The 140,109-nt window shown below is 45.9% G+C and overlaps 2 protein-coding genes and 1 pseudogene across 7 annotated transcripts; 2 read left to right on the top strand and 1 right to left on the bottom strand.

Moving 5' to 3' along the window:
• Positions 1-49,285: 49,285 nt before the first annotated feature.
• Positions 49,286-86,169, top strand: LOC146190756 (cGMP-dependent 3',5'-cyclic phosphodiesterase-like). Of its 6 annotated transcripts, XM_084601138.1 has the most exons (28): positions 50,754-51,017; positions 51,399-51,445; positions 52,501-52,565; positions 52,651-52,703; positions 52,790-52,864; positions 53,400-53,441; positions 53,534-53,602; positions 54,828-54,961; positions 55,742-55,853; positions 56,010-56,049; positions 56,703-56,766; positions 57,578-57,662; positions 58,845-58,905; positions 59,493-59,574; positions 59,875-59,909; positions 61,216-61,328; positions 61,440-61,517; positions 61,633-61,755; positions 62,799-62,869; positions 63,366-63,491; positions 63,789-63,876; positions 64,232-64,279; positions 64,399-64,473; positions 64,861-64,960; positions 65,442-65,554; positions 68,699-68,844; positions 80,910-81,094; positions 84,151-86,169. In XM_084601138.1, the coding sequence occupies exons 2-28, from the start codon at positions 51,429-51,431 to the stop codon at positions 84,159-84,161; spliced, it is 2,211 nt and encodes a 736-aa protein (XP_084457264.1). In that variant the 5' UTR covers positions 50,754-51,017; positions 51,399-51,428; the 3' UTR covers positions 84,162-86,169. The 6 variants fall into 6 exon arrangements, 5 of the variants coding, with proteins under 5 accessions (XP_084457263.1, XP_084457267.1, XP_084457264.1 ...); XR_014706577.1 differs by lacking the exons at positions 50,754-51,017; positions 51,399-51,445 and adding an exon at positions 49,286-49,421 and having other exon boundaries at positions 80,866-81,094; XM_084601137.1 differs by lacking the exons at positions 50,754-51,017; positions 51,399-51,445 and adding an exon at positions 49,286-49,421.
• A 134-nt stretch (positions 86,170-86,303) lies between these two features.
• Positions 86,304-87,767, bottom strand: LOC146190757 (GSK3-beta interaction protein-like). Its single transcript, XM_084601142.1, has 2 exons — positions 87,519-87,767; positions 86,304-86,843 (listed from the first exon to the last, which is right to left on the bottom strand). Exons 1-2 carry the CDS (start codon positions 87,612-87,614, stop codon positions 86,445-86,447), a joined length of 495 nt encoding a protein of 164 aa, XP_084457268.1. The 5' UTR covers positions 87,615-87,767; the 3' UTR covers positions 86,304-86,444.
• A 13,862-nt stretch (positions 87,768-101,629) lies between these two features.
• LOC146190758 (uncharacterized) lies at positions 101,630-103,649 on the top strand (annotated as a pseudogene).
• Positions 103,650-140,109: the final 36,460 nt, after the last annotated feature.

The raw sequence follows: 140,109 nt of genomic DNA on the forward strand, positions 1-140,109 counted from the left end.
TGCGGCACCTCATTCTCTCTCAGAGTTACCCTCGCTGAATCTGATTATCATAAGGATGATGCAATTTAATGGCGCGATGTAGTCTGGGGCCAAAGAGCGCTATGACATAGGGTACCTTTCTTTGCGCAAGATAGCGTCAAAGCCTCCTCTCTCACTTTTTTTTTTTTTTCGAGCAATTCACTTCGCAGATAAGCTGAGCACCTGGCCAAGGGAATATCTTGTACACCTGGGTACAAGAAACAGATGACATCGCGCCATTAAATTGCATCATCCTTGTTATAATCAGACTCCGAGAGGATAACTCTGAGAGAGAATTAGGTGCCACAGGGCGAGAGGGAACTCCGTAATAACTGAAGCCACCTGCGGCGATCTAACAGTACACGGCCGACTAGAAAGCGGAGATCACCATGCTCCGGAGAGAGAGAGAGAGAGAGAGAGAGAGAGAGAGAGAGAGAGAGAGAGAGAGAGAGAGAGAGAGAGAGAGAGAGAGAGAGAGAGAGAGAGAGAGAGAGAGAGAAAGACAACGTAAAGGCTAGGAGGCAATGCTCCCTAGATGCGCGCTTCACCTATGGGCATCCATGCGCGACCGGAATCTGGTGGCTTGAGATGGCCGCGCAGTCACGATCCCAAGTGGCTCACCGTGCGCTTTTACATGTAAGGAAAGAAAAATGGTGCGTATCGGACTGTATCATCGGCCAAAACAAGGGCAGTGACGTCCTGATATATAAATATATATTGTAAGCAAGTATTTGAAAGCATATTGTCACGTTTCTTTCTTTTTTTTTTTTCTTAAATTTAAGCTTGAAATGCGAGAGCATCGATGCAACTCGGGAGCTTATTTTTGTGCGCGTTTGTGTGAATTCGAACCTGGAGATCTTGGTCTAAAGTATAACTACTTTCTAGGCTAGTTGGTGCATGTCTTAAGAAATAGAGAAGCGCCGACACAAACTTCTTCTGGGTGAACATATCTTCGATGAAGCGGCCACGCCTATACTCCGCCAGGTTGTCGGCGCTTGCCAGCAAACCATGCAATCTCTCTACTGCGCCCACATGAAATTCTTGGGGTCGGGTAACAGCTACTGTACTCAGTAACTGCATTGGGAGGCAGCGTTTCCATATCTTCTCATATCGTGGAAAGATTAAGCTACAAAGAGGAAAATGAAAATGTATTCTTAACCCACTGTAAATGTGGAAAATTCATGCTTGGATAGTTTTTTTTTTTTCTGTTGTTGTGGGGAGGGGAGGGGGGGGGGGAATTTGTATGCAGAGATAAAGTGAAAACGCCGGTGTGACTTTTTGGAAGCAGAAGTTTGGTCCGTCTCTTTCGTTTTCCTGTCTAGCTTTGATTGCTGAGACAAATAAATTTGTCCATAAGCATAATAATCGCACGAGTGGTCCAATTAGAAGAGATATGAGGATTGTCGACCATAAACCCTTACTGCTCATTGGAGGGTCAAATTCTAAAGTTAAAGCTCAGCTACTTTGGTCATCTGATGAGAAGAGAGGAGTCGCTGGAGAAAGATTTGATGTTGGGAAAGGTTGAGGGTCGCCGGAGAAGGGGTAGGCAGCGAACGCGATGGTTAGATGGCATTCTCGAGGCATTGCAGATGAAGCTATGTGATGTTAAGAAGATAGTGAGAGACCAGAAAGCGTGGCGTGACATGGTCCGTAGGGTCACGAAGAGTCGGACACGACTGAACGCCTGAACTGAACTGAATGAGGAAGAAGACGGCCGAAAGGAGACTTTCTGAGCCAATGAGGTTTTACGAGTAATCAGCGTTTGTGTTTATATAGGATAAGCAATGAGCAAAACGCCTAAATTGCAAAAAAAAAAAAATAATTAGAAATAGAAAAGCAAAAGTTTAATGCCAGGGCTTTCATCGCTATGATTATGTCACGATATTAGGCATTTCTGACTAAATGTAAAGCCCTCGTAAGGATTGAAATCCGCACTTCGTACACTGCGTGGAAGCTACAATAAATGCTATAATTTTAGGATATATTAAAACATTCGTTCTTTAACAGCGCTTATAAACTACATGCTTCTATGAGAAAACTGTTGGATTTTTTTTTTTTTTTTTAGTGGGCTACCCTGGTTATCTCGTGGCGTCGAGTAGATGGGCTAATAGTTGCGTCGTTGATTTTAGCACTCTGAGGTGGCAAAATTAAAGTTTGAAGGCAAGTATATGTAGCGTCGTCACGTTTTAAAAAGCTTCTATAACAACCCGCGCATAGATGATTAAGTATATATTCACGCCACATATATTAGCATATTGCGAAATTTTCTTTTGGTAAGCTTAGACGAAGGGAAAGAGGAGGCTGTTGCCCAATATCCGTGAAGGTTGCGCGCATTAGGAACAATTAACGCTTATTTTGTGCGTAATTAAGGTGACCAAGGACGCACTGAGGCCGGAAAACAGGAGTAAATAACGACTTGTTGATGACCAGTACACGCGTCCTCAGGACGACACGTTACTCTGAAAAGTTCACTTAGGGACGTTCTGTGCATGTGCTAGTTTTCTACAGGTTAACACGTGGTCGCGACAAAACGCAATATGAACAAACCGCCACACTGGTTTCATCTTGGATACGACGTTGCCGTCGCCACTTAATATTGAAATTTGAAACTTCGTTGTTTCGTGATACATGTCAGACTCTCGGTAGAGCACTGTAGAATATGTACACATAATTCTCTTATGGGAAGTCAGGGTCCACAGCAAAGCTTAGCAACCCACGTTCACCAGCCTGTGCATTTGTGGTTAAAATTTTTCTTGTAATGTTTAAGAATATAATGAGCATTCTTTATATACGGACGGTATGCCGCAATTACATTAACATAATAATGCTTCCGTGTTCCTTCACGAGCACATTTCATTCATTTTGGGGCAAAGGGACGACGCTAACCTGACGTTTGACAATGCTTCCTCTAAGCCTGTCCCGACGAGCACATATTTTCTTTAAGTAAGAGCAAAGCGCACAAAAACCATACAGCGCACATTTTGCGGGCGAGCGCTAACGTTTGCGCCTGCAGTGTGGCTTGTCCGGAGAGCATATCGTTTTTATTGAAAGAACATGCAATATATAGGTGTGGCTTGGCCAAGGAGGCGTGGCATCGATAGCCAGAGGAACGTCACATGATTTAGAGGGCCATAAGAGCGATAAAAATAAGAAATAAAGAATAGATCTTAGTCTATTACAAGGGGAATAATTAATTTCGCTTGCGCCATGTGTTGCCGTGCTGGAAGCGGCCCCAGCGCAGATCTATGAAGTGCAGTCCCTTCCGGATAATTACTCGATGGCCTTGGACACTGCATCGGTTAGACTTCCTTTTTTAATTATAGCAAACGTTCCAAGTTACTTTGAACAAAATAGGTTTTACAAAATTCAACAAGCCCCAAGGCCATTCCTGGAGACCGAATGCCAGTGAACCCATTGCACGTTTCTTCCTGGTTCATCTTTATTTTTAAAAATATTTTCTTAGACCTGTTTTCCTACACAGGAAATCGAATTACTTAATTTATGTTGTTATGCGTGTGTTTCCGGTTTTTAAAGTTGTCCACTTGAGGTAAAAGAAGCATTCAACTTTTTTCTTACCAACGGCTGTTACGTTGGTTTCCGACCATGTGCTCCTTCCCCAGGCGTCAGCCTATTTTCTATAGGCAAGATGCAACTTGCTTTGATAATAACCTCCTAATTGTCTTGCAAATTACGGCAGGAACTAATCAGTCAGTTAGCTAACATTACACAACACGGAAGGGCGTCCAAACTAGGCACCGTAGAACTGTATATAGCTTCGGTTTCCGCGCCGAGGTGGTTCGCAACCGGAAATGAAAGGGGAGTCTCAAGGAACTTCGAACAGGGTGCAGCTCATTTAGGCTCCCTTCCGCGGAAACGAAACGGCAGCTTCGTCTAACTTCACTTAGTTTCGTTTCTCGGCGTCGCCACGGTATAAACCACTGCGCCTACAAAAACAAATCGACAGTGCAGTAGAGCAACTCCATTCGCATCACCACATATAGTGTTTGCGAGCCGAATTTAAACCTGCAGATGTGAAGAAGTCGCGGTCAGCAGATAACATAGCTCTTTCACAGGCGTTTGTTGCGACTGTAAGGGGCAGAGAGATGGAACACGTTTTCTCGAAGCACAAATAAAGTTTGCGCTATGTCGATGGCGTGCACGTGAGCTTCCCGAGTCCGCTCTGTAGGTATGACAGTTACGCCTACCGCAAATCCATGAGCCAGTGTTTTCAAGGGTATCAATATTTTACGGAGTCCACAGCAACCATCCTTCATAGTCTGTCCTAATGCAGCGACCAGTGGCGCGTAGCGAAAGAAAGAAAGAAAGAAAGAAAGAAAGAAAGAAAGAAAGAAAGAAAGAAAGAAAGAAAGAAAGAAAGAAAGAAAGAAAGAAAGAAAGGAAGAAAGACTTTTATTAGGTGATTACGATTACGATGACGCTGATGATGATACAGAACATTTATTTCAGCAGTCAGAAGTCTGCCTTGATGAGGGGGAGAGAGGGGGAGGGGGAAGGAGGGTCTTCAATTCAGGGCTTAAAGGGCAACTCCGGTGGTTTTTTCAACATTTTGTGTTTTTAATTAAATTACATTCCTCGGCACGTCCTGACTCCAACACAAAAAACCGTTTTCCAAAATTCCAATTAGAAGTATTTTTAAAAAAGAAAAACAGCAAATCGAAACCGAAACTGATTTCACGGCCAGAAACGACGTCACATTTGACGAAATGGTGACGTCACACTCAGTATTAGAAAAACACTCGTACGTGCGTTGGATGGTGAAAATAAAGTATGCAAATCATGCCGCACTGCATAAAATGTCTGAGGTAGTTTAATATTAACCTCACAATTTCATAATCACGCGGGAAGTAGACATTAACGCCTGTATACTGTTTGTGACGTCAGAAACTCAGTGTTGCCCGCAGAAATACTCTCAACTTAAGCCATGAAAACGGCATATTTTAAAGCCGTATTGCGCGTGAACGGATTATTCTACGGCACCCAAATTTTGTAGAATGCGTCAGGACGGAGAGAAGAACCTGTGGTAAAAGTTTCACTAGAATATTCGAATGTCAAAAAACCCCCGGAGTTGCCCTTTAAGCAAGTATGGCACGGTGTAGCAGCTTACGCTTGTCATCCAGGTCCGTGATGGAGAACCTGTTTTCCTGTTGGGTGGGGACGCGGTTGGGGATAAGGGGACTGCCAGTTTGAGCTGGCACGCCCAGGCGATGTGGCATATACGAGGGCTATTCGTTATAATGCGGACATAAGTATAGGACAGAGTGCGTGATGTAGTTTGCGCAGGAAACTCGAATGGGTATATATGTGTATGTGTCGCCAGACGACGGCCTGGTCTCGCGTGAGTCTTTTTTAGGCAGTTGATATCTTCGCCTGCCGAGACTTTGGTACTGGAACGGACTTGAATATTCCTCGGTAGTGGCGGGCGGAGATGCGGTCATGGCCTACAGGACCAGACTTTGAGTCGTAAGTGTCTTTTATCATGGAAGGCTGTGAAGTTCTGTTTATACACGAGGATGACAATTATTGATACCTCTTCATTACTGTCGAGGTGCTAGTGCGACGAAAAAAACGTTCGATCTGTAGCAAAGGTTGTGTTTAATATAATAATTATTTTGGCATTCTGGAGAAGCTGCATCAATACAAGTCAAGATCGCGAGGCAGACAAAGCAAGGAAGTCTTTGCTTGGGTCGTTTTCATGTGACCCGTTGTGGCTCGCGTTAAGCGGGGAACCCAGCGACGCCGGTGGCGTGTAGAGAAAATCCTCATTGGTCGAAAAGGTTTGATGTCGCACACACGTAGATTGGTGGAAATTGAAAAAAGGGAGAAAATTATGATTACAAATCGCAAGTATACACTAAAACATCGTGCAAGTATATAAAGAAAGTGAATTGATCTGAAAAAATAAAAATAAAAAAGAACATTTGTGAGAGGTGAGAATCAAACTGGGCTCTTGAATACCCGTCCTAGCATTGAGCTACGCAAGCACATTTGGTGCAGCTGCATTTTTTAACACATTTATTACCAGGCTTTAACAGATCTCAAAATACGTACATCAAAATACATCGCAAAAAAAAAAAAAAAAACGCCAACACCTGCGAGTATGACTTTGACACACTTAACTTCTCTAAGCGCAACCAGGGGCTCTAACATTGGTAATCAGTCCGGGGCTCATGTTTGAGATTTCAAAACCTGAATAAACCTGTGAATGCTTTCACGAAAGTAAATGTGTGCCGACCGGGCGTCAATATCACAGGGATACTCAGCCATTCGTGAGCGCCATATACAACGGAGGCCCACAAGCATAATTAAATCAAAGGGGCAACCATTTTCACTATCCGTAGGCAAAAATCTAATTCCATACGAGGTGAGCGGTACCCCTTTCTAATAGTCCTTTGTAGCACGTCCCAGAAATAAACCCTTTTCCAACAGTGGAAAAATACGTTACCTATTGTTTCGGGTTTTTCACAGATGAGGCAGGCGGATCCCCATGGATGGAAAAAGCCACTTTTTTTTTTCTTGAAAACACTTTACAGACAATGTCCCTGCATCGCTGCGCGCATTCTGAGCAAGACAAGATGTGTGTGTGTGTGTGAAGCTTCCTGGCTTTCTCAACACCGGCATTCGTGCCTGTGTTGGCGGCTCGTGTGACGTCACAAGACTTAATGTCGCGGCCGAATACAAAAACATTTTCGCTGCCAGTGGGGGATCTTTCGGTCAGTGGCTAACTTTCTTTCTTTTTTTTCTTTTCTTTATTTTCACATAACATATACAAAACGTTTGCAAAAACTGCTGGGCCAATAGCCGAAGCTAGTATAGGCCCATTGTACACATTTGTTATAACAGCAACAGAAGACACTGTCGTGACGCTGGGGCTATGTCGACCCGGCCTTCACTTGGTAGCGTGCAGAGACTCGGGGTTGAAGAAGGACTGAATCTTCGAAGTTGGTAAAATATTTACAAGCAGGTTTACTGGCACTTTGAGAAAACGTATTTACAAGAATATTTACATGAAAAAGAAGGGTACATCAGCAAAATGACAAGCGTTAAGAGTTCATAGCGAGAAGCGACTGGATGAGCCGTTTACCCAGGGCCCAGAGCGACATTTCGTGCTCTGCAGCGTCCTTAAAAACCCCCTATGTCCAGCCCCTCTCTGAAGATGCTGACCAACCAAATCCAGGGCACGCCCCTCAGGTATCGGCATCCAATCGAACACATCACTGCACTGATGGTCTGAAGCACTGACTGGTCCGGCATTCATTCGTTGGGCGTGATCACTTGTTGGCGGGAAAAGCTTGGGAACGGCGAGGAGAGGAGGTACATTTCTATTCTTCAGCAAAGAAACCACAGGCTGGTTCTGGGGGTTTTACTTCTCAGAAACCCGAGTGCACGTGGCGCCGCATAGGGCTCCCAACATGGTCCCTTTTCGACAATTGCAAATCTTTCCTGCATTCCCGGGAAATCACTTAATGGCCGTATGAGTCATGCTCTTCTCTTGTCCTGCACGTCAGCGGACATGTCACTCTGTCGTCTCCTTTGGATAGGAGGCATTCATCACTGGAGGATAGCACTTCTCGACTGGAAGGGTGAACAAAAGAAAGCACTTCCTGCTATTTCCCGCAGGGGGACGTTTCTTTGTGTTTTTCCAGACGTTCTCTTGACAGGGCCAATTTGGCATTTGCAGGTTGTCCACAAAGCAAAACATGCTTACAAAACAGGATTCCTGGAAACAGGCTCACTTAGAGCCAATGGACCATCACCACATATTCACAAAACTTTTCCATGCCCACAGGCGAACAATAGAGCGCGCAAATGCGGATGCTTGGTCGTAACAGCCTCCTCCCCCGCCAGAAGAGACTCGGAGGGCAGCAGCCGCAGCTGCTGCATGAAGAGACGACTTAATGGCCTGCACGTGAACGCTTGAAGCTCGCTGTTGCATGTCGCGTTGTCTTGATTGTTGTAGGCCAAATTGCTTGAGCTATCTGAAACTCAACCACATGTCGAAGCAAGCACTCGGCTCCCGTCTGAAGAGACCAGGTCAAAAGAAAACTGCCATTGTTGTTCGAGAAAAGCCCACTCTCAAGACGTTCAGGACCCACGTATGCCTCGAAAACCAAACGTGCTGCTTTACATAGTCATCTATATTCAAGCGCACGAAAAAAAAAAAAAAACCTGATTATCAATTTGGATACATGGTGAGGAACATCTCGGACCGCTTAGAAAGAGCGGCTAAGCGCGTCCGCATTCCCATTTAACTTCCCCTTTTTGTATCTTATTTCAAAATTGTACTGCTGTAAAATCAAGCTCCACCTAAGAAGGCGACTGTTCTTCGATGTCGCAGTTTGCAGCCAAGCCAGGGGACAATGGTCCGTCTCTACGGTGAATTTGGCCCCTCCAAGATAGCACTGCAATTTTTGAATGGCCCATACAATGCAAGCGCACTCTTTCTCTGACGCGCAATAAGCCCTCTCTCTAGAACTCAGTTTTCTGCTCAAGTAGAGCACGGGGTGCTCATTACCGTCGTCATCTCTCTGGCAGAGAACAGCACCTAACCCTCGATCACTGGCATCACACTGGACCGTGAATTCTCGGCCATAGTCTGGAGCTCGCAATACCGGACGGCTAATCAGCACAGCCTTCAGGTTTACGAAGGAGGCTTCCTTTTGTTCGTCCCAGACTACATTTGTCGGTTCTGTCTTGCGGAGAGCGTCGGTCAGAGGGCTAGCCAAAGCTGAATAGTTAGGGATGTAGTGATTGTAGTACCCAGTCAGACCCAGGAATGCTCGAATTTCCGTCTTCGTGCTCGGCCGCGGGTAGTCTGCTACCACAGAAATCTTAATCTCGCTGGGTTTCCTGAAACCTTGACCTACATTGTGACCCAAGTAGTCCACGGTCGCCCTTGCCAGGCAACATTTCTCGGCCTTTACGGTTAGTCCAGCTTGACGCAAAAGGCTCAGTACAGCTCTTAGATGTACCATATGGTCCGCCCATGAGTCGGAAAAAACCGCAATGTCGTCTAAATAAGGCACCGCGAATGTTTCACACCCCTTTAAAACCCTATCCATGAGTCGGGAAAAACAAAATGGAGCATTTTTGAGCCCGAAACTCATCATTGTTGGCTGGTAGCTGCCCGTCGGAGTGACGAAAGCCGCGTATCTGCTGGCGCGTTCAGTGAGCGGTACTTGCCAGTATCCTCGAGTAAGGTCCAGCGTAGTCACATATGCCGCTCTACTGACCTGTTCTACTCTCTCCTCAATATTCGGAATAGGATACACTTGATCCCTGGTGAGAGAATTTAGCTTTCGGTAGTCTACCACAGGCCTAGGGTCTTTACCTGGAGCTTCTACTAAGATCATAGGCGAAGCATAATCGCTTTCCGAGGGTTTTATTACTCCCAATTCCAGCATGCGAGTTACTTCCCTATCCAGAATTTCTCTTTGCCTTGGAGAAAATCGGTAGCACCTTGATCGCACTGGCACGTCTGAAGTCAGCTCAATATCGTGCTCAGTCAAATCAGTTCTGCCTGGCCTGTCCACGAAGCAGGCCTCAAACTCTGTTATTATCTCGCCCAGATCGGACAGCTGGGATTTCTTTAGTTCTCCTCTCTGCTCCGTCTTTTTGAGAAGCTCCTGAGCGTTGCTTCCTTTTCCGCTGAGGCAAATCAAGTTGTCCCCCATCTCCTCGGGAAGGTTTAACGTTAGATTTACCACGGCTTCCCTCTGCACATAAGGCTTCATAAGATTGCAATGATAAATGCGCACTTCTTTACGCCTACCGGGAATTTTCACTGCGTAGTTAGTGTTAGAAAGCTTTGCAACGACTTCAGCCGGTCCTTCCCACTGTACTTCGAGCTTATTCTGCCTTGAACTTCTCAGCAACATCACCTGGTCCCCGATACAAAACGTCCTTTGACGGGCTGACTTATCATAGTACACCTTGGAACGAGCCTGGGCTGACTTCATGCTGGCCTCAACGAGTTCCTTAGTGTTATGTAAGCGATTCAAGAGGTTCAGAATGAATTCTACTACTGTTGGGTCTTCTCCGCGCCCCTCCCAGGCTTCGCGCACCATTCGCAAAGGTGAGCGCAGTGACCTTCCGTACACCAACTCGGCTGGGCTAAATCCAGTGGATTCGTGCGGCACTGACCGCAAAGCGAAAAGCGCTGCAGGCAGGCAGGTATCCCATTCGCGCTTGTTTTCATAGCACAGTCCCCTCAGGACTCGTTTGAGAACAGAGTGCCATCTTTCTACGCTGTTGCTCTGCGGATGATGGATCGAGCTATGCACTACCTTAATGCCGCATCGCTCGAGAAATGAGGTGGTGAGGACACTCGTGAAAACGCTACCCTGATCACTTTGTACCTCGGAAGGGAATCCAACTCGTGCAAACACTGACAGCAGCGAATCCACTACACTCTCGGACGTCACCTCGCGCAGCGGAACAGCCTCTGGAAACTTTGTGGCTGGGCATAACATAGTGAGGATATAACGGTACCCTGACTCGGTCACAGGAAGTGGCCCAACTATATCTATTACTAACCGGTGAAACGGCTCGGTAATGATTGGTACTAACACCATCGGAGCTTTCCACTTATCTTGCGCCTTTCCAACCCGCTGGCACGTGTCGCATGACCGTACAAAATTTTCCGTGTCCTTAAAACATCCAGGCCAATAGTATTCTTGCAACAGCCTCTGCTTTGTTTTCTTTATTCCAAGGTGACATGACCACGAGCTGCCATGGGAAAGTCGCAGTAAGTCTCCGCGGTACTTTTGGGGAACGACTAATTGGTCCCGCTCTACTCCGCGCTTATCCTTGAATAAGCGATACAGCACTCCCTTTCTCATCTCGAAAGAAATATTGTTTGCTGTCTTAGTGGCGCGGTGGCGCTCCCTTATCTCCTGTATATTGGGATCATTGGCTTGCTCTATAGCTAAGTCCTCTCGGGTTCCACTTAAAAGTCTCGTGAGATTACTAGACACTGGCGGCAAGAGGTTACTCTCAAGAACGTCCTCATTCCGCGTCTCATCAAACTCACTTTCAAGTTGACTTATCTGAGATGCCTCGCTCTCAAAGTTTTCTGACCTGCTATCTTCCGCATTTACCATTGTTTTAACTGCCGTTTCCTCCGCTGTGGATTTTTCTGGAATGAGCAGTGTAGCTAGTTCTCGCGCCTTTGAACGTGTTAAGGCTTGCACAACTCTGTCTCCGAAAAGGATGCCCCTCTTTCGCAGCAGCATGTCCGATTTGTTGGAGAACAAATACGGATAGCACTTAGGAAGCTTTCCTGAAACGGCAGCCTCGGTTGTTAATTCGCCGAAAGGGCCCTCGATGACCACGTTCGCGATCGGCAAGCACACACTCTGTTCCTCAACTACCTGTCGGATCCATGCACACTGTCCTGTATAGTCGGAAGGCGATACATACGCCGGATGGACAACATCCATCGTTGCGGCCGAATCGCGCAGTACCTTGCAAGGCTTCCCGTTGACTACTAGGTCATGCAGGTAGGGTTCTAAAAGCTGCATATTTTCATCGCAGTCCCTGACATACGAGAAAGCAATCTTTTCTTTCCGGCAGTTGACGGCAATGTGACCCTGCTCATTACACCTAAAGCATGTGAGCGGCTTCCTAGCCTCAAGCTTATTCTTTGTGTTCTGCACGTTGGTCACTTCCCCACTTTTCTCACTGCCGTCCTTTCTAGGGAATTTGCCTGAAGAAACCTTCATTTCTTCGTTTCCAACTCTAGCAAAGTGCCTTTCCTGACGGTTTTTCACACTGAACTTGGGATTGCGGGGCCTATCCACTGCTGGGTTGCTGAATTGTCGGCGCGAAGCATACTCCTCAATAAGTTCGGCAGCTTCAGTTGCCGACTTAATTTCGCCTCGGTCCTGTAACCAATTTCTTTCTTTTTCTGGGAGGCAGTTATAAAACTGCTCCAAAAGAATTTGCTCGACTACAGCGTCCCTATCACTGTAGGAATCTGTGCTCTTTAGCCACTCGCCCAAATTAACTCTTAAATTGTACAGGAATTCAGGGTAACTCTCGTCCCTGGACTTAGTAGCTTTCCGAAAACGTTGTCTGAACGCCTCGGCGCTAAGCCTATACTTTCTCAGAAGGCAAGCTTTGACCTTCTCGTAGTTGTCCGCGTCCTCCTTGCTTAGCCGCGCGACAACCTCCGCTGCCTCGCAGGGCAGAACCGTCAATAATCTCTGAGACCAAGTGTCTCGCTGGAAGGACAGTTTTTCGCAGGTTCGCTCAAAGTTAGCCAGATACAGACCGATATCCCCTGATATCACATATGGCTGCATGTACTTTGACATCTTGAAATCTGCCTCCTTGTTGAGAAGAGGTACCGCTAGCTGGGGACAATTGCCCGACCTCTTGCTCAACTCTAGTTCTAATTTCCGGAGCTCAATTTCTTGGTCCAGCTTTTTTGCTTCTCTTTCACGCTTCTTTTCCTCTTTTTCCCACTCACGTTCGCGCTCCCTTTCCTCTTTTTCCCTCTCAAGTTCACGCTCACGCCTCTTTTCCTCTTTTTCCCGCTCTTTCTGCTCTTTTTCCCGCTCCTTCTGCTGTCTGAGCTGTTCCTTTTTTTGACCGATGAGGTTCCATGCTTCACTGAGCTCCTCATCATCGGCTCCCAAATCTGTGATTGCCTTTATAATCAAAGGTTTTCGTGCCAAACCACTTGTATCAATTCCCAATTCCTCACACAATTGCAACAGTTCCGGTTTCTGCAGCTTTTGTAGGTCCATGATCGCTCCGAGTGTCGGCTACTTCCAAAACAACAGTGCAAACTACCAAACCTAAAGGCGTTTCCACACTCTCTTTACCAGTTCTAAAATCTAACCCTGTTCTAGAACCTGGTCCACATCAGAAGAAAAGCCAAGCACTCACCCACACATGCGATCGATGTTCCGAGCTGCCCTCTTGTTGGCCGATTGTTGCTCCTGCTTGTTGCTTGAGATGCCACCTCCGATCACAAGGTGTTGTGGCTTGTAGCTTCAGATCCACCTCCAATCACCAGATGTTGTGGCTTGTAGATTCAGATCCCACCGCTGCCACCAGTTGTCGTGACGCTGGGGCTATGTCGACCCGGCCTTCACTTGGTAGCGTGCAGAGACTCGGGGTTGAAGAAGGACTGAATCTTCGAAGTTGGTAAAATATTTACAAGCAGGTTTACTGGCACTTTGAGAAAACGTATTTACAAGAATATTTACATGAAAAAGAAGGGTACATCAGCAAAATGACAAGCGTTAAGAGTTCATAGCGAGAAGCGACTGGATGAGCCGTTTACCCAGGGCCCAGAGCGACATTTCGTGCTCTGCAGCGTCCTTAAAAACCCCCTATGTCCAGCCCCTCTCTGAAGATGCTGACCAACCAAATCCAGGGCACGCCCCTCAGGTATCGGCATCCAATCGAACACATCACTGCACTGATGGTCTGAAGCACTGACTGGTCCGGCATTCATTCGTTGGGCGTGATCACTTGTTGGCGGGAAAAGCTTGGGAACGGCGAGGAGAGGAGGTACATTTCTATTCTTCAGCAAAGAAACCACAGGCTGGTTCTGGGGGTTTTACTTCTCAGAAACCCGAGTGCACGTGGCGCCGCATAGGGCTCCCAACATGGTCCCTTTTCGACAATTGCAAATCTTTCCTGCATTCCCGGGAAATCACTTAATGGCCGTATGAGTCATGCTCTTCTCTTGTCCTGCACGTCAGCGGACATGTCACTCTGTCGTCTCCTTTGGATAGGAGGCATTCATCACTGGAGGATAGCACTTCTCGACTGGAAGGGTGAACAAAAGAAAGCACTTCCTGCTATTTCCCGCAGGGGGACGTTTCTTTGTGTTTTTCCAGACGTTCTCTTGACAGGGCCAATTTGGCATTTGCAGGTTGTCCACAAAGCAAAACATGCTTACAAAACAGGATTCCTGGAAACAGGCTCACTTAGAGCCAATGGACCATCACCACATATTCACAAAACTTTTCCATGCCCACAGGCGAACAATAGAGCGCGCAAATGCGGATGCTTGGTCGTAACAACACCAACATAAGACTCGGTTATAAATGATCAGTGAACAAAGTAATAGCGAGCAACACTCAACAGCAGATATAAAAAGATCAACAAACATAATTCTCAATCATCGAGAAGTAGAAGCGCTTAACTGAAAACAGGAAATTGTTAGCCATTTTAATTTCGAGTGGTACACTATTCCATATTTTCGCCCCGCAGTATTGAATTAGGCGCTGACCATAGGCATTGCGGGTTACCGGGTAATTAAAGTTAATATTGCTAGCATTTCTAGTGCTCCTGATAGGCAACACAAAAATATTAATTGAAAGCGGGTAGTTATTTTGTATAATGTTATTTACTAACATTGCGATTCTCATTTCATATAACAATGGAAACTGCAAAACCTGTAACCTATTGAACAAAGGAGCACTGGACTGATACCTATTAGAGTATGTTAATATTCTTAGTGCTCTTTTCTGCAAAGAGATAACTTGATGAATGTAAGATCTGTATGTGCTAGCCCATGACTCGCAGCAATACGTCAAATGGCAGTGAAAAATAGAAAAATAGATTATCTTCAGCACAGATATGTCCAGCAGCCCCCGTGTTCTATATAGAATGTAACAAGCTGAAGCAAGCTTGGAACACAGGCTATCAATATGTTCATGCCAATTAAGGTTCTTATCTAGGGTTACGCCGAGGTATTTAATGGTGTCAACTTGCTCGATTAAAACATTGTCGAGGTAAATATGTAATCGCGTATCTGTGATATGTTTGTGCCTTGACCTAAACAGGATGTACTTTGTTTTCACAGCATTTAATGTCATTTTATTTGCCTTAAACCATGCAGAGATGTTTCTTAAATCGCGTGTCTTAACCTCAATTTCAACTTCGCTGGGCACTGCGTTAGACCGCACAGTGCCATCTCGTTTTTCTTCTTTTCTTCTTTAATTCCTCTCAAAACATACGCTATTTACGCAAGAACCGTCAGCACTATTTGGTTCACATATCGTGGCTGCAATCATTTCATTGGTTTTTAGGTTTCAATAGTTTCCCGTGAAGAAACCGGCTACACCGAGATGCTGCAGTGTTAAGGTTTCACCGTGGCACCTCACAAGCGGGCTTCTCCACGTCCTAAGTGCCAGCCTTTCAAGCTGCGCTTCCGATGTCAAAGTATTCATCTTCTTTGACGAGTTCGCGCCGTCTCGGTAGCGTGGTGGTTAAGATGCTTGACTACTGTTAGTGCCCGGGTTCGAACCCGACCGCCTGCGGCGGCGTTTAGATGGAGGCGAAATGGAGAGGCGTCCGTGTGCTGTGTGATGTCAGTGCACGTTAAAGATCCCCAGGTGGTCGTAATTACTCAGTATACCCCTCCACTACGGCTTCTCTTTCTCTCTATTCGCTTTCAATTCCACCTCTTCTTCCCTTCCCTTACGGCGCGATTCAGTTGTTTACGGAAAAAGTGTGACAGATACTGCTCCTTCCCTTTCCTGTGAACCAATTATTATGTGTAACAAAAGTCTGAGAATTAATCTTAAAGGCCACGACCTGCTCACTCCGATAATAAGTGCTCACCTACAATGCGTGAAGCGGTCCTACAAGGTTTTTAGGAGGGAAAGAAGACTATGCGATTCCAGCTAATTACGAGGTGGATTTGATGCTCATGAACCGAACCACAAACGCGAGCATTTATAACAACTCATCTGAGCGCCAAAAACGACGCATGCTAAGGTTATGAAAAAAAGCAAGGTCGTCAGTATATGCCAGGAATGCCACCTTATTGTCCGAAACGGTGAAGCACTCGAATAAAGCAGCTTTATGCAGGTAAAGAACAAAGAGTATCGGGAACATTGGACCATGGTTCACGGAAGACCGCATTGGCACAGAAGATGAGAAATGGTCATTAATAATTAAGCTGCAGAAATTTTCTGTAGAAAAGCTTCACCCCTTTTAGTGGAATAAATCCTACATTGTCGCGGTCAAGAAAAAAGAAAGAAGAATTCCAAACACACTTGTATGGGGAAATGTGTATGTTATTTTGGATTGAGCAAACCTCGCAAACAGCACACTAGTGACTGGTAAGGGCCAAATGAGGATTTACGTCACGTATTTCAGACGCTTCGATAAAATGTTCGCCAGAAATGTTTGCGAAAATTACAGGCACCTTTGTACGCCTTGTTTAAAGCAAGACGTGCATATCTGTGTCGAGTGGTCATTCACATATTGTGGTGTTGTTTGTTAACGAGCATGTGTGAGATTAGAATGTCACTAATTAAGAGAGCAATGCACGTAACAAGTAAGAGAGTGCATGCAGATAAGGTATGAGTGCGAGACCCAGCAGCAGCAGAAGAGCCGCTGCAGTGTTATCTTCGTGGCTTAGAATGCTCAATGACTCTGCCGCGAAGAAGGGCAGGAAAAGTGGACTCGCAAACGCCAAAAGACTTCTTAAAGTCGGAGGGTGGCTACAATAGTCGGCCCTTGCATTCATCTGTGCGGTCACATGGCTGAAGACAAGGCTACTTCGTACTGGTAGCCCTAACACGCTCTCCCGGCACTAACATTCTGGCACGCTTCCATTGTATAACAGACGCATTCAGGTGCGTGCCAGCCTAACCCAATTGCGGAGGCAGGCTCTGCCGCAGAGGGGGCTTCCCCGGAACAAGTGTTCTAACAAGCTTGCAGAGGTACGCGTTTCATTACGTGATCCTCCGACCTTGACCTACTGTCCACCATGCACTCGATGTACACGGACGGGGCGACAAGCAGTCCGGAGTTCGCAGAAGCCTGAGATCTAGTCGCGAGACTATGACGTATGTACGTGCGGTGGTGTGCAAGCGACCAGACGATGGAAGGTAGCGGTATTGGCACACCGAATTCCCCGCTTGTTCTTGCGCAATCTGTAACGGAGGCGCAGCCCCCTTTCTCACCTTGGCGTACCTGCTAGGAAACCCCTTGTTCTTTGGTCTCTCTTTCTTTCTTGAGAATCGAGAGCGATATCGTTAGTCGCCCATGTAGAATAAGAATTGTCGGTCTCAACTCGCAGCGTCGAGAAATAACAAGTAGGCCTCTTGCATGGAGACGCCTTTGGAGTGTCGACTGACCACATGGGTATTATAATGATCGCATTGAGCTGGAAACCTGCACATGCAAGAAATGCCGAAGCCATGATGACATATGTGGTGTAAATCATCTAAAATGATGTTGCCACAACACAATAAATGAATTAAAAAGTAGTATTAATGTGTCTGTCTTTCGTTTGCATATAGGCGATAGCGTAATCATGCAGCATGCCATAGAAAAGTAAAGCTAATATACCGCATGAACTTTATCGACCCAAACAACACGAGTCATTGACCCAATATTGGCCCAATATGTTAGTGTGTTGGCAACGCACTGGTCCTTAGGTAGGGCCACACATTGCCAACAGAGTCCCAATATTGGGTTGATATGGTTTGTGCTGCCTGGCGAAAGGGAGGTGATACTCTTCTCCTTTTCTTCGTATATTCATAACGTCCGATGAAAGTTTCATTTCCTTGTCCCGGTTGCATCGCCCCACAGGCTGCGCTTCCCTTCTTCCCTTCTCGTTCTTCGCACGTGGAGTGGCATGTTGCATACATTTCCGCTTAATTTTCACTCCATTCGCAGTTTGAATGAAGCGCATCTCGATGATTGCAGCATTTTCCTTATTGAATGCCCCTCGTCTCAAAGCATCTCAGAAAAATTGTCAGGGAATAATAATAATAGCCATTTCATCTACTCTTGCTCTTTCACTAAAGCCACTAACAATCGCTGACTACATTAGTCCGCTAGGCTGCCCTCTTGACAGGCGTCTTTGCCTTTTCCCCTGACTTAGGTTTTCTCATCTGCTTCACCGCACAGGGGTCACGCGAGCCTGTTCCAGAAGAGGCCCACCACGGTTGTTCAGTGGTTACAGCGTTAGGCTGATGATCCCGCTGATGCCGGCTGAAATCCTGCCCGTGAAGGTCGCACTTCGATGAGAGCCGGAAAAGGCGCCCGAGTGCTGCGTGATGTCAGTGAACGAAATAACCCCAGAAAGCTGAAATTATTTCTCAGCTCTTCCCTGCGGCGCCTCTTTCTCTGTTCCATCTTCTACTTCCTCCACTCTCTCCTTTACGGCGCGGTTGAGCTATCCACGAATAGCGGGAGAGGTGATGCTCCCTTCCTGTTCTCATAACCATATTGTTTTGATTTTAGAATTGATACAGAGAGGCATATCCTCGAGCGCGGTCACCTACGTGGCGTGGGGTACCGGGTAGCTGATGAAATAAATATTGGCACAAGCGCTAGATTGCTCAACGACGAAACGAGATCAACTTGACGGTTCTTATCGTGGGCGCTGGCACGGAAGTATATCAGTGTAAAATAAAATAAAACGTTCAAGGCCTTTGCAGTTCTTTACAGACAAGCTGATATAGCACGCATTCAGGGAAATGGCAAGCGGAGAAGCATCTGCTTGATGAGGATGATTAGCCCGACACCCTCTACCATTGCTGCGCACTAACGCCGCAATTGTCACGATGACATGAATTTAACAGGCGACTCCTCTTTCCTCGATATGAAGAATTCCGCTCATTTGGCGCTATGATTATTTAAAGCGTTAAGTGAACTTTCGCGCGTATATGAAGTCACGAAGAGATGTTGTGCGCCGCTGTTCGCGCATCGTATACCGTCAGCCGATCCCTCTCGTACAGATTTCCATCTTTGCCAAGTCTGGCTCTCCTCCGCCCACTTCCAACCCTGGAAGAGCTTGCTTCATTCCCTCCCATTCGCGACTTTAGTGCGACCTGCGAGACATCCATCCCCTCGCCCCGTAGCGCAGTCTGCAGCGGAGTCGACATGAAGGGCTCCAAGCCGGGCCCTGTGAGCCGCGAGCTTTAGGTGACGTCACAACAGGGAGTGAAGCCGCGGTCTGTCACACTTTGTCGCCGGGTTTCTTTTCCGTGCTGACGACATCAAGAGAGAAAGAGGCAAGAGGGTAAGTAAGGAGAGGAGGGTTGAAGACGTCTGGCGCCGCTGCGCGCGCGACGCTGAGCCGCTGAGCGTCACCCACATACGTGCAAGAGCACGTGGGCCGCCGCGGAGAACGCGCCGCAACCGCACGTTTTATGAGAACCGCGTGCTTTGTGCACCGCCCCTATTGTTCTCGCCGCGAGTTATTATACGACCCGGGGGATGCCGCGCTCATTCTTCTCGCGACGGCTGTCTGGTCGTGGATATCGCTACCGTCATCACTGACGCAGGCGGCGTTAATCAAAACCAGCGCGTGCCGCGTTGCGCGCGCTGCTGCCCATGTGCGCCTACGAGAGGTGGATGGAGGCGAAAGCAACTGGACCAGCTTCGGCTTTCAACGATGGTTTCGCGGGCGGCTGTCGTATCGTATGACTTCCTGTTCCGGCATGCGATCGCGCCGCTCTTCCCACGCACGTTTTCGTCGTATGTTTGTTCTAACGCATCTTCAATAACACGCGCGGAAAACTTATCCCCCGATTGCAGCCTGTTGTGAATGGACAGCAACGTGCGTAAGCGTGCCGTTACACGTGTAGTTTTACAGCTGGAGGGCGTCTGTTGAAATCCTTCTGCACACCCGTGTCTCCTCTCTGCAAGTTGCGATCAAGCCTGAGAAAAATCGCCTGGATGTAACGTATTAGAGCAATAGAATCTTGCGCGCCAAGGCAACAATGCGATCTGAAAATGTGGTATCTACAAAAAAAAAAAAAAGGAAAAACGTTTTATAACCCACCTCGATTTCTGATTTGAAAAAAAAAAATAATAAAGTGGGGGGGGGGGGGGGATGCAGTCTCATCTGTATTAGATAAATATGAATTGTTTGTTGGTTAATTTAACTTTCTTGCTACATCATTTCCTTACTAGGAAAGGCTTTGCTGGAAATGGTGTAGACCTCTCCTAAAACGCCTATAGGAGTTTTGTGTGGATTAGCACACGTGTCAGTTCAGCACTTTTCACACTTTCGCTGAAATTCTATATTTCATTAAAAAGCCTATACACTCCATCTTTCGCAGTCTCCACCGTTGAAAAGTTCGTGAATACATGGCTGTTTCTGTTTCAGCGGCAACGCGCGCGCACACACACACGCACGCACACACACACACACACACACACACACACACACACACACACACACACACACACACACACACACACACACACACACACACACACACACACACACACACACACACACACACACACACACACACACACACACACATATATATATATATATATATATATATATATATATATATATATATATAGTGCCTGAATCATCAATACGAATAAGTGAAGTTATCTGCGCAGAGTCTGTCCCAGTACGCCCCGATGTACACTCCCAACTGTTCGCAAGCTCTCCAGATGGACGTGTTCTTTTCTCTATTTCTCCTATGGCTACCTCCTCCACCCTTCTCTCAAACCGTGGTTCGGGTGTCAGGTACTGTGCCGTTCCTTCCGTCATAATCAATACTGTTATTATCCAGTTATTGAGTGACAGATCTCTCCATCAAGCGATGGAGATGTGGAAACGACTCCTCTCTGGACTGTTGCGAATCTGTTCCGCTGCTACTTCCTCCGTGCTGGCGCCTGGTGCAAACAACGGTATAGCGAGCAATATGGCAATGCCCAGGAAACCTTTATTGGAAACGGCGGACAAGCGGGAAGTCTATGTCATCTGAAAGTGGGCTGGTCTCACGCGCTCGTAAAGCTGCAACACACAGGTCTGTAGTAAGCCATCGCGTCGCACTCGTAGCTTTCTACTCCATGGCGAGCAATTCGTGGGACGAGGCCTTCGAGGCACGGTCGTCAACTGTCGCCACTACGCTATCCAGACCAAACTGTATATCACGCCGTTTAATTAGCCAACTTGGAGAGAGATGCACAAGGCTATGTTTACGTCAATGCGGTGTGGGATATCATCCAAAGACTTTCGTGCAGGGCTTCAGCGACTTGTGTCGGTGGCTGTTAAACTGGTCATCTCCGAGCCATGTGAGAACGTTACGTAATGGAAGACTCGTGATGATATCTTTCTTTTTTTCTTGCGGATAATAGTGTGAAGCGACGAGGTAGCGTTATGTCCAGCTTTATATATATTTTTTTCATTATCTCTGTTATCAACGCTAGCAACATTTCTTGGAACTGTGTTAAAAATTAATCATAAGTAGTTAGTTATTTATTATATTATAATACCAAATTATGTTCATTAGTTTTGCGAATATCGGTAATAAACAATGTCATATGAAACGCTAAGAGATATAATGGAAGCATTGGGGAAATCCCTCTCGACAGCCTCGGCCGCCGTTTACGATAACCTTTAAGCCCATTCAGGAGAATAAATAATGAGGAGGCAGCGAAGCTGAATCTGTCTGGGTCCGGTAAGCGATAACGTTATGAAAGAAGAAACCGTATACGCGAGAACCAAAACGCGGACTTTGAAAGCGGTTAATCCAGCCCTGGTCGCGTAGACAGGCTTTTTCCGCGTCCATAGGAGTGCAGGATTAGGCGGTCCGTTGGTACGTGAGAATTGTAAATCCCCTCAATTGTGCGCGCGGTGCGATCACGTTTCAGCCATACGCGCGCAACAGCTTCGAATGCACTCCGCTGCTGTTAATGCTCAGATTAGATATGTTCGCTTGCACGCGCGCGTGCATGAACTGAGCGTTTTCAGAGGCGGTGAAGCTTCGTGTCTTAAAAAAAAAAAAAAAAAAAAAAAAGTCTACGCCATTTTCGCTATAGGATGCTTTGCGGCTTCCTTATTCACTTCTCATATGTCGTTGCGTTCCTCTATTTGGGTAAATAAAACGTGCAGCTCTGTAAAAGCGAGTGCTTTGGCAAACTATTCCAAGACCGGAGTTGAAACGTTGCATAAAGTTTGCCTGGTAGACCGGCGATAGCATATCGGATAGTGCGCAAAGACCGGGCACACTCGTGCACCGCTCAACAAGCCGTGAACTTTTGTTAGTTATAGCCTATAACGAAATAACATGAAGAGATGTGGTGGACAAAGTTTGCAGTGTTTTAAATTAAATGTAGCATGCGCAGGCCTTGAAATAAACGCGGAAGTTTTTTTGTTTTTTGTTTTTTTAATGTAATCCGAAGGTGGTAACCTTGTGTTGTATTTCCCGCAGCGCACCTCTGCACTATATTTTTAATAATAAAACCAGCAATCATAACACGCTTCCGTTCTAAATATTCTTGCGCGCATTTTCTTTCCTTTTTTTTTTCTCCTCTTTTTTGACTGTCGTTTTTTTTTTACCCTACGAAATAAGCGACCTTGACTGAGTATAATTAATAAATATAAATGAACTACCCTTGGAACGCAGTGTATGATATTTACGGGCCAATATAACGAGAAATTTGTAATCGTGAAGGCCTCTTCAGTGGTTATTTAGCTTTAATTTTTTGTTCTACTTTTTGAGGAACGAAGTTCATTCCGCGTGCAGACGAAATTCTGACCATGGTTGGTGCAAAGAAGGCGCCAAGTGCAACAACCACTACGTCACGTGGTGTTAGCGAAACTGAGTACAGTTCACGTTCCAAAGGCACAAACGAGCGTATACTTGCTGTTCAGCTTATCGGAGGCTCACTGTGACCTTTCCTAAAGTTTATGAAGTTAGCTGATTCTGACGCCTCGGCCAGATAAAAACAAGCCAGAACAAACGGCTAGTGAATTCTGCTTATTTTTTTTTTTTGTACATTTAAAACTACTTATAGTTACGGTTGTCTTTTAACGCTCTTGCACACACGCACATCCGCGAGGCATTTTCAGGCTACTTGGTTTGGGGAGTAAAGAGCTTAAACCAAACTTTAAACTTGATTAACGCCCTGTTTCGCTTTCGGCCGCCTTTTAGTTCTGAGGGAAAAACCCCGCACTGCTCCCTAGCTGAAGGGGAGAGCAGCCTGAAAAGACAAACGTGGCGTTTAAACGCATGCGTCTATAAAAACGGATTCGCTTGGCTCCCCTTCCGCTTCAGTGATCGAGCCTCCACTCGCGTCTCTATTGACTTCAGCGAGTAATCTCCCAAGTTAAGTCTTTGTTGACATAAGACATTAGGGAGAAGCACTGCTCGCAAGCAACGCCTCCAGCTTAGCGTTGAAATAAACTTCTCTAAGATCTGCTCGCGACTATTTCGCCAACCAATAGACCAGGAGAAAAAAAAAACAGAAAGTAAATAAGGAATTAGCAACCCTGCCGCACGGTACCCTCTGTCAAATGTTTATACTCGGACTACTCCTGCCTGCTGACGTACACAGAGCGGCTCCTGTACGTACTGAGGAGCAAACACAGCACGAAGACGGGACAAGGGGCAGCCACGGCTAGTTAGACGGCTTCGAATTCGCTCGTTTCGTGCTTTGTTTTTCTTAACGACGCCTTCACGAATCATGCACTCCAGTTCGACTGTCCTTTTCTTTTTACTTGTATTGCGGTTGTTAGTGATTGAATGCTTAGCTGAGCTGCAGCCGAAATCAAGTTAACTGCATAGCACACGGGTTAGCAGATGAAACGGAAAGGACGATTTTGTGCCGCTTGAAGGACACAGCGGAGCGCCGATACTTGGGTGGGATTCTCGGAAGGCTACGAGCCGAAATGTCTTGTAACGGCGAAAGTCTGGAGCTCAGCTTTGCGTTACATCGCCGTCAGACCCACGCAAAAGTTTGGTTTTGCCACATTTCATTTTAACGCATTTAATACGTCTCTTACGTCTGGGTGTTCCTATGAATGCCCCCCCCCCCCCTCTCCCCCCCCCCCCCCCCCCAAAAAAAAAAAAATATAAAATATACAGCTGTAGTCCAACACTTCTTCATCGGTGAGTTTTCTTCACACTACTTGCTACTTGACAGCATAAGTATAGAACAACGTCTTAAGGCGCGTGTTTAGCTGAACTCATGCACGACGAAATGCGTATATCAATCAAAATTACAAATAATATCATTGTAGAGCTACCTGGGAACAGAGGTATGATTTCGATAAAGTAAGCAATCGATGGCTACACACAGCACCCCGGTTGTTGCACAGCTCTATGTAGCGTTGCCGTTGTACAGATACTGAAAGGAACCAAATCTAAATATACCTAAAAGTGGCCGCGCAATTTGATCTTAGCGCCAAAGATTTGATTTGAGATAAGATTTGATCTTAGCACTAAAGAGCACCAAAGCTTTGCCTTTTTGCTCGGCCTTGAAGCCACGAAAGAAATAAATAATTAATTGTACGAATGGGCATATGTAGTGCAGCACGTAGAGCCGCTGCATATCCTTTCTTTCTTTATTTTTGGCTGTGAAAAAGGAAAATAAACAGTACCCTATGTAAAAAGTTTGCAAGAGAGAGAGAGAGAAATAACATTTATTGCACCCGTCAAAAGGTTGGTGCGGATCCGAGGCGAAGCTCTGTCCCAACCATGTCCTCCTCCTCAGCCGTCGACCTGGATCCCTTGGATCTTAGCAGCGGCCAGAGCAAGACGGATGACTTCTCGTTGCCCTTTTTCGCCCTGCTTGAGAAGTAGTGCCTCCCAGGACTCATCTGTTCGGTCAGGTTCTCTAAATCTAGGACACGTCCATATCATATGGATCATGTCCGCTATGCCATCGCAACGTTTGCACCTGGGGCTAAAAATTTCCGGGTGCCACTTGCTGTAAAGCTGGGTGTTCGGGAATACTCCAGTCTGTAGCTTACGCCACATAACCTCCTCGCTTTTGGTGAGTTGCTTAGACGCTTTTGGTAGTACTGATCTGCCTAATTTGTAATGATTTAGGATATCTTGGTAGGTGTTAAGGTCATCGTCGAACTGCAGGGGCTCCTCATCGCGCAAGAGGTACGGGGTTGCTCATAACTCGTCACTGGGATCCCGGAATGTAGCTAATCCTCGGGCCAGTACGTGCGCTTTCTCGTTCCCCCTCAACCCCTGGTGCGCCGGTGTCCAAATGAGCGCGACCTGCTCTGCTGGTGGTGGACCACTGGCCAACACTCTTGCTGCTATGGCCGAAATGCGGCCCGCGTCAAAGTTTCTAATCGCTGATTTCGGGTCTGTAACTATAATTTTGACCTGTTGTTGTGTTAGAGCTAGCGCGATGGCCACTTCTTCCGCCTCCGTTGTGGTTGAATTTCGGGTGCTGCAGCAAACTACCGAGCCCCCGTCTTTTTATTTCATCAAGGTTGCGTTGCGTATATAGGGCTCGCTGTAAATCCAACGATGTCGAAAGAAGCCAGGTGCTGCATGTTCAAGAGCCGCCGTGGGGGAGAAGGTGAACGAGTGGGTGGATGATTGCAGGAATATGAAGACGCCAGAGCTATATACGTGTGTTACATTTCAAAGCTATGGATTCAGTAGCTGCGGTTGGTGTGAGGCAGTTGTGACAAAAAGAGGGGTAAAAGATTACAACGTATACGCTTGTAGCGTCTGCAGCGAAATTCAGCCGGAGCCATACGGTAACCGCTGTATTTCGATCAGTGGGCTAGTAGAAGTGCATCCTTATCGCATTCTCCATAACGTCGTCCCTTCAGGTAAAGGCCGAGATTTCGCGAGGCATGTGCGGGACTGGTCACGTGTTCGCGGAACGTACCGGCAGTAGAAGATATTGCGTAAGCAGCTTTCGCTGTGCATTCGAACCCAGAAAGTCTATGGAGTCGATATGCGTCTGAATTACAGGAGGAAAATTCTTAGATGCACGGAAGTATCCAACGCATGTATTGCATTGGGTGGCTATCAAAAGAAGCCAGTTCATTATCAAGCATTTCGTTATCCTATGCCAATTCTTATGATAGAATAGTATGTGTTTAATCACTTATAAGCTTCCTCGGTAACGCAAAGACTCTACAATTGGCGCTCTACGGTCATATCAACTGAAAAGTGTCGAATTACTCTTAAATTAAAAAGATGGAGTGGACATGGCCAAGACGTGTAGCGTGCAGAACTGCGAACCGGTGGCCTGTTATGAAGTCAAGGGTGACAAAAACTCAGATGAAGTGATCAGCTTTAAAAATTAGCGCAAATAACACTGCTACAAAACAGCAGTAACAGGAGATTACTGGGAGGCAGCCTTGCTCTGTATTGAGGTCAATTCGGAAGATCATGGCTGTAGCGGTAGTGATCATTATGCATCACCAGTTATTTCAGGTTAATGGCGTTTCAAAACTAACGGCGTGTGGTGTCTTCGTAGTAATTTTACCCCTGATCACCCAGTAACTTAGCTATTCTTAAGCTCGGGATTTTGCTTCTTGTTCAAGTTTGCCGAGTCTCCTATACATACGCAGACTGCGCAGATTAGACGGTATCGTCTTGCTCTTGTGCCGCCAATGCTCTCGACTACCGCCTCCTTCTTTCCTCCTCCTTTCTTTCTATCTTGCTCTGCAGCTGCTCGCTCGTGTGCCTCAGAACAAAGGACGTATCGATTGGGAAATGCCGTATAAATATGCTGCCCGCTATAGCACACGCTTCGCGGACCGGTCCTTGTCGGGTGTAGCGGTAAGGCAGTGACGTCTGCCGGCAAGGCGCAACGCTGCAAGATTTGCCCGCGTATTGAGGCGACGTGGTTCACCTGCAGGGCGGAAAGCTCGAATTAGCTCGGCTGACTTCCGGTGTAGAGGCAAATGCAATGCACTGCTGCATAGTCAATGTGCAAGGAGCCGAGTTCCGATGTGAGTACACACATAGGTCAGGAAGCGGGCTGTTTCTTTTTGCACTACACGTGTAAAAGTTTCCCCTGTTCCCCTGGATTAAACATCGTCAGTGCAGCAGTATATATCCTACAAATGAAAAACCTGCGTGTACAGTGACACAGTGTGTGTGTGCGTGGGGGGGGGGGGGGGGAGGGGAGGGGAGGGGAGGGGAGGAGAAGACATTTTACCTCATATTCCCCTGTGTTTTTCAGAAGATATGAGCTGCGTGAAAGCGCTGCGGTAAACATCGGCCGTTCTTGCGCGCGTTCTTCTACACGTTTCTCGACCCGCTCTGCATTTGTTGCTCCACTCGTTCTTCCATCCACCCAATCATTCTTCAACCCGCTTTTCCAAATGTTCGTTCACCATTTGTTCCGCATGGAATAACTTCCACATAGATGACGATGATGATGAACTTTATTAACACCCATCAAGAAAAGAAACCCCTCCTTTCAGCAGGCTGGAATCCCTTGGAATTCAGCGGTGTCCAGGGCCAGATGGATGATTTTTGTTTGGACCTCTTTGTTCTGGCTGATCATTAAAGCCCCCAGGACTCCAAGTTCCTGTCTGGTTCGTTTTATCTAGGGCATGTCCACACCATGTGTGTCATACCTGCAATTTCGTTACAGTGTTTGCACCGCGGGTCCTGTATCACCGGATGCCATCTGCTTGGTGCGAGTGGGTTGGGAAAAAACCCCGCCTGCAACTTTGTCCATATAACCTCGTCTTTCCTGCTTAGAATTTTGTCTGCTCGAGGCAGTGTCTGTCTCTCTAATCTGCAATGATTGAGAATATCATGGTATGTTTTCAACTCTTCGCTCTGCTCGACGAGACTGCACTGGTATCCAGGTGTGTAAGTCCTCGGGCCAGTGCGTGAGCTGTCTCGTTTCCTCGCAGGCCCTCGTGGGCCGGAGTCCAGACGAGGTTAATCAACTCTACCAGTGGCGGTCCGGCAGCCAGAATTTTAACCGATTCGGAGATATCCTGCCTGCGTTGTAGTTTCGGACAGCCGATTGGGAATCGGTTACAATCACCCTTACATTCTGTTGTATATTAGGGCCAGCGAAATGGCCACCTCCTCAGCCGCTGTTGCGTCCCCCTGTCGAATGCTGTAGCATGAGACCCGGTCCCCGTCCTCCCCGGTTGCTAGGGCTACGAAATCCGTTCTGCGTTCGTATTCCGCCGCGTTCATGTAAACCACGTCCTGTCTTTTTGCTAGTTATTTTTTTTCTGTAGAGCTTTCGCTCTGTCTTTTCTTCTACCCTTATGGTGTACCGGGTGCATGTTCCTTGGAAGTTGTGGGATTCTTATTTTGTTTTTTATGTCTGTGACTGATATCTTTTTTTTTTTTAATCACTGAGTTCATTTGTCCGTGGCACTGGATATGTCAGGAATATGGCTGCCCCTGTTTAACGTTTGCTACGCAACAATCACCTTCTAGAGCGCAGCTCTTATGCGTCCGTTCGGTGGTTGTGCCGTGTCGTCGTTTGTGCTTTTGCCGGTGTAACCGAGAAAAAGAGAGTTATGAGACAAAAGAGAATATCTCCTTTGTAGCTGCACATATGAACGTGTACATACTCCGTACAAGCATCTACCAAATTATTTGCCTCAATATATATATCACAAAAATACTTAAATAGGTGCGGTCAAATGTCTCGTAAGGCAGTACCTAATCTACCTTAGAAATTTTAGGGGCTCTTGTAACTGAATTTCCAGCAGCAATATCATAAGTAGTAACTTAAAACTACCCACAACCAGACATACAATCAGCGTGTACACGTAGAACAAACGGATGAAAATAATTTTGCACCTCGCTCCAGCAGCAACATTTGCATTTATTCCGGCCCTAGATTACAGACAGACCACTAGGAGCGGTGCTTAGCTAACTCGCCGTAATAGTTGACAGGCCTGTATTGGCGACAATGGGTTGCTGGGGCCACTTATACAACCTGACCGGCAGCGCGAGCGAAAAGAATGCGTCGCTACGTATGTTCTTCCTGTGACTGGATGCCTACACCTACGGCCCCTTTTCCGTTCTCCTAAAGTTAGTGTGACAAGCGCTCCCAACCCCTTTTAGCGCAATAGCGTTTGGCGCAGTAGAACATGCCATCTCTTCATTTTACGCGCATGATGCATCCGAAGACCTTGACAACGTGGAGGCGACACGAGCAGCAACACGAGTCGTTTCAAAACAAAGTCCGATCTGCAGAGAAATAAAAAAAAGAAAAACAATAGAGAGAAAGCACTGTTTTTCAAGGCTGTGGTTGCATGCGCTGACGCGTGGCAGACAAGCCATTCGGGAGACAATGGTCTGAAACAAGTGAAGTAGGTCATGAAGCTGCGCGAAATAAGACCTATATCGGACAGTTTCTCCAGAAAGAGCCCGAATTTCGTTATTTGCACGGTTGGGCGAGTGCGGCTTTCGTAAGAGCCGCGGACAATCGCTCGGAGCCGTTTGCGAACGTGGAAGATAGTGTTATCTATCTCCTCCTTCAGCTCGCGTGACTCTGTTGCAGCTCCAGCTTATCATCTGTGCGAACACGACAAACGAAACACCGCACAGGATTGAGTAAGGTGCAGCTTGTGGTGAGGTCATCGTGCAAGAGCGCGAGTGTCACAGGGTCGTGACGTCATAACTAGGTTGCTCCTCTGGTCTTGGCTGAATGAAACTTGGTTTTATCATCTTCATTTGGCCCGTGGTGTATTCACTCATCATAATGGCTGTTGTATGATGATGAGACTGACTGGAAAGCAAAAATGGTCAGGTCGACTGAAACGTGACTACAACTGCTAATCTGCAATGGGGAAAGAAAAGAAACACTCAGAAGCGAAAAAGTAAAGAAATGGCGATCATGAATACAACGCGTCGACGCGCAAGCTTCGGCCGCGAAGAGTAAAGCGCGAATCTCAGGCATGCGGCCAATCGCAGATACTCTCAGATGCACTTAGACGCACGCAAACTCAAACGCGCTCATAAATATTTAGGCAGTTAAGAGCATTCACTTCGACGGATGTCTGAGATGACAGTGAGCAATTGACAGAATGCGCTGGACTGAATGTGAAACGCACATCGCCGCCTGCAGCTTTGTGCGCGACTATTACATTAGCTGCCACTGGTCTAAGCGAGATATAGGCAAATGCGCGCGCCCGCCAAGCGCGCATCAATTTTAGGGAACGGGGAGCAGCGACCTTCTCCCCTCATTCCGAGCCGAGGCCGTAAATACGGCCCTTCTCCAAAACCGAAGAAGCGAACGAGGAAAATAACGCCCCCAAAGTCAGTGCCCGCGTGACGCCGTCGCTATCCGCTCGGCTTCAATCAAATCTCCATCGGCCGCACTGCAGTGCAAAGCAGTTGCGACAGGGCCTCGCGCGTGCGCTCCGTTTTGGCGTGATTGCTCCGTCCTCCAAGCGTGTGTGGAACGAAAGAGAAACCCATATGCAGCTAAACTTCTATGCTAATCCGCCCCGTATGGCGCACACGAATAATCCAGCTCGCCTGCTCCAAGTTTTCACGCAAAATAAATTTTCCCCGCGTAAACATCGAACATGGTTTGGGAAGAGAGACAGGATGGGAAAGGAGAAGGGAGAATCGCCGGTGCAACCGCTGCTAGACTTCGAGGCACCTCGTGCAGGCACAACAACGCATGCGATTCTTCGTCAACAACACCTGCCGCCGCTGCTGCAGCTCTCGGCGACAGGCGAACGGCAGCAGCTAGCGCGCAGTACACGTACTTTCGCGTTGAGAGGAGGGAGGAGGAAAGAAAAGTAGTGAAAAAAAAAAAAATAGGGGAGGGTATGCCTCCTTATTTGCTTTCGCTTTCAGTGCGTGTACTCTACGTCGTTATTGGTCATTGGGCGCGCATAATGTGCACTCGCACGACGGGCATTGCTGTGCAAACGAACGACTCTTGTTTTCATTGTAGGGTAAACAAGTCTTTAATAAACAATGCCAGTATAGGGTTCAATGATGTGTGTTCCCCCTCTTCTGTTGTTGCGCGAAGTTGTTGAGACGCGCATTCAGTGCGTCGCTTTGCGCGTCCTTTTCTTCGTTCTACGTTTCTTTGGAACTGTCATTTACTGTTTGCTTGCATTATTTGTCCGGAACGAGTGTCGTATACTTTCAAGGAACACTCGAACAACTGCGAAACACAAAAAGTCTGTTTTCTAGTCATTTCGGCGTTGCGCATGCATACATTTGTGCACACACGCGCAATATATTCTCTCAGCGATGTTATTATCCAGAGCTCCAGAATCAAAACAACCGCATCGCACGGGGCCTGCTCCATTACCTTATTGAATAAAGGATGAGTTCGGCTGAAATGTCTCGCTCTAAATAGGCTCCATTTGTCGCAGCATAATGCCCCGAGTGTCCCTATAATGTTTAGTTAATATCTTGTGTTCTTCGACGTATGTTTCGAATGCTTTAAAATGAACTTCGGCAGAGATAATAAAAAAGGACAACAAGCAGGATATAATGGGCGGATATATTTTGCGAATGCTGAAAGAAGGCGCTGTATGGAGACATTAAGCGCCATCTCGTCGGTTTCAGACCGTTAACATTTGCATTATGTTGACCAACGTGCAGCTTCTGCTTAATTTGCTTAATTGTCATAATCAGCAATCAATTCTTGCTTCCTCGTTCACATTATTGCTGTGGTTTTGAACAAGACGCATATGCTCGCACATAAACTTGTGAGTAGCCCGCAGAGACTGCCGATAAACAGCGTGGCTGACTATTGAAAATGTTGCGATGCTCAACTGTCAGAGTGAATAGGGCATAACCAAGTCTGCTTCCGCAGCAACACTGGAATAGAGAACAAGAAAGAAAGAAAGAAAGAAAGAAAGAAAGAAAGAAAGAAAGAAAGAAAGAAAGAAAGAAAGAAAGAAAGAAAGAAAGAAAGAAAGAAAGAAAGAAAGAAAGAAAGAAAGAAAGAAAGAAAGCCACTCGCCCACACTTGCAAAAGTTGCGCGACATCCAGATGGGATAGTTCCGCGCTGAGGGATTGACGCTCGAAAGGCATATTTGCGCAACGGGCGTAGAGTACAGAAAAGCTTCCTCGTTCGATGCGCATACAGTGTCTGACTCGCCGTAAGCATGGTTACACGTCTGGCATCACGGGCTTGTCTTTCCTAACTGTTCCCGCCACAAAACAGTCGGTGATACAGCGTAAAACATGATGCACTGTTAGCGTTCCGCGCAGTTCTCGTAGATCCGATGCTCGCGATTTCTCTTCGAGGAGGTTGAGCTGAGTGTACACTACAGGTCTCTTTCGCGAACGGCAGCCCACAAAAATGTATAAAATGGTTCGCTTCTCAGAGAGAGAGAGAGAGCCTTTATCGTGTAAGAAATAGGTTGAGCCAGCGGAAATGGTGAATACCAGCATCTTTTTGGTCCGCGTCCTAAGTCCGAGATGGTGTTCGGCTGCTGAATTTAAGGTCGGGCAACAAACAGGAGCGACGGCCACATTTATGCGGAGGGCAACAGGACTCCGCTTCAGTCTGCTTAAGAGCGGAAATGGCGTAGACCACTTTACAGAACTGTTTTCACTAACTGCGTCGTCATTTTCATCCCCACTGTCATCATCATCATTAGCGCTAGTATCATCATTATCAACTAAATCCACCGTCACTGTCATCGCTACAATAATTATTATTATCACTAACCGCAGCGTCATTATCGTCGCTTATTATCACGAACTGGATCGTCACCCTCACGCTATGTAGAATTACGATGTGTCTCTCACGAGCCCGGCGTGGTGTAGTGGTTAGCGCGCTCGGTTGGGGATCGGCGGAGACGGATTCTTTTCCTTAGGTGTAATTTCACATGAACATTTCCGCAGCCCCTGAACCAAGAAAGGCTTTCGCCGTAAAACGCCCGTACTCTGTTCTATGTTAGCGCACGTTCAACAATAGCAGGTGGCCGAGGTTAATCCAGAGCTACGGGACGTTATGTCCACCACACCGTACCGTACCGTACCGTACCGTACCGTACCATACCATACCATACCATACCATACCATACCATACCATACCATACCATACCATACCATACCATACCATACCATATCATAATATACCATACCATCTTTCTGCAATAGCTACTCGTGATGTGTAACCTTCTTCCAGCCGATGATCGAAGCTCATATTGTACGCATCCTGGTTTTAATATTGATTAGTCCGAGAAGCACAGCAGCTGATGACACACAGCAGCGCCAACCTTCTCTTAGCGCCAACCGTTGCTATCACTTTGTTTTCGGTTTCTGTTGTTGATCGTCGTCTTCTACCTTCTGTAACGGCATATATGTAACAATATTTATTGACTGATTGATTTCTAATTTCGACAAACTTATATTTTCACCGGACAGAGAATCTCAACCATTTGCGTGCGTGCGTGCGTGCGTGCGCGCACGGTTTTTAAGTCGAGCGAATACCTTTCGACAAGTGGACTTGTCTTCATCTGGGTCGAGTTATTTACAGGGCCGATCTTGGCTCTCTGATGTCCAGAGTATATACAGGATCAATCGAATGCAATCTCCCAATGTAAAAGTAATAAGCGGGATACGAAGAGGAATACAGCCTGGACATAATCCATGGGCACAACCTCAGCAGCAGCGACAACAGCTTGGGCTCCAATATAGCGATCGCTCTAAAACACGTTATTTGCCCTACGCGTGTGCAGAATAAACCTTAGCAGTTTTGCTCTGTAAAAAGTAAATTTAACACGATAAAACGGATTTTTTTCGCTTGCATAAAATTTTAATAAAGGGGAACGTGGCGTCTGTTCCAATAAAATAAACTGCATCATTGAATTAAGCGAATTCGAATTAACGATACCCCACTTTGTCTTGCCAGTACAGCTTCCTTATGCGCTGTATGCTAAGTATTTAGAACGTTTTTTAGGGCACGCCAATAAATTTTTTTTCTTTCACTTTCCTCCTATTCTTTTTTTTTTTCTTTTGTTATTTTTCAACCATACCAAAACGCGGCCTCCTAGGCTATACGGAACGAACGTGCGACCTCAACAGCAATCAAAAGCAGTTCATCCGGTGAGTTAAGGCGTTCTAAAGGGCAGACCAATTGCTACACATCTTAACAGCAGAGACTATAAGAACTGGTGGGCGAGTTGGTCTGACATATCTAGTGAAGCAGCGCAACGGCACAAGACCAGAGGAAGAAAGGGACAGCGCTGTGTTTGTCCCTTTCTTCCTCTGGCCTTGTGCCGTTGCGCTGCTTCACTAGATATAGCAGAGACTAGGATGCGAACACTTCAGCAGAGATCTCTGCCTGGTGAGGAAGTTAATTCAGAGAGAAAACTCAAGAACGCGACACCTCGTCAAATTGTTCGCAAGGAGAGAACCTCCTCGTGATGATTCGGTCGAAGTATCGCGTCCCTTCTCATCTCTAACCGCAGTGTTACCTTGTCGATCTCTTGCTGTCTCCTTGTGTGTGAAATGTCATGTTCTATGCAGACGTTCATTGCTCACCTTGTTACGGGGACAGCGTCAGAGACGTTCATCCGCTCGCACCAGATGCACGGCGTTATAATGTTGTTTTCTTTACTTATTTTTTTTTTTTCACTTCCTTCTGTTACAGGAGGACCGTTGGGTAAACACTCCCCTCAATCTCTGTCACAGAGGGTCATGCTCTTCGTGTGTTTTGGCCTTCTATGGTAAGTTACTCATTTTGAACTTTTATTGATTCAGATAGCATTTTTAGTGCAAACACACTAGAGTCATGCAGGCGCACGTTGAAATTGTTATTTATAGATTTCATTCACTGTAGCGAGCATAAACATTCGGCTCCTCTCGCTACATACGTCGTTAGCCATTCGCCTAGAAAACGTATCATTAAGTCAAAATAAGCGGGCGCATCGGCTTGTTTTGCTGTATGTATACATCCTAAGAACGCGCGCAGTGCCTTTCAAGTGATTCTTTAACTCTTTACCTACAAGCTTTACCTACAAGTGCGCCAACAAACGGTGTGTAAATTCAAGAGAAGTAGGCTGACTCACTATAGGAAGCATTTCTAAAGAACAGCATAATAGCAGGAACGTTGTATCAATCTGCATTCCTCCAGTTTACAGTTAACAATTCTAACTACGCGAATGGGATTTATAAGAATTCTAACTACGCGAACGTGGTTTATAACATCGTGACTATAGTGCTTCCAGATAGACACACATGCACGGTATATTCAGGAACTTCCAAAAATGAATCATTATACTTGGCTATAGACCTTTGCATCGGGCAAGGGAGTTGTTGAAATTCCTCCTCTCTGGAAAGTCGGAAACCGGTTTTGTTGCAGCTTCCACAGTGCTTGCGCGCGGTGAACTCGACTGTCCAGTGAACAATATGGCAGCGCCCAAGGAGCCCAAAATACAAAAGTCTATATACAGCTGGTATAGCTGTATATAGACCCTCTGTGCTTCCCAGCAGTTCCCTCTGTGCTTGCAAAACCCATACAAAGAATAGGCTTCGCGAAAAAACAAACAAAAAAAAAAAAAACAATGACACGGAAGAGCTGGAAGCTAAACTGGCATGTATAAGTTTCCGCCTAATTCAAGGATTTCCCTACTGACTCTTCCAACGATCTCATGCTAAGTCTCCTTGAGAGCTTTTCGTGCGCTAGTGGTATTACCACGAAGCCCGTCGAAAGATGCTCAGCGCTGTGAAGCTCAGATACAGAGAGTTACAAGACTGTGATAGTAAGCAATAAGCTAGGTGCACAATTTCAAAGATGTACATGCAGGCCACCAAGAATGCTGCTCGGCCACGTAGTGTTGTTACAGAGGTGCCCTAAGCTGACATGTCCCTCCTCCGAAGTCTGAGCTATGAGGCATGCAGACAGCCTCTTTATCTCCGGAAACATCTTGGTGGATGGCGATATAAAGAAAGGTGCACTAGTTATTTTTTTTTTGACAAAAGCTGTATTATGATTGGGGAACATATTCGATGCTGTCATTAAACGAACAGAGCAAACACGCACTGAGGTCATCAAAGAAAAAAAGAACACGAAGAGACCAGTGTAACAGAAACGCTTCTTCCTATAACACGAGAACAGTGTGGTGATTAGTTGTTTCTTTGTGCGTTTGTTCCGTTCAGATTCAAGTCACTGAACCGAGTTCGCGTATCAGGAATGAAAGGAGAGCCCACAATGTCGACAAGAAATGAATTTCCGGCTCGACCTACTTCCGCGGCGACACGCTTGTATCTTGTGCGTATGAAACGCAAACAAGGCTAATGCAACGGCCTCGTAGCGAGACAAGAAGATATTAGTGTATGTAGACGCGGGCATTAGCACAATTGATTCTCGCTTCTATGTCTCGAAGACTGCGCTTTATAAGTTTTAATGAACTCTTTCTGCCTTTCGAAGTTTTAGTGAACTTCTTCAGCAGATGTCACTTTTGTCTTCTTTTCGCGTTGCAGTTATTCTATTCGCGTTTCATTTGACGCCCACAGTATACAGAGCCATGCGCACAGCAACCACAACCAAACCTCTCTATAAGAGACGGAGCACGTAATAGTGAATAATGACGGTAGTAAAAGATAACAATGAGCAAAGACTACTGAAGATATCATTTTGTGCGTTCTGCGTCTGTTACAAAAGGAACAATGCCATTGGAGAAAAACGTAATCCTTTATGTTTCCATCTGATTCGCTTCAAGCCTTCTATGGTTCGATTTGCTCTATATTGCATAAATATTGCATAAAATTCATGAACGTTCATCGGCAATAATGCCAGTGTGCACACCTCCTTTTTTTTTTTAATATTTGCTACCTGTAGGAACACATCGCGTATGAGTCCAGTGGCTAGAGTCAGTGACTCCGAACTTTTGTGGAAGGGAGAGGGGGGCGTGAATAACAAACAAGTTGTCGAATGTACACATACACATTTTGAGCTTCGAGGCAAATTGCCGTCGAAGTGCCTTCACAAACCTGTTGCTTCGCCACCGCAGTATTTTCTATGCACACTGCCAGACAAGCACAAAACCGCACATACCATTTCTAGTGTGTACCATGTGTACCAAATTAAGACTAGACTAAACGGTAAAGACTGCTGCTCCCGCTCATTTTTTTCCCACATCTCTTTGCTTTCATTCTGGCTTTCTTTCGTTCCTGTTTGTCGTCTAAATCCCGACGCCGAGTCGGTTACGAAGACAATGGAGTGATGCAGTGTTGCAACCCTTGTTTTCGGGTTTTCCGTTCTGGTGAGAAAGGCGGGCGGACCCTGACGGAGCGAATATATAGGGCGACGCATCATCGTCAGCGCGCTTTGTAACAAGGCGATTCTGACCTCCCGCTGCGCCGACGCCCTCCGCTGCCGCCTGCGAGGCGCCTGCCATTCGCATAGAGAAAGAGAGAGACGCGGAAGACTCGGGAACAATGCGGCAGCAATGAAAGAAAGGTCATCGCGTCGCAACCGAAGAGGCGAGCCGACACACACGCACACACAAAAAGACACGGGCGAGATGTTGCACTTGGAGCAACTTCGAAAAAGGAAGGAAGGAAGGAAGGAAGGAAGGAAGGAAGGAAGGAAGGAAGGAAGGAAGGAAGGAAGGAAGGAAGGAAGGAAGGAAGGAAGGAAGGAAGGAAGGAAGGAAGGAAGGAAGGAAGGAAGGAAGCAAGGAAGGAAGGAAAGAAGGAAGGAAGGAAAGAAGGAAGGAAGGAAGGAAGGAAGGAAGGAAGGAAGGAAGGAAGGAAGGAAGGAAGGAAGGAAGGAAGGAAGGAAGGAAGGAAGGAAGGAAGGAAGGAAGGAAGGAAGGATGCAGCCCATCAAAGGCAATGCGAGAAGCAAATAAAAATTGCTGAGGGGAGAAAAAAAAGATAAACGCTAAGTTTTTATTTCTTGGAACGAAGACATGACGACTGCTGCCCATCTCTCGCCCAAAGCGTTCTAAACAGCACGGCCACCCATCTGGATAAGATATGCATGGGATAGCATGGTGAGCGCGAGAGGGGAGATATTTGCTTACAAATGTATTAAAGGGTTTTTTCTATACTGCGACGGCGACGTGGGTGCCTTTTAATTGCAGCTAAAGCCCTCCCCTCTACTGCCGAGACTGTCACTGCAAAGGATAAACTGTGGGAACACCGAAACGCGATCCGAAGAGGGTGCCAGTCACCTTGGCTCGAGGAAAACCCTGCTGTCCTGGTAGCCGCGTTGGGTGGCGGCCCGGTTGGATGAAGAAATAACATGCACATGTCGTAATGCCACACTTGAGACCCGTCTTCGTGGCAGGGCTCGCCCCGCCGCTGCTCCTTTCTCGTCTTCGCCTAGAGCCGTCTGTTTTGAGCGCGGCGCTAGCGGCGCACCCCGCGCGGTTACTTCGATATAGCGACGCGGTTATTTTCTCTGCACGTGCTTCCCCGCTCCCTCCTCCTCTCCGAAACACCGCAAGCTTGGACCGCTTCCCAGACAAACAACATAGGCATCACACTTCCGTGGGGCTTGCCCCTGGGCCCTTCTCCTCTTCGTAGCCGTCGGTGAGTGTGTGATGATGCCTCACCCTTCGTTTCTCGGAGCCCTTCTTCCGCTTGCATCATGCCGAGGCTCCCCGCTGTCGGTAACCTTTCCTTTGGGTCAGCCTAGTTAGGACTGGTGAGCAATGCTCTTTCCAGCGACCTCCACGCTTTATTCAGGCCGGTTTCTCTTAACTCCGGACGAGGGGACCTCAGTCGGAGCAAGGTCCCAGGAGTTAGAATAGTCGACAGGCATGGGCTGATTCAGCTGCCTTTAGCAGACAGGGAGAGAATGCTATGCGTCGTTGTCATCTATAAAGCCTGCGCGACTGTTCGCACAGGGCATTCAGGACCAGCAGTTTCGGCCAAACAACTAAGGTACGGAAGGATGCACCCCTAACCAAACCTACAAGGCTTGCACTGAAAGCAAGAAACGTCTTCGAGAACGTTACAAGAGTTTCGTCACTATTGTTAGTTGACCTATCTTCGCATTGATCCCAAAGCAGAAAGCGCGTCCGTTTATACAACAAGAGGGGGGGGGGGGGGGGGGTAAATGAGAAGCGGCAGTCATTACTAACAGACATCGGTGAAAACAAGTGATTGATTAGGACTTATGATTACTAAATCAACAGGGAGGAAAATGAATACGCCGCACCTGGGGGTATGTGGGGACATTTCTGTTAATTCCCATTTCGTTCGTTTGTCCCACGCGGTTGTTATGCAATTTACGTGTCTACCAGAGTATTACTTGAAAAGCAACAACAATAAATAGTATGCCTGCTTGTATACTATCGGCATTATCCGCAGGGTGCCTGTTCTAGAGACCCGTCAGATCACTGTTCATGTGGGCAGCCCTGTGTTCGGGAATCGGGTGAGCTTGGGAGTTTCCTGTGACGATGTGTCAAGACACCGACGTCGCATACTGCGAAGGATTTTCGTCAACATATTTTTACAAAAAAGAAAAAAAAATGTCTCAATTGATGGAGTGCACGCTGCTTCCAATCAAAGCTTTTGTGTGTAATCGGCCAGGCAGATAACGCACGACTGCAGGCTGGTTGCAGCGCAAAGCACTTGATAGAATATAGAGACCGTGTGCGCCCATTAGGCCACGATGACTTTCGAGAGCAGATGATTGAAAACAAGCGCAGCCCTGTAGTGCATTTTGAGCGCTGCCGCGGGACCTTTCTATAAGCAAGAGAGCAAGTCATCGGACCTGACGGACGGGTGGTGGTGGTGGTGGTGGTAACAAACATTTATTTATTCTTTTGTACAAGAAGGTGTTTGGACCGAGGCCCTATTAGCCCAGGCCCTCACAAATCTAGGCGGAGCTCCTATTCTGGGGCCCCAATGGCGTCTAACGACGCTCGCGCCCTGGCGACCAAGGTCCGCTGGAACTGCAGGTCATGGCAGCTGAGCAGCGCCGCCTCCCAGGCCTCCCTAAAAGGGTGGGTAATGAAGGATTGGGAACGGTGTGGATTGGATGGACAGGCCCAGACCATGTGGAAAACGTCCGAGAAGGTCGCTCCACACAGGCTGCAGCCCTCATCAAAGTCTGTAGTGCTTCAAGACTGCCGGGCACGGCATTGCGTTTGTAAAAAATTTAAGAAGGAGCCTTTCGTACGCTCTCCGGAGACCTTTATAAGGTTCCGGAAAGTGGCGATGGCATTCGTTACAATATGTAGTAGATTTCCCGAGTAAGTTTGAGTGCCCGGGGAGAGAGCTCACGGGCCGCCTGATCGGCTAACCCAGGAGTCCCTGATGACTAGGAGCCCAGATGAGATTACAATTTGGAGGGTCGCTGGACCGACTTCACCCACGTCGGACCAGTCGGCACCTCGATGCTGTCACCCCCTCTCCAGTCTGACGTAATTCCTCCACTGTTTTTTACGGAATGTGGAGTAAGCATCAAATATTATTCAAACATGTTACGTCTACAGCAAACTGACTCTGAGATCGCCACGGCAGGTATAGCCTCTGGTATCAGTGAGAAAAACCGTCTACGCACTACAGCTTAATCACGAAATTGACCGGTGAGGACGTCACCTGTATTGCATTGATATGCCATTGTTTAGCTTGTAAAAGCTACTTATATTCAGTCAGAGTAGAGTGTTTGCCATTAGAACGTAGTATTGTGCGTCTATGCGGGACAACTTATAATTTGCCATTTGCGTATGAGGCTACACGATTACAGAGTCATTTGTTTCTGAAACCCAACCACCACCTTACGACACGTTTCTCATTTTACCTCAGTTGCCATATATAACTTCTATTGCATCCGCGAGTTCTGCAGAAAGGTACAACTTTGGATCAATCCTGCCTTTCTTCATGCACTAGTTAGTAATTAACAACAAACGACGCAATCAGCTCTCTAATATTCGAATGTGTCAAAAATCTAGATGCATAACTTATCTAATAGGGTAGAACGAGAGGAAGAAGATAGCTACACAGTATTACAGATAACCGAAGAATAGTTGAGAGGGAGTTAGTTCGCAAGTCAAATAAAAGTTTCGACAAGGAGACTTGTCTTTTCCCAGACGAACACAACTCCCCTTGTCGAAACGTTGGAAAGGACAAGATTTAAAGGAAATATTTTGATATCCCTCGGAAGATTGGACCATTCTTCTCAATATTTTCACGACAGTATACACTTGATTCGGGCCCCTTTTCCACTCTTTACTGTCCAACATGTTTGGCACTCATAGTAAGAACGTGCCAAAGGTTATCGGAAGGATAGTGATTGTGGCTTTAAAGAGGCAGGCTGGGTTCAGCCTTACATTAGACGCGCCCACAGTTGCGCCGCCTGTGTCGCCTAGTAAAAACGAAATATATCTGCTGCGACTTACTGCTCCAGACAGCCAGTGTCCTGTAAGAATTATTCGCTTTAACCGTTCGTGAACCTTCAGGGAACACAAATGTGCGTGACGCTGTCCAGATTTAATCTCATCCGGCTGTGCATAAATGTATGACACTCAAGAAAAAACAAATATCAGGAAGACAGCTTACAGTGTGTTGTACGTCACCCATGGCAACATAGCTTTAGCTGAAAACAGTAACGTTTAAAGCAGCAAAGTTCTCGTTTCACTTCACTTGTGAAAACAAAATTGAAATGACTGCCCTTTACAAACCTCTAAATATGTAGATATTTCGCAAAAGAAAAAAAAAAAAAGAAAGATGACGCTCAGAACAGTGAGCATGAACAGGGGCCTGAAACCCGGAGACAAAAAAACAAGGGGAGAATAAAAATGGATCATATCTGAGTATTGCTGGTGCATGCTTTGTCTTCGATTTTCAGTCCTAAAAACTGATCGCAAGTTGCCGTAGATAGTCTATGACTAACCGCTATATGATCACCGAAGCCTTCAGGATCGTGCAGTAGCGAGACTCACGCGATACGTTCGATCGTGTCTGTGCCGGCTGTTTATGGGACGTCACGAGACCGCACGTCATGGCCAAATTTGCAGGAGCTGCCAATTTGGGCAGCACTTGAGATGCAAACGCAAACACTATCTTAAATCATAAGAAAGGGGACGCTAAGGACTTGAAAAATTACGCAGCAATCAGCTTACTCTCTGTTACGTACAATGTATTTACTAAGGTAATCTGCAATAGAATCATGACAACCTTAGACTTCAATCAAGCAAAAGATCAAGCAGGTTTAAGGAAAGGGTACTATCGATCATATCCATACCATCAAGCAGGTGATAGAAAAATGCTATCGAATATAGCCAACCTTTATATGATAGCATTCATTGATTAGGAAAAAGCATTTGACTCAGTAGAAACCGCGGCGGTCTTGCAGGAATTGCGAACTCAGGGGGTAGACGAGCCGTATGTGAAAGTACTCGAAGAAATATATAGGGGCTGCACAGGAAACGATAGTTCTGCATAAAGTAACAAAATTCTTACAAAGAAAGGTGTTATGCAAGGAGGAACGATCTCTCCAGTACTGTTCACAGCTTGCTTAGAGAAAGTATTCAGAGACTTCGAATGGAAGCAGCTAGGGATGAGGGTAGACGGAGAATACTTCAATAATCTGCGTTTTGCTGGTGACATTGCCTTGGTAAAGTGACTCAGGGGATGAACTACAAGGAATGATGAAGATCAATAACCTAGACAGGAAAAGCAGAAAGGACGCTTGAAAATTAATATGCAGACGACTAAGGTAGTGTTCAACAGCCTCGGGAAGGAACAGCAGTTTACGTTAGGTAGCGAAGCACTGGATGTAGTAGGCGAATATGTATACTTAGGACAGATAGTTTAACCGCAGATCCGGACCCTGAAAGGGAAATAACAAGGAGAATAAGATTGGGATGGAGAGCATTTGTCAAGCACTCGCAGATTACGACAGCAGCTTCAAGAGGAAAGTATACAACTGTTGCATCTTACCAGTACTCACCTACGGGGCTGAAATGTATAGACTAACGAAGAGGGTTCTACAACGCAGAGGGCTGTGGAACAAAAAATGGTAGGAATAACGTTAAGAGATAGGAAACGTGCAGAGTGGGTCAGAGAAATAACTCAAGTTACTGACATTCTAGTGCAAATCAAGAACAAGAAATGGGCATGGACAGGACATGTAGCGAAGAGAGGATAACCGATGGTCGCTTAGGGTAGCAAACTGGATTCCAAGGGAAGGAAAGCGTAGCAGAGGACGGCAGTAAGTTAGGTGGGCGGATGATGTTAGGAAGTTCACAGGGGCCAAGTGGATGCAGCTTGCCCAGGACCGGGTTAATTGGAGGAATATGGAAGAGGCCTTCACCCTGCAGTGGGTAAAGTCCGTATGATGATGATGATGTGATGATGATGATGGCAGGAATCAAAGATATTGAATCCTGAGTAATACACGCTACCCCTTCAGAAGTTCGTAGTAAGTGGACTTCAGTTCAGTTCAGGCGTTCAGTCGTGTCCGACTCTTCGTGACCCTATGGACCATGTCACGCCACGCCTTCCGGTCTCTCACTATCTTCTTAACATCACATAGCTTCATCTGCAATGCCTCGAGAATGCCATCTAACCATCGCGTTCGCTGCCTACCCCTTCTCCGGCGACCCTCAACCTTTCCCAACATCAAATCTTTCTCCAGCGACTCCTCTCTTCTCATCAGATGACCAAAGTAGCTGAGCTTTAACTTTAGAATTTGACCCTCCAATGAGCAGTCAGGGTTTATGGTCGAAAATATCGACTGATTTGATCTTCTGGCAGTCCAAGGAACTCTTAAGAGTCTTCGCCAGCACCACAATTCAAACGCGTCAATTCTTCGGCGATCAGCCTTTTTCACAGTCCAACTCTCGCATCCATACATCACAACTGGAAAGACCATAGCACGGGTTATACGGATCTTGGTTGGCAGACTAATGTCTCTGCTCTTTACTAGGCGGTCAAGGCTAACCATTGCTCTCTTTCCCAGAAGCAGGCGTCTCCTAATTTCATGGCTGCAGTCTCCTTCCGAGGTAATCTTGGCGCCCAAGAACAGAAAATCTGTCACAGCTTCCACTTCTTGTCCATTGATGCTCCAGGACTTGATAGGGCAAGACGCCATGATCTTCGTCTTTTTAATGTTCAGTTTAAGCCCAAACTTCTCACTCTCTTCTTGTACGCGCATCCGAAGTCTCTTGAGATCCAATTCACTTTCTGCCATTAAAGTGGTATCATCCGCATATCTAAGGTTGTTGATGCGTTTTCCAGCGATCTTCACTCCAGCTGAAGACTCGTCCAGACCGGCCTTCCTCATGATGCACTCTGCATATAGGTTAAATAGGCAGGGCGACAGTATGCAGCCTTGCCTCACCCCTTTCTCAATCGGAAACCAATCAGTAAGACCATGCCTAGTTCTGACTGTGGCCTCTTGCCCTTCATAAAGGTTCCTGAGGAGACAGATGAGGTGAATTGGAACTCCCATCTCTTGGAGAGCTTGCCACAATCTGCTGTGATCTACGCAGTCAAACGCTTTCGCATAATCAATAAAGCAGAAGTAAATGGGTTTCTGGAACTCTCTTGCTTTTTCCATGATCCAGCGAAGGTTGGAAATTTGGTCTCTAGTTCCTCTGCCCTTGCGAAACCCAGCTTGCACGTCCGGAAGCTCCCGATCCACATACTGATGCAGCCTACCTTGCAGGATTTTTAACATCACCTTGCTAGCATGCGAAATAAGCGCGATCGTGCGGTAGTTGGAACAATCTTTGGCACTGCCTTTCTTTGGAATGGGGATGTAAACTTACCTCCTCCAATCCTGTGGCCACTGCAGGGTTGTCCAAATCTTTTGACATAATGTATGCAGTGTGTTAACAGCGTCGTGGTTGAGGTTTTGAAGCAACTCAGCTGGAATACCATCAATTCCGCTAGCTTTGTTCTTAGCAAGGCTGGCTAAGGCCCATTCAACTTCACTCTTCAGGATGCCCGGCTCGAGATCAGTAATCACAACCATCCTATGTTGGGTTTGCACATCCGGGTCCTTCTTGTACAGTTCTTCTGTGTATTCCTGCCACCTCTTCTTTATCTCTGAGGCTTCAGTGAGGTCCTTGCCTCGTTTGTCCTTTATCACGCCCAGCTTAGCACAGAAGCTTCCTTTGATATCTTTGATTGTCTTATACAGAGCTCTTGTGTTCCTTAATTGGCTGTTGTCCTCAACTGCTTGACACTGTATGTTCAAGAAGGCATTCTTATCTCTCCTTGCTATTTTCTGAAAATCCGCATTGAGAACCTTGTATCTTTCTCTTTCCCCATACCTTTTTCCATCCTCCTTTCCTCAGCTATTTGCAAAGCCTCTTCAGATAACCAGTTTGCTTTTTTGCATTTCTTTTGCTTTGGAACTACCTTAGTAGCAACTTCTTGTATTATATGACGAACATCAGTCCACATCTCTTCGGGCTCTTTGTCTTCTAGATCTAATTCTTGAAATCGATTGCTCACTTCCACAGCATATTCTAATGGAATCTGATCCAGATCATACCTGAAAGGCCTTCTAGTTTTCTGCGTTTTCCTCAATCGAAGCTTAATTTTGGCAACAAGAAGCTGATGATCGGTGCCACAATCGGCCCCAGGCCTTGTTTTTACTGCTTGTATAGCGCTTCTCCATCTCTGCCGGCAAATAATATAATCGATCTGATCCCTGTACAGACCGTCCGGTGAAATCCATGTGTACAGGCGCCTCTTGTGCTGTTGAAAATGAGTATTCGCTATGGTCAGGTTGTTTTCTTGACAGAACTCTACTAGCCTCTGCCCAGCTTCATTTGGCTCACCAAGACCGAACTTGCCTGTAATTCCGGATATTTCTTCACTCCCGACCTTAGCATTCCAGTCTCCTATGAGAAAAACGACGTCTGATGATAGGGTGCGGTCTAAAAGGCATTGTAGGTCCGCATAAAATCTCTCAACGTCAGCTTCTTCAGCAGCAGTGGTCGGTGCATAGACTTGGATAACTGTTATGTTGAAAGGGTGACCTTGGATCCGAAGTGAAATCATTCGGTCGTTTTTGGGGTTGTACCCTAGCACTGCTTTGCCCATTCTTCTGTTTACTATGAGAGCGACCCCATTCCTTCTCTTGGATTCGTGCCCACAATAAAAGCCATAATGGTCGCCGGAGTTAAATTCTCCCATTCCGGTCCACTTGAGCTCGCTGATACCCAAGATATCAATGTTCAATCTGTCCATTTCTCGCTTGACGATATCCAGTTTACCTTGCGTCATAGATCTTACATTCCATGTTGCTATGTGATATGATATGTGATATGTGATATATGGTAAGTGGACTTACCATATTACTATCAAAAAGGCAATGTCAGTCAAAACTTTCTGTGGACATGCAGCTTCAGGGACGCAGTAAGCGCTTAAGGCGTTCACGGGCTCTGGCGGGGAAGAAACTCGTCTTCGAAATGGTAAGGACCCAGCTGCGAAGTTACTACAATACGTGTCTTTGTGCGAACAGCTCTAGCGGTACATTGGTCTCCCAATTTATGTACACATCCCCGCCCGGCAGCTATCTTATCGTTACTCAACGTTTGAATGGAGGTAGACGACGCAAATGCCACTTGGCCGGGTAAGCCCAAGACGTACTAGCGACTTGTGCTCCAATATATATATATATATATATATATATATATATATACTTTTAGCGTTGTATATATTTCGCTTACCACATCTTGTTCTAATCTGTTGACGTATTCCCAGCTGGCATATACAAACACGCGCCACTTTCCCTTCTGGCCTGCCGGGACATTCTTTGGCAGTAGTTACTTGACGATTCAATTCGTAGTATTACTGTTTTTGTCTTGTTTTATTTTTTTAATGCGAAAGCATTATAGGCTACGTTGGTGAGGCCAAACCGTGGACGCAAAAAGTGAAGCCACGACGGTTCAGGTGTCCACAGAGAAATTGTGACAGATACGGCGCCTTTCCTTTTCTGGGGCTGAATTATATGCGCCGATCACATCACAAAAAAACTGGCTTGGTTTGCTTAGAGGCGAAACGGGAGTGACTCCTCTCTTTCCATTTTCACTCCCCCTTCCACACTTCTCTTACGGCACTGCCCAGGGCCCGTGCCCCGCCGGGGTGGTGCAGTGGTAAGACGCCCGACTACTGTGCCGGAGTACCTGGGTTCGAACCCGACCTCGGCGGCTGCGTTTCGATGGAGGCGAAACGAAGAGGCGTCGTGTGCTGAGCGATGTCAGTGCACGTTAAAGATCCCCAGGTGGTCGAAATACTCCGTAGCCCTCCACTACGGCTCCTCTTTCTCTCTTTCCACTTTCACTCCCATCTTCCTCCCTTCCCTTACGGCGTGGTTGCGGTGTCCACAGAAAAACAAGTGAGACAGTTACTGCGCCTTTCCATTCCTATAAATAAATCAGTTTCTGCCCAGGGCCCGTATTCGAGTTTCCGTCGTTATCGAAGTGTCGCTATTTCACGTGACCTCGAGTCATCTGATTGATCGAAACGCAGGAACCGGGTGTTGCGACCATATGGAACCGGAAGAGGTGACAATATCATGTTCCGGCGTTCCCACCAATCAGATGATTCGAGGTCGGGGAGAAATTAGAGCTGGGCACGGGCTCGGACCGTAACTCTAATTTCTCCCTGACCTCGAATCATCTGATTGGTGGAAACGCCGCACGCGGGCTGGGGCCGGAGGTGTGAAGGGTGGCTGTTCCTGGCCCTACGGGGCTGGACTGGTATACGTCAACGCCGCTTGCGGCGGGGGCTAGCCTGCCACCGAATTTTTATCTGCTGTAAGCCGTCATTGCACCCGCCACCGCTTAGGTGGTGGACGACGGCTGTTGCGGCGCGCGTCTTTCTCTCCCTCTTCATTTTCTTTCCTTCTCTACTTTCTCTCTTCTGTCCGCACGAGGCAGCGGATGCCCCGCCGGGGTGGTGCAGTGGTAAGACGCCCGACTACTGTGCCGGAGTACCCTGGTTCGAACCCGACCTCGGCGGCTGCGTTTCGATGGAGGCGAAACGAAGAGGCGTCGTGTGCTGTGCGATGTCAGCGCACGTTAAAGATCCCCAGGTGGTCGAAATTACTCCGTAGCCCTCCACTACGGCTCCTCTTTCTCTCCTTCCACTTTCACTCCCACCTTCCTGCCTTCCCTTACTGCGCGGTTGAGGTGTCCGCAGAAAACAAGTGAGACAGTTACCGCGCCTTTCCCTTCCTATAAATCAATCAGGCAATCAGGCAGCGGAAGTGGCTCAGCTACAGAGCCAGTAGCAGGCCCGTGCATTTTCTTGTCCTTCTTCCTACAGCCACTACAACAACAACGGCCTCAGGCCGGCCCGAAATCCCCCACCCCGCTCGGAAGCCCTCTCCTTCGGGCTAGGGCCGGGTCTGGGCCAAAATACATTTCTCTCGGGCGGGCCGGGCCAGACACCTCAATCACGAACACATGCAATTTTTGCGAAATAGCAAATACGGCCACAGTGCGATAAGCGTCTAGAACGCCTTTCCCAAGCCAGAGCTTCCGAGTTCTTTCCCGGCGTCAAGCTTGTCTTTCCTCCCCGCCTTCTCACCGCGCACGGATATTTGGTAGCCGTCAGTGACCGAGCAGAGGAGCCGCTTGGGCGCTATTTATCGAGTTTCGCATCTTCGCTTCGGTAACACCGGCGCTGATGTTTAGGTATCCGTTTCAAGATTCGCGCCATACTGTCGCATATCAAATGTCTTTGTTATGGCTTACTCCTACACCTCGATATGTTATATTCGATGGAGGCGAAACGAAGAGGCGTCCTTGTGCTGTGCGATGTCAGCGCACGTTAAAGATCCCCAGGTGGTCGAAATTACTCCGTAGCCCTCCACTACGGCTCCTCTTTCTTTTTCTTTCTTTCTTTCTTTCTTTCTTTCTTTCTTTCTTTCTTTCTTTCTTTCTTTCTTTCTCTCTTTCCACTTTCACTCCCACCTTCCTCCCTTCCCTTACGGTGCGGTTGAGGTGTCCATAGAAAACAAGTGAGACAGTTACCGCGCCTTTCCCTTCCTATAAATCAATCCTCGGCATGTTATCGTTTGATTTGATATATATATATATATATATATATATATATATATATATATATATATATATATATATATATATATATATATATATATATAAAAGCCATCATATGATACCTGCACTGACCAGATCTCTGCGCTGCGCCATCATAGGTATCTCCACTGCTGTGCACACTCGCTTTGATGCGAGGAAAGCCCTTTGCCCCAGATCTCTCCAAGCTTCAGCTATCATGTGCACGGTGCAATGATCGAAGCTCAGCGAGAGGCTGTTTGTCTCTTCACGTCACTACAATCTTCTAGAGCACTATATACGTCACCTACGGAGACATCACGGCGCGTACATTAAGCGGCGAAGCGACTGTGGCGCCATCGCACGCGACGACGAGCAAGTCGCGCGGGTATCCCCCGGTACGGCGGCAGGCCTTTGTCGCGCCGACGCGACGTCGCCGGCACGCTTCCGTTTTCTCTTTGTGCTTTTATTGTTTTCCGTTCAGGTCGTCGAAACGCGGTTGGAACTCGGCCGGCAAATGGCCGCGCAGCGAGCACTCCCCTCTTCCTCCGCGAGGAAGAGAGTGAGCGTAACGCCCCGCGCAGCCCACTCCTCCTCCAGTTGGCGGCGTCACGCGGCATGGAGTGAAAAATAAAACTATCTCCCCTGCCGCCTGGCGAGTCAGAGTTGAAGTGCGTTTCATTCAAGCAACATGGGATACTCAACAAAGCAGCAGGTCTACTGCCGGGTGTTCTACCGCTATTTGTGAGTTGCTTGCGGACGCATCTGGCGTCGTGCCTCTCTCCCCTGCATTTTACTTTTTTTTTGTTCTTTTCATTTTGTTCGCATAAGCATGCGAGCCTTAATGAAGCCTTCAGCGCTAGTTAAAACTCGCTGCTGCTATGAAAGCGCATATGAAACCGCTCGTGCTTCTTTCTATGCTTGTTTTATTAATCTCACATGGGTGCCTTCGCTTAGGTTATCGTGTCCGCTTTCGTGTCGCACGTACGTACCCCACGTGTCCTCTCTCGTCTGTGCTCACTTCCGTACCTTTTGTTTCTAGTGTGAGAGACCATTTAAAGGGTGAGCATTATAGAGCAGATCAAACGGCGAGAGACTGCGAAAAGCTGAGCGCTGAAACTTCGCATGTTTTCACTGCCGATAATAAGCCAGGTCCGAACCCGTTCATCACGTACCTAACTCGCCAGCGGAGCTACGAAAGCGCGTTATGAGAAAAACTTTCGACGTGTGCCTGTCAGCTCGACAGTCTCTTCCAAACGCGCACCGTGTTAACCGCGCATGGATCTCTTTATTTTTGTTTTGCTCGATTTCTCCACATCTGAAAGCGCTGTCGCGGTTATCTGTGCCACGCGCCTTCTCTTCTGAGTTGCGCATCAGTCCCTTCGTGCCGCGCAGCTGCGCGAGCCGGCAACGCATCATTATTATTATTATTTTTCTTTTTTTGGACGCGCATGCAGTCACGCGGCGGGGACATCCCGGCGCTTCCTCCGCACTCCCGGCGCCGCGAAATGACTCGTCTACGCGCGTGCGATTCTGCCGGCGAGATCGCGCGCGCGCCCCCCGTCTATCTGCTCGGAAAAACACCTCCTGCTCTGGCGCCTGGCACAAGTTCAATAGCTGCCTGGGGTTTTCTGTCCTTGAGGGTGACGTCACGCGGTCACACCATCGGCCGCCAGGTCGTGGGCTGCTAAAAAGGAAGCCGCTGTGCCGCGCGCACAACCCTGCAATTTCAGTTCGCCTACTTGCCGGCACGTAAAGTGAACCGCGCAGGCGGGCGGCGGCGGCGGCGGCGCTTTTTGTTTCGTTTCGTTTTGAGTTGCGCAGAGGGAGAGGAGGTTGAAATCGTGTCTGCCGCGTTGGCTGCTGCGCCGCATCCTTTCCGGCGCTCTCGTACTACGACATCACTTTCATTGGTTTCACATATTCTGCGGAAAGCATTTCGGCCACTGCGCGGAAGCTTTCTTCGAAACCGATATGATAACCAACAGCAAGTGTGCCGTCTCATGTTAAAGCAAGTATACTTAACCAAAACATCCTTCTTTTCTTATGGTTGCCAATTACGAAAACACCCTTCATGCCACACCGTTTTTGCACGAGTTCGTGAAATGTAGGACTATAGTTGAAACTCGCTTATTGACTGACCTACGCAAGTGAACCGAAACCGAAACCCGGAGGCGCACCTAGCGGTTGCCAATGAAAGTGTTTCTTTTTTTTTCAAGATTCCCTCCCCCCTCCGCAAAGTATTCTGCTACGGCTGGCATCGATGCAGAGTGCGAAGTCGCGTGTTGTGGTTGCTGTGTTGCGTGGCTAGTGTCGCCCATCATGAGTTCTTCGCATTCGGTAAAAGAGAATGCATCACGGTCGTGCTAAATAGGTTTTGTTGTCAATCCGATGGTCGCCGATATCATGCGTGTTTAGCTTTCCATGGTTCACCTAAGCCTAGTCGCTTTGCGGCGCCGCGGCGCCTATCGATTCATGAAACTAAGATTATTTCAGTAATTTCACATCAGGCATGTTGTTGTGGATTCTTCTCAACCTATTCGTCAGCGTACTTAGTGGGAGACCTACTGATACCGGTACCTAAAGTATCTTGTGCTTTGCCGCCTGTGTAGCTACGTACGGAGCACATGAAGGTTCGCGAGATAGGTAGCAGCTGAAACCGCAAATGAATTTGTGTCGTCCGGGCGCTCAACTTATTGCCAATTCGTTTCTCTTCCAAAGTGATGCTGTCCAATAAACAATTGCAGTTAGATGGGCTCCATATTTGGGTAAGTTAGTTTAGCATCAACAGTCACAGCCGTTGCACGCTTGTCTGATTGGCGTGTTTTTTTTTTTCTTCTTTTTTTTTTTTTTTTTTTTTTTTTTGTCACGGTTTAAACTTGCGTTGCGTGTGCGTGTCAGCGGGCCGGCGTTACGTGAAAGTGACGTTACACGTGTTACGACATCGATAGCTACACGTGCGGCGCACTTCCCCGTTCCTAGAGGCAGTCGCGTAGAAAACCTCTTACATTTTGATGTGGATTCGCCTTCGCGAGGAACAATTGTGCACTGAGCGTTGGCGTCTACACTTGCGCACTTACGTCACTTTCGCTGCATGAAGCTGCTCGTTTGTGGTCTCCCGCACGTTTTCGTTGAAATCAGTACTGACGATCAGAAAACGCAAAACGTATGTTACGTCCACGCTCGTTCGCCATCGTGGAATGCGAATTCGAGATAATGATTCTTTCCGAATGCACGTGCAGTTCGCGGAACTATTCGCAGTGATGCCAAAAAACTGTGCTTCGCCTCGCATGTGCTGGCATGGGTGCTATTGACGCGCTTGTGCTAGCATGGTCTTGTGCAACTCTTTCACGTTTCTCTTGTTCAAGGGCTTACACGCACATACAAAGCGCGATAGGACCCATGTCTCAAGTCCCTTCGCCTACGTTTCAAGAGTCATGTTTTGTGGCAATGCCTGATTGGACTGGCATGTTGCTCGCTTGCTGACTGGCTGTTGTGCCTCTTCGTGTTGTGGTGTGTCCAGTTCTCACATTTCACTTGAAGGCCATATCACCCACAACTTCTCCGATTTCTTCTTTTTTTCTTCGCGTGGCTGCCTATCCGCGTGGCTTCTTCAAATGCTAGAATTCTGCGAAAAAAGTAAGACTTTGCAAATTGAATTGCTCCATTCTTTCTTGTCTGACCATAGTCTAACTGCATCCCACTGGCCGCTGTGCCCTTTGCATCACTCTGTTATTTGGTCGTTACCCTTTGTATTGCTCTCAATGTTCTGCATGGAACGTTGGCATTTATAGGAAAATACGCTGCATTTTTTTACCTCTAGAAAACAGCGGTGGCCGACGTTCAAAGGAATGCAGTCGGATCCCCAAGGGCTAATTCAGTTGTGTGGTACGTTTTCTGCCAAATGAGCTTTGCATCTGTCTGCACAAATGTCTGCATTGCATTTAGACACCTTTCTTTCTTTCTTTGGCAGCTAGCCTATATGATCCTTTAACCACCGAAATTCAGGTCAAAGTTGTTGAATATGTAAGTACTGCAGCTTGTGAACCTTCCAATACACGTCCCCGGTCTCCTCAATTGATAGTAATTTTCTTTTTTCTTGGGCATTCCAGTTGCAAAAGACAACACAGAGTGAAAACGCTTTTATTCTTTTGATATCTGATGACCAGGATGAGTTGACGTGTAAGGTATGTCGCTTGTTGAAAAGAAGCATGCTTATCTGGCATTTTTCATGTAAAGGTCAGGCAGTTGGAAGTTTTACAGAGTAATTCTACTTAGCTAGTAATTTTCTAAGGCTGTTCTAAATTGCGCTGGAAAAAGTTTTCGTTCTGCTTACGCTTCCTGGCTCTTTAAGTTCATAAAAATGAGAAGACATAGTTTTCATTCATTTCCTGTTGGACTTTTCCCTGTACTTGGTTACTGCACTCTGTAGCTGTGCTGTAGAAGCTGTGAGAATGGGTCTATGGCTTTTTTTTTTCAAGCAAGTCATTATTTTGCATCACAACCAACTACATAGGTACCGAACTTGGCAGCTCAGTATCCTTGATTATAATGACTATTTGTTTTTGCAAGTAAACAGCCAGTAGTGTTATTGCCTTCTTCGACAGGCATCAATATAATGAAGCGTTATATTGTTCATTGCATGCAATACTTGAAAAGCTGGACTAGTAATGCTATTGGTATAGTGCTATTTTAATTCATGCTTAACTTGTATCTTTGTAGGTAGTAGGTGACAGAGTTCTAGAAGAGCCAGCCAAGCTTTTGGTGAGTTGTTGCAAACCTTGTAAAGCCACTAGTACTAATTGTAAGTTGGCTCCCAATGGATTTAACATGACCCATGTTTCATTGTCTCATAGGTCTCGAGCAATAGCTTCAGCTGCGCACTGTCTGAACGGCGGCCTATTTCCTTGGATGACATACACCACGTGCGTACATATATAGTTCATCCCCTGTACTTACAATGAACATTGCATTTCATGCAAATTTTTTGTGATGCCTGGGTACAGTTGTGTATGTCTGCGAGGGGTGTTTTATTCAATGTAATGTTTTGGGTTCAGTATATTAGTTTTGATGCGACAGCATGAAAGGTCCCGTTTCCTCCAAAATCCGCTGTTAGTGTTGTTAGCGTTTAGAGAAAAATTACGGGCATGCCTCTGACAGATGGTAATTGGCTGGCAATTTGGCTGTGCACTGACTAGTTGTCGGGATAACCCAAGGCCCCACCATGGTGGTGCAGTCGTTAGGGCCCTCGACTACTGTACCCAAGGGTGTGGGATCGAATCCCAGCCGCGGTGGTGACTTTTTGGTGGAGGCGAAAAATAACATGCCCATTTGCTGTGTAGTGTCAGTGTATATTAAACAACCCTAGGTGGTCGAAATTTCAGGATACCTCCAATACGGTGTCTCATAGTCCGAGTCGCTTTGGGACATTAAACCCCACAAACCAAACCATCAACCAAACAACAACCCAGGCCATTGAACTACGTATTGCCTCAACGCCTCTCCCTCCCTCCTCTGAAATGCAGGAAGAGGATTTTCGTTTCCTCAGTCTATGATATGCTAGCTATGCCAGTTGATGTTTCACTGTGCTACTACTATCCACAGTTGGCAGGTGGCATGTTACACTGGCTACGCCTATGAAGATTTGTGGCTATCACGTGCTATCCAGGAATGGGGGCCTAAGAGCTGCAATCTTATGGAGACATAAATCAAGAGCTTAGTGTTCAAGGAAGTAACTAAGTTTGTGTACACGAATGAGGGTCTGCAGTGGGAGCTTGCACACTGAACAAATAAACACTGTTGCATTATACCCTTAAACTCAAAGCTTAAGTGTTCTCTAAATCTGTTATGTTGAGTATAATGCAGCAATACTCCTAGTGTAGTGTAGCTCTATTTGAAAGGCTTCATTCATTAATTTTTGTTGTGCTTACATTGAAGGATGAAGCTTATATATGGTGACTCGGATATTTTGATCTCCACCTGTGTCAGAGTTTTATATTGTGTATTTAAGGTCATCTTTTCAGTTAATATTCATGGCTCGCTGCATAGCTTGCTGGCAATAATTGGCAGACTGTGTGTGCCTGGAACCTTGTTGAGACTGCTAGTTAGTCATGAGACCTGAACCACTGCTTTCTCTTATTTGCTGTGCAGGATCATCGGGAGGAAGTCAGTCGTCTGATAGGCTCCGTGCTCCACTCACTGCTGTGTGTGCCTGTGCTGCACCCCAAGTACACTGACCGTGTCGTCATGCTACCCTGTGTGGTAAACAAGACCAACGGCAAGGAGTAGGTGTATTTCCTAAATTGGCACGTGTACACACTTACCTGAATGAGACATAGTTTGATGTTCTTTTGTGTGTTGTGACTGAGCTTCACAACAGTGGTATGTGATATTATTGTGCTTCTTCAGTGTTCTGCTTCTAAGTACTTTCCTGGCTACATTTTACAACAATTGTTTCCCATTATTGCAGCTCATTAGCACCTTTTTTTCGTTGTCTTTCTTGATTGATATCAGGCAATTGAATTTTATGGGCTGAAGCAAGTCTGTGGGTAAGAGAGCATGCAGTGGTGGGAAGCGTTATATTTATTTCTTGAGCATTTGGTTCTTTAAATAGGCTCCTAAATTTCAGTACTCAAGCATTGTCATAGTACATGTCTGTAGAAGAAATGTAGCTAAGGTCACACCTGTGAACCTGTACTCTGTAGCCCGATGCTGTCAGTGCTGGCTCACCATAGTGGCTCTTGTCTTTCTATTGACACCAGTGGCGACAAGTTCATTATTCTTTAACTCGCCAAAAACTGAAGTTTTCTTCATGTTGGGTTTAGTGGATGGGCCAAGATGCTAAAAATTAAAGCACTGCCTTGAATTTTGAATTTTGCCTGAAATTATGCAGGAGCTTGGTCAGTAACATTAAATTTTGCCAGCTTGTGTCGCATAATGATCGGGCACTGTATACATTGCTCACATACATTGCTTACAAGTTCAGTCTGCTTTGCCTCAATTGACCTGCTGGATGAATTCATCATTTTTTTCTCTCTCCTCTTTCATTTTTTTTTTTTTCGCAGCTTCACAAAACGTGATGAAGCCGTGGTGCGCGAGTGCTTCCAGTGCATCACACCCTGCCTCCTCAAGACGACTGCTTACGAAGAGGAACGCAGGCTCAGGGAAGAGTGCCAGGTATTGTCACTCGCAGCATGTTTATTGTTGTGTGGGAAGCTGGCCTGCATCTATTGTTGTTTGGCGCCTTCCCATTCATTGCACTGTCGTGCCTGACAAAGACAAAGACAGGCTCCGCAGTGTCTCAATGCCTGGTTGCCTTTCTCCTCCTCGCAGTCGCTCCTGACAGTAGCCAAGAACCTCTTCACGCACCTTGGTGAGTCCTTTCTTCTATTGTTGCTTTGTTTCTTTATGCATATGCCACCCTGGCATTCAGTCTATACTAGTATGCTCCCTGGGTGACCGGCCTGCAGTGCTGGATTTTTCCCTTGCTGCATGTCTTGTATAGTTTTCTATGTACTGGTTGTCTATATGGCATAGGCTATGGAACATGCTCTAAGGTGTAGGTGTTCAGATTAATTTCAACTCCGTGGGGTTCTCTAAAGGGCATCAAAATTGTTGGTGCATCATCTTTTTATTCGAAGGAAACAAAACAGTGTATGGTTTGTTAGAGGTTTGAGGTGCTGGTTGTGTGTTTTCGTGGGTACTGCCAACGTTTGCTGGGAAAGCATTGTGCGGTAGTACACAAGTTAGCTGCCGCTTTTGACACACCATTTCTGCATAAATTGTACTTATTATTAAAACAGCACCTGTTTTGCAATCTGTGGTGCTGACAAGAACGAGATCTTACTCAGTTTAGCTACCAAATAACCCAGTAGTAAAGTGTGTGGATTTCGTAACACAAAATCTGCTACCAGTGATAACAGAGCTTCCTCTTTTTAATATCTGCATGTATCAACTGTAATCAAGTACTGATTTGGTATCGCAGCTTGATACGGTGTATACATTTTTGTTTTTGCTTTCTTGCAGATGACGTAACCGTCCTCCTGAGAGAAATTATGGCTGATGCGCGCAAGCTTACTAAAGCAGAAAGGTGTGTATGACTTCTGTTACTGCCTTGTTAATGCGTGACTGCATGTGTAACCATCTGGCAGTTTACATGGGTGAGTGCGATATTCGCAAAAATAGTTACAGACCTGCGAGCTCAATGGATTGCGTATTCTCTGCAACACTGGTGTCAACAAAAATGGAAGCTTGTCTGTAGTTCATTAGGATCCAGCTTATCTTGTGTCAAGTGCAGGGTGAGATGGTTCCCGAAGTACCAATTAATTTTCCTCTATGTGTGTGCAGTCTGTTCTGTTGACGTGCTTGAAAAAATTTTCAGGTTGCTTAAGCTCCGCTTTAATAGTTGAATGTGATATCACATTTTTCTACTTTTTCTCTTTTATTGCATGCCACTGCGCTACTCGTGCACATACCAATGCATTCTGTATGCTCTCTTCTAACATGCTTAGACTAACGAGCCTGGGTTCAATCTCAAACGCAGAAAATTGTGCCACTTTATTTTATTCAATTATTTCTATTTTCTGAGCCCCCCCCCCCCCCCCCCCCCCCTCCATTATCTAAACACACTTCTTCTCCATGTTTGACTTCATTTGGACCCTCTCCTGATTAGTTGACTGCATTTCCATTATCTCTAATAATTTTTTCTGCTCTACTGCTTGAACTTCGAAGCTGCACAGCTTTTCTTAGAACTGCCATGGTTAATTATTCCTTGAATTGAACTGTGCACCACCTTGAGGGATTCCTGTAAATAGTTTAGATATACTTAAAAGAGCCCCTAAAGCAGTTATTATTCTCTATCCTCAGTGTTTTCTTTTGTTTTTTGTCTGGCCTTATTTCAGATGTTCTCTCTTCCTTCTGGACAAAGAGCAGAATGAGCTGGTCGCCAAGGTTTTTGATGGACACTTGGCAGAAGATGGCTCCGAGGTCAGTTCGTTGACCTGCACTGTAATAGCCTAGCTTTAGGACATTGCATGTTGCTGCATGCCACAGCAGATATGCCTGTGGTTTCATCCGTGGCAGTTTTGTTGCTTGTAATACCGGTGCAGACAAAAGTAAACGGAGCACGCTCTTTCCTCACGCATTGCATAATAGGAAATGGAAATCGTGGTATGTGCGAACCGGTTGTAGATGCCAGTGTCCTTTCACTTGGACAAATATTGGTTTTCTATCTCCAGTGCAGAAGATGTGGCCTTAATTTTAACGGAAAACCGTGCTCCGTTTACTTATGTCCGCACCCGTACTTACCGAGTGTGAAGGGCTTCGAGGCAGTTCCACCAGCTTCAGTGTAGGTTTAACAAAACTGAACCAGAAGTTGCAGTGAAGTTTAAATGTTACTGTAAGGAAAATTGGGTATATAGTAAAGGAAACAAAAGTAAGCAACACTAATTCCTTAATTAGTGTTTCAATTATCCCGCACATACTCACTAACATACAGTTGCAAGCTACCAGAATGAATGAAAGACCACCAGACAGAGAGATAAAGCCCTGCTCTAACCAAGCCACATGAGCATGCCCACGTAGGACTAAGGGCACCCAGGTTGCCTAGGGACGACCACTTGGTGCACGGTCATGTGCATGGTCATGTTACCACCTGCCAGAGGAATGCCCGTGATTTTTCACTCAAATGTCGACAGCTTTGACACTGGGTTTTCTTAAGATCGGGACCTTTTAGTGCCATCACATTAAAATATGAGTGCGCAAGGAAGATGGCCAGCTCAAAACTGCACAGGTGCTGAACTTGATCACGGATGATTGAGCCGTGAATTTGTACTGCTGCAGAAGTTCTGATATGAAAAGAATGTTGTGGATAGTGACGCCGTGTTCCGTGGTTTAACACAACACTGTGCTTGATTATTCTGATCACATGTTCTCAGTGACAAGGTAGCCTGGCAGTGTACTTTCGGACTTTTGGCAGTTGTCTTGCTTCAAGCTTTTCTCCGGTGATACCTTTTTGTACAATGACCATGGCTAAATGTTTGGTATTGGTTTTTAAAAAGCTCTCTGTGGCCATCTTTTTCGAATTCATGACTGAGGACAGTGTACTTTCATGAAAGCTTTATTTCCTAGATACAGTCTCATTTTTCCTGTTCATTTTGTTGCTTGCAGTCAATGACAGAAGTTCGGATCCCTGCTGACCAAGGCATTGCGGGCCATGTTGCTACAAGTGGTATGTTAAAGAACCCTTAATTCAAATTTGTTCACACAGGATGCCACCTGTATGATATCTCTGTATGTAATATGATTTGGCATGCCTTAATGACTTGAGTGACAGCTTGTTCTCACCCTATTCCAAAAAATTACTATTTCTACGACTTATACTGTCACCACAACAAACAGAGCGGTGAAACATTGAGAAAGGTAGTGCCAGCCAAAAACTGGACTAGCGACTGAAATTTTATTATACCACATCTGTATGGTAAGGTTAATTTGGTGTCTGTTTTTCAATCAAACTCGCTCTCTTAGTCCAGCAATTGTCCCGTGCACTTCTCAGTCTTCTGTTGCACACTTCTAGTAGCTGGCTTCTGGCTTTCTCAAAATGTTTGATCACTAGGACTCATAGCATGCTAAAAAGATGAAAACAAAAAGCAGCCTCCATATTAGATTAGGCTGTCCTCTTGTTTGTGGCACTGTGTTGTGTGCATATGTATTTGCATGCACGCATATTTACGGTCTATCCTTGCAGATTACCTTATTTGTAATGTAATTGCGATTTATTCTTTGTGGTTTCATTGAATGCCATCTGTTCTTTTTCAGGGGAGCTGCTAAACATTATTGATGCCTATGCCCATCCTCTGTTCTACCGCAAAATGGATGAAACAACGGGCTTCAGAACAAGGTGAACCATTAAGTTAAATTGTTGCTTCTTGTGTACTGTTTAGTATTCAGACTGCTTAAAGGGACTTGTGCTCGTAACTTCTGACCTTGATGCAGTTTTAAATAATTAAACCCAGAAAGATATTGAGTATCCATGGTTACCGGTGTTCAAACACTGTGCACACTTTGAGTTTGAGTCTAGGTAATGGGTTTTCTTAAAAGCCCATTTTTATTTGCGAAACTTTATGTGAACTGATGCCAGTTCAAGATGATTGCTCTCTCACCCTTTATACCTTTCTTTTTTTTTTTACTGTTATTCCAGGAACATCCTGTGCTTTCCTATTAAGGATGACTCTGGTGAGTTTCTGGCACTATGACTGCCCTTGCATCTTCTTGTTGGGATTCAGTTTGCATGTCGCTAAACATGAGGGGATGCACATGGTTCATTTACAGTGCCAGATTGTGTCTTTGTGGTTCACGAATGTTCATTTCTAATTCAAAAATAAAAACATCTATTGCTCCTTTTCCTTGCGACACAAAAGGTAACTAAGCGAGATCATTGTAATTGTACAAGAGAAATGGAGTCTACATTCAATTGCAGGGAGGTTTAGCCTAGTCTGATCTGTGTGGCAGTTTTTCTTTCCTAGTGTTTCTTTGCTGTGACATTTGTGCTGTTCTGGAAAGTATGCTTAATTTCAAAAAATGAACCTGTGAAAGGATGCTACAGGGGACCTTTTTTGAGGCTGTATATAAGGTGTCTGTGACAGAGATGGGCTCTTTATTTGGGCTTGGGAGCTTTTATTTATTTACAAAATGCAGAAATAGAGAATTAGCTCTTGTATGATGCATTACACTTAGCGTCTTATACCTTATCTGTTGTTTTGGTAATTTTTGCTTCTTTTAGTTGGCACTAGTGGGCAATGCTATGCAGATGTGATTAACAATACCCGTAGACCCTCTGTTACAATGACTATCTTTAAGTATTAAGTACTATTTGTCAGGGTATCCATAATATCATAGATGTTATAGATTGGTGATGTCACTTACTGTGTATTAGAGTAAGTGACAAAAATGGCCGCACTGAAGCCAGTATACATGCAAAGAAATGTATCTAAATGGGGCGCAAATGTTGCAGAACGCAAATTAGGGAATCAAATCTTATTTCTGAAACTGCATAGATGATGTGTAGAATTGTCTTGGGCGTTCATTTGAGGTTAATTATTGCTTGTCGATTGCAGAAAGGCTGTCTGGCATTTCCATGTGTGAATTTTGATGAACTGTCTGCGTAAATGCATGCACCCTTAGAAAGGCATGCTGCATATCCTCGACTTCTACATTTTTTAGAAGGCACTATGTTAGTGTTCAAGCATTGTTTAGTGGTTTACGTGTGTAGCATCATTTTCATTGCCATTTCAGTGCATTAGAATTTACGGTTGCTGTACCCTTTTAAGCCACCGTCACGAGGTTTTGCGAAAGGCCATCTAAATTATTGAACATGTAGGTAGGTGTTTTGCAATGTCTCGCTTGCACACTTTTAGGAGACGGTGCACTAGCAGTACTTAAAGAGTGTGCCAGCTTCACTTTTTTGACTTTGTATTTCGTTTCAGGAGATCTCATGAGAACGCACCCTGAATATTTGTTTCCCAACTTTTTGTCTTGGCAGGCGTGATTGGTGTGGCGGAGCTGTGCAATAAAATAAACGGCAAGTTCTTCACCCTGTTCGACGAAGAGATGGCGAAGGCGTTCTCCATATACTGCGGTATCAGCATCATGCATGTAAGCAAAAATATATAATGCTAAACCCATTTACCGTACCACCACAAGGAGGGATAACATGTGTTAGTGCCTGCACTAGATTGAAGGCTTCCATCTGTATTCGTTTTCCAGAGTCTGATGTGGAAGAAGGTTCGGGATGCACAGCACCGGAGCAAGCTCTCCAATGAGCTCATGATGTATCATATGCTGGTGAGTGTCGCAAAAGAAAGGCCATAGAGCGCAAAACAGAATTTTGTTTCCTCTTCTTCTGAGACTCTCAACTCTTCGTGTGACTGATCCCATTGAATGCTGCAAATTTTTGCAGGTTTCCAGTGAGGATGTGAAGCAGTTGGTGAACAGTGAGGTGCCTCCGCTGACGTCGTTCAGTCCAGACTTTGCAAAGTTTTCATTCACGCCACGCACCATTCCAGAGAAGACTACACTAGTAGTGAGTACTCGAGCTTGCTTTCAGTGGTTTCGGGTGTTAGTGCTTCAACCACTCCTACCTTCAGCAGTAAGCTGAGCTGTCTGTCGAGAAGGAAGTCACTCTATTCTCCCTCACGAGCAAAATGATAGCAGCGTCCTTTGAAAGGTTTATTAGTCATAAAACTTTGAAATTTTCGTATAGGAACAAAGAGCACTCCTATAAAATGCACTGTTGCTGTTTTGAGGGAGGGAAGGAAGGAAGTCGAATTTTTGCACAGAAGGAAGGTTGGTGTTTTGATAATATTGGGAAAAAAGCTTCAGTGTAATAAAGTTGAATGCAAAGTGCAATAATAAACAGCATAAGTTGCCCTTCAATCAGAGATTTCACAGTTTAGGCATCTGTTCTGCAGGAGAACAGGGAGTTGGCAATCTCGGAGGTACTGTGCTTATCGGATTGTGCCGATCTCTCATGCAGCCTGGGCGGGCACTCTCTAATTGACAGTGTGACAGTGCAATCATCCCGAGTAACCCACACAGCTCTCTCACAGCATTGCGCTAAGCATTCATCACCATTAGGAAAGTTATCAGAAGACCCCAATGAAAGATATGCTGTACCTGCAGTGTAGTGTAGGACGTGTAGCTGTTGTATAGGGTCATCCACTTCTAGTTATAACACGATCACTGCTTTCAAAGCAATAGTGCATACGACATGGGCTCTTGTCGAAGCAAAGTGATACAAACACAAAAGTACTTGGAGGTGGTGTCTCACATGTGCTGTCGTGCAGCTTTTTTGCTTGGCTGGGTAGGGACGTAATAATGCTTTGAAGGAATTGACTGTGTATAGTAGTTAGAAGTGGACGATATTGCACATCTGCCGAGCTTTGTTATTTAGCAGCGATATAATGTTCGTTTGGCCCTCATGTGCACGAGGGCCTATAGTACACCTTGTGGGAAGTGTTTACAAACAAGCTTGGCAAGGTTTCATTCCTTTTTTTTTTAATTCTCACATGCTGTGACTGGAGGGGGGTGGTGACTGATAAGCGTCGTTTCTCGCTTTCTCTGCAGGTTGTGATAGCCATGTTTGAGGACCTTGGCTTTATCAGCAGATTCAAGATCCCCAGGGACTCGCTGGCCAAGTAAGGCCTGCCCGTGCGCTTTTGTTGAAGTGTATTATTGTTGACACCACGTGTTTCTTTTCTTTTCTTTCTTTGTGTGGTTTTTCGGGTCAGTGACGCTAGAGCAGCATCATGGTGTGTTGATATACAGGGAGAGTGGTGACTAGAATTAGGCTTGAAGGGAGGAAGATTTGTTGGCTGAGTGCAGTTGATGCTTATACGTCTGTCTTAGCTCCACATCAGCTATGCAAGCTCTCCATTTGTTGTAACAGTGTCTAAACTCTGTCCAACCCAGGAATAGTTGTTTAAATGCTTTTCATTTTTTCTTTCATGGGGTACTAGGGGAAAAGAGTGCACTCAGTTACTTTTGCGAAAACTGCTTCACATCTGTGGTGACCATGGTTGTGTAGCGGTGTTGATCACTCTAATAGAATGGCTATGGTACTGAACCACTGTTGCGCTGTGATCGTTTCATATTGATACAATTAATTAAACAGTACTCGTCATTTATTTGCAGATTTGTTCTGATGGTGAAGAAGGGGTACCGGGACCCTCCGTACCACAACTGGATGCATGCCTTTGCTGTGGCCCACTTCTGTTACTTGCTCCTCAAGAATCTCTCTCTCATTGGGCCTTACCTCACGTGAGTGCCGCTCATGTGTTTTCCTTTCACTGGCAGCCTTAATCTTATCTTTGGCAGGAGTCCTGACCTTGTTTGTTTCCACAAAACTACGAGCCACAGCGACAGCCATTAATTGTTGCATGATGCCTGTGTTGTTTGCCGCTATCATCTTCAGCTTGCTATCTTGGCATATGTAGTCCTGCGCATGGATTGAAGGACTGATATTTCTTACTGTATGCTGGCCTGCACCTCTTGAAGTGCTATTGTTTGGAACGTGGATGAACAACTTTAATCAAACTTTTCTTTTTGCATTTGCAGGGAGCTGGAAGGTCTTTCTCTTTTTGTGGCATGCCTTTGCCATGATCTTGACCACCGAGGAACAAACAACTCATTTCAGCTCACCTCTGTAAGTTTTATCTCGCTGTTCCCTAGCGTGTACACCGATAACCAGTGCTTGAATTTTATTGCAAAATAAAAGCATAGCGTTCCATCCTGCTGCAGCCATGCACTGCATGGGCTGTCTGCAAAGCTCCTTTCATGGATTTATTTTTTCATTTACTGCCGTTTCCTGATGGCTTCCTGACATACACTGGCCTTGAGTGTGCCTTCCTCATAGGAATGTGACCTTCCACGCAGCCATAATTTTTTGTTGAGCATGAATGCTTTGCTGTTAATGAAGCAGTGTTATTAATTATCTGTTAATGAAGCAAGCTCAAGGTGGATGTGCTGTTTTATTTTAATACCATTTTTTTCTCTGGTAGAAATCCATCCTGGCATCACTGTACAGTTCAGAAGGATCAGTCATGGAGGTGAGTGCAATGCCTTTCTCTGTTGCAGGCATGTGCCGAAACTACTGCCAACTTGCTGTAGATATCACTGTGCCGTGGTTTTGATTCTTTTTTTTTTTTTTTCACCGTTTCATCTACAGCGCCACCACTTTGCCCAGGCTATGGCAATATTGAACACAGATGGCTGCAACATTTTTGAGAACCTCTCCAGGCAGGTGAGCTCCAAAGGTCTTGTCCTGCATATTAAATGTCAGTTTTGTTTAGTTTTTTTTATTTATTGACATCAATTTTTTTTTTCTTTTTTCACTGAACTTAATTGACAGGGATGCTCAACAAAGAGCATTAGTAAATGGTAATGACTCTGCGTGAGTAGAGATGCATGCTCTTATGGTCTCGGAAAAGAGGCTGAAGTTTCTACATTGAGCACAGCGGAAACCTTCTCTTGGTTTATTTGGTAGAGTAAAACGTATGAATTAATTTTCTTGTGAGGCCCATGGGTTCGCTTGATTAAAATCACGGCAACTGCTTGTGCTCATTATCACCAGTTTGGGTCGAAAGTTGCCAGCTTCACTTAGCATTGACATCATGGATGCTTCATGCAGGAGTACACAGACTGCTTGGACCAGATGCGTGACACCATCCTAGCCACGGACCTTGCCCACCACTTCCGAATCGTTCAGGAGCTCAAGTTAATGGTGGATGGTGAGTGTTAGGCCTGGTTTATTCCCCTTATGCCTAATCACAGCTTATCACGACATCCTATTAACTAACATTTGAACCTGTAAGTAAATTTAGTCCTCAACATGTGACCGTAACTAATAATAATGAATAAACAGGCTGTGATTTGCACATTATAGGCTCAGTTTTTCCTGCACCATTAATGGCTGATGGTATCGCCACTAGTTTGAACTGCCACTCAGTTAGACCTTGAATGGGATAAATGAGCAATGCTGCATCGAGTTCTGCTAACTAATAATAATGAATAAACGGGCTGTGATTTGCACATTATAGGCTCAGTTTTTCCTGCACCATTAATGGCTGATGGTATCGCCACTAGTTTGGACTGCCACTCACAGTTAGACCTTGAATGGGATAAATGAGCAATGCTGCATCGAGTTCTGCTGTCTTCTTCTCTTCTTTTTTTTCTGTACTTATTTGCCTCTCGTTGGACCTTTTATAACAGAGGGCTACAACTATGACAATCGCAAGCACCACTGTCTTCTCACAAGCATGCTGGTCACGTGCTGTGATCTTTCGGACCAGACCAAAGACTGGAAGAGCTCGAAGAAGATAGCGGTAGGTGCATTAATTGGGCTTACCTCTGCTATGCTTCCTCACCTTCTTGTTGTCGTCACGAGGCATACACAGAAAGAGTGCCTTGGCGTATGGTTCCACCCTGAGAGCTGCAACACTGGGTGTTTTGCATGCCAAAATGACTCAGTTGGACACTCAAACGCACAAAATCATAACCAGCCAGAAAATTTCTAGCATCGTCTTTGCTTTACTACAAGTAATGTCACAGCTTCTTCTGTTGCTTCCGCATTCACACTGTGGGGATGAACACCTTTTACTGCATCAATATGCTAACGAGTGCAGTGAAATGGAAGCATGGGTAGTGGGAATAGTGGGAGCTGTGGTACGAAGCCTGAAGTGTCGGACTGCTGGCAGGATAACTGGCATAGAGTTAGTAGAGTTTATCTGCTATTCCTGAGCAGCACAAAGTACAGCAAATAATTCTGAAATTATAGTACTGTATATTCTAAACACTGCAGTTGACCTTCACTCGTAGAGAAATTCTTTTAGAGGTGTCGGCTTGTCTCCAAGCTGCAAACGAGTTAACAACCTCGACTGGTAACCTCTGAAGCAGGCATAGCAATGGCAAAGACAGTGGTGCGATGCCATCTACTCGGGAGCAGTGCAACAGTGCCATTAACTCTGTACCAGCACCCCTGCCGTCAGTCGGCATTACTGGCTTCACACCACCTATGCAATGCACGGAAGGTGGAACCAGTGAAAACGGGTGCAGAACAACACAGAGGAGATGCATGCACACAGTGTACACTAGTGCAGGAAAAAGCTTTTTTTAAATCAGAATGTATCGGTTGTAAGTCTAGTGGCATTGTGTGTGTGCCTCCCGTGTGTTATTGTGCATCTGTTTTTGCTGGTTCTGCCTTCTCTGCATTATGAATGAACCAACTAGCCCAAGTAATTTATGTTCATGCACGACATCTCCAGCTTTTTCCGCTAACCCTCTTCAAGTGCACTGTAGCGACGTCTTTATTTAGTGTGGTTATCATAGTCTCTTTGCTTAGGAAGGAAATGAAAAATATGAGTACTACTTTCATCTTTCCCTTCACAGGCAATGTTTAAGGGCACTCTGCACTCAGTCTGTGGTGTTTTCTTTTTTTGTTGTCAGTCACAGAGGCGTTCACAGAAGGTTTGTTCCTTTAGGTGTGCGTATGTACAGTGTTCCCCTTGACAAAGCTGTGTAACCTGAACTAAAGTGGATGGCTGACCTGGTCCAAAAGTATACCAAAAAGACAAAGAAGAGGCTAGAAGACACATTTCCTTATTTCCTTTCACTGCCACTTCTGGGCCATTAATGTGCTCTCTTTCACCTAACGCTATATTTACTGCGGCTACAGCAAAATTACAATTACACAGTTGTCATAAAGAAAGCCAGTGTAGTAGTTTGGCAGAATCAGAAGCAGAATAAAAAGTGTCGTACACTGCTGCTGCTGTTGCGGTCCTGCTCTGTCTAACTTCTTTGTGGAAAAAGAATAAAATAAAAAAATAAATAAATCATTGGAGCAAAGAAATTTTTGCCTTGGTAGGTATCTAAGCTGCTTGTGCCACAGGGAACACTGGACTGATGCTCACGTTTGTGTTATTTGACCTTTTGCTGCTGGTGTGTTATCTCATCTATCTTGATAAGGGTCTTTATCGCCACTGGCTATTATTTAGCCTGGCTATTAGCCTTGCCAATCATTGTCTGGCTCGGCCAAGATCTGGTGAGAATGATCACACATGCTTTCATGTATATTGATTTTTTGCTGGCTAACTTGTTGAGATAATGAGCAACGTGCAGCAAGCTTCTTTTTTTTTTGTCTTTTAGAAGTAACTGTAACATCAAGTGGTGGTGGTGGTGGTAGGGGGGGGGGGGGGGGGGGAGAGGTGTGCTTTCTTGGCAGTTAATAATCAATGGCTAAGTGGCAGCACTCACTATGTTCTCTATGCAAATAGTAAGAGTGCCATTTTTTGTTCATTTGCATTGAACAGATATATATAGTACCGTTTTAAATGTCACTGCCATGCCTTGCATGCATTTTCCTATTGTAGTGCATCCAGCCTTATGTGAAAATGAAAGCTCTGCTGAAGCCAAGGATTTCGGTTCAATACCGGCTGCTTTTCGATGGAGGGAAAAAGCAAGGCGCCAGTTTACTGTGTGATGCAGTGCAGTGTAGTGAACCCCACGTGGTTAAAATTTCCGGACCCCTCCCCTACGGCGTCCCTCATAGCCTGAATCACTTTGGGACACTATAAACCAAGCAGAAATCAAACACCAGATTCTCTTCTATCCTGAAAGCACGAAAAAGTCATGTGACTGCGATGAAACTGAAGTAAAACTTAAGTGTCGAAGTACAAAATTTGTGTGTCAGCAGGGCTACTTGTTCTACTTGCTTTAAACTTCAAAATCAAAAATGTGCATGTCACCTACAGTAATCTTTTTCATACCAAGGAGGACATTTTCACTGGCGTTCATGCCACTATCTTGCACACCATAAAAATTAGCCTCATTGATCAAGAACTTTGGCACTGAGTATCTTGGTCAAGGTTCGCGTGCCCAGCAGTTGCGCCAATTTACATTTTGCTTCATTCATCCCCAAGACATACGAGGAATGGAAATACCTCCCGGTCTGCGTTACAAATGCCGACTTGTTTAAAATTGCTTTTACTGATTATATTTTATAACCCTGCTACCCTGCTGTAATGACTCCACTCATGTTGTGTTTTATTTTGACTCACTCCTCTCCCTAATACTTTGGCCCTGAGAGCAAGTAAATAAATAAACACTAGCTTCCAAGAGACATGCTCAAGTTGCATGCTTGGATCTCATGCTAGTGACCACTGCCAGGAAGTAACTCTTTGCTTTCTTTGTCATTGACTGCTTTGCTGAATGAAAGCTTTAAAGATGGTTAAATTGTAAGCGTGATGAGTAAATATTTCCTGGAATATCGTGAGCCACATTACACTGATAAGAGTGACAGTAACGAATCAACGGAAACTAGTCGCACGGTGTTGTCAACTTACCAGCGTGAATGCATCTTTACAGTGACACAGTTTGACTATGCTTCTGTTTATCTTATAAAAATACAGAAGCAGTGAATGTTTAACGGCTTTTTTTTTCTTCTTTTCCTTTTTCTTGCTTGAATTGCGCAGGAGCTCATCTACAATGAGTTCTTTTCCCAAGGGGATCTGGAAAAAGCGATGGGCGTAAAGCCGAGCGAGATGATGGACCGAGAAAAGGCATACATCCCTGAGCTACAGATCCACTTCATCCAGACTATTGTGAAGCCCATCTTTGAGTGAGTATTTGTGCCAGTGCTGAAGTGACCTCTTGTGTTACTTATTGTTGCGGTCATGGCACCCTGAACATGCACAATATTAGATTAAGGACAACTTGCTAGCATATATCAAAATAAATAAATAAATAAATATCAGCCCCATCAGAGCTGCAGTTGTTTGAATAGGAACTGCTTGCCTAATAATATACTTAAGATGAAAAGTTACCATATCGAGGCCGACCACGGATTTAAGCAGACACACAGAAGTTGGAAGCCCTCTTTAAAAAACAAAAAACTTTTCTTGACCATACGCCGGCTGAAAAAACAACTTAGAACGACAGTGGGGCAGCATACAAACGACTTTATTTCCACAAACCTGCTCCGGCTCACCCATCGTTGTCATCGCTGACCTCCTTGTCACTGCCCTCCTTGTACAGTGCGCAATCTTCTGTGCCGTCATGTGCATTGGAGATGCAGTAGAACTTCATTGATGCACATTTTTTTTTAATGCAGGAAAAAGTCGTATTATCCGGGAAAACGTATGATCCGAACTGCCTGATTGTGAAATAATTTTACTACTGCGTGGAAGAAATTGAGACTTTCATTGCATAAAAATGTAGATTAGCATTTATTGACATCAAGTATGCACAGTTCCTATTCTAGCTCTTTCAGAATACAGTTCTTATTTGCGTTGTCCTAAGCGTGGAAGAGATTTAGTAACAAATCCAGTTCGTACCCTGGTCGTTTTCAGATGCTCTGCCTCCTTGCATCAGTGACATGTGGAGAAGCACATCGCGATGGCTTACAATCCGCCTTTTGCGCGAGGATGTGGCGCCATCATGCGGGAGCGGGCGGGAAACACATTGAGCGGCAGTGTAGCAGACGACGCGAGAGCACACCATACGAAATGGCCACGCCAACGCTGGTAGAAAGCGAAAGCTTCCCCCCTTTTTTGGTCTCGTAGCGGAAAGTAGTGACAGTGATTGCAGCATATCATGTTCACGCAGTATGGGGGAAGGTAGAGCGTTTTCACAATCCACTCATAACGCACGTACGCATATACTATCTTCGTATTGTAAGAGCGTGTAGCGCGGGCCGTGCTCGACGTGACAGAATGAGACGCTCTCAGCGTGCAGGTTTTCGGCAGACAGGAGAGCGTGGGGGCAGAGAGAGAGAGAGGGATCTCAAAGGGCAAAGCAGCCAGGGGTTTGTTGATGCTGCAGAGCTAGGTGGAATCGTCTCCTGTGACTTTGAGCGGCGCATATGCGCGGGGTGTCTTGAGTTACCGAGCACAATGCGGTCTCCGCGGCGCCGGCATGGTGCAATGGGCGTCGCTTCCTCCTCGCGTCATCTACAACCGTGCAGCTATAGGATTTCATCCACGAAGATCGGCAGAGAGTCACATATACACACCCCGTGAAAAGGGCATTGTCCCGGCCGGAATGCACACCTGCAGGAAACGCGCTGCATTTTTCTGGCAATGGATGATTCAGAGCTGTAGCCGGTTTCTGGCCTCAGGAGTCAGAACGGATGTGGTCGCAGTGGTGAAAAGGTTCTCGGTGCGCAGAGAATGGTCATTCTGTTGTGAAAGGATCTCCAACGTTCATTTCTGCCTCCGCCGCGATTTCTGCGGAATCAACAACTTGGTGACACATGTGAATCTCCTACATATCTGATGCGCATCTCGGTCAGGAACCAACCCTGTTCTACGTCCAGAGCGATCCACTCTGAAAGTGAACGAGCATGAACCCTCCAGGAGACTCATTTATTGTGCCGGGCGGTTTCCTTGACGTTGCAAACGGTTGGACGAAGACTACGATTATCAAGCTCCCTAACGAAGTGCATCTGATAATTCGTACACCAAAGGAACAAAATCCGGATGCTTTGGCGTGCACGAAGGCGAGCCTTTAATTAAAAAAAAAAAATACTGTGCGTCGTGCAAGTGTCAAGTGCGTCATATGCTCCGAGCGGCAAAAACACAGATACTACAGGTATGTATGCATCTAAGCGAAATAGGCATGATGAAAAGTACCTACTGGAGTTTTCACCCAGGCTGTAGCGCACCAGTGATAGCTGCAATGAGGATTTCTTCGGTGCGTGATTGCTTCAGTTGCACCGGGGCCTGAAGGCGATGTATTTTGTCCCTTCTTATCTTTATGTGCGAAACGGCTAGGTAGCTTAGATATCACAGGCGGCTGTGTGCGCTAGGCCGTAATATTTAGCATGTTTTATCGTGACTGCCACCTCACTAACAAGAAAAAAAAAATACGGCGTTTTAATGCACTGCCGTTCGCGAGCGTCATGACCAGCTCAACCACTCGGCTCGCTAACGGCGGTGCATCACAACAAACACCCTTTTTTTCTTCTTTTTAGTCAGGCGGCAGTCGCGATAAAACATGCTAAATATTACGGTCAAGCGCACACAGCCACCTGTGATATCTGCGCTACCCGGCCCCTTCGCACATAAAGAAAACAAACGACAAAATACATCGCCATCAGACGCGCCGAACAAGTGCTCATTGCGGCTATCACTGGTGGGTTACAGGCTTGGTGCAAACTCCGGTAGATACTTTTCATCATGCACATTTCCTTTAGATGCATGCATACCTGTAACGAAGTGTTTTTCGCACAGTCGAGAGCACGCAGTCGGCTGCCAAGGTCGCCCATTCACGTCTTGACGCTTGGTTGCCCTAATCCAAGCTTCACGCCGTTGCAGGTCGCGGCTCGCCGAAGGAAACCTAACAAAACGCGTCTTGCATCCCGGCACGCCTCGAGAGTGGCAGCCGTAAGCGGCACAGGTGGTTGGCATCGTTTTACCGAGGCTGTGAACGTACCGCGCCTCCAGCCCCCGTGCGTTGGCTATGAGTGCGGCGACCAGAAGCGCCGTCGACGCCTCTCAATGTGTTTTCATCAGTCGCCGCTGGGGCTTCGCGCATGCGCAGAAAACTCGCGCAAAAGGCGGATTGCCACGTTTTTACTCTTGCTACGTCCCCTAGACCCGGGCTGCTTGTATGCAGACAAATAGTTGTAGTTATCAAATGGTTATCACCCCTATGACCCTAAGGCACTGCAAAGTAGCAACTGCATTTCTCCTCATGAAGTCATGTTTTCGTGGGGATGGGTGCCTCGTGGGAATGTTGGCTATCTTTGATGCTTCGCCCCTTTGCACCTATGCTCTGCAGTAAAGCAACTGTGGTTAGTGAGCGCCGCTGATTAGTTTTGCATGTTGCGAGTGCTCATTAAGCACGTGTCCAGTTGATCGCAAAACTAATTATACGACCACAATTTGTCATAATTTCTAACATAGTAACGGGGAAATTGTGTTATCCGGGAAAATAGTGTAGCTCTATGGGACATGTTTTACTGCCCGCAGTTTAGAGCGTATTGTCACAGAAGCCAGTGAAACTGGTTAAGCAGGTTTACTTACAATTAAGTACCGGCAAGATCAGGCACGGAACCGACTGGCGGGCGAGCACCGAGAGCGAAGAAGACGAGCGCGTGCCAGTCTCCCGAGCTCGCCACATGGCGGCGCCAGTAAGATTACATTGCGGCATTGCCCCTCCCGGTGGAAAAGGCATCGTTCCGATGCCGAGTGGCGAGGTCGAGGATAATCCTGTTCGGCGAGGATGCGCGTTTACATCGAGTAGTTAAAGGAAACAAAGAAAAAAAAACACGTAGTTTGACCTAGCGGGAGTAGAAGGGCTTCATCCTGGCGACATGTACGACTTCCGATTGTGCTTGCCGTCGGGATGAGCGAACTGTTCCTTGCGGGGTCACTTCGTAGCTGACGTCGCTGAGTTTGCGTTGTACTTCGTACGGGCCGAAGTAGCGGCGCAGAAGCTTCTCGGAGCGACCCCGCTGGCGAACAGGTGTCCACACCCAAACCTGATCGCCAGGGTTGTAAATTACCTCCCTGTGACGAAGGTTATACCGTCGAGCATCTTTAACTTGCTGTGTCCGGACTCTCAGTCTAGCCAGCTGGCGAGCAGCCTCGGCATGCTGGACGAATTGGTCGGCACCGGCAATCGATGGTTGGGCAACATGTGGCAGTAGCATTGCGTCCAGCATGGTGACAGCTTCGCGACCGTACACCAAACGAAACGGTGTAAAGCGGGTCGTTTCCTGGACTGCGGTGTTATAAGCAAATGTTGCATACGGTAGTATCTGGTCCCAGTTCTTATGATCTTCGTCGACGTACATAGAAAGCATATCGGCGATAGTCTTATTGAGTCGCTCAGTAAGGCCATTCGTCTGAGGGTGGTAAGCTGTTGTTCGGCGATGACAAGTGCCACTGAGCCGCATCACTTCTTGCGTTAGAGCTGAAGTAAATGCCGTGCCTCTGTCAGTTAAAACGATCGCAGGGGCACCGTGACGAAGGACTAGATTAAAGATGAAAAAGTTCGCAATATCAGTAGATGTGCCGCTGGGAAGAGCTTTCGTCTCACAATAGCGGGTGAGATAATCTGTGGCGACTATAATGTACCTGTTCCCCAATGATGACGTAGGAAATGGCCCGAGCAGGTCCATACCGACTTGGTGAAAAGGTACTCGCGGAGGAACAATAGGCTGCAGCAGGCCGGCCGGCTTGACAGGTGGTATCTTCCGACGTTGGCAATCACGGCACGTCCTAACATAGCGTTGAACCATAGCGGCAAGCTTGGGCCAGTAGTACTTTTGTCGTACTCGTGCCAAGGTGCGCGAAAAACCGAGATGCCCGGCAGAAAGCTCGTCGTGGCATGCCTGCAAAACGTCGGTACGGAGCGGCGTTGGGACAACCAGCAGATACTGAATGTCTGTGGAAGCGTAGTTTTTCTTGTAGAGGACGCCGTCACGCAAGCAGAACGACGACAGGCCACGCGTGAAAAGGCGAGGCGGCGATGAGGCGGTTCCTTCGAGGTAATCGATGAGGGGCCGCAGTTCGGTGTCGTCTCGCTGCTGTTGAGCGAGATCTGGCGTCGAGAGAGCGCCGAGAAAGACGGAGTCATCTGTTTCACTTGAAGAACACGGGATAGGGTCTCGGGATAGGCAGTCAGCGTCACTGTGTTTCTTGCCGGACTTGTACACAATAGTGACATCGAACTCCTGTAAGCGGAGACTCCAGCGGGCTAGCCTGCCTGAAGGATCTTTAAGGTTCGCTAACCAACAGAGTGAGTGGTGGTCGCTGACCACTCTAAACGGCCGACCATACAAATACGGCCGAAATTTTGTTACCGCCCACACAACTGCAAGGCACTCCTTTTCGGTAGTAGAATAATTCGCTTCGGAACGCGACAGGGTGCGGCTGGCGTAAGCAATCACCCGCTCAACGCCTTCTTGCCACTGAACGAGAACTGCACCGAGGCCAACGTTACTGGCGTCGGTATGCAATTCTGTGTCGGCCTCCTCGTCGAAGTGGCCAAGTACGGGCGTTGTTTGAAGGCGCTTGCGAAGCTCCTCGAAGGCCCTTTTCTGCTCGTCGGCCCAGATGAAAGGCTGGTCGTCCTTTGTTAGACGAGTCAATGGTTCCGCTATTCGGGAGAAGTCGTGCACAAATCTCCTGTAATATGCACAGAGGCCCAAAAACCGACGTAAGGAACTTTTATCAGTGGGGGTCGGGAAAGCAGCTACGGCAGCCGTCTTCTCTGGATCAGGGCTAATTCCCTCAGCACTCACGACGTGACCCAGGAACTTGAGCTGTTGGAATGCAAAGTGGCATTTTTCTGGTTTTAATGAGAGTCCGGCCCGGCGGATGGCATTTAGCACGGCCGTCAATCGTTTGAGGTGCTCTTCGTAGGTCGCAGAGAAAATGACAACGTCGTCAAGGTAGACGAGGCACGTTTGCCATTTCAGGCCGGCTAGGACAGTGTCCATCATTCTTTGAAAGGTTGCGGGAGCGGAACACAACCCGAATGGAAGCACCTTAAATTCGTAGAGTCCGTCAGGAGTAATGAATGCGGTCTTCTCTCGATCACGTTCGTCGACTTCGATCTGCCAGTACCCGCTGCGTAGATCGAGCGATGAAAAGTATCGGGCGTGGCGAAGTCGGTCGAACGAGTCATCGATTCGAGGCAATGGGTAGACGTCCTTTTTCGTAATTTTGTTAAGCCTCCTATAGTCGACGCAGAATCTGAGTGATCCGTCCTTTTTAGCGACCAGCACAACTGGTGACGCCCATGGGCTTGTGGATGGCTGGATCACATCATCGCGGAGCATTTCATCAACTTGCGCCCGAATAGCCTCTCGTTCTTTCGGTGATACTCGGTAGGGGTGTTGGCGGATAGGGCGCTCGGTGGGATCAACTATAATTCGATGTTTGGTTACTGACGTCTGCTTCACTTTGGAAGTGACGGCAAAGCAGTCACGATAAGTGTCCAGAATTGCTTGAAGGCGGCGTTTCTGGGTAAGAGACAAAGCTGGATTCACGTCAGTTTGAACAGTATGTCCAGTGCTCTCGGGAGAGTTCTCGTTGGCCAGCGAAAGGGCGCAATGGGCGGATGGCGCACTGACTTCGTCAAAATAAGCGATAGCTGTACCTTGAGGAAAATGGCGGTATTCAGCACTAAAGTTCGTTAAAAGCAGTTCAGTTCGTTTACTTTTCAAGGCGAAGACCCCCCGAGCAACGCACACTTGTAGGCTCAACAATAAATTCACGTTCGTTTCGGCGAGGCCTTGAAAGGCGGGGGGGTTGTCGCACTGCACTGTAACAAACATGCTGGTGCGTGGAGGTAGAGTGACATGGTCGTCGCACACTCGGAAAACTGGCCTGTCTGTGTAGTCGTCGCTGTGCTCTCTGTACTCGTCGGAAATTGCGCGGTGAGTGGAAAACGTCACTATGAAGTCACGGAGGTCGATGATTGCGTCGTTTTCTCTAAGAAAATCAAGGCCGAGAATCAGGTCCTTGGAGCACTCTGCTAGCACAACAAAGCAGCACGAGAAAGTTACGTGGTGAATCTCGACGCGAGCGGTGCACACTCCGAGCGGCGTTACAACGTGCCCTCCGGCTGTCTTTATCGGGGCTCCGTGCCAAGGAGTCAGGACTTTTCGCAGAATGGTAGCAAGACCATGACTCATAACGCAAAAATCAGCGCCGGTATCTACAAGGGCAGTCGTGTTGTGGTTATCAACAACGATCGGTATTTCGGCGGAATGTAGCTCACCGTCGACAAAGTGCGGCTTGTCAGGGATCGTCGGGCTGACGGGTCGTTCGTTGCGTCGAATTACGGCGTCGAAGGTAAGCTTCTGTGATCGTCGGGAGGTCGTCGGACTCGTTGGTCGTGCGGTGCGTCGATTGGGGGCGTCGGAGGAAAGCTTCGGCGATCGTCGAAAAGTGGTCGGATTGTTGATCGGAGCGAAGGGTCGGAGGTCGGTATGTGTGATCGAATCGGTGAGCGGAGGATGTTGGTCGTAATGTCCATCGACGGCGGCCCTACCCCCGAGGGTCGCCGTCTTCAGTTTTCCCGGTGCGGACTTGGGGACTGCCTGAGGAAAGAACGGCGGCTAGTTGAAAACTGTCTCGGCGGTGGTGACCTGGACTGGCGTCGCTGGAGGGACGCAGGTGGGACGTGGTCGCTGAGGTATTGGTCGATATCCCGAGGTCGTTCGCCATAGCGCGGCCGAGGGGCATCCGGGGAAAATCCGCGCAAGCCCATCCGACGGTACGGGCAGTGGCGCAGAACGTGACCGGCTTCGCCGCAGTGGAAGCACAAAGGCAGATTGTTCGGCGTGCGCCACGCGTGTGCTTTGCGAACTGGTGGTCGAGGTTCAGGCACACCAGTCGAAACTGGATATTGCGGTGGAGGACGTGCGGGAGGAGCAGGGTTGCAGGGTGCCAATTGTTCAGGCGCAGGGGTACGCAGCACGTCGCTGTACGTCATGATCTGTGGTGCAGGCGGCTGGGGTGACGGTACTGATGGCACTGCTTGGCGGAGCTCTTCGCGCACCATATCCGAGATGCCCCCAACACGTGGATGTTGTTCGAGAGAGGGCAGCTTTTGCAGCTCTTCGCGCACGATGCTTCGGATAAGTTCGCGAAGGGCTTCCCTGTCGTTTCCGGCCATTGGCAAGCGGCAGTCTATGGCAGCGATGTTTGCTGAGCGATCAAAATGTACAAATCGCTGATTCAATGCACGCTCGATGCTTGTTGCTTCTTTCGTAAAATCAGCAACAGTACGTGGAGGGTCACGTACAAGGCCAACGAACAACTGCTCCTTGACGCCTTGCATAAGGTAGCGCACCTTCTTTACCTCCGGCATGGAGGGATCCGCCCGGTTGAAAAGGCGAATCATTTCTTCCACAAACATGGCGACGCTTTCATTAGGCCGCTGTGCTCGGGACTGTAGAGCGAGTTCGGCCATGTCTTTTCTTGCATCGTTGCCGAATGTTGCGAGCAGCTGCCGCCGGAAATCCTGCCAGGTGGAAATGGAAGCCTCGTGGTTTTCGAACCACATCTTGGCGGAGTCTTCTAGTGCGAAATAAACATTCTGCAATTTTCGCTCCTCGTCCCACGCATTAAATACAGCGACCCGGTCGTAGCTGGTCAGCCAGTCCTCAACGTCTTCGAACTTGTCGCCATGAAACGGTGTGGGCATACGTGGAGTATGGCAGATCATCTGCTGGGCACTCACAGGAAGCTGAGTGGTCTGAATTGCCGCTGTAGTCATCGTGGTTCGCGGTGGAGAAACAAGAGGACCACACTCGGGTGCTAAGCCTCTCAAGCGACGGCTCGCCTTGTGCACAGGTGTCGTGTCCACGGTGTGTAGATGGGCGTAGGGGGCAGCCAGAGGCTCTTCGTACATGGGATCTACCCAGAAGCTCCACCAAAAATGTCACAGAAGCCAGTGAAACTGGTTAAGCAGGTTTACTTACAATTAAGTACCGGCAAGATCAGGCACGGAACCGACTGGCGGGCGAGCACCGAGAGCGAAGAAGACGAGCGCGTGCCAGTCTCCCGAGCTCGCCACATGGCGGCGCCAGTAAGATTACATTGCGGCAGTATGAAACGGGAAATGGTATGAACCAGAATGTGTCGATGAGGTGCTAGTGTACTGCACTTTGGAATGAGCGCGCAACCAAGCTTTTCGGCATGTCCTCCGAGGCTGAAATAATCCAGCATGATGGTGCAAACCTGCTTGTTCTTTTACTCAGTTTTTTTTTTTTTTGAAAAAGAAAAAAACTATCGGCCCAGACTCGATTAAATACAATGCATTGACGTGGTTGCTTCATGGTACATGAACCTATTATTCACCTCTACATATCTGTGGAGACTAAATGCAGTGTGAAAACAACAAAAAGAAAATTTGTCATCACAAGTTGCCACATACTAAGTAGCCACCCCTTCTTTAACATGGTCATTCCCTAGTTACTCTGAATGATGGCTTGCATTTGGCCATTTATAAAACATGGCACTGAGGGGCAGCTCTGCTGCAGTTGCTGCATGTTAAGTTAGATAGTAAATAAGGAGATTGAATGCATATTTTGAGTGCTCAAAGTATCGGACTTGAGAGAAGACACACATGAGCAAATGCTGAACATCAACTGATGGTTTATTGACGTAAACCAGATATATAAGCATGAGCTAGAAAACTGATATTGTCAAGTCACAAGTTCCTGCTTGGAAGAGGACACGAGAGGAAAGAAAAAGCTTGCAGAATCATCTGAGCACACTTGTCGTGTTGTTCTCTAGGAACCTACTGAGGCAGTGTTGACACATTTATCGCCTTCACTGTATATCTCTAGGGCCTCGAAAATTTATCTCATGCCACGGTGCTTGCAGCTGCACAGAATAAGTGTGGCCCTGAATGCAGGGGTGCATAAAGGTCTTTTGAGGCTACAGCAGTGGCTGCAATGTTTGTCCAAGTGGCCACATTGTGCTTCTGACTCAAATGCCTGTGGCACTCTTGCAATTTCTTGTTGAGACACCCATTTGGCTGATTTAGCTTTTTCAATGGGAGAGTGGTACATTTTAGACAATTCCCATTCTGCAGGGGACAAAGTATGCCTGATGCTTTTGGTGAAAGCGTTGTTCCCAGTTTTTGTCCCACTGATCTTGGGGAAAAGCTATGCCAAATTTTCAGGTACAGGGAATGCTATTTATGTGTTGCTCTCACAACGTCGTCTATAACCTTATGGCAACGAGTGAGCAGCAGCACCTCAAGCGCATGACAGCTACGGGCTATCCAAATAAACTTCTGACGGCAGTAGCCCAAAAAACTGTTGCGGGTAGTGGAAAAGGAGAAATGGAAACGCCAAGAGTAGTCCTGGTCCAAAAAGTGATGCCCATTGCTGTTCCCCGAATCCGTGGGCTCTCCCATCACCTCAAGGAGGAAAATGTGGCAGTTTGTCCGTATTCTCCGCATCTGAAGAGTTGGTGCAGCTTTGCCCCAAGGTCAATGGGACAAAAGCTAGAAACAATGCTTGCGCAACAAAGCATGAGACATGATTTACCCCTGCAGAATGGGAATTGCCTATTAGATACCACCTTCCTGTTGAAAAAGCTACGGGAAAGTGCCTCAACAACAGATCACAAGAGTATCGGAGGGCAGTTGAGTAACAGGTACCGCATGACCACTTGGCCGAGCGTTGCAGCCACTGCCCTAGCACTAGAAAGAAGACCTTTGTGCAGTGCTGCGTTCAGGATCACACTTGCTCTGTGTAGCCTCAAGCAGTCTAAAAAGTTGTGGTTCGTAGAGAGCAGGTAATTCTTTAATTTGATTTGGTGCTAACAGCTCTGTGGCCCATGGTTATTATGTCCGGTTCACGTCTATAAACCATCATTTCAATTGAGTGCATATGTTCATTTGTATCTCCTCCAAATTCCCATAGTTTTTGCACTGAAAATGTGCATTTGATCTGTCAAAACCAACTAGCCCACCTTAACAAATTTAACAAAGAAATTGAAGTGCCCCATGCTTGTGTTGAGTTTGAAGCATTTAGAGCAATGCCAGAAGCATGCGTGCTTATTCTGCGATATATAATATTTTGTAGCGTTAAGCTACACTGCGCGAGTCAGAACAGAGATTCGCATGAGTCTGGGCCGCCCGTTATACACGTGTGCGAGAGACGCCAAATTCGAAGCGACCAACCAGAAGTTTTATGCCCAATCACCATTGAATCGATACTAATTAATAAACCTTGTCTTCCAACGGGGGATCGAACCTCCATCCCTTGGATCCCTAGCCCAGATCTTTACCACTGCGCCACGCCCCGGTTTGTGAAATGCTCTTCATAATTCCCCTTGTCTACGGTGAGAATCTTTCCTGTAGACGAATTATAGAACGCCAGTGAACTTTAATGTGTTCGATGAAATGCGGGTTGTGTTCTACAAGAGGCGCGCGATGTACCGTCACGACATGACTCTTTCCCAGAGCGACCGCAAGAGAGGTCTGGAAGACTGAATCTTCCCAGAGCGCACTGCCACGGGCGCTTTATGCTATGTATATCCAGGCATAGCAGAGCTAAGCCACTGCCAATTTTTTTTTTTGAAAACCTAGCTTTTTTCTTTTGAGTATTTTGGATTTCAGTTTACCTAGGGCAGGTGGGTCTGTAATTGTGACTATACATACCCATACTAGCATACTTGATTACTCACTCACAAAGGGGAGCGTCTTACTGTTTCTTGAGGCGTTCAAGAGTATTGGGGATCCAAATATGTTATAAAATAAAAGCTGTTGTAAATTAAATTATTCTATATTTGTGGACTCTTTGTGATCCATAATGAGCATACAAAGCAACTGAAATGCTATGATGCAGCTGAAATTTTGGTGCCTCTGTTTGCTTGACAGGCCTTTGCTGTCTCTGATGAAATGCTTAGAGACGCTTGTCCGAAGGCTGGATCTAACTCATCTTTTGAATGCACGATGCATGGAGGTGGGGTTCTGCAGACTTGACGACCTAATTGCACTGTAAAGAAATCCCCAAGGCAGGAATTTTAACTGGTTGCCAGTGGTTCAAAAACCTATGCTAATGTACTATCTTGCACGGAGGAATCCAGGAATCCAGATGACAAGCCCTTTCGAATCTGTAACTGTGACATATTGATATATTTTCTCCCTCTTTTCTGGTCAGTATTCTCGATTTGGACAAGGCCTGCTTCTTACTGCCTTGTGCAGCCTCCTGGCCGAGATGTTCCCAGCTGCGCGAGAGACTGCGGAGGCTGTGGACCACAACAAAATGTACTGGGAGAGGGTGAGCGACATCTGCCGGAGGCGGTACGCCAACAGCGCCTCTTCACTGGACCTTTTCGAGGATGAGAAGCTCGAAAAGGAAGTGCTGCAGTGCCTGGAGAAAATAGAAGGTAGGCCACTGACCTTGCTGCTTCTGGCAGTCCAGATGGAGGGGAAGAGTAGTTAGTTAAAAAAAAACAATCTAAGGATATAATGTTTTGAAATTTAAATGCCTGTACTCTGTAGGTATATCTGGATTTCGTAAGACTGTCTGTGAGGAAAAGCGGAACAGTAAGCCTAAAAATCAATATGCAGAAGAAGGTAATGTTCGACAGCCTCAGGAAGGAACAGCAGTTTACAATATGTAGCGTAGCACTGGAGGTGGTAGGCGAATATATCTACTTAGGACAGGTAGTAACTGCAGATCCAGACTATTAAAGGGAAATAACTAGGAGAATAAGATTGGAATGGAGCGCATTTGGCAAGTACTCACAGATTATGATTGGCAGCTTACCAGTATCGCTCAAGAGGAAAACAGTTGCATCCTACCTGTACTCATCTATGGGGCTGAAACGTGGAGGCTAACGAAAAGGGTTCTACTTATAAGTTGAGGACAATGCAGAGAGCTATGGAACGGAAAATGGTAGGTGCAGGTATCATTAAGAGATCGGAAGCATGCTGAGTGGGTCAGAAAAATAACTCGAGTTAATGACATTCTAGTGGAAATCAAGAAGATATGGGCATAGGCAGTGCATGTAGTGCGAAGAGAGGATAACCAATGGTTGAAAACACAAATTGGATACCAAGGGAAGGAAAGCATAGACAAGGACAGCAGGAAGTCATGTGGCCGAATGAGATTAAGAAACTGGGGTCAAGTGGATGCAGCTAGCACTGGACTGGGTTAATTGGAGAAATATGGGAGAGGCCATTGCCCTGCAGTGAGTATAGTGCAGCTGATTATGGTGATCTCTTAAAATTATGTGTTTCTTTTTATTATTATTATTGTGTGCACAAATTTTCAACGAATGCATAGTCTTGTTTGTTTACCTACTTGGTATGATTTGCTGACTGCTATGAGAATTTGCCAGTGCAGGGAGCCTGTGTCCTGTCAAGCTGCAAATCTGGCAGCCTTTTCTACGAGCCTCTGGTGTCATGCTTTTTTCTTTTATACAACTGCATTTATAGTTAGTATTATTAAATTTAGTTTAGGGGATCCAAGTTTAGCGATCCCCTATTTTACAGCAGCCACTCACAGTTACTCCGACAAAAAAGTGAAGGCCCGTAATGAAACTAATTTAACTTTATTAATACTTTAGTTTACATGCTTCAGCATTGGCAGAAGGGAGTAGTAAACTTTGAAGAGACAGCGCGCTCTTGCTATGGGAAATTCAGGTTTTAGTAATCAATTTTTGAAGTGAACAACACCAACCTTTTGGGACATTCACACATTCTGACGTGTCTCTTATGGTAATCAAACAGCGTGTATACATTAATCCCAGTAGCTGTCCAAATCTAGATGCAATGTTAAAATTTACAACATTTTATCACTTGTGTTTTGAGCGCTGGGTATCTTGAGAAAAATTAAAAGCTTGGCTATACCATTCAGTTGCTACGTATGCAACACGCAGCGGAGTGGCACTGATGAATTGGTCGTGGTAAAAGTGCCTTCACTTCACCGGATGGCATGGCTATGTTCCTTGACCCGATCTCTATTTAAGATCGTCGGGTGGTCGAAATTTCCAGAGTCCTCCACTATGGTGTCTCTTATAGCCTGAGTCGCTTTGGGACGTTAAGCCCCATAAACCAAACCAACCCAGGCCATGAGTTTAACATTATGCCATTTGTGTATCGTACGCAACACTGCTTTCAAGCTTTCAACTCGTGTACTATATGCTTTTGCATTTGTACCACAAAATTAGCGTATAGTATTTTTTTGTAGGGCTTCCACTAGACTTCAAATTTTGACTTGCATTTGAATTAGGATTCACTTGAGATTCAAGTTATTTAAACTAGTTATTACAGAATAGGCTCGCCACTGTTATTTGACAGTGTAGTTAGTTGACACCAGTTCCACAATATATGTGGCAATATTGTTAGATGGCAGCAGTTGAGATTTGAAAGGAAGGGTGCAAGACAGTAGTTTGCTTTACACGCTTTGTTCCAAACGGAGGTCAGTGAACGGTCAGCTTCAGTCAGTAAAATTGAAGCTAAGCTTAACTGGCCTTTTTATATGAAAGTTGGAAAGTGTTTAATTTTGTGCAGTACCGTTGCACCAGAGGTTTTATTTATAAAACCTCTGGTGCAACGGTACTGCACAAAATTACACTTATCAAGTCTTACACATTGCATGCATACAACAAAGAAAGTATTTAAAAAATGTAGAGCAATAGCAGTTGCAGAATTATTAAAGAAGTATGAAGGCTGTCTTCAGTGGACTGACAGTAACCACAGTCTACCTGAATTTGATGAAGTTTTGCAGCTGTGATTATAGTGAGCATAGTCTATCAATCCTACAAATGAGCCACAAATGAAGTTACACCGAGGAAACGTTTCATATCACCCATTTCCTTTTCCTGTTAACTTTCCTCCACATTTACTATCATGGAAGTTCTTAACACTTGCGTATTATTCTAGAGCTGTCTGTACTGCAGTTGCAAGAACATTGCATCACAGCTGCTGTTCGGAATGCAAGGTGTAATCTGTGCATCTGTGCGTTCCTCTAGTTTTGCAATTATGGAAGTTGTTAGCGCTTGTGTGTTCATGCTAGACCTGTCTGTACTGCAGTTGCAAAAATCATTGCGTCAGAGCTGCTGTTCGGAATGCAAAGTGGAATCTTGGCGTCGGTGTGCACGCTGTAACATGTTTGCTAAAGTACCTATCAGCTCAAGATTGAAGTAGCATACGCACCTCCAAAGAGGCTCCATCCAGTGTCGTTGACCTATTGCCAACGCACCGCAGGTAGTTGACAGATGCAAAGTGATTGACCAGATGACATTACAATAAATAGATGCTGTTGATTCAGGCTTCCTTTGAGGCTCATTTGGCTCTTAGTTCTTGAGTTGTCCCATAGTGGCCTTTTGTTTATAGCATTCGCAGCCTGATGCCTATCGTCTTCTGTGGGAGTCAGCAGTTCTTATTTTCTCTGGTGATTACAAATTTCTTGCTATTTCCTTCTTGCCCTTTCCAGAGCACGAGTGATCACAAGCCACCCACCGTTGTTAGCAGCACCAGTGTTACAAGTCAGAAAGAGGTGTTCCAGTGCCGACTGGACCTGATGCACATCCCCGTGCTCTGTGCCCTCAGAATCAAACACCCCCACCCCGTATCACGGGGGGGTGGGGAGCAAAGACGTCCATACGCCAGCCAATGTTGTCTCCGCACCAGGAGCACCCACGTCCACTCCTCCTCCCTCACCACTGCATTCCAGACAGCGGCTGCACTTGCGGCACTGCTACTCCAACAATGCTGCGCACGGCCGGCCTACCGTGGCTGTTCGTCAAGAGTCATGGCAGTGGGACCAAGCCGTACAAGGAAGGAGCCCTCCCCCCGCCTAGGACTTGGGACTGGTTTTAGCTCTGGCCATCTGGCAGAGAGAGAGAGAGGCTACCACGCACTAGTACTCACTTCAGCACTCGCTCTTCTGCTTTCGAGAAGTCCCGGTGCTTGTTGTTGTTGTTTGTACTCTATTTTCCTGTTCTCACTAATTTGCCAGAAAAGGAGCGAGGAGGACTGTCCTCTTTAGGCTCGCACCACCACCGACACACACAGACACATACACCTTCCCACCACCTACCATTGCCCATCGTTATTTATAATTCCCTGTACATATTGTGTATATTACAAACCTCGGTCTCCCGTCTCACCTAAGTGTCCGCGCTTGTCACCGCCTGGCAAGTGTCACATGGTGCTGTGCTTAACGAAGGAAAACAACATAGGCACCACTGCTTCTGTCATTCGAAAGACAGCTGGCTCAGCGTAGCAGCAGCTTGTCAGCCAATAAAGATGGTGGCAAGCTTGCAGGCAGCATGTCCTTTGCAAAACATTCGGAACACGGATGCTTCGTCAGCAATACCACTTTTTTAAGACCCATTTTTAAAGCACAGTTGCACTTTGTTGAGCCCTTCGCCCACCTCCAACCACCTTTATCTTCAAACATTGCAATCACTTTTGTCAGTGTCACCTCAGCTGCTGTTGCGCCAAGGCTCAACACGTGCAAAATGTGGAGACTGCTGCACACACCTTGCTCACTGTAACTATAGCTGTCGTTAGCGTTTGCATCTCCTTGCATTGCGCCTTGCTCGTTGGACAGGATCGGTAGCCAGGTTATAGCACGGTCTACAGAGTGCACAAAATAAATTTCTGCAGGACCTGTCCAAAGTTGGTGCATCCTCTGGTGACATGGAACTTGCTGTGTACAGTGCATTTATGGGAGCACCCTTCTATTTTCAAGTAGTAGTAGCATTTCTAGATTACAGAAATGTGCAAGGTTGTTTGTCGAGAGACCTTTGACATGCCTCCTCCGATTCATTGCTACACAGGCATTCCGGAGAAAACAAGTGTAGAAAAAAAAAATCCATTTAGGACTGGTGTTCCTGGCTGGACATTTTCTTGCTGGAGCACATCAGCATGCGCATGCAGCTTCTGCAGACTAGAACACACTTATGTGCAAGGCAAGATGTTCCACTTCATTTTACCATGTCCATGTGTTCATCATTTCTGTGTACAAAGTTTCAAGAAGGGACAAGATCCTCAGGGTTTGTTTCACAAGACTCGCTATTGCATATAAATATTATTATATATATACTTATATATATATATATATACATATATTGAGAGATTTTAAGTGTCAATAAATGTTGTGCGTACACATTCCTTTTGAGAGTTTTTTTTTGCTTCCGCAGTCTTTTATTCCACAAAACACGAGTTTGAAATGATGATATTCATAAAAAAAGCTTCCATACATCGAGACAACTGCAACTGCTCAAACCAGCATGAACGACCTATTTATGAGGCAATGGGAAAACGACCAATTTATGAGGCAATATGAGAGAACGACCAATTTATGAGGCAATATGGGAAGAATTAAGCAAGCATGCAAAATGCTAGTGCAATGCAAAAGCAGGTATAGAAAATTACCTGTGCACAACATGCAACCATAATGCTGACTTCTAATGCACAGCAGTGCAGCGGTCAACACGTAGCAACAAAACCCACATGTAATATTAAAAATACAGGCCAGCAAAAGATCGCGGCACTTCACTTCGCATGTTTACTGCTGGGAATGTTTCAAGCAGCATGCAAAAAATACGTATATATTTTTTTTTTTTTGAGGGGGGGGGGGGGGGGGGGCAGGGGGGAAGAATCAACTCATGACTAGAGTGCACACTGGATACATTTCTATATGCACATGTCCTGTATGCAATACGGCACCAAAATAGTATTCTGGTTCAGTTGGCACTGGTTGGGTCTGGCAAGCACGTCTCAAGGTGAGGATTCCTTCTGTTCTGTACCCTTTTCATCGACACGCTGCTGATCCGTTTGAAGTTCTTGAAGTTTTTTTGTCAATGCTTCGCTGAAAAGCTGACGGTAAGCGGGGCTAAGAGAATCGAGGAGAGCATTGATAGTCTCGTAGCACTGCCCATCTTCAATGTCTCGCATATCATACTCATTCCCAACGACTTGGAATCCCTGCCGTGACATCAAGACACACATACGCTTGCCCTCTTTTGTCTGTAAATTAAAATAGCTTGCCAGTCCATCTGATGGAAGTGAGGACATGCTCACATCACCAACGCCAAAGCGAATTTCTTCAATGATGGACTTGAGCTCATCTTGGTACGGCACCTCCACAATGCCATACTGGAATGTCTTGCTGCTCGCCTGGGGTAGGAAGAAAAAAAATGGAGGGCTGCATCTAATTGTGCATGCAATGGCACATTCGCAACGTAGTTCTACAACACCATTATTTACACCAAGAATGTCTGTGCAATAGCAAACGCAAATTCTGCGAATTTGGACACCGCGCTTTTTTTTTCTTTCTTTCTTTTTTTTTTTTTTTTTACAAAACGGATATAGTTAATGCATATCTGTTAGTTGCTAAAACAACTCGCACCACATATCCGTCGACCGCAAAAACTGAACCCTTTCATTTATGCATTAAGTGCTTGCAAAGATGGCATGCGTCGCTCTACAGGCCGCACAGTTCAAGCAGTTCAAATGCGTAGAGGTATTGACGACAATACAAGCTCTGCCAGTACTGACACCGCGCAACATGAATAGGCAGGCATTTTACTTGTTCTATTTTAGATTTCAGTTGGGCCAGCAACAAAGTGGTATGCAGATACGGCATATTCGCGCACATGTATGACGTAAATGCTGCCTCACCGTAGCAGCCTCTTGCAGCGATACATAATAGTCTACAATATTGATCAGTGGAATCACTACTTCGATTCCGTCCGTGTAATTTAATTAGGTCGATATTCACAGCCCACCATATATTCATGTGCGCTAGAGTGAGCATTACGTATTGTTCGCAGAGGTTCGTTTTCAACTTACAGACACCGGTTCCAACGATGACTTGCTTGCTTTCGCGTCTTTATCCGGCGTCGTAGGAGCAACCAGTGGTAAATCAGCTGCCGATGCACTGGACATCGCTTTCAGTCAGAACACCTGTACGAATACAATGGAAGCCGTGATTACCCTGATTGCATGCTCACAATTTTAATGCGAATTGCACCGACTCCACACGATCGCATACGGCAGACATGCACCGCTCACGACTCGCAAACAACGCAAGCGCTGCCAGCGATGCCTCGTGCATCCGTGTAGCGACGAAACAGCAAGTTTTTCTCGCGCTGTACTAGATGGCGCCACAAGAGCTATCTGTCGTGTCTCTGGGAGCACGACCGTTTTCGTGTCTGGCTCTACATGTTGCGCCGCGGCATGTAGGTATGGTGCTCTAGAATTAATCTAAGCTCCCTATGTCTGGCGAGGCGCTTGCGCCGAAGTGGCCGAAGTACACATTAGCCTATGCCCACTAGACAGAGAACCGTCAGCCCAGGTAGCCTAGTTGCAAAGCTCTGTGCAAGATGTTACATACTTGTGTCCCAACAGCTAGCTTCATTTTTTATATATAAATCTAATTCTGTGCAGCTCATCCGCATCGCCCGTCAGAAGGAACGCGGCAACAGGAAATTGGTAATGCATTCCGTTTACGTATGCAGACCACGTGGTCAGCGCTCCGGTCCAGTACTTTACGTTATTGAATACAGGCGAAATAACGTAAAGTACGTGGTACGGTACTCCCCTGATGGAGCTGCGACAGGTAGGTCACCGCCGCTTGCGGCGGGAGCTTGCCTGCCACCGAAGTTTTATCTGTTGTAGGCCGTCATTGCACCCGCCACCGCTTCGGTGGTGGATGACGGTTGTTGCGGCGCGCGTCTTTCTCTCCCTCTTCCTTTTCTTTGTTCTCTATTTTCTCTTCTGTCTGCACGAGGCAAATCAGTCGATATTGTCGACCATAAACCCTGACTGCTCATTGGAGGGTCAAATTCTAAAGTTAAAGCTCAGCTACTTTGGTCATCTGATGAGAAGAGAGGAGTCGCTGGAGAAAGATTTGATGTTGGGAAAGGTTGAGGGTCGCCGGAGAAGGGGTAGCGAACGCGATGTTTAGATGGCATCCTCGAGGCACTGCAGATAAGTTATGTGATGTTAGGAAGATAGTGAGAGACCGGAAAGCGTGGCGTGACATGGTCCATAGGGTCACGAAGAGTCGGACACGACTGAACGACTGAACTGAACTGAATGAACTGCACGAGGCAACGGAGGTGGCTCAGCTACAGAGGCAGTAGCAGGCCCGTGCATTTTCTTTTCCTTCTTCCTACAGCCACAACAACAACAGCAACAACAACGTAAAGTACTCTCACTAGGCTATGTTGTGTCCACAAAATCTATCATCAAAATTTGTGCCTCTTCGTTTCGATGGCGGCGAAACGAAGAGGCGTCCGTGTGCTGTGCGATGTCAGTGCACGTTCTCCAGGTGACCGAAATTACTCCGAAGCCCTCCACGTCACGGGTCCCTTTTTCTCTCTCCACTTCCACTCCCACCTTCCTCCTTTCCTTTACGGCGTGATTCAAGTGTCCACAGAACAATTGTGTGACAGATACTGCGGCTTTTATTTCCTGTGACCCAGTTATTATTATTATTATTATTATTATTATTATTATTATTATTATTATTATTACTATTATTATTATTATTATTATTATTATTATTATTATTATTATTATTAAATGTGCCGTCGGATGTGACGTCAACAGCTCGTGATGTCATATCGAGTCATTGGTCATTAATAACACTTATTAATGATAATGCAAATATATGATAAACACGATGTGATAATTAGTGTAGTGTAGTAATTATTACTAAATATAATTGATAGATAATTAGTGACAGGCAGCTAGTGATAAGATATATCATAAGATAATCCTTGACAACCTATTAGTGATAATTAGTGATAACCTAATTACTGATAGTACATTGGTGATATTAGTGATAGGTAGTAAGTAAAAACGTCTCGGCAGTGTTAATGCTTTCAAATTATCCTAATGCAGTTCCTGCAGTCCGTTTTTCTTTTCGTGGAAGGGAGATTTCTGCCCTAGATTACGGTCACTGTGTAACTGGGTTTCGGCCCCTCAAGTGTAAGCATTGTTCAAGAACGAGAAGGAGAAGAGACGATTTCATGTGGACGGTTCACACTTCAAAGAAGGAAATAAATACCTGGAGATCCCCCTCTCTAGCTTTTAGGACTCCCCTTTTCCATACCCGTTTTACTGTCGTTCGGTGCGAGTGCCAAGGGAGTTGCGTTGGACACAATTTGTGGAATCATACACGACTATATTATAGCAACTGGTAGGTTAACCCTCTTTGAAATTCTTTCAGGTTTTTTTTTTATCCTCCAAAATGATTGATTGTATTTTTTTTTTATGTTCACAATTCTTATAGCTGTATTCTTATAACTCTTTACAATTTCGCTTTGCGGCAACCTTGTGCTTGCAATTGAGTTTGTGGACAACACCACACCTTGGCCAATCTCCCATGGTTGGTACGTGCCATTTTTCAAGAGGCCAGCAACAACACAACAACAGCGAATGGCATGAGAAGACGTTTGAGGGAAAAAAACATTGCAACAGCTTGGCCTCTGTTTAAGTAGCCCGATGTTACCATTATTTGGCGCCATCATCCTTGGCCACAGTCACAGGTCTGTTTTTACCGTAATGCTAAATTTATTGCTGGAGTCAAATCGTTTGCCTTCTAAATTTTCCTAACATCACTTGTTCTACAAATCCCTGTGTCAATCTCCCGTGTTATGACTTTTCATTTTTTATTTCATTTATTTCACCTTTTCGTGTATTTTCCTCTACCCCTCCAATCATCTTCTTTTTAGGCATGTCAGTATACATCAACAACTTCCTCTGCTGCCTCATTCGGCCGATTGTTGGCCGATCTTCCTGTGTGGGTATGTGCCATATGGTATTTGGGAAATAAGAACAACGACATGAAACTATGCAGTCTGTAGAATTGGAGCAAAATTTTCCAATTGCCTTGCAGAGGTTATTCTATGAAGTGATTTACAGCCGTTTATTTTGCTCAAAGTAAAAGCTCTGAAAAATCCCGGAGCGCGAACAAAACATGGAAAACACTCTTTGCCATTCTCTGAGCGACTTACTAAATGTGCGTTCTCGCTGTTGCAACATGTTGTCGGGAACACTGCAGCTAAGTTGCATGACCCTGCGCAGTTTATAGCGTCCTGGAACGCAGCTCTATGTAAGCTATCCTTCATTTCTCACAGTGAGTGGCTTTCTGTACGATTTATGCGGTCATATAGCAGCCACTCGTGTCACTTCGGAAGCAATGAGAACGCGAAGCTGTCACGGGAAGCCGCGAGTTGACACTTTGCTTCACACGTTCAGCCGGCCACAAATTGAAGAAAAACAGTTAAGAAAATTTGAGCTGACGGAAATTTCAAAGTCTAACATTTTGGCCCTTCAATTTCTTTCCTCTTGCAACAGCAACACTCCCGATCCCCATTAATTTATCCTTATTTGTGCACTTTTTTTTTCTTATTCCCGTCGTGCCACTTTGTGTGCTGTTGGCGCATATTTGTGGTGAACCATTTATTTTATCTCACGGAAACAAGAATAAGTGGCCCCACTGAACAAACAGCAAGCGGGACAGTTAACTGAATTTGATTTCTACGATAGGCCGCCTTGTGCGCGGATCCAAAGCGCTGGGGGCTTAGTGTCTTATGCACGCTTGTCTGAAATTTTATTCCGTACTCTAAACTAAAGGCATTACGAGAAAAATTGAGCTGTCTTGATGTGTACTGAGTCGAAAGGCGAGCAAAAATTCAATTGATGCGCCAGCGCCCTTTGGAGAATTGGTTGTAGGCATCAACGAGGTCTAGCCTTTGTTTTTAATATTTATCTTTCACTTTTAATCCTTATTTCGTTTCAATTTATATGGCAGCAACGTTAATGGTACCACCAACAGTACCTATTAACAGAAAAGTGGAATAAGACCTCTGGAATGAAGGAAAAAGTGGATGGGTAAAAATATATCGAATAAAAACTTTTGCCTGAATGTTTTGTCGCGCACTAAACACTTCAGATTATCTTGGAATTAGCATTATTGACGAAGTGAAGTTTACATCAGTTTTATTATTAGTCAGCATGGCGCATTATGCCCTGCGTTAATTTTATTGAATGATCAAACAGTACCTGGAATAAAAAAGTGTGTCATCGTGTGTTTAATCTCGAATAGTGCGCACTTCTTCTTCGTTCTCTTTTCGTATGGCAGCAGCGTCATCTTGTGCAGAATCTCTACCTCCTTCGCGCCGAGTTGAGCAATGCGTGAAAAGGCAGAGGTAACACGATTTCGGAGACGTTCGTATCCATTTGCTGTTAAAAAAAAAAAAAAAAAAGTTTTGGAGCCTTATTACTAGCTGTTTTACTTATTTTATTTTCTGTCTTACGAACCACTTCCCGTTTATTGTTGGACAACTTCACCTTAGTCGCATTTTCCAGTTATCTCATTACCTTCCTCACCCCGTTCTTGCTTGTAAAGCTGTCTTCTCCGCTCAGGGAATAAATACGAGGCAAAGCATGCTTTACGGGGCTGGGCGCGTTGGCCAACAGGCAACCTGTGACTACGGTGGCGGTGGTGAAAAACGTTTAATATTTCAGAAGGGGATAGAGGTATGCATGAGCCAGATCTTAAAGATCAGGCTCATGAACCCACCTATTGCGGGACCCTAGTGGCGTCGGCCGCGGCCCAGGCGCGCTCGAGCAAGTCTTTTTGGACCTCCGAGCAGGATCGCCTCCCACTCCTCCCGAGTGGGGCTGAGGTGAGGAGGAATAGCTGGGTTGGACGGGCAAGCCCACACCATGTGGTAGATGTCCGAAAACGTCTCCACACAGTGCGGACAACTGCTTATGAAGGACGGATTAAAATGTTTCAGTGCTATCGGACACAGCAGAGTGTTGGTATAGAGACGGAGTAGAAGCCGCTCCTCCGTCTTAGTTATACCTTTGCTCGGACGAAGATAAAGGCTATGATAAGTTTAACGCAGAAAGTTGGAAGAGTTGGTGTTTAGATTCAAAAGACATAGTTCTAGCGCTTTTAGACAGGGACGAAGGGAGAACATGCTTGTGATGTCTGCGTCCTTCCTTCGTCCCTGTCTAAAAGCGTTGGAGCTATTTCTGTTGAAGCTATGGCAAGATTGATAATAAAGAATAATGTCATTAAAAGAATACGCGGGTTCGAATTCGAGATCCTGACCTAGGGGGTCGAGAGAGGAAGCCCGGAAAGAGATGAGCGCAGCACATACTCAATGGCACACCTGCTCCTAACATGTAGATGGCGCGATGTGCATTAGAGAAACACTGTGGAAAACTTCGTGTGATTACAGCCTAATTCGACCCGCTGCCAGCGAAGGCGACGTCCTGCTGCTGCTAAAAGAAAAATCACCTACGATTAATAATATTCATGGCGTAGAGTATGCTTCAACACTAGTGGTCCCCATGGGCGTATCAGCAACTGACGTGTTTCAGCAGTGCAAACGGGTGGCGTCAGGCTTTTGGCAAAAGTGCATGGTACAGAACGAGGCAGCTTATATTATACGTAGCTATAAAATACGAGAATATTATGCACAGAAAAATACAAACCGAAAATTGCTCCCAAGGTGAGGCGCCTAATCCTTCATTCCATGTTAAAATGCGTTAGAGTAGCCGCTTCACCCATGTCGTTGACAGACAGATTGCGACCCGCTCTCATTGACGCACTTGAATTTACTGCTGAATGGTTCGACTTCCAAATGATGCCCGAGCAAGTTGTGACTAGCAGTGCAGTGCTACTTGCGCACTTGGGCGACGGTCTGTGAGCCCACAATATTTTCCAGACACGCATATATGCGTTGCTTTATGGTTCTACTCGCGACCGATGGCTGGCGCAGGTTTCGATTTCCAGTTCTCTGCTGAGCCTCACATAGGTTCGAACGCAGTGAGTGTTTTTGCTTGTGCGACAGTTTTAGGGTCCAGAGTCTTTGTCTCAGAAATCACTGCTACATAACGCCGAGAAAATGCTTCACTGGACTCTTTATGCGACCGCATGAAATGAAATAGAAACGCGACTCAGGCTACGAGGGACGCCGTAATGGAGACCTCACGAAATTTCGACAACCTGAGGTTCATTAACGTGCACTGATATCGCACAGTATACTGACTTTGTTGCGTTTCGCTTCTATGGAAACGCGGCCGCTGCGGCCGGGATTTGATCCCGCGTCTTTGGTTTCAGTGGTCAAGCTTCCTAACACCTGAGCCGCCGCGATAAAATATAAGCACTGTGTTAAGACAATGAGAAACAATGATATATGCCACATAATGCTTTCGAAAATCGTTTTAAGGTTCTTTTACAACAGTTTCGGCGCATTCGTTGTCGAAAACGGCGCAGATGGAGGAACCAAAAGGCAACAGCCGGACATATCTGTGCCTCTCATCGCGTCCGTGAGAGGCGCGCGCACAGACCGGAAGCCCCCGAACATGTAGCAGGCCTGGGGAAAAGAGCACAGCATCGTGCGTGCTGCAGGGTTCGCGCTTTATCCTTGCACCCTGTCCTCTCTCGAATAGTTCGAAAATGTTCGAGGATAGCATAGAATATTCGAGCATAAGGTTCCGACGGAAAATCTTGTGCGGTATATGTGTCACAAAGGATCGGCTGAAGGAAATTTCGGTGGACACTGAAGGTCGGCCGTGGGTTGAACGTTTCTCAGTGGTGTGAATGAATTGCGACCGGGCTCGATTTCTATCCCATGCACTGATTTTATTCTTAGTCCAGTTTATATTTTTACATGTCATAATGATGTTTGTGTGGCGTAACGACGTCATATAGAGAATTAGGTGTGACGTCACAATTCTTCAGACCAATCCGGATTTTCTTGACGCAACAAGGCGCCGGGATTCCCGCTGGGCGGGACCCCCCAGCGCTATCGCGCTTAAAACAAAAGCTGCCTACGTTTGCGTGTATGCGTGAGCGTGACACAAGAGTAGAGGATGAAATCTTTATTTTAGTTGTTCCTATTAAGCTATATATGATGAGCGTTTACTGTTTGGTGAGCTTGCCATCGCGAATGTTAAGTAATTAAGTATGGGAGCTTCGCAAGTACATCAGAAGCGCACATTCTAGTCTTTGCATCGCTGTTTCTGTCAGTCTTGACCTTCAAAACTCGTTCAAGTCCAACTGTAAATTGGCTTACATTGATAATCTACTCATACGTCCGTGGCACGCTGACGTGTAAGAAGTGTAAAAAGACTGCGCACTTATGCTTTATATGGCCCGTAAGTTGCGAAACTGAAGGAGAGCAAGTGAAAACACTGCTCTCTCTCTCTCTCTCTGTGTTTCTTTTTTTATTTTTAAATTTCAGCCACTTGCTTCACAGTACGGTCCATGATGCGACCACTATTTATGAGTCTATAGCTGTTTCTTAATCTGATCACAAAAGTGCACTGGTAGTCCGTAACGCGTTTCAAGTAATCAACCGGCGTCTTTGTCGTTAGGCGGCGCAACGATCGGATGTTGCGTGATGTGCTGGATGCTTGCGCGGTGTGTCATCTGATTGGAAATAAGGGCCACGCGTAATCGGTAGCGGAATGTGTCCAATCAGACTACTCTCACTGCAGTACGAGACTTACAAGGCGTTAAGTGATGGTGGTGCTGTATATGGTCATGTAGCCCGGTTGCGTACGAGGAAGAGCCTCCTCCCATATGATGGTTTGGGAGAAGGAGATGGGAGGTACAGTTATGGCTCCACTCATTCTCTCGAAAGGAGGTGATGATTCTGAGAGCTTTTTCGCTCTCTCCTCACGGTGAAGAAAAAGAAATTATCGCAACAGAACAATTTCGTGAAACATACTCAGAAATTTTGGCCATTTTTAAGAGTTTATAAACGTACAATTAAAACGTAATGTAAGAGTTTATGAACGCATTTTTTTTTTTTGCGTTTTGTATAACTTCGCGGTAACAATAATCATATCCGCAGTTCTTCCTTGAACAAGCTTTTAGATTTTCGCTGTTATAATTTTCAAAAACAAAACAAAAACTCGTCCGATTTGTTTTCTATGGCAGTGTGACTTATACTTGTTTCGAGTGCATAACAACCTTAGCAAAATTCTGCTACACCTCGGAAGCTTAGACCTTTTCTATCAATATGATCATTATAATATAACATTCCACATTTGCTTCACAGTTAAAAGGTGTCCCCCAATACTGAACCTGCACGTACGTATATGTACGAGCCGAAAATCTCTTCTCGAGTGAACACGAGACACAGATAATTGGAAGGTGATGATACTCCTTCCATGGCACGAAAGACGATAAGCAACATAGAAGGAGAAGAAAACGGCTGAGGGTCCAAGGAACAGAGGAATAAAACCAGGAACACCACCGCCTCTCATTAGCACGAGGCTTAACGCCGACGAGCCAGGCTTAGAGCGCGCGTAACGGAGCTAATGTGCTCAGCTCGTCCAACAGCTCGTCTCTGAGGACGTGGGGCCGCAATCGACCGTGAAAGCTGTGCCGAGTAAACGTGGCGAAAGCGTTGGCTTCAGCGGGCACGTGCCTGTGGCGAGAGTTAGCACCCCGCATATCCTGCGGGCTGTGTTATTTTGGGTGTGCTTAGCGCCGAATCGAATTGAGCTGCGATTTCTTCTGACTGTTTTGATGCGGCAATGTGTCAAAGGTAAGACCATGCAGTGACGCGCCAACCCCAGCCCATGAGGTAAAAAAAAAAAATGGCGGCTAATCAAAATGCTGGTTCCAGCTTCTAGAGAAATGGATTCCACCATCTGGCCACAGATTTACGTGTATTCTACCCAGATAACCTTACGTCTCCTGTGATGCCGGCTTTCCCGCACCAAAGCAGGACGGACCATACCTGATCATTTAGGACTAGGCATCGAGTTGCCACCACAGGATACCAAGACATAGATACCTAAACTCATTGCGAAGGCAATAGTAGTCAAGCCACTACCTAAGCATATGCATCCTGCTCACCACGAGGGGAGGAGGAGAGCTATGGCAAAAGTTCTACACAGCATATACAGCCAAGCTGAACTTGCGGTATATGTATATGCCGCAGAATATCAACAGAAACAAGCGTTCGCACTAGCGGCGGTGGACACGCAAGTCAGACTGATAGCCTCCGTCACTGCCAAAACGAGTTCCTCTGAAGCGGCAGAAGAGGCTACAATCGCCCTTGCCATCCGTAACACCGAAGGTATACTATTACACTCAGTCACTCTAAACTTGCCATACGCAATTATGCGAGGGGCAGAATCTCTCAGGCAACAATGAACATATCAAACCAAGCACTTAGACAGCATTATTGAATTGATACGTCCCGGCTCACTCGGGGAACTCTGGTAACGAAGCGGCACACATCAAAGCTCTAGCATTCGTCAGCCGAGCAGGGGACGCGTTAGTTACTGAGATTTTCTCGAAGGACAGCTTAGCATCATTTCACGACATCACTAATCATTATAAACTTGAAAGGAGGATATTCCCCCCTCGAGACAAAACCTTAGATAAGGAGCAGGAGACCACATGGAGGCGACTCCAGACGCGATCCTTTATGACTCCTTACCTGTTGTCAAAATTCCACCCCGGCGATTACGACACGGAATGTACACTATGTGGTGAAATAGTCACTTATGATCACAAGTTGTGGAATCGTAAAGAGGAGCCGCTCCCGGAATCTCTAATACAAGTTCCTGCTCTCGAGCAATGGGAGGGAGTGTTGGTCAGCTCAGACCTGGGAGTTAAAACCCGGGCCATTGAATGGGCTATTCAGGTCTCTATCAGCCGTGTACTGATAGCCACCTAGCACGGACCATCTACATTCTACCTTTTTTGACAAAATAAATCTTTTGCAATCCAATTTGAGTATTTATTTCCCTTATTCACTTTACCCTGCTAGGACACTGATGCTAGATAACCGGTTTTTCCAAGCCCGGGTGCATGTCAGTATACCGAACATATTAGATCAAAAGCGGTTTTTCTTAGCGACATCAGTGCATCAAGCACGTTGGTGCTTTATAGCCTTTACATTTTCATTTCAGCTGGCATTTTTGCCCTATAATACGAAAGCTTTATGCTTGATAGAGGCTAGCGGCAATCGCTTACATTTCCAGCTGCCCACACATAGATAAATTTGTCTGTGTAATAACAAAATCAGCTGGGCTAAAATACAAGACACGACGCTAGTCGTCGGCGATATCATGCGCATAAAATTGCATGGTGTCCTCCATTACCTATAGCTTAAAGTTGATTACGTTCAAGATTATAAATTTTACAAGCATGCAGGCATTGAGTATATTATGCCCTTTAACTTGCTTTCTTTGAAATATACGAGAGAGATGCAGAGAGTGAATTCATCAATTGTCCTCTCGTGTAGAACTGTGCACACTACCGCGTTGCAGCACAAGGAGAAAGTTGAAAGCCCAAAACTCTTGCATGTATTTTCTTTAGATGCATTGTAACAAAATTTTAGATGTAAACAGAAAAGAAATTGGTGATTAGGGAATGACCGGTGGTTCGGAATATCAGAATAACAACTGTCATACAGCTAAATGATGATGCATATCAGGAAAAGGCAGACGCTTCTAATGATGCCGATGACTAGAAACTTCAACTAGTAAGCGTCCTCTTCACCGCAGCTTCCCTGTCGCGAGGTGCCCTTGCTGATCTCACTTAACTCTCGACCAGGATGGGCACTGCTGTTACTTGTTGGTGAGAACTCCGCACGCTCTACACTAAAACCAGCGTTAATATCGGACGCTTCGTAGGATTGTTTGCCTTCAGGACGTCCATTCATTCTCAGCAGCCTTGCGCATTGCGACAGCGAGATCCCACGCCACGCATTCTTCTTCGCCGCGGGAAATAGGGCTCCCTTAACCACTTCCTTTGTTCAGCCGTTATATATCGCGGCAAAGGATGAATGAGCACTGTGTTGAAGCCAGAAAGGGAGCCGGAAAATAACAGATTATGCACCCGAGTAGTCACTTCGTAACTCAGACGAGTTACACTCGCGACCTCCGCCATGGTCTCGACTAATCTAAACTAAACATGTCGGGTGTTGTAATCTCGGGCTCGTCGCGGCAAAACGAATTCATAGCACTCTGACCGCCGTGTGGAGAAAAGAACCGATTGCAATATAGGGCAACAGCAAATAGATAAAAATGGCTCTCTGATTAAGGAAACGACCAACGGAATTAAATAAGAGATAGGACCGCAAAGGATGTAGGAGGTAAAGACGAAAATAAAGAAAGCGAAAAAGTGAGAAAAATAATGAAAAGTTGAAAGAAATAAAAAAGATAGGAACGGAAAAAGAGAGTAGAGGGAACTGGAAATTCTCCTCCCGCAGTGGACTCGAAATGAAAATTCGTGTATTCGCATTTACTTCGGTTGTAATTTCGGCGATGGGTCCCACAAGAAAGAATCGTATTAAGGCCGTCAGCGGTTTTGCTTCTCGTTTCTCCCTATATTTACTCATCAACCCATCCGTTTTCTCTTTGTGGGCGCGCGGCACTCATCATTCGGCTCCCGCTGGTTTAATTATTTTTCATTCAGGCAGGCCGCACTTCTGCAGCGAGCATTTATTTCCCTGTGCGATCATTTATACTTATTTAGTCCGTGCTGCCAGAACCGTACAGCATGCAGAAGCTAGAGTTCGCATTGAGCCAATCATGAGGTCTGATGAAAACCACCGTAGGGCGTGCCCAAACCCAGAGTATATGTCTTCTGCTCTCCAGAGCATGAAGCAGACGGTATTGTTATAGGCACAGCTTTGGATGAGTTTGGTTGGATGAGTTCATTTATTTAGTCACCAACGCGGAATGGATCAGTTGTCAGTGTTTGTCTCTGTATGCTTTTATATATCCAATTGCAGTAGCTTCTACGACACTGCATGGTTTTAAGAGAAGAAGGAGTATAGTCCGCCTACTATTGCCGGCATAATCTCCCACGCGAACGAAAAAACGTTGTTCAGAGTTTGGGTTCTGCCTGTGCTTGTATGTGCCCCTCCCCCACATTTTTTTTTTTTTTTTTGAGTGAACATTTATTTGCTCTCTTTTAATCGGGACATTGCGGTTTTGGATATGATCAGCTAACTGAAGTGCTCTGTTTACGTTAACAGTGCGCGAGAATAAATATTACGACGGTTTCCTACATAGTGGAGGTATTAGAAATATTAACACAATTTACCCTCTTCATTAATTTATTAGCTTTTGCTGCGGAATTTCTTAGTCGCTCCCAAGGTACTTCTGTATACTTGTACTTTTCGTGTAAGGGGGTGAATTGTACTTTCTGCTACATGATATGATAGTACCTCCCTAAATAAACGCAAGCAACTGAACATTTACACAGTGGGAACGTGCGGTCCTGTCGTGAACGCGATAACTCAAGGGGTGGCAAAGTGTGTCTTTCAAAAGAACTATTCCTTTGGCATCAGACATTCGCGATGGAAATGATATTGTTACGGGCGTGCGTTTATTATTTACAAAATAGGCGGGGAATGCATGAAAGCCAGCAGCAGTCACAGTAAGGCTTATCCCAGAACCACTCCACACGCTTCAACCTCCTCCTTTTCTTCTTCATGCGCCGCGCGGCTCAGCGTAATTGACGTAACAATTGTTTGTACGTCGTCAGCTACGACCACGAAGCAGCAGGTTATAATTAAATGGCACGGGTCTAGGGCTATTTAAAGATATAAAGTAGTTAAGCTGCTTCCCAGTAAATAATTAACCTCTAATAAACGTCTAAATAATATTTTTCCTTTGAACATTCCAACATATTATGAATATAACCGCACTTGCGCATGTAATGCCGAAGGTAGATTCAATTCAATTCAATTCATTTATTTTTCAGAGCAGTTACAGAGCAACTCTTACTCTTCACTGCACATACCGTACAGTGCAAAATGCAGAACCTAAACTGAGTTAACCATCTGTATTTTTCTATTCGTTCTGTATGCTGTGGAATCCAGTGAGTTAATCTGCAGTGATCTGTTTGTTGAAAGCAGCAGTAATTAAGTGCCAGAACACTAGAATCAAGTCAGGCTACAACTGCCGACTTCTGTACATTATCCCTCCCATTTAATCGCTTATATCCTTATTCTACCTCTACGTATGTAAGTATACGTTAGATTGATAATGGCGCAAAATATGCCTAACCTGGGCCCAACTGATGAAACCTCAGCTTTGTTTAACACCCATCTGGGACTTTTATACGATTGCGTACGCAGCTCGTTCCACCAAAAAAGCCGCTGCCGCCGTAGACAGCTGTCGGGAAAAATTCTGATTGGTCGCCTGGGTCATGTCTTCACAACCACGTGACCTCGCGCGGGAGTTTTCAAACACCCTGCATTCAAATAAAGCTAGCGAAGTGTCGAAGGGTCTAGATGAATTCAAACCTGGCTAGGAGGTCCATTTAATTGGGGTATTTTAGAGTATAAAGGTAATTTATTAAGACAAGCCTTTCGTAATTGAGGTTAGAACCCAGGTCTTCTGCCTAGTCGATGATGGGCAGGCGATCGTTGGTATCAAGTGTGTCAGAGGGGCACCCAGTACACGCGTTGTGGTGCGTAAAACCTACTAACGTGCGTTTGGGATGTGTATTGGCGTTACGGCTGTAATGTTTTTAAATATTAAAATAATTTAAACAACAAATATTTAAAAGAAATCGCGAACTGAAAAGGCGATGTCAAAGGCGCAGCACCTGTGTCGTCAGTTTGAATCTCTATCAAATGCCTTTCGCCTCCAACTTCAATAAGTGGGAAGCAAAAAGGCATGCCGTACAGCACCTTGAACACTGCACAAAGAATGGTCGCGTCGAAATATTTATACGGAAAAGAAGAAATATTGCGCCACATGGAGATCCGTTAGTGATTCTGTACGCCGATGCCAATGAGGCCTCATTTCGCGAATATAAACGACTGATGAAAAATGAGTACGCTTGTACGGTCTCACTTTAAATAGCCGGCTCCATACAAGCGTGAGATCACTGTGTTGCGAACGATGACCGTGGCGTCAGTGATGGGCGCGACGTTCTCATCTCTCTCACGTCCCGCGTTGGGAAGCTGATGGAACACGTTATCCAGACCAGACTCTTACGATACCTCGAAGACAACCATCTTCTACCAGACACAATGTTCGGCTTCCGCTCTCATTTAGCGGCCCCGGACATTTTGCTTCTTCTCCATCATCAGGAAGTCATGCGACGCACACTAGACACGAAAGTCATCGTCGGCCTCGATGTTGCCAAGGCATTCGACAACGCCCTCCATGAAGCGATTCTTTAACAATTTCAGGCTCTCGGTGTCGGATATCGTACGCATGCGTACATCCAAGACTTCCTCACCGACCGCACAGTGCAACTTAAAGCCGGCGCGGGAGATCCTTCCATCATCTCTCCGGAAAACTATGGCACGCCGCAAGGCTCCGTAATTTTGGCGATGATTTTTAACGTTGCACTGATAGGCCTGCCCAAGCTACTGGCCGACATCCCCCACCTGCATCACAGCATTAATGTTGACGACCTCACACTTTGGATCACGCGCGGACGTGACGGCCAGATTGAAGAGTCTATCCAGACCGCCATCGAGTGGATCGGAGATTACCTCAGTACAGTTGGCCTCACCTGCTCGGCGACAAAGTCAGAGTATATCATCATCTTGTCCCCGGGACGACGCCCTCTAAAGATACATCCTGACATCAACCTCCAGGTGCAAGGAAACCCGATTCCTCGCACAGATCAAATCAGGATCTTGGGCTTACACCTACAGGCCAACGGCAGCAACAACATCACGCTCCGACGCATCGACCAGTCGGTGGTACAGATCGGACGCTTCCTTAAGCGAGTCTCCAACAAGCATCATGACATGCGAGAGTCCAACCTCCTGCGCCTCGTTCAAGCTTTCATCTGCTCCCGCATCACCTACTCTGCGCACTACCTACGTCTCACTCGCGCCGAAAGCGAACGGCTAGAGGCGTCACTTCGAAAAGCGTACAAGACGGCCCTGGGTATTTCCATGTGCACAGCTACCCATAAGCTCATGGCTCTCGGAATCTCCAATGGCGTGAGCGAACTGATCGAAGCAACCCTCACCGCCCAATATGAGCGGCTCTCACTCACACAAGCTGGCCGAGCGGCCCGAAGTTATGCTGAACTTACCCCGGAATATCGCTTAAATCTCCGCATCCTTCCAATTCCCAAAAGGATGCACCCGGAACACCACGCCGAGAGACGAGCGGACCGGGCACGTCAATTCGAGAAACGCTTCAGCGGACGTCTGGACGTCACGTATACGCACGCCTCTTACCATCCCTCGAAGCCAGCGATGGTGGCGGTAGCTCTCGCCCCTCACCGCAGCTGGTACACAGCCTGCAGCATTTTCAATGCAGAAACAGTCACCTCAGCTAAGGAGGTTGCCATTGAGCGAGCGCTAGCCGACCCTAATATCAAAATCGTCATGAGTGATTCTCAACAGGCTATCCACCAGTATACGATGCTGGCCGTATCTCTTGCCAGGCGTTACACATTCTACTTTCTACTGCATCCTCTTCCACCTTTCGCTTACTTCTTTGGGCTCCAGCCCACGAGTCGCTCAGCGAAAATGCCCAGGTGCACACTTTCGCTTGAGATCTCAGCTGCCAGGCCGAAAGTATGATCAGCCACCCTGCTTCCCCTGACAATAATATCTCACACGTTTGTTGACTCACCACTTACACGGACAGACTCCAGCACTACAGACTCGAAAGATGATCGTATTCTCCCGCACATCGCGATGACGCGAGGCCGTCCAGTGGCGCAAACTACAAACTGGCAGCTTCCCACACCCCATCTTATACAGCAGGATCTTTCCGCTACAGATAGGCCCCATGTGCGAACACTGCTCAACTCCGGCCACTCTCATACACATGGCGTGAATTTGTACACACTACAACACAGACAACTCAAACTTTCCAAAGACGTGGGAGTCTCTCCTGCGTCCTCCCGAGCCAGCAGAACAACACCGGCTTATCCAGCACGTGGTGGAGGCCGCGACATCCAAAGGGATCCCCGTCGACCTCCTCTAAGCCAGCGCAACCGGTCCTTTGACTGGTCTCCTGCTTTTAGGCGTAATAAAAGAGTTCACCACCTCCACCTCTGGAATGCGTGATGTTCTCGAGCAGCTCGTGAGCATTTTATCGCATGGTTTACGCAGAGCACGTGCCTTGGACTGATGGGATTCGATGGATGCCCATATATTCTTCGAACCCCGGGTAACATAGCCCCAGAGTTCTGTTTAAGGCATGGGAGGGGCGCCGTATTGTGATTTTCGCATGTGGCGTAAGTAAATGAAGAAATGCGCACTTTTCACGCAAAACTTGCAGGTTATCCAAAATTCATGTCTTGATATTCTTGTGCAGAGACAAATGTATTCACTGTGCCTTCGGGCAAACATCCGACTAAGCTCCTTGAAAATGATTTAATATGCATATTTTAGATATCCTCACTCTTTTTTCATTCACATTTTTTTATCCGTATGATGTACCATGAATATCACTGCTGAAGGTAGACGGTCAGGCCATGCTGGTACCTACAATCGATATCAGTGTTGGCTCGGTTCTTGATCTTAGCTGGAGTTGACAAAATCATTTGAATCTGTTTACAAATTTTTAGTTGCATCATCATGGGGGCAAAGAGGGAGGTAAGCAGTAGCTGAATAATAAAAAGACCTATCTGTACTGACGACAGTAGTCAGCAAGATGAGCTGCAGAGCAAATTACACAAAAGGTAAGTACATTGCCGGTATATTTAAAGCAAGTTTTTTTTTCATTTCCATCGTATTGAGAATAGAGAAGTTATGTTCCGAAAAGATTAGTTATCAGCTGGTAAGCGCGCGTACACACACACACACACACACACACACACACACACACACACACACACACACACACACACACACACACACACACACACACACACACACACACACACACACACACACACACACACACACACACACACACACACACACACACACACACACACACACACACACACACGCACACACACACACACACACACACACACACACACACACACACACACACACACACACACACACACACACACACACACACTGAGGTAGAAGACCAGTTTTAGCGTGCAATCAATGCCTGGAACGAATTTGATACGAATAAATTTGCTCTCACTTTCTTCATGTTATCTGCGGCAAATATATTTCCGTAGCTTCGCGCAGTTGCTAAACCAAACAATGATATTTCGCTCAATCGCTTTCGTAATGTCCTCACAGTCAACGCCTATACGGCGCAGCCAGCCCACCTCCTTCCCGTTCCTTATCCTCGGCATTGCAACGGTCATTTCTTTAGGTTACATATTTACGTCGTCGCCCCATTTACTTTGCTATTCCTTTTTTGACACGGTACGCGCACAGCTCGTGGCGCTGTACCGACATATAGATATATGACCTTTCCTAGCGAGTGTGGAAAGGGGGTCTCTGTGGCCGCCTGGCCTTCCACCTATATTTCTCCTTTGAGGCTGCGGATTCTCCTCTGGCTTTGTAGCCGGCAACGTCGCAATCGCGGTCCAACCCGGCGTTCGCTTTCGCCCGCACGTTTTTCATGCCCGCGTCCATAACTTTATCACGTAAAACCGTGCAGCTCTGGCAAGGCTGCGAGGAGCCCGCGGCAGAAAAATGCCTTGCTCGGGCTTGCTTGCACACTGGTCACGTACTTACTTAAAAAATGAAGAAGAAAGCAATGTGGGCCATATTCTTTATCCATGTCGAGCGACCAATATTAAACCTATATACCGAGCAGTGTTATAAACCATAGTTAACGGTACAAAGTCTGTGAGCCGTCATGCAAACTTCCGGCGACACAGACACATGCCGAGCAATTACTTGTAATCAAAACTTTCGCAGTAATTTGCGTATCCAATATACTGAAAAGTGAACAGAAGCAGGCACCAGTAATGAATGCCAGCAGATCCTCAAATCAATCGATTCCTCAAATATGTTCTACTTTTATATTGGAGTAACAAACGTATAAGCTTTTCAGAGATGGGTCACTTAGGTACATCCCGCATTCAAAGATTATTTAAAGATATGAATTTTAATCTCCTCCATGTTTTATTTCATTGGCTGCGCGCTGTCAGCGTCGTCTGTTTCGAGGAGCAGACGATGTGACCGCATAGAAATGCCGGGTTTTCGTAAGCTCATTCTCCTGATTGGCTCACGCTGGCTCTAACTGATACAGCGCTGCATAGTTCTTGTCAGACGGAGCACAGACAGCCCACTTCGGCGTTACCGCTTTCGTGGTGCACGGGAACGACGCGCGCCGATTGTGAAAGGGCCCTCCACGTCGTCTCGAGTGCTTCTCTCGCGAATGCTGCCCCGTCCCCCACCAGCTTCCCGTTTGAAGAATAAAGGTGCGAAAAAAACAACAACAAAAAACACGCTCACAAAGCTGTTTGAAATCGCAGCCACGTGAATACAAAGACAGCCTGGAGCGCATTGCGTAAGCAATATTTTTTTTAACCATGTTGACAAATCATCTTTTGGGAAAGCTGAATTTCCGCAACTCGCGCTCACTCTCTCTTCGAGTGGGCCCATCGGAAAAGCGAATTTCGAACGGCTGCGTCGTTTCTGGATAAAATTGTTTGATCGTTGTTTGCGGCGCGCATTAGTTGTTGTGTCGAACAGCCCTGTTTTTCTTGCCAGTCAGTCACAAATCGACAAAGAAGCAGCTATAGACATTCATTATCAAAAATTCAATTCAAGTAAATTATTGGGCCCAGCCAAAAACAAAAAGCAAAATAGAGATATAGAAAGTACCAAGAAAAGTTTAAAAAATAACCGAAGGATCTTTTCTCACTCACTCACTCACTCACTCACTCACTCACTCACTCACTCACTCACTCACTCACTCACTCACTCACTCACTCACTCACTCACTCACTCACTCACTCACTCACTCACTCACTCACTCACTCACTCACTCACTCACTCACTCACTCACTCACTCACTCAGCTCTCTTTCCGCTCAGCTTTCCTTCCCAGCTCTGTGTGCCAAGAGGCAGTGCATTAATTACGGAGTGCGAAAGTCTAGAAAGTGAGCGCTAATTTGAAGCTGATGACTTATAATAGAGGCATGGACGACAAACGTTACTAATATGAAAGCGTTACTAATATAAAAGCATACTTACATCTCCCGCTGTTATCGACTCGAAGTAAACTATCCCGCCTGTCATTTTTTCATAAAATATACTACCATAACTCAACACTGCGCTCCTTATGGGTTCAACCACCATCCTAGATTTCATTTCGCCATAACCACAGTCAAAAGGTAAACATTCCGCACTCAAACACAGTTGCCTATTCTAACTCGTTTCTTCCCCGGACCTGTAATGATTGGAATAACCTGTCTGGATCCCTAACAAGTATAACTGAAGAAGAAAAATTTTAATCCGCGCTGCAAACCTTCTTTCTTGCGTATATTAGAACTTCTTATATGGTTATTTGTTTATCTTCATTGTATACTGTGTTGCTTATTATATTTTTATGTTTTGTTATTTTTTACGCCTATACCGTCTTCCTAAATTACACATGTACCTTGTTGTTCTTTTTATGTTCTAACTTCTAACAAACTTTGTTTTTCAGATATTTGTACGCTTATTGTGTTAACCATCTGTTTTTATATGTATATATCCTGTATCCGCCCCTCCCATGTGTAACGTGCATCTGTGCCCTGAGGGTATTTTAAATAAATAGTAAATAAATAAATATGTCTAAACTTCTACGTGACGAATGTTTACCGAGTATTGAAGGTTTTTAATCAAGCCTTTATACATGAGAACAAGGAGTGAATGTGTTTAAAACTTTCATGAAGTCATAACCATTTTTTTTTTATTTGTACTAAGTCAATCTTGAACTTGTTTTACTTTTTTTACAGACATAGTTCTGATAAATTAGACAGTTGCTTTACCCTTTCTCTGCACTACTGGCTAACAGCTTCTTATTTTCGTAAAACAGAAAGTGATGACAGTTGCGTCGTTGTTAAAGTGTATACGAGCCGCATTTTTCTCGTTATACAGCAAGGGGAGAAACATGACCCGCGTTGTGAAATTAAAGTGAAAAATTGAGCTCATGCGAGGATTTCAAAAGCTTCCTTTTATTCTGTTTGCACGTCCGCTCGCTGCTAAGCGAAAGTTACTATGGTTGGGAATTATTTTATCTACTTCAATCTTCTTCGCAGACTGCAGCGACTGCAGTCGACTGTTCGATTCATTTTCTTTCTTTTGTTTTTTAAGCGTATTATGCATTAGCATTTATATCTAAAATTTGTTACTGGAACCTGGCTAAACTACATTCGCGTCATTGCTTGAAATGTTTTAATAGCAAAAAGTGCACATCATGACGTTTAGTTTCTCCTGGTCATTAAACACCGAAAAGCTTTCTATAATTAAACCGGCAGGCCTGCTATAATAAAATGGCAACCATAGCACTTTACAAACATGCAGCACTTCTTTGTTCGGGTACTACTGCAGAGGCTGCTTGGTTTACGAAAGGAGATGTATGCAGTTCTATTATTTTTCTTTTCTTTTCTCTGTATTTTCATGCGCATGATTGACCTCTTCATACCGTTGTTTCCCCCTCTCCCTTCTCCTCTTTATGTAATGTCCATGATGGGATCTGTAACCGAGCACTAAATGATGGTGATGATGATTATATATCAGTCATTTCCCTGCACCCCCCCTATCAAGGCGTACATCCTAAACGATGGTGATGATGATTATATATCAGTCATTTCCCTGCACACCCCCTACCAAGGCGTACATCCCCCCACATTGTTTTTCTTTAATATACGCCATTAATTAGTACCACATTACTTAACGCGATCACGTTAAAGTTTCCGCTCTCCATAAAATTTCATGTCGGCGTTGTGGGCGCCCACACTGTGAGCAAAAGATACAGGCATGTCTCCGGCAGGAGGTAGAAGTTGGCAGGTGACATATGACCGTACGCTGATTGGTCGGTGGGTTGTGTGACGTCACCTGGCCACGTGGCACGGCCACGTTTTCAGGAGCTGCCAACTCGGGTAGCTGCTTTGAGACGGGAGGGTGAGGAAAATGAAACCCCGGGCCTCCGAGACCATTCGATTCCGAGTCGGCCACGCAAGCGCGTTTGCACGGCTTGGCTAAAGCGGGGATTTATGTCTGTCAGCAATTGTCTTTTCCATAACGCGCGTGGTTAGTTGCGGATGTGCACTAAGAAGTGCGAATAAAATAATTAGAGGTCGACCATCTTAACGAAAAATAAAACTTTTCCCTAAACCCTGTATGAGTCGATAAGACCCGCAAACCAACCAGCCTGTTTTATAGCCCTATTTGTGCAAACTGTTTTGTTGTATATTTTACATTATGTCCCAGCTTTACTGTTTTTTTTTTTACTTTCTATATTTATATTCATGTATAATTGCTAAATACTTCAGTATCCCCCCTTATGTAATCTTGATCACCATTTTCTTTTTTTTTCTATATTTATAATCATATATGAAATGCCCCCCCCCCCCCCTTTATGTAATGTCCCTACGGGACTATTAAGGGCCAATGAAAGCTGATGATGATGATGAGTGATTAGTGACTGATTAAAGAGCAGCATAGTGTATCTACGGGAATGAGGAGCCGTAGGAAGAGCCGCGGACGGGGGCCATTAATATTGTCGAGTCACGCCCTTAAGGGCGGAGCTTATGGGTGTCTCACAGACTTTATTTTCCTTTCACTAGAATAGAACGCTTCTCACCTATCCTCAGCCGCCACCCCTTAGATATTTAGACAGTCCCTCTGATTTCACTTCCTGGGAAATATAGTTGCAAATATATAACGTTCATACTCCCACTGGGACACTGAGGCACATTTTAGGAAGAAATCGCACACTTCAACCCTAAGTTGGCGCAGAAATGTAAAGAGTATGCATGTGACGTCGGCTAGTTTGAAGATATCAATATATAAATTTATGCTCTTCAAATGGGTTTCAACTGGCGTGTACATATTGCTTGTCCGATTAATTAATCATTTCTGTCACTGATCGGTTCCCGCCACTCCGGCCAATTCTGTTCACATCTCACATATGAACGGTTCGCGATCAGTTTACGGCGGTTCAGCTTGAAACACGTTGAACGGTTTCATGAAAAAAAAAAAAGAAACATGTTAATGGAGGAGCTCTTCGCTTTGAAGGTGAAATAAAGGCTGTAGCGAAGTTTCTTTTTTTTTTTAATTGAGAAGCTATTTTAGACCGGTCACTCACGAGCCACGACAGCTTTCGTGTCCTTTCACTGGCACTGGAGTAGCTGACGCACAAAAGAAAAAAAAAATTACCGACGATTACGTTACTTCCTAATGCGAAATTTGAGCGCAGCAAATAAGCTGTTTCACCTTTTCGATAGATTGAGGCAAATCCGCCGCCACCGATCTGGCTCTCTGATTGCCACCGCACAGGGGTTGCATTGGAGGAGGAGCGAAGAAAGGAATTAAGTTCGAGCCGGCGCTTTGACAACCGGAGACTCGCAGGAAGAGGGGGGAGGGGGGCGGCGTGTACACCCAGCGGCAAACGATGGGGGCAGAAGCGCGCGCAGCAAGCGGACAACCCGATAAAGGGAGGAGGGAAGAGATAGCAGCGACTGACTGATGCTGCTGACGCCGATAGTGAGTCAACCCCAGCTGCGGAGTTGGTTTCAGGGACAACGCCGCCGATGCCGACGCAAACAATATGATACCCTCGCTTCCGCAGCGCCAAGAACCAGGTCTAGCCGTGGGAAGGTGGTCACGTATTCGTCGACGTGCCGGGGCCTACGTGAAATAACCGGCGCGTCGGCAACTGAAGAGCACCCTATCCGCCACACAGGAACAGGGGGGGGGGGACCCTCCCCTCCTCTTTCTGCATGGCGGCGACGGTGTTCTATGCAGTCACGTTATCTTGACTCTCTAGCGGCGTCAACGGCATCCAGCGGTATCAGTCGGTCGCTGCTAGCGCTGGGGGATGAAAGGGGGGCGGAGCTGGTTACGAGGCCGACGACGACGCCGACGCCGACGCGAAACCCAGGAACGGACGCCAAAGAGCTGCGCTCTAAAAAAGTTTGCGCTGTGGCGACCACCCCAAAACGAGGCAGTCTACGTCACACGAGGCACGGGTGCGTTGCGACATCTCTAGGTAGGAGCAGTAAGCAGCGCCAGCCGTTTGTAGCGAAAAGACCTGGCAATAGTATCGGAGTGTTGCATCTGCGCTGCGTATAGTTACTCGTCGCATAATGCCAGCAAGCAGCCATGTGGCATCAGTAGGGCTGGCTTGTCTTGACTATCTGCCTTGTAGGGTGCGTCGACCTCTGTCAAGCCTTTTCTGGCTTTTCGTCGGCGAACACAACATCTTCACGATGTTGAATAAATTGAATTGAATTGAATCTATTGAGGGCACCCTCAACCCCGCCCTCGCCCCACGTGTGTGTGTACGATATATATATATATATATATATATATATATATATATTGTTGTTGGTGAGCTGCTTGTCATTCGACTCAACTGTTGGCACAGTCAGTTTCGGTTAATCCAGACTGTCCTGAATAGGGCAGCTGCACACTCAAATTCGCCTTCCCCCAACGCATTCCAATCCTTCGCTCCTCTTTCTTCCCTGGTTACTTTCTTTCCTTCATACTTCTGTCCGTATTTCTTCCTCCGTTTCTTTTCATTTTCTTACTTATTCCCTTCTATTTTTAGTCCTTCCCACCCTTGCCTCATTCCTTCCGTCTGTCTTTATTTTATTTTCCGCTTATTTCTTCCTGCTTTTTTTTTTTCCACGCTGAGTTACACTCTCTATGTGTATCACTGGTCCACTGCCTCGACAGCAGGCCGATACATTCAGCGACGCGCTAAGCGGATCGAGACACTACGCGCGAGCCGCAAATGTCTCCCTTCTACGCCTCGTTTCTTTGTACCCTCTCTCACAGCGTCTGGCTCCTGCTAGCCCGATATTCACCTCCTTCGACTAGGATCGACGTACGCTTGCGTATGCGAATGGCTGCGCGTTCACACAGCTTTCATACAGCACCACTTCCAGAATATCCTCCACCCTCTACCCGCAACCTTCGGATTCTTTCACCCCATTCTTTGGCTCGCGCGGCGCCGAAGTCTTGCCAATTGCGTTAGCCTGATTCATGGTGTATCCGACTTCGGCGCTTTCCGATACTGACCCCCCCCCCCTCCCCCCTTTTTATTTTTTTGCCAAGAACATAAAAGAGATCCACGCTAGCTCACCTTCCTTAGAATGCGAGGCTCTTTCTTTCTTGTTGTTGAAGGGTTCTTCCTTTCTTTCCCCTGTCTTCCTTCGTTGCGAGCTGCAGCGGTGCTATATTATTCTCAGGTTTTTACGCTTTACTTCTTGAAAAGAGTGCACTTTGTGATTTCCTCATTTTTGACTTGTTTTTTTTTCTCTTCTTTGTATATTTCCTTTCTCGTAGAGAGTTTTTCTGCGAGCAGTCATGTGCAATCTTGGACGAAGCAGGACGATGCTCTCTTTGTGACAAGGATTGGCGGATACAGTTGCGTTTTATTACGTCGATGTGTATTGTAGCTTTTTCTTTTTGCGAGCTATTTGCCTCTTTCATAGCTTGAATTGATGTTTATGCGGGGTTGAGCAACGTTCTGGCGATATTATGCAGCAAAAGAGCAATCCAATTTGCGGCGCAGAAAACAGTTTAGCAGGTTTCTGGTTATCTGAGTTTCATTCAAACGCAGATTACGAAACTTAAGTCACCAAGCGTTTGGAATTAAAGCAGTGAGTCGAATTTCCTGAGCAAATGGCACCCAAAAGGTATAGCTTATAGAATCATCGAACCATTTCAGAGACACGCATTAGGTTGTACTACTGAGAAAAATTTAAAAATTTGTGCATGCATATTTCGGACCCTTTATTCATAAAAATAACATGAATAGCTAGAAAACTCAGGAAGAGAAGGTGAAAAATATTTTTGAAGAAAAAAGGAGTCGCTTGAGTCTGGGGATCTTATTACACGATTCCATTGGATTTAGTAGTCTGCAGCCCTATGAAGACCCTGTTATATTCTGTTATAACCAGCTATATCGCCCAGGATGTAACTGGTCAACGCCTCCCCCAATCAAAAGACAAGTTCTACGACTGTTAGATTGTTTGACTTGGGCCCACATCTTCACTAATTGTGAAAGAGAGTATGGTGGGTCTGGTACTAGGGGCATGTGTCGGCAAGTGTGTATATTTTTGATGAGATGCGTCTGTGGAGACTTCGAAAGGCGTTCATCTGTATCTTCCATCAAGAGACGGCGTCCAGGGTGTCCAATCTCCTGCGATGCAGTGGGAAGTGTGTCCTCGCTGAAGACGTCAAATTCGTTTCTTTCAAGTCCTTCGTGGCGTCGGATCCAGGTGAGAGGTTCCCATGAGTCAGGTACATGTTAGGAAACAGCCCCGTAGGAAGTTTCTAAAAGCGTGTTCTCAGTTAGTGATCATGAGCGCGCTTCGGCCTTCGATTCGTAATGACTAATGGCAATATAGTCATGGCAGTAGTCACAGCGTCCGTTTTAGTTTCGGTTGTTACTGAGGCAGTGAAGAGGGTGGAGGAATTCAACGCGATTGCTTTAATGCTTCCAAAATTTTACTTCTTTTTTTACAAGAAAGCACATTTATGACCAATTAATTATTTTATTTATCATTCGAACCTGTTTTCGTAGAGGAAAGTCAAGTACAGTGTCCTTTGGTAGAATATTCCTTCGCGTGTGAGAAGAAAAAAATTGCAGCACTCTAAGCAGCATTTCCTAGGCACATCGTGTTACTTCGGGTTATCCATCTTTTTTTCTTGTTTTTGAAAAGCGATCCTTTTTTCTAAACTTAAAATGGCTTTAGCATTCGGTCAAGAAAATATTGTAAATGTAGTCGTCATCACTGACTTTTGAAAACTGCTCTAAACGTTTCGAGAGAAGGTTTAAAAGTCGAGTGTACAATTGTAGACGCCGTGCTGCAAATGCCTATAAAAAAAGCTGTTGTGACCACGCTGTATTTCCGGTTCAAACGACGCCCAGTTTCGACGATCTCGTGATGTCGGCCCTGAGTGGGTATACATGTTTAAGTGAACTTCCTCTCAGCCATTTTGAATGCGTTCAATAGAGTTTCTGTGAGTATGCTTGAAAACCCTTTCGAAACCGCCGTAAATATTGGAGCTTGTGCACCAGTTGTTGGTACGAATCCGATGGTTTGCTGAGCAACATTTGTCATATCAACCTTGACATTTCGGCAGCGACTTCTCAGTCAGCTTTCCAGAGCTTTTTGGATATCTACGTTGCACTGGCTTCTTTTCGTTGTGACGTTTACGAATTTTTATGTGCCAGCTATACAATTCAGTGTATACGATTTTCTTTTGGAAAGCGACCACTTCATTTTTGTAGCACAATTTGATTTATGCTAGAACTAATGGAACTGCTCCAGTGAATAATAAAAATTAAAGGGACGTGAGGGTAGGAAGTTTAATGTTGTATGATATGCTTTCGAGTACTATGGTTCCACTCAGACAGTGTTACTAGCGGAGTAAATGCTAGTATCCACAACTGGGAACATATTCACGGGAAGTCTGCATGTTTTAACCTTCACAGCAGCAACTACGTGTGCAGAACTGACATGTACAGCCTTTATCAAAAATTTACAGCTCAGGGGGTCTACTTCTGAGCGATACTATATGGCTCGTAATGCATTCCCAGGTTTCCATACTTGCTGAAGGCAATAAGATTTTTTTGCCCTACCCTCTCCAATGGCTAGGACTTCCACGATTATTACGCAAGTCATATAATACGGCTTAAAAGCAAACCCTCTGGGCTGTAAACTTTTGATAAAGGCTGTACGTACGTACCCATGTACACTATGAAGCTATACGCTCAGGTTAAAGTGATTAAACGTTGCATAAGTTACTGCCCACTTTTCCAGCACTACGGCTACGAACAAAACACATTGGGAAGTCAGTCGCGTAGCCCAAGGTGTTGGTGTTAATCGAATATTTGGGGCAAAAGTCGCTGGAACACGCGTCATGGCAATTTTGGATGGAAGCGTGATGTGAAAGGCTTGCACTGCTGAACTGCATGATGTGAATAATTCCCTTATTTCTTTAGCAGGCATGAAAAAAAAAAAAAAGCAAGTCCAACTTTCACATTCACCATGTATGGTTTGAACCTTCTGGACGATAAGAAAGCTATGTGCTTTGGTTGCCATTCGCGTGTTGCAGTATACTTGTTTTCTCAATAGTGCAGGTGAGATTATACTTATGGTCTGTCAACTATTTCTCCGCATGAGTATCTTAACCAAATGACACTGGGGGTTGAGCACTGTGGCTGGCGTAGAGGTCCATGTAACCACATCATAGAGATTGGTGGCTTCATATACTACCTCGTCAACTATGTTTACCTCACATTTACCTTAGATTTATGAAACCTATACATATCAAGCACCAACACAAGAAATGTGCCATGTGTGACTCACGCGCGCCATTCATGGCAGTTTCATCGTGAGCAGGGGCATTATTGCAATAAACAGCACTGGGTACCCCCTACGCGCGCATTGTAATATATACGGCCGAGCTGTAGTACTCGAGTAGCTTGAGCTGATAGGTTCAGTGTGAGCCTTCGGATCTTAACGCGGAGTTCCGCAGGGTGGGGTACTGAGCCCCACTCTATTCAATCTTGTGCTCATCGGCCTAGTCGACCTGCTGCCTCAGTCAGCTCAGATCTCCATATATGCGGATGATATTTGCATTTGGGCCTCAAGCGTGACTCGACCCCAAGTTCGTGTAAGACTGCAAAAAGCGGCATCGATTGTGACGTCATATCTTCGTGTACAGGGTCTTAATATCTCAACAGAGAAGTGTTCTGTGGTGGCCTTCACACGAAAATCAATGTCACAATACGCAGTATACATAAATGGCAAAGCTATTCCTTATGAAAAGAGTCATCGCTTCCTTGGAATCGTCATTGATAGGAACCTTTCGTGGATACCACATATTAGTGGTATGAAGAAAAGACTGACGGCGATTGCCAATGTTCTCTCCTTTCTAGGAGGCAAGTCCTGGGGCGCGTCAGTGCACTCTATGCTGCAACTATACCGTTCACTTTTCCTGGGTTACATGCGGTACAGCTTTCCAATATTCAATAATATTAGGAAGACGAACATCGAGATCCTCCAAAGCGTGCAAGCTCAAGCTCTCCACATCTGCCTTGGACTGCCAAAATGCACCTCAACGGCAGCAACGGTTCTTCTCTCCCGCGAGCATCACATAGCTACATATATTGCTGTTGAAACCATGAGGACACATATACGACAACTCACCCGGGTTTCCCGTCACCACCTGGCAACTATCCCAACAATTAGACCACATACTGCATTTGCCAAAACCATAGCAGCTCATCGCACCTGCCTTCCTTCACAGTTCACTCCAGCTTCAAGGCCGAGTTTACTCATATGGAGCCTACATGAACCGAAAGTTTACCTACCTATTCCGGGAGTAAAAAAGAAAACGGGTGTACCATTGCCTGCCTTGAAGCAAATGACGTTGGGTCACCTGTATTCTATGCACAATAATCGTGAACACGTCTACACCGATGGCTCAGTTGCTTCAACAAGCTCCGCGGGGTCCGTAGTGATACCGTCGAGGTCCATCGTGCTGAGGATCAAGACGACGTACCCCACCTCTTCAACTGGTGAGGAACTGGCTGCCTTACGTGCAGCTATTGAATACATCGGCCAGGAACTTCCAGGTGTCTGGTCCATTTTTACGGACTCGAAAGCAGCGCTTCAAGGCGTTCAAGCTGCGCTACGTCGTGGATCACATGAACAACTAACTGCAGAGATCCGCGTGCTATACCACGACGCTACATCAAAAGGTCATGATATAATTTTCCAGTGGCTACCTGGACGTTACGGTATTGAGGGAAACCACCAGGCAGACCAAGTTGCCCGTTCTGCACACAACGACGGAACTACTGTGAACATTCCTATATCTAGAGTTGACGCAGCTTGTCGACTTCGTTCCTTAGCGGCAGAGCTAACGCTTTCAGCCTGGAACAAAGGAGAATTTTCCAATCGACGCCTCAGGGAACTAGACCCTGGGCTGCGCCTTCGTGTTCCCCCTAACAAAGGGCGGCGCGAAACAACACTGATGTGCCGTATGTGGCTCGGTGTTGCATTCACCAAAAAATACGCTTATGTGATGAGAATGGCGGATAGCCCTAACTGTGAAAGATGCGGCTTCGAAGAGACCACACAGCATCTCCTTTGCGAGTGCCCTGTTTTTTCAAACGAAAGATATGGGCTGCGTTCGGCTCTGGACCATCTTGACAGCCATCCTTTCACAGAGGAGAAAATCCTCGGCCCATGGCCACAGAAGGCGTCTAACGGCAAAGCCTTCAAAGCACTTATGTGTTTTACGAGAGACACAAACTTGATTGAGAAACTGTGACTGTGCTCCTCGCCGCCTTACCTTTCCTATCATTCTCCTCTATCTTTCTCCTTTAAACTCCTCATTCCCCTTCCCCAGTGCAGGGTAGCAAACCGGAAGCTTTCCTGGTTAACCTCTCTGCCTTCTCTCTCTCTCTCTCTCTCTCTCTGATCTTAACGGGGCTACGCATTTCCTTATGTACGCCTTTGTCCCGTGGTGATTGGAGCTATAGTAGCAGCGATATCGTGGTGCGCCTATCAGCAACATATATTATGGTGAGGCTGCCCAAAAATAAAAAGGAATAATATGCCTCTGCCCGTGCCACTAAGTATAACTGGCTTGCCTATCAGTAACAGTCCAAGGGAACGCTTTTTTACTGATATACGCGTTCAGTTAAGTGGTCCATAGACACCTTCAATGGTCACCTACAATGGCGTACGGCGGGTAGTGCCCTCTAACGTTGTTCTAGAACAAATGTGACGCTGCCACGAACGCAGCTACCGTGTGTTCTTCGTGGACTTCACGACTGGGAACAGAGCAATAAGCAAATAGTTTTTCAAAAGACTGGGCGCACTTGCTTCATGGCTCACAAATGTGAGAATTTGTTGGGACCGAACAGTTGAAAAAATTATGGGGAACACTTGAGCTCCGCCTTTAAGGATATGACGCGATAGCGCAGGCTACCAGCCCACATATAAAGCCCCGCTCTAACCAAGCCGTATGAAGGTGCCTTTGTGGCCTATAGGGGTAACGTGAATACCAGGGTCCTGGCTAGCGGATTCTGCCATAACCGTCTCATGTGAAAGGAGAGGCGCGGGTTGGCAGTTCTTGCCAAACATAATGTCAGGTAAGTCCAGTTAGTGCTCGGCCATGTCAATTTCCAGTTATCGCCTGGCCTAGCGAAAAAACCGTATGTGTCACAATAACCTCATACATATTTCTCATACACTCGTACTAAACTCATGCAAATCTCATACAATCTCATATATTTCTCAAACACTGAATGATATTTGTATGAGATGATATGAGATTTGAGATACCGCCCGGCGACTCCGGATTTTCGGTCAAATCATCGCGCCTGAAGCATGACGGTACCTTCGGTCGCACAAGCAACTAACTCCATGCAGGAAGGTCCGATGCTCGGGGCAGTTCACTGACGACGTAAAGATTCACGACAAGTCAGATGGGAATAAAAGCCTATTAAATTTGTTTGTACTGACCTTAACTTTCATCCTCGTGCAGTTGCAGCAGCAGAAGTTGCAGATGGCTTCGGTACTTCGCTCGCGCCACGTTAGGACTAAATGCACTTCGCCGTGGTGTGCCAGATTCTGGCGGTGACTCTCCACAGCCGTTGCACGGCCTCGCCCGCCCCCAGGAAGAAGGTGCGTCGTTCTGACACCCCTCGGCTGCTCCTCGCTTGGTCTTGGCGACCGTAGTGAGAAGGCAACCTTGACTCGTTAGGGCGCCACGCTGGACGAAGGCGCCAGTCTCGCGACCTGGCAAGCCAAAGAGAGTGCGGTGTTGCCTTTGGCTGACGCGCGCACACGGGTAATAAATGTCATCGCGCCCATCTGGAACGCTGGTAATAAATGTCATTGAAGAGAGACGGTTAGGGAAAAATGAATATATCAGTAAAAAAACGCACCCGCGTGGCAAGCACAACATTGACTGAAGAGGCTTCTCGGAATGCTACACTTGCTGGACAGTTAGATTCTGCGTCACGACTGCAAAGAACGAGTTTACGCAAACACGATGCAGCAATGCGCGAAGACGGTTTCAAGGCAGCTATGGGATGCACACTGCACAGCACGGTGGTTATTTTAGGCTTTTCAGTTTCTAAATAAACGCTTGTACTGCTGTGCACCATATTTTACGTATGCATATATATGCTTTGTGCACGGAGATCTTTTTGTTACCAATTAAAAAGTTCGCACCGAAATACTGGACTTGCATCGCGTCACTTCTTTCAAACCAGACTATTATATCGAAGAGTGAAAATAGCAGATGATGAAAACTGCAATCCAATATATATTTTTTTTAATTTTCTTGGAGAGTGGCATTCAAGAAGTTTTCTCATGTAGTGCTTCATTCTCGAACTACTCGGTGGAATTATAAATACTGAATGGAAATGAATATTACCTTCCTTATTATCGCTAGTACACAGGCACCGAAGCACCCCATTATCCTGCCTGTATGATCTATGCCGATTCGATATAAGCTGCCGTTGCGGTTCACATAGATCGTATTCCTGGAATATGGGTATATGATATACATATAGCATATCACCCAAATTTAGTTTCGCGATAGCTCGCGTTTGCATGGTGAAATTCTGCGTACGGAACTGGATACCGCATATACCGCTTAAGAAATATTCTGACCACCTATACTTCGGATAGCTAGATAGAACGACGTCTTCTCCTACGACACCATCTTCGTCAGCATGCAGGTCTTAGCCAGTGCCATAGTATTACCAAATTTACTCTTATGATTAAAGCGCTCACAAATGAATGCATCGCCTACTTTGGCTGTGAAAAAAAAAATGAAAATTACCTACTGCCATTTTTGGGCAGTAATGCACAAAGAGCCATTAGGGTTGTCAACGGGCCAACGGCCATTCAACGTAAGAAACTATAGAGTAGATGATTTACAAGCTTCTGTCGACAGAACAGATCCCATGCGTTTTGCTTATAACAGAGTACTTCGGCTCTCTTAGCGCCTCTGGAAGTCATCGCGTCTGGAGAGCTGAGTACGACAGTCTATATCTCCTTCAATATTTGAAATGCTGATGATGAAAAATGAAATAGGCAATATCAGTGGGCCGCATATTTTTCTCAAATGTTGTGCATGGTCGCTGGTGGGTGCCTTGAATACACACCGAGAGCTGCTGTATCTGATTAGTTTTGCCGGTAAAAATATTATAAGACTCTTTCTGGCTATGCCGACGTATTTCCGCGAGCAAAATGCGCATTTACCGACAAATAAATCGCTTTTAAGAACCTTACCCCTGGAGGTAATCGTCTTGAGCGGTATTACCCGCAAGGGCAAACAATCGCCACTGATCATATTTTGTTTCCCTTTAAATGCAGCAATATCGCTTAACGCGAGAGTTGTAGGCATTACTCTCAATGAAATGCGGCGCCATCATTGTGAGCGATAAATCCCGAGCATGGCTCTGGCAGGTGTAGTTGGTAGATTATACATGGCCGAGCACTACACTCTGAACACGAATAAGGCTATAAGGGAGTAAAAAGGGAATAGCGTGTACTCTAGTGCACTTCCTTGTATGGGCACGGTATTCTCTCCAAGCACTCAAGTACATTTTTACCATCAACTATACGGAATGCTATACTTCGGCAACAGAGACATATTCCCTTCTTAAATAATATTTATTTAGTATAATTAGCAACGAAAGGAGGCTTTTAATCACTACCAGATGTTTTAAGGTTAGCAATTACAGGACACAAAAAACTTAATTTAAAATCTTCGTATGCATTAGAAATTTGGATTTTCAGAAGTAAGGATTGCCTTCCAGAAGTCTAGTCATGAAAATCTGCCACAGGACTCGGGCAGATTTCCCTGTCTTTAATAGGGAGTGCGCTAGAGAATAAGCTACTTCCTTTTTACTTCCTTATAGGCTTATTCGTGTTGAGAGTGTAACTGCTTGCCGGGTTGTGTCATGTGACTAGGCTACATGACATTGCCTAGTTGGCCAACTGAAACTTCGCCTTTGAAGTTTGAGGATGAAACCGAAATGCAGCCTTCCAGGATCCTTGGATTCCCAGTCACACACGCTTCCCGTAAGCCACAAAGGCACATTTGCATTTATATCTGTGTAGGATGGTCTTTCATATAATGTGGTATCTTACGAATGGGGACGTAAACGAGCACCCTTAAAGGCGTAGTTTAATGTCCCCAAGTCGTTCTTTTTTTTTTTTTTTTTTTTTAAAGGGCAATGTTGCCAGGAAGGCGACACCCTTTAACGGGAAAACTACGGATGAATCATTTCATAAATAATAGCCGCCCTCCAACTGCCTACGTTTGAGTTCATTTCACCAGCACCAGCCACTCATTATAGAGCAAAACACGTTCCATCGCGCCAGACGTTTAGTGGGATCCGCGCACCTTGCGCATTTTGCTCGCAGATGCGTTAAGAGTCAGGAGTAATACCTATGTATCGTGAGTTTAGCACAGTCTTCTAACGCAGGCACTAGAGTAGCTACAGACCTGAACGCCCATGCTAAGTGAGCGTCACGAATTGGTAGCATGCTTGTCGGAGATGGGTCAGGTAACGATGGGCCCGCTTACACAGCTGAAGTGTCAAACAGCCAATGGTCCTGAGCTTTCTGTCTGAAGACGCCAATATGCCGGCAGTATGCGACCTGCCTGTCCTTCGTTTTTCGCTCCATCGCCGTGATTTACGGATGCGGCGGGCGAGAGGAAGATTTACGCTCCGGTGATCGGCCGACATCGACCGGCTACGAAGACGCCCGGCTGTTGAAAGTGCCGGGTAATGGGACATAGGGCACCGTGCGGCATAATGCCCGGAGATACGTCCGGATTCTGTGCGTCTTGCTTTGCCCATAATGGGCGCTGATAACTATTTAACGATGATTAATTTGTACTGGAAGATAATATTTTAAAAGCTAGGGAAGAAATTGAGAGCAGTGACTGGGATTAAAAATCCAAACACGTCCTTCATGGCACAGAACCGGCGATTTCATCCGAAAAATTGTTTCTTAACATCTTACGGAGCTTGTACAACGCAAAATGTGACACGTAGTGTGACTGGCTGGTCACAACGGTTGCACAACGTGCAATTCAGAATTAATGGTGGGACCTTTCAGATTATCCGTCCGGTCCTTTCGCGCTGTTCCTGAACAGAGACTGGAGGCTCTGTGCAATGAAGCTTAGTAGGAACTTTAAAAAGATGACACAGTGTACAGGCAGCCTATACATATTTTCTAGGCAGCCGTTATTCGGACAGGGAATTTTATGTTTCGCATTTGGCAAGCCACAGCTCTCACAACTCATATCTATACTCCGCGTATGAGGGCCAAGGGCAGAACGTATCACAGGTCGCGTCACAGCTGCGAGTGATGCGCGCAGTCACAATGCGCGTTCAGGGCAGCGGTGGCACATTAAGCGGAGAGGTGCTATGCTTGCTCCCCTCCAACCCCCTTTCTCCTCCTCCTCTTCCTCCTTCGATTCCTGGCTGTACGCCCGCTTCCACGATCGACGAGCGGGGCGGCGCGGTGACAGGGCGAGTCCGATGACGAGCCAGTTCGACTGGCAAACCACAATTTACGACGCGATTACCGCCGTCTCTTCCATCATTCCTCCTCCCACTCGACCACTCTTTCTCTCTCTCTCTCTCTCTCTCATTGTCGTCCCGTTGAACCCTTCCGTCTCTACATCCTCCCTTTTCTTTCATCTCTCCTGCGCCTATTATTTTATTTACACGCATTTCCTTTCCAACATGCTCCTGTTTTCCGTGTCCTTCGACATTGCCTTTGTTTCTTTCTTTTGTTTGCCTACGGTTCCGGCCACCAGCGCTCCACTTATTTCGCAGCCTTTTCTTCTTCCTCTGCCGGTTCTCTGGGCAGAGAGCCAAAAAAGAAAACTAGGCGGAGCGCGCTCTCCGCTTGTTTGTCGCGACGAAAGAGCAGCGTGCCGTTATTATACGAGCGGAGACCGAAGCACGACGCCGACGAAGGGGAGGCCTGGAATCGACCCGTATAGCTTCTCTGCCACCGCGACCATCGGCCCGCCAATGCTGCACTGGCTCGGTGGCGGCGGCGTCCAGGCGACGACTGTGTACCCCCTTGGTCCCTAGTTGAGCGTACAAGTATACGAAAGAGGACGCAGTGGCCACACCGCTTTCTCCTTTATTTCTTAGCAGTTTCTTTGAGCTCCTTGCTCTGCAGTCTCTTTTCACTGACAACCAAGTCCTTAGCAAAAGAGTGAGTTGTTTCTTGCGGTCCTTTTCTGTATAAGGTAGCCAGTTTTCTGCCTGTCCTTTTTTCGGTATGTGTTTTGAATTCCGCGCAGCACTACAGACGCTCTTTGCTCAGGGCTGTGTTGCCCCGTGTCATCTACATCACGAGTCCAAATGAAATCTTCCCTTTCCTCCCTGTACACCATAACGTAGCAGCCAAAGATATGGGTTCTGCATATATACTGCTTTGACACCTTCGGTGGGCAACTTAACCGAGGCGAGTTGTTTGTGGTCGTGGACTGCTAGCTCAGGGCCGGAATAGAAGCAGTCTACACTGTCGGATGCAGTGCACGGTTGAATTATTCAGAAGGCAATGTCGCCATACTGCCAAGCCACTTCGGCGCTACAAATTTTCTGTCAAGCTAGTTTTGCGACGGGGTCCCGAAGAAAACCTCGCGTCAGCATTTCTGTCAGTCGCTGTGCTACATGAGATCGCAAAGGAAATACAGAGTGCGTTATCTGGCGTTGCAGCGTTTCAGATCAGCGCCATTAGTTAAGCGCTGTTAAGCTACGAATTACAATACGGGGGAAATGGGAAAGAGGGGAGGGGGGAGGGGCGGTGAGCCAGGAATATTTATAGTGTGAACAAGAAGACGGACCGGACCTTCTTCAGGCGCTGACGATGAATATGGACATTCTTGAAAGGCCGCATTGGTATCGCTCAGGGTGACATCCTCTCGACCTGGATAACCGAGGACTGTATCGCACCGCTGCTCCCGCCGACCTCGATATCGCCAGATAAATCCTCTGCTACAATACCATTTATTTACATATCAGGTGCTGCAAGCCGAATGTGGCTAAAGCAGGTGGCGACGGAGAGACAGAGAGAGAGAGAGACCTTTTAATGAAAAACAGAGCATTTTACCGGCGTTTAGATTTCGCTGGAGGAGGCGACGGAATTGTTAGGGTCACAGTTCGTTGTATTACAAAAAAGGAAGAAAAAGGAGGCGATGGAATTGCAATACAACGAACTGTGACCCTAAATAAAAAAGCACTGATTCGAGACAGTCGCTATGGAAAAAGTGCAACGATAACACTTTTGCATCTTTGACTTAAGGGATTACTACCAAACACAAATAAACAGCAAAAAGTAAAAATAATTAAATAAAATTCGATGTCGGAATCAATGCGCCATCAACAATGCTCACGCAATATAGAAGTACGAGTCAAGCATGTTGTTACTATTATTTTTTTGCTTGCTTGCTTACTTGCTTGAGTGGGAGCGGGGTCTAAAGGGCGCATGCAATTAATGAAATCATGAGACTCACTCGCCTGCTCTCACTGCTTCTTTAAGAAAATAATTAGTCGAAGTAAACTTAGCGAGTACTATCATGGTAGAGAGAAAGAGCAGGGAGATGGAATTCTTGAACATAATGCAATGTACAGACGTTAGAAGAAGCGAACTGATTCAGCTGAAGCTTTCCTTCAACCCTTGTTAATTTCTAGAGGCTTCGTTTCAACTCTTGTTGATCTTGATTCGTGTGTGTACTACAGGCCGGGGTGAATTAATTTTTACGTGCTATAACAATGAACTTAGGCACAGTCGTAGAGTGTTAACGGTTTAAGTTCACTTTATACCGCATCGAAATCTGAGTGGAACAGCCTCTTCTCGTTTCACTTTCTAAGTAAAGCGGCAATTTTGGCAGGACAGTGAACTCACGATATCGAGATTCACAACCCATGGTCACCTTCGTCACTGAGCCAACCTGCGGCGGCAGGAAATGAATGACCGGCAAAAGAAACCCAAACACAAGTGCTGGCAGCGACAACACTCCTATGGAGGGCTACGCCCGGAAGACGAAAACCACGCGGGAAGCCAACACATCTTCGTCACCCCGCACGCTTGTGGTTTGCAGGCAGATGAATCTGCTTCGTTCGCATTGTGGACAGTTATTTACGGCATGCTCCCTGAAAACCGTCTAGTCATCTGTTACAGAATAAACACATTTCAGTATGGGACTGGGTATTGTTTAGTTCTTTTGACATGGTGCCACAACTGACAACCGAATTCATTAGTAGCATTTTTGAAAGATTTCACTCTTCCATGTATCTGGCATGAAAATGTTGCCAAAAAGAATCATGCGTGTTTTTGAGGTATAGCCGTACTGTGCAGCTCCATCGCATAATACGAGTTAACGGCACACAGAGTCGCAGATGAACATGCGGTATGTAAATAGAAAAAAAAGGTACGTCTTATACTTTTGGAAATAGACTAACCTACACATATTTCCGATGTGTGAAATTAGCATACTTCCTTCGTTTTGTGCATTATACCACAACTGCGAGAAATTAACATGACTGTGACAAATAACTAATACCGTGACTGCGAGAAATGAACATGACTGTGATAAATAACTGAATTTGGTCATCTGTGTCTCCTTAATTTGCTAAATGTCTCGATGCATGTAAAGACGACAGAAAAGCTGAACCTGGCAACAAGTATCCGAAAGAGTGATAAATATCGCGATGGTATAAATGGGGCGGTCTAAGCTGTCAAAGCAATACAGACAACGGCAAGAACAAGCGTCTACAACAAGGACATGAGACGTTCGTCTCCACGTTGGCGTCTTTTTAACCTTCAGCAGCGTTGGGGCTGCTGCACTCATTAATCAGCTTGCAAGCAAAGACTGCGAAACAGCTTTGGTGCTTCTTTAGTTAGGCAAGCCCTGTTGGCACGCATGCCAGCACTTCCGGCATCCAGCAGCTCGAAACTAAATGCCACACGAGAGCGGCAAGCCACCGGATTTAGAAGCTCGATGTTCTCTTACGCTGTGGGCTGAACTGTAGCGGATAAAGTACCAGCGTAGTAACGTATACACGTGACATGCGTTTCGCCGACGAAACTGTTCTGGACATTTATTTTCTTTCACTGAAATTCTTATTGGTCTCTTTTTGTATTCTGGTGTGTCATTCCCTGAAGGCGCCCGACGCTACTTAAATTTAATCAGCGGTGCGAATTGACATTGCCTTGTTGCTGTCATATTGTTTTGTTTCATTTTCCCTTCTACGAGTATATGACCGAAAGGCGATAGCAACAGTTGCATTGATTCCGCATTCTCTAGCCTTCTTTAGGCGGGCTTATGAGCGTTTATTTTTTAAAAAATATCGTTAAACTTGGTGCCTCAATAACACTATCAAAGTCTCGTGGCCCGATGTCTGACAATAGACATTGAGACGCATAATAAAAATAGAAGTGCATTGTCATTAAAAAAAAAAAAGTTCAACTAGTCTATCTGTTGTAAGGTAGAGAGAGAGAGCAAAATTTTTACATTGTTGACAACGCAAAACAAAGTCATCAAGGGGCGAGGGGAAGACTAAGCTTTACATAAAGGAAAGGTTAATGCACCAACTAACCCAGCAATCAGTTTTAATTAAGACTAAGCTTATTAGTCAAAAGTTCTGCAAGAGGAAATCTGACGATATGAAGACAAGTTTGCTTTGGTAAGGTTTTGAGGTTTGACGTCCCAAAGCGACTCAGGCTACTATAGACGTCGTAGTGGAGGACTCCGAAAATTTCCACCACCTGCGTTTCATTACCGTGCACAGTACACATAAACCAGGCTTTTCGCCTCCATGGAAAAGCGGCCAAGTCCTCTGATCGAAAGGGTGGCTAGCAGACTCAGGCTACCCCTCCTCCATATCATTGCTCATTTTATTTTTATAACTCTAGTAGCTGTACGTACAAATGCAGAGAAAATAAATTTCGCGAAGATAAGGCGGTCCCTGATAGGGCTGGACAGGATGCACTGTAGATGGATGGGAGAAGCAGTGGACGGGACTGGTAGGGTGATGGTACGACTGCTGACTTAGCATAACTAGTATAAACTCGCGTAAGTTATGCGACCCCTCGGATGGCGTATTTTCGATGCTGCCTTCTCGCAAGCTTCCATATAGCTCCCTATACTAAGGATAACTTGCAGGACATTATTTCAACGCCGTCAAACATCTACTCTTATTTAAAGTCTCTCTCTTTCTCGGTCGTTCATGTTACGTGATTCTATGCCGAGTTTTTTTATTACTCAGTTTTTTGGTATATGAAAAGGAGAATTGCGATGAGAGAAGTAGCCGACACAAGAGCAGTGAATGTCTTCACATGAGGCCCCTCGATCTTCAATTTCTATTTTATTCGCTGCGCAGAAATTATGCAGTGATTTCGACCAGACTTAACTCGGCTAAGCAAAAAAAAAAAAAAAAAATAATAATAATGTGGCCATCAACTGTTTTATAAACAACTATACAGTACGAGGTCATTGAGGAACTTTCTTCTCATCTCTCTGATGCTGGTTTAAGTTACTTTTCTACTGATGTGCGTCCCGGTACTAAACCTTGTTTGGCCAGTGAGGGAGAAAAAGAAGGCCTCATTACGGTTCCGCTTCTTTTCTCGTCGCGAGACAATGGAAACAAGTAGCGTACGAAAACTGACAAATCGAAATCGGGGCGAGCTACGCAGGAGCTAATGAGCGGAACATGCGGTAAATGAAGGGCTTGTTGTGGCTACAAATTGAAGAAGCCGGCGCTTACCGAATGCTTAGAAGAGTTTTACTTTCTGGTATTTCTAGGAAAGAAGATTTGTCAATGCCTCATGTTAGACGGAAATTGTATGAAAGTAGCGATGCTCCTCCAGCGATGGCTTCTGAACCCGCTACTTCCGAATACAGCGTTGCCATTAGAGCTACGTCGGTGACTGCATTGTTGCGCACTTTCATAGCACTAATTGAATTGAAAATAACGAGGTGACGCTTCAGTCTACCGATAGCGTTTCGTCAAGAGGACTTGTCATCGCCTGGACTTGGGACACTTTCTTGGTATTTGTTGTGTTAATGTTTCTCCTTCTTTTTAGTTGCGTTTAGCCATTGAGGTGGATTGTTAAGAGGGGAAAGGGGGGGGGGGGGGGGGCATTGTAACCATATCAACTGACAATACAACAATAATCTTGATGAAACTAGAATTAGAAGTCACAGTGCACGTACGTTATGTATAAATGCGCACCAGAATGCGACCTTCTTGATAACGGACGTGCCTTCCTAGGATACGAGCCGCTGCAGAGCGTTCTATTTGCTGGAATGAATAAAGCGGCATAACTTTTTTTTTTCGCTTTCCTTAACAGTTCATCATTCAATCAGTCACGCTTATTTCACATCAACTATGTGAGGGGTGAGGACAAAATGGCTATGTGAGGCTTGACGGCGGTTTCCTCCCCCCCACAGCAGCTCCACTGTGCCCAAAATCCCCCAAATCGCACAACGCTACAGCACATATGGTATGCCTGTGACATATTTATAGATAAATCAAGAGCATGCACTTTGTGGGGAAAAATACATATGTTCAAGGCATCACAAATACAGGTAGAAAAGCAAGGAACCACAACAAGGTTTACTTAATAAAGTAAATACTTGATGATATAATAAACAAAATAACACACGTACAAACTAAAATTCATTGATAGATAATGCACACAAGATAGACTCGGAGTTCTTCACTAATTACAATTATTCGCATTCTTGAATTATGCTGAAAAAAAATTTGTCTCTCCTCTTTCCGAGCTGAAGAACCGCAACTCATGTCGAGAAATTAAACACACGCACATTGAAAATTTTGTATCAACATTTTTTATGCAGAATAAGTAAAAAAAAAAATATTGTAATTTATGAATATTACTCACGCCGATTATTGCGGAGTGCTCGAACGTCTTAAGTTTCGTTTAACTACTAAAAAGGGTTCAAGAATCATAGCTAACATAAGCGCATAAACACGGACAAAGAGCGAAAATAAGAACACAACAAGCGCTCACTTTCAATTTCTTCTTAACTTCAGAGAGCGCAAACAGAGCAAAAAGGTTGAGAACCAGAAGAAGAAGAAAAAAAAACGCTAATGCTACAAAGAACGACAGAAACAAACGAATCAAAAAATAAAAATAAAAACACCCGGCACAGTTGCATCCAACTTGTAAACAAGTGTCCAAAGTAACAACACTGTGCACAATGAACACGCATTGAGCTCATATCTTCAGTCTGTCAGCGAACATAAGCAGCCCATGAAAACGCCCAATTCCTTCTGCGACACCACACCACAGACGGACAACCGATGCAGGTATCACCATGACATTCTATGATAAAAGCTTTCATAATTTCTCTTGTGAGTTTATCTTTATGAGCAAATAGAGTTACTGTGCTCTCAAAAACAGGATTGCATCCACACGAACGACGGACGATGTTTTCCAATACCGATCTAGGAAGCAGAATTATTGTCACAAGAATTCAAGTGTTCTTGAAGTCTTTTGTATGTATTCGTACCAAACTACCAACTCGCCCACATGTCTGCTGGTCAAGAATCGCTACTCTGTCACGCGTGGACCCACTGCTTACCATTTATCCATTTTTTTACACGTCTTATTTCCAACTCTTCTTTCTTTTTTTTTCTTGGCATGCCGAAGGCTTGCTCTAACATTGCTACTCTTTGGGCTTCTTTATTTATATATATAATCTCGTTCCTAGCATTACTGTTCGAGAAGGGAAAGGAGCGAATAAATCTAGTAGGCTAAATTTCAAACCATGACCGTCGTCTTGGATAGAGCTGTGAGCCCTGAGGCTAAACAAAACATTCTCGCATACACTAATCTCTGTTTTATTTTCTTGGCCCCAAATATTTTTTTCTCCTCTCCAACGCTAATGCTGCGCCTATATACTGTCCGAAAGCAAGTAGCTTGGTTTAATATCCACTATTAACACGAGGATTATTCTGGAAATTTAATGGCGCCAAATACATAGTTGCTATTTTTTCTCCTATCGACACTATTGTTGAACATATATGCTTTCTGAAAATAATTTGGTTTAGTACCCACTGCTGACACGAGAAATTTTCTGGCAATTTAATTGGTGGTCTTTTTTTCTTACTTCCTATGTCTTTCTGAAATGCTGACTTTTCTACGCCACTTCTTCTATTTTTATGATTTACTAACTGTTAACAAAAAAGACGCGATGCAAGGAAGCTGCCGCAAGAAAGCTCTCTTTCGAAGACACAACACGTCAAGCCGTTGCTGATAAGGAAAACTTGCAACACGTCTATAGAGAGATAAATCTGCTCTGCGAGGATATTAAATCCATAACTCTCTTCTACGAACTACGAGAGCTTGTACTGTAAGTATCTTTGGCCATTGCCTCTACTCTTCTCAAACGATGGTGCAGACAGGCCGAATACAGGAGATCGGACGCCAGCCAAGTGTTCGGCGTCCGATCTCCCGCATCTGGTTCCAACAAATTCTCATTGAACTATGATCTCGAATGTTATCTTGGACAACTACATATAAAAGAGGAATGGACATTGCCGTTTGATCTACTACGGGCAAATAACATTGTGGGAGGGGGGGGGGGGGAGATAGGCGCTTCTTTTCCTTGCATAACATTGGCATTCCGGAGTGGCTCAATATACCGGTGCAATTTCCGCGCCGATAGAGTACTGCGTGCTTTTCGGAGAACGTGACTGCAGCTCATATCCTCGTTCGTCATCGTACGACAGCATAAATTATTCAATAAAAAAAGAGGATGAGTACTCAGGCGTTCTCTGAAGTCTCTTGCACAAGTCGGTTAGCTTTACCTGACGGTAAAAGAAATATAGCTATAAATGAGAAAACAAAATATGCCCCTGTTATTTGTGGCATTTTTCTTTTTTTTTTTTTTTTTTTTTTTGCTATTCCGCGAGTCAAAACTGCCAACAGCAAGCAAAAGAAAACTCTTGAAGCAGCGACAAACATCCTGCGGATATACTTCGAATTGGCAATCTGCTTGCCCAAAGTGGGCCGGACGAAGGATTCGAGTAAAAAGCGCAAGTTTCTCTGCACTAATCGACGGAAGTGCTTGCGGCTGGTAGTTCTGAAACAGTTTACGCGTCTGCTGAGAGAGAAGCCAGAGCATGACGAGTTCTTAAACGCGACATTCTTAGGACCACGAAACCTTCTGCCTGAGCTTAGGGAGTTCGAAGTGCGCAGAAATAAAATATAACCTTCTGCGGTCATTCTAATATTTTTGAACTTCTGCAAAAGGGATAGGAAAGCCTTGTTGAAATAGACCCCCAACGTTTCTCCCCGGTGTTTCTTTCTGCCTTGGCAAAGACGAACGCATTTACTTGGCATTAGCATCACTAGCGTTTACTAGGACTTTGTCACGGCCTTTCACAACGGGGCCTAATAGTTCGATATATGGATTCACATGGTGTGATGTTTATTTCAAAGAAGATTTGTGGTCAGTGATCCACTCCAGCCTGTGCTGACGCGAGTTGTATGCAGATTGGCTTCAGCGTAGATAAATATTTTTGCACAGCAGCACAGACCCTCATCCTAGCGTTAATAGTTGCCACCAGCGAAAAAGTGAACGCCGATATTAAAGTTAGATCACTCGTTATTGTTTGAAGGGTATAAAGCCATCTTTAATTAAGTGATGATTTTCCGGCCATTCAAGTTCCTCGTGGCCGGCCACACGACATTTGAGAGATGGTGGAGCTGAGGAAGTCAGCAAAACATGTACCATATCAGTTTGAAGCAATTGCTATGAAGATGAGGTTGGCAAAGTGTAAAGAAAGAAGAGACGATGAAAGAGGAAGGCGACGAAATAGAACGGGTAGCAAAAGAAACAAACGAATAATCGTGTCGCCAAACGAATTCGTAAGCACAAGGTGTTAATCCTAGCTCTTTGATAAATATTTAGCAGTGGCAAAACTTGACAGATTGGAAAGCAGCCGTCACATTTACTACAGCTTAGAGGTTCTTTTGTATGAAGTGACTGGGAAGCCCATCACCTTAACCGTAAGGTCAATGCATACTACGGTCACCTTTAGGTCATCCAGCTGCTCCTTTTCGCGACTGCTTTGAGTGCAAGCTCTGGCTTCTTCCCTGCCGCTTCTTCTGGCATTTGTCACATTGTGTGATGTTATGCTCGAAGTGAAAAGACGTTGAAGTGAATCGGCTCCGTACTTGCACGACGTACCTAAAACTCGGACCGTGGAATTCCACCTGTGCCGGCTCTGTTAAGCTGGCCCCAGTCACCAACACCGTGACAATATTACTTTTTATTACTCCGACCTGGGACTTTGTTCTCAGCCATCGCCTTTTACTGGGCGTTGCCAACAATGTTCGCTCTCTATTCGTTTGCTTGTCGTCAACAGCTGTGTTAACGTCCATCCGCCAAAAAAAAAAAAAAAAAGAAAGAAAGAAAGAAAATACTGATTTTTGCCGTCATTCTGTATTGCTAGGTAGAACGGTGGAAGTGCAGACAACTTAGGGCTGCAGAGTAGTCACAATAATGTAGTGTCCAGCTGCACATAACCACGAAATTTGTTATTTTAACTTCGCTAGCAGTTTATGTAAAAGCTGACGATGTGTAAGCTTAACTCTCTAAACAATAATGATCCGTCTCGGGGGAGTACTGTGAAAAGGAAGGGTTTTTTTGTCGTAGCTGGACATAATTAGATATTTCAGAGTTGTAAGAGAGGATATAAAATAGAGCATATATTTCGGACATTTCAGCAATGCTGCGAAACGTTGGTGGCCCTCATGAGCTCGCTGCTATTTATTAACCCCACGAAACCAACCGACAAAATTAATTAAGGTCAGAATCGTTGCAGCCTTAAAACAAAGCGCATATTTACCCTGCCTTAATTCGGTAATTTTGGCCTTTAGTAAACAAATAGTTCAATTTGTATTTTGCAGCGGCACTCACCTTGTATTGCACGAGAGGTCCAAGTTGACGAGGGAAGCTCTCCGGGACGTTATTTGAGACTCCGACAGGCGACGGACAACGAAGAGCAGCCTCGACCTTCTTCGGCGGCACACTTATAACGCGCTTCTGCATTCAGCAGCGTGCGTACACGGCTGCATATACGTCGACTGCAAAAGCCAAGGCGAACGGACTGTATATGCCACCAGCGTGCGACTGGCTGGCTACGTCGTGCGTCACTCTGCTTGAGAGAGAGAGAAAAAGAAATAGGCACAAGGGCGTAAGCAGAGGGGTGCCTTTCAAAAGTAATGCACAACTCTTCTTGACGTTGATCCGCAGGGCGATATTTATATAGGATGCGGACCGTGTCCGCAAAGGCAGCCGCAATAGCGGATGTGAGTCGCGTATTTTTAGTGCCACCCCACCGTTCGAGGTGGTGACAAGGAATCGTCGGTGAGAAGCTTTGGCTAGGTGAGAAGCTTTGGCTAGCCGAGGTGCCGCCGAATTGCGGGCAGTATCGTGTGGCAAAGGAGCCATGCGTCGTTTCCCGCTCTCGGCTCGTTTTTGTTTTCTCTCTCTCTCTCTCTCTCTCTCTCTCTCTCTCTCTCTCTTTTTAACTGATCTTTCTTTTACTGGGTAGCGTGTACGCATGGCTGGTCGCTTAACAAATTACCGTTCTTATTTAAGCGGAAGGCGCTTTGGCCGTGTACTATTTACGCATCGCCTAGAAGCTGTGAGTTGGTGGTAATTAGGGCGTGGGTTTGGTTTTGGGGTGTTAAGCTGGAACCGTACCTGACGACTCTGGCTATTGAGTCATTTTTTATCTAAACGATGTGAAAAGAATAAAAAGAAAAATTCGGCAAGAAACCACTTTTCGTCGTCACACTTCAAACTGTCAGCTAAGAACCTGTGGAGACAAATTTCCTCGCCTGGTGACGAAACCAGAGGATCGTTAAGGGTGTCCCTAATGTAAAATCCACCCACTTGAGTTAGTTACCTGAGGTTCTCTGAATAACTTTTCTTAGTTATTCAACTTGGCCGCACTGTCGGAGCTGCTTCTCACGTTGAGTGATCTATATATGTACTTTGCATGTGCAGTGCGCGAGGTATCTGTATGCCAGCACTTCCTGCCAATGCAATCTTAAACAACAATGTTTCCATTCTTCATTCTGACTGAGGCTAATAACTTAATTGAGGGGAATTTTTGAGAGGTGTAATCATTCAGGGCTAACTCGGTTGCCTCATGAATGCTAAAAAACAAAACAAAAAATTGCCGATAGAGGCCAGCGGGAACTAGAAAGGTTAGGGGTTGGCGACGACATTTGAAGACACATCACCTTCTCAAAACATCAGCATCGGCTTGAAGCTGATATGCCTTTTTAATCGCATTGACTATGCTGAGTGCTGAAGTTTTAATCGTGGAAGTAATTTCTTTTTAGCATCTACCTGACTGAAACTATACAGCCGCAATGAAATACATTAATCAAGGCGAAGTTTTTCTTTAACTACGAGGTTTCTGAACAAGATGTATAATGCTAATAATTAGTTACCACCTTGAATGAAATATACCCTGTCCTGTAGAATTTACCAACACGTCGAACTGGCGGTATTTCATTAGTTCTTACAATGTCTCTCACAGCTGGCAGGGACTCCCTGCCAGCTGTGAGAGACATTGTAAGAACTAATGAAAGGCTTGGTATTAATTTGGACTACCACGGGTTCCTTAATATGCATTGAGATCGAAGTACACGGCAGCATTTTGCATCTCGTCCCTCGCGCTGCAGTCCCCGCGGTCGGCTGCGAGTCTGCAACTTTGGAACTAGCGGCGCGCCGTACACCAAACGAATTCATCCACCGCCGGTGGTTTTCTTCAGTATCAAAATCTAATTCTTCTCGCGTAGCCTTTCTCACCAGGATGCCACAGAAACTCATAGCGAAGTAAGGGAAAAGTAACATGACATCAATATTTTCATTCAGAAGGATATAAACGCCCACTACAATACACTTTAATTTTTTCGTTAACTTAGTACTGCTGTCGTTTCGTTATAAATGACAGCGCTTCAGTCACCGTCAAGCTAAAACGGGGTGTGCTTCTATCAGGAATGTGTAGGTGAGCTGCAGCCCTGGTAAATTGCGGCTATGAGCGAAAAATCATCCTTCGCATCGAGAGTGATGTAACCATGCTCCATTTATTGCGATGAGACAACATCATCCACAAATGAGTGAGGCCCGGCCGGCACAGGGACACGTGGGATACGTGCGAGCCCACTGAGAGGTATAGGTGTATACACGCGGACATCCAGAAGGCGTTCGGGGCTCCAGTGACAGGAGTGGATGATTTCCCCGGAGGACGTGAGATATGTAGCGAGCCGTGTATATCACCGGTCACCGCGTCCTTGCTCCGGCAGCCTCCTCAGCGTTGTGGGCGTCCTGCGAACCGTTGGCTGATATCTCCACGTTTTCCGATGTCTTTTTTTTTTTTTTTTTTTTTTGTAGCCTGAGACGCGAGAGGAAGTGACGCAGGGTGTCCAAGGTTCTTCTCAATCATCGTGAGAGGACGTTGCATCTGCATAAGCAACAGCTTTCCTCTCGATCTCTTTCTAGGCCAGGGTATGCAGTGTCCTGCCATCAATATGTATGACCGTGCATCGCACGTGTGGCTGTGTTCTGTGTGTACGCATACTGCATATGATGCATATGCGGTTTCATTTTTTTTTATACTAATGCAATTGCACAATTGTATACAGATCCGCATTCCATTAGGAGCGCTGTCACAAACATGCGATCGCATATTTGTATGGGAATTTATTCTTACACGAGCACATGTGAACTTGCATTGCTCAGGCAGCCGCATATTCTAATATACCTATACACGCAGTGTCGCATACATGCATGTAGTAGTGCATTAGTGTACCCGGGTAGGCCTTTAAAATTTGCGCGTTCTGTTTTATTGTTTTGTTTTGTTTTTGTGCGCGCGAGCTGTACTCAGAGCCGAAAAAAAATTACAAAACTCGATCATTCGCGCTCGTAAACACAGTCACCATATTTTGTTCCCTGCTGTTGTGAGAGAGAGAGTGTCTCGCGGGATTTGACGAGCGCTCGGGGGTACGTGATTGAAATCAGCATGAATGTGAGCGAATTTTTATGTGTCCAGCCTGCTTATAGAGCAAGAACTGGGATAGCCTGTATACAAGACGCGAGAGCACCTGATTGGTGCCGAAGCAGGCAGCTTTTACGAGCACCACAGTGCAACGAATTTTAATGAATACACGCGCAGTAAAATAAAGTACAATGAAATAAAAAGTAAACTTCTTTCCTACTTGATCGTAAAAGCACCCCGATGTATCGACGCAAAGTTAGCCGGGTATGTTTGGGAGCGGTGTGAGCTGCCGCAAGATTTTCAAGAAGTGGCGAAGCGCGTTGGGTTGGCCGAATGCTTTCGCTTTGCATACCTGCTAACACACCCACGCGCAGTGCTGTTTTATTGAACCGGCATTTTGTTATCGATGCTTGGTTTCCGGCACGGCCTTGCGGCTCGTTTCGAATTGCTGCTGCCCGTTGGGCCATGCTGTGCGGGCAAGGCCTCGTCGAAGCCTGGTGGGATGTCGGCGCGTCAACATGCAAGCGGAGGGGGAGTCCTACGCATTTCACAACAGCAAGCGAAGAATGTGATTATTAGGGTGCGTTATGTTATGTTATGTTATGTTATGTTATGTTATGTTAGGTTATGTTATGTTATGTTCATATTTAGGGAATAATGCGCATGCACTGTCCGGTTGGTGATTATGATGCACAATCATGTGAGGTAATACTGTTACGAGATAGAAGGCACGAAGGTCGGGGTGAGGAATGGAGCGCTGCTAGGTCTGCCGTTCATTAACTCATGTCATCTCCATATTTAAATTTGCAAACTTCTTCTTGGGTGCTGCCACGTGTCCATATTTTTGTATTTTCACATGGCTACATCTATCTTTTCAATGTATGCAGTATTATCAGCCGTGAGCCATCGTTGAGGCCTGCTGCAACCTGGTTCCAATTTTACATCTGGAATTAATTAGTTGAGTGTGATTGGGGCATCTGAAGATGGACCAAATTGCTACGGCTGTCAAACACCACACGCTATGGCTCGTTATACTTTACCGCCTTATTGTATCCCGCCTCAACTTTTCCTGTTAGGAAACACATTATGTCTAGCTGCCGTTTATGCCTCATGTTGTCTCCCCCCCCCCCCCCCCTATCGCAGAATAGTATTCGATTATATCGTAACAAATATGAACGAAAAATGTGCATATTGAACGAAACACGCTTAGCCGGTGTAGTCACACGCCTAGAGGAGATTTATCTGCGTAATATGCTATAATAAGTATAGCTCCACTTAAACACATTTAAACTTAAGTTAGCTAAGTTATGCGTTTCAAGAAATAAAGCGATTCACTTCTCCAGCTTCGGTTATATAGCTATAAAGCCGCGCTTTATAGAAGCGCCTGCTGTCAAAATCAGCGAATATGTTATACCATATTTACCCAAAGGCATGTCAGAACATACCTTGCGATTCGTAGCCTTACGACTTAGCAAAAACACCAGAGGGAATCGCAAGGGTAGCAAGCCACGCAGTCATACATGGAGAAAATACTGCTAAAAAGGAATTAAATGTCATTACGAATTACTTTGATGGAAATCGTAAATACGCAAATACATTACCAAGTATTGCTCTCATTACAATTGCATCTGCAGAGTAATGCAATTACTTTACCTTACTTCCCAGTTTCAATCCATGAATACTAAGTAATCTTAGTATACAAAGCAACAACCTACCACCAGACACGACGTACACATTCTTTCGTTTTCTCGCCAAATTTCATCCCAGAGTGCCATTCCCTCCCCATTTCCTAAACACGTGCTAGTATAAAGATAATAAAACGGCAATAACGCAACAAAAACAGAAGCATCACATCACATAATCACATCACTTTATTACCTTAAAGGTCCCCGGTTCGGGGGTATTGCATAAGGGGTGGGTACATGTATGAAGATTATATACAAAATAAATATAAGGGGTGGTACACGCATGAAGATTATATACAAAGTAAACATATTATTATGGCAGTTATACAATCACAAAATGTGGATGGGCAGGCAGCAATGTTGTGTGGAAGGCCATTCCAGTCCATGGCTGAGCGAGGAAAGAATGACGCCGCAAATGTTGTTGTATGAGATTGTGGACTCGCAACTACAAGCATGGTCGAACGATCGTCACCAGCACATGCGCTTAAGACAAAAGCGGGCACAGAACCCATGTCTTGCTGGCCTGGAGTTGTCTCCTTCGTTTGAACCCGTAGAGCAAATCATTTATTCCTTCCGTGGTGCTCGAATCGACCTCGCCCCTTTCGCTCATAAATGGTCAATTTTCGCCTGTCTCTTACCCCTCCCTCGCCTCTTGGCGACGAGTGTAACCAGTCTCTATAGCCGACGCACAGGGAGTGCCACAGCGCGCTCCCAACTAGTTTTAACGCCTGCCGTCTTGCACCATATGTCCACCCTGCGGCTTTTAGACGTCTCAGTCGTTGCGACTACAAGGATAGATCTATTAAATGACACCGAAGGTCTCAGACGCCCAGTCGTACTCAATTTTGTCTATTTGCCGATCCATTAAGCTGGCTCAGGCTTGCCGCGCATTGTTCCTGTACCCTACCACGCTGCCTCTTGAAAGAGCAGTGGTGCACTTTCGCAAAAGTAATTTCGAAAGGAAATAATTAGTTTTGCTCCGAAATTGCTGCAGTAATTCGTTACAATAGCAAATTACCAGACCGGAGAAGTAATTCATTACATTACAAGTCACCACGAAAATAAATTAAAACAATTATTTAATTACTGATTCAATTACTGCCATCTGTTCACGCAATAACGAGTGTTATACATCGCTTCTGCTCCTGACGGTACATAAGAGGATGCATGATCGCCTGTTTTCGTTACATCGTGCCGTTAATTTCATGTCGCAAGCCTTCCCTACCCATGCCAACACTGCGTTTCGAGAGTGTTAGTGCTGGTTTCAAAACTTCAGGTTCATCTGAGTCGCGTTATTATTAGTGGATGCAACCTCCCCTCGCCCCGTTAACGTTAATTGCGCCAGATTTACGCAACTTAAAGTGCACCGGGTCCCCACTGTGTTTCCAAGTGATCATCTTTCCAATTAGAGCTGTGCAACAATAAGAGCGTCTTGATTAGGCTTCCAAAATGGTTGCGACCAAATAACGCCCACGTTTCACGATGAGGTTATTTGTAAATTAAAATTAAATCCGTTTTGTGCCGCGTGCATAAATAAATAAATAAACATGCGTCACAATTAGGAGGGTTTCATATTTCTGAAGGCATAATAGACACGCGCGGCACAAAGCAGGGAGAAAGGCCAAAGCAAAATGTCGGGCGTATATGGTTTCAAACTTATTAGAGTGATATAAGCCAATGGTGGTTGCCACAGGTTCCCGTAGAGAAAGGGAGCCGGAAGGTGGCTTGCCACGAGTGTCCATGGCCGGAAGAGGGTGGCTATACAAGCGCAAGGCAAAAGCCTGTCACAATGCACCCGAACAACTCCTGTATTGTGATTAGTGAGGAAGAGGATTCTGGCGAATGCGTCGCATGGGCAGACTCAGCGGCGCCAAAGCCAGGACTCAGCTCTACGCACTGCTTAAGAGGACGCGGCTGTATAAGCGTGGCGTAAAAAGTGTCCGCGTTGACCCACACGCCCTCGCTGGCGAATTTAGGGAGACAGCCGCGTGTGGTGATGCACGCAAGGAGCACAAATTATAATGCACACATGCGATATCACGAGCGCGATGTTTGCAAAACGCTGCTAAACACATTGCTGAACGCACAGCAAGAAGACGTGGTTCAAAATCGCATTACCTTAGTGGCAAATGTGCGGGGTAACCTTCTTCTACATCCATTTGGTTTGATCGAAAGATCTGACTTAACGCTGAAGTACCAAAGATCTGAGTGTCACCGAGAAGCATCCCCTCCATGGGATTGCCACGGCGTATACATCCCCTCAACGGAGGGACCGAGTTCCCGGAGGAAGCCGTAAACAAGTTGTAAACTGCGCGTAACCTGATACCTGCAGAGTGTGATTTGCGAAGCGGCAGAAACAAGGCCGAGCTTTAAAATGACCTCCGAGGTACGTGCCTCTTCGGCTCCCCTGTGACCATTCGGAGCCAACGGAAAGTTTGGCGAGCTGTTATAAAAGAAACCCAGAAGAGTGTCGTTTTTATCTGTCTGTCTGTTTTTTACGGCTTCAGTAATAGTGCAACTCCCTGCTTTCTAAGTAATGGCACCGCT

The sequence above is a fragment of the Amblyomma maculatum genome, chromosome 4, assembly GCF_055883805.1.
Source record: "Amblyomma maculatum isolate TAMU_Amacu chromosome 4, ASM5588380v1, whole genome shotgun sequence".
NCBI classification, from domain to species: domain Eukaryota; kingdom Metazoa; phylum Arthropoda; class Arachnida; order Ixodida; family Ixodidae; genus Amblyomma; species Amblyomma maculatum.

Excerpts from the sequence above, each read along its gene's own strand:
- LOC146190756 (XM_084601137.1), top strand. The coding sequence starts at position 49,369 with ATGGGATACTCAACAAAGCAGCAGGTCTACTGCCGGGTGTTCTACCGC. Across the intron at positions 53,603-54,827 it reads CCTTGGATGACATACACCAC|GATCATCGGGAGGAAGTCAG; the intron begins GTGCGTACATAT and ends TTTGCTGTGCAG. Across the intron at positions 63,877-64,231 it reads ACTCATTTCAGCTCACCTCT|AAATCCATCCTGGCATCACT; the intron begins GTAAGTTTTATC and ends TTTCTCTGGTAG.
- LOC146190757 (XM_084601142.1), bottom strand. The coding sequence starts at position 87,614 with ATGTCCAGTGCATCGGCAGCTGATTTACCACTGGTTGCTCCTACGACG. Across the intron at positions 86,844-87,518 it reads CATCGTTGGAACCGGTGTCT|GCGAGCAGCAAGACATTCCA; the intron begins GTAAGTTGAAAA and ends TTCCTACCCCAG.